At 42.5% G+C, this 144,179-nt stretch overlaps 3 protein-coding genes across 4 annotated transcripts; all 3 read right to left on the bottom strand.

The window, feature by feature from the left end:
- Positions 1-48,083: 48,083 nt before the first annotated feature.
- TMEM174 (transmembrane protein 174) lies at positions 48,084-53,531 on the bottom strand. Its single transcript, XM_083465557.1, has one exon. The coding sequence runs from the start codon at positions 48,842-48,844 to the stop codon at positions 48,305-48,307; it is 540 nt and encodes a 179-aa protein (XP_083321683.1). The 5' UTR covers positions 48,845-53,531; the 3' UTR covers positions 48,084-48,304.
- Positions 53,532-53,631: 100 nt separating this feature from the next.
- Positions 53,632-65,318, bottom strand: TMEM171 (transmembrane protein 171). The gene is given in 6 exon segments (XM_083465516.1): positions 53,632-54,304; positions 54,306-54,362; positions 54,366-54,398; positions 55,168-55,307; positions 56,392-57,106; positions 64,895-65,318. Coding segments are annotated over 5 exon segments (981 nt in total). The 5' UTR covers positions 57,017-57,106; positions 64,895-65,318; the 3' UTR covers positions 53,632-54,178.
- A 4,426-nt stretch (positions 65,319-69,744) lies between these two features.
- On the bottom strand, positions 69,745-133,586 carry FCHO2 (FCH and mu domain containing endocytic adaptor 2). 2 transcript variants are annotated; one of them, XM_083465243.1, is made up of 26 exons: positions 133,289-133,586; positions 117,148-117,239; positions 112,772-112,846; positions 111,302-111,443; positions 111,061-111,213; positions 109,313-109,417; positions 107,774-107,872; positions 106,626-106,722; positions 97,594-97,638; positions 96,513-96,582; positions 95,627-95,651; positions 91,752-91,806; positions 90,938-91,116; positions 89,372-89,383; positions 88,471-88,495; positions 85,983-86,025; positions 84,277-84,371; positions 83,125-83,231; positions 82,894-83,023; positions 81,218-81,329; positions 80,094-80,249; positions 77,892-78,024; positions 77,192-77,391; positions 76,531-76,595; positions 74,314-74,478; positions 69,745-72,719 (listed from the first exon to the last, which is right to left on the bottom strand). In XM_083465243.1, exons 1-26 carry the CDS (start codon positions 133,319-133,321, stop codon positions 72,697-72,699), a joined length of 2,436 nt encoding a protein of 811 aa, XP_083321369.1. In that variant the 5' UTR covers positions 133,322-133,586; the 3' UTR covers positions 69,745-72,696. The 2 variants fall into 2 exon arrangements, with proteins under 2 accessions (XP_083321369.1, XP_083321370.1); XM_083465244.1 differs by lacking the exons at positions 88,471-88,495; positions 89,372-89,383 and having other exon boundaries at positions 90,913-91,116.
- Positions 133,587-144,179: the final 10,593 nt, after the last annotated feature.

The raw sequence follows: 144,179 nt of genomic DNA, 5'->3' as shown, positions 1-144,179 counted from the left end.
TTATTCTCACAAGCCCGCCTTGGTGTAGTAGTTAAGAGTGTCAGACTGGGACCTGGGAGAGGAGCTGAGTTCAAGTCTCCCCTTAGCCACTGTGTGGCCTTGGGCCAGTCACTATCTCTCAGCCTAAGTTTACCTGCAGGGTTATTGTGAGAATGAAAGGGAGCGGGAGGGATCCGACTGTGCGCCGCCTTGAGTTCCCTTGAGAAAGGCGGGATGTGAATTTAATAATGGCCTAATGGAAGAAAGGAACCCGCGGGATGAGAGAGTGATTTGCGCCTATATATGGGATATTTTAACAAGAAATATGATTGCATGAAAGGAGTGAGTTGCGAGCATATTGGAAGGCTCCGCTGACGGAATGCTTGGCTCACTCCGTGCTGCGCGGGGACAGGACAGGGATCTGTTGCTGCTGGCCAGCTGGCTCGCGACTCCCTTTACGCAGGAGCAAGTCCCACAGAGCTCAACCCCGCTTACTTGCGAGTAAGTGGCCTGGGTCAAGAGGAAGGCCAGCGAGCAAGCATTGCAGGCTGCTCCTGATGTGCGCGTCGGGGGCCGAGAGAGAGAGGGAGAGAGACCCACCCGGGACAAGCCCTGGACTGGAGCCGGGCCGGGCCGGATCGCGGCTTGATTGGCAGGCGGGCCGGGCGGCAGGTCCTGGCGGGCCTTTCTGCGAGCTTCTCCCATGCCGTGTAGATTATAGGCTAATGGGGTGCAGGCGATGGCAAGCTCTGTTTATATAATCCATTTCTTCACACAAGTTCCCCGTGCCTTTGCTGTCTGTGGTGGTTCTCTGATCCCGCTGACCCCGGCCATGTGGTTTCACTTTTTCTTCTGATCTCAATTCCAGGACCAGCGGGGAATAAAACACAAATTGAATAGTAACCATTCACAGACCATTCTTTGCAAACGCCTCTTAAGCCTTCTTTGTCTTGTCGAGCAATTGAGAGATAAATGCCTCGCATTTGGCCCCGTTTCTCGATTTTGCTTTCTTTACCCTCCTCCTCCGCCTCCTTTCGATGTGTGTGTGGTGTTCTCCCTTAAAAAAAACAAAAAAACTTTCCCCCAATAGACTCACACCCAGCCACACAGGCGCACTTTCCCCTACAACACAACGGCGGCGGCGGGGGGGGGGCCGGTTAGTGGATCCCGTACAAATCCCCAAAGCAAAAGGCCATCAACATTTGGATCAGTGAATTTCCTCTGTACACGGGTATTGCCGGCTTTCGGGCTGCGTTCACACGGCTCCCTTGAAAGCGGATCCTGGAGCGCTGGTGGGAACCGAAAACATAGCTGGCAGAAGAATCTCCCCATCCCCACTTGATCCTCCGGGTCAGCTTCGTCTTCTTTTGCTCCCCAGTCCTATTTTTTGCCGTGTCAGGTGAGGGCAGGAGCTGTTTATTCAGCTTTTCGAGAGAACGAAAAGCAGCCGAGAGACGCTGAAACCATCTGTCTTGTTTGTTATGGGGACAGGACCGGGATCCGCGTGTTTGTCTTAGGCTGGTGCCCCAGGCTCTCCCGGCTGCAGCTTCGCTACCACATTGCTGAGCGGAGGAAAAGCCGCTCCGAGCGCTCAAGGGAGCCGCGAAACCCAGGTCCGATCAACAGTCTCTTCAGACGACCACAAAACACGACACTGCGGCAAAGACTGCTCCGGATTTTTAAATAGCGGCTGGCGAATGGTGATGACGAGGCCGATCCTTCTTAAATTTTAGCTAGACTGATGTCATAACCACTTCTATTATTATTTTAAAAACCATTTGCCATCTATGGTTCGTTGCCATCAGATAGTCAGAATTCATTATTACACGCGTGTTTCGTGGCTCTGCTAAACTGGGGCGGGGATGCGGGGGAGGGGGACACACCACTTTGTACTCATCCAAGACAGCATTACTTGGTGAGTAAGCCCCACTGGGTTTAGGGGAACTGATGATCATAATCCGTTATTCTCCCTCCTCCTCGAATGGATCTACTTCGAAGTGACCTCAGTTTAACTTCCTCGGGGTGAGAACAACTGTCCATACCCCAAATCAGGGCATAGTCTGGTGGTCTTTCCTGGACCTGTAAATATCACTTCGGTTCGGCGGGTCAATTATTTCGCCGCTTCCCAGTTTGCATTCGCAACGAATTCGCGGTGCGGGCCGACTATCGGTCACTCGAGTCCGTGACAAAAGACCCCCTTGACGCGAGAGCCTCTGGACCGCAGCACTCTCCGGCAGCTGTAAGTTGCCGTGTCCCTCCCAACTCCCACTCCCCCCCCCCAAAAGGAGAAATTAAATAGGGATCGGGAAAGAAACTGGAGAACAAAGCCAAACAAAGATCGGATCGTGCAGTTAAAGTCATTAACCGCAGAGTTGAAAAGGCATTTAATTGGCCTTGTTTGAAAAGGTTCCCCCTGAAAAGGAGCCAGCCCTGCCAGCTCATCAAAATATGTGTGTGTGGTTGTTGTTTTTTGTAATAACCCTCCTGCTTTCCTTATGGCTGTCCAACCAATAAGTTAAGCATCTGCCTAGCAACGGAACCAAATCCTTTAGCGTGCAAGAAATAGCTCTGCACTTTTCTCCTGTGTTGAGATGCGCTCATGCGTCTCCGAAGCGTCGATGGCACCAATCTATGAATTGGGAATAAGAAAGGCCAAAGATTTGGCTCGGGGGTGGGGCTGGGGTTGCACCCGAAAAGTGTTAGATCCGTGCAAGGTAAAAAAGAAAAGTCCGGGGGGGATTTTAAAGGAGTCTGAGGATTCAGTGAAGTTCTAAAAAGACGCAGCGTCCGGGATTCCCCGGGCTTTTCGGAGATTTGTAGCGCAAGCCTCTGTTCATAGGTTTACTCCGAATTTAAAAAGCCCCCCAAGTTCAGATCTTATTTTAGTAAGCTAGTAATCTTAGTAATCTAGTAAGCATAAGCAAGGGTGTGCAACCTCACGGTGGAACTATTTTGTCGCAACCTCATCGTCTTCAACACGTGTATTCAGCCTCGTGAAGAGTTTAAGATCGGGGCAATCTGGCAAGGAGATAAAACTGAGTTGGGAAAACCCAGGGCCTGCGGCTGTTTAATGAGATCTGGAAGGCGCAAATCCGTAGGGGTGAAACGAACACAACCCGAATCAGACCAGTCTAGTCTACACACGGACTTGCAGCGGGCCTTCAAGATGTTCGGCGTCTAGAGGTTCCAGATTGGCCCCGCGACCGTGGGTGCCCGGGGCCGCGGGTGCCATGCCCTGGCACAGAAATTTGTGAGTGCCCGGCCCCTTCATGGGGTATTTTGTGGGTGCTCGGGCACCCAGGGCTCCGGGAAGTTGGCACCTGTGATCGCGTCTTTCCCAGACTGACTTACCTGGAGATGGCGGAGATCGAACGCTGAGCTGCGGCCGTCCCCGGCTTGGAACAGGGGCAGCAGCATCCTAGGACGCCTTTGGGTCAGGCGTCACTGTGCAACCTTATGTGTGCTTTGCATAGAAGCAAGTTTCCGTGTGCTTAGTGGGTCTTCCTGCCTAGGAAGCAGGTTTAGGATCGCACCCCTGAAGCACAGTGTTGAGCCTATTACCTCCAAAGTGAGATCCTCTAGATTTCCCACGAGTAAAATGTGTTTAGAGTTGCTAATCCTAGGCTTATTCAATTATTGTTGTTGTTGTTTTATAAAAAAAAATTATATCATTTTGTGGCTGTTTTAATTCATGCTGCGAAGCGCCTTGGGTCCTGCACTGGGAGAAAGGCGTTGTATTAAACAAATAAACAAATTGCTCACTTAGCTGGGAGGGAACCCGCTGAAATCAATGGAACGTACCATTGTCGATTAGAATCTCTTCCCTGAGCTTTGAACGCCAGAACAGGAGAGCTACATCGCTTGCACAGGGATTCTCCGGATTTAGGAAGGAGAAAGTGTGGACAGCAACAGCGGACTAGGGGGGATTAAAGGAGGCACGAGGAATTCATAATCCACATTAAGCAGAGGTATGCACGGGCCCATAATATAGGATTGCGCTCTTAATCCGGATTGACAACAATGTGGGAAACGCATTGAAGATACTTTGCCCCACTCCCACAACTGAACGCATTCCTTTGGAAGTCCGACGCCTGGGGAGGATTCGAAAGCGAAAGAAACGAAGCAACGCTTTCAGATGCGTGGTTACCTTTCGAGTTAGGCAGCCTGGATGATCAATACAAGGAGGGGGAAGGAAGAGGGACAATCAATAGCCTCTTGCTCGCTGTTTATCCTGTCTCTGCCCACCGGCTCCCATTCATCCAAGCCATTCCAAGCCACTAAACCTAAAAAATAAAATCCTGAGGGGGGGAAACGCCCCGAATTTCGACAGAACGCTCTGGATGCGAATCTGTCGGAAGGGATGCGAATTCTATTTATAGGCCGTTTACAGTGAGATATTTATTTTGCATGCAGAAAAGGGGGCTTAATTCGGAACAGACGGTGGGGGAAGCAGAGGTGGAAATTTTAGCACAACCGCTGATCAGCCTCGACCGGTCCTTTTGGATCGGCTGGTGGCGACGAAAACGCGGGTTCACGAGGAGGGAGACCTTTGAAAAACGGGTTATTTTGTGGGATCCTTATCAGCTGGTTCCAACCCGTATTAGTGAGCCACGAAGAGGACCGCCCTCAGAGTGTGTTCGCTACTCCGGATTAGCCGCTCCGGATTAAAGCGGCGGGGTGGTGCCCGAGGAGCGGAGCGGGGCCGCGCTTCTCCCGCCTCCCACCTGCTTCCCATTAACCTCGCCTGCGCGCTCCGGCCTCCTCCCGGCGGCTTCCTATAAACTTCCCGTCGTTTATTTAGCCTGGTTTTCATTGCGGCAGTCGTGCATGGGTTGCCGCTTTGTTTAGTTTATTAACCCACAGGGTTACTTTAACTAAATATTTGGGCGGAATACTTTCGGGTTGGATTTCAACGTTTTCTAACAAAATTACCCAGTTTTGCGAAGCCAAACAGAGAGCCCTCTGTTGACTTTATTAGTCGATTAGGCAGACTTATAAAGGAAAATAAAAATAAAGGGGGACCTTGCGGGGTGTCCCCCACGGAGAGCCGCTTCTCACCCCGCCACTTTCCCCCAAGGTATCTTCTCTGGACCTCAGATGCAGTTCCTCCAAGCGCGCATCGACTCCGGGGTCCAATTCGGCTTTCAAGGCGCGCGATCCTATGCGCAAGTACCTTGGAGTAAGTCCCATTACTTCTGAGTGGGCATGTGGAGCACTGCTCTGTAAACCATTCCCAGCTGGAATAAAAATGGCTTCTCTTTTATTGGATCCTGCTCAGGAATTGGAATAGGAAAACGACCCAGCTTCTGATGTAAGGAAACTAGATTAGATTCAGCACCCACTTATCCTACCCTTGTCCAATGGAGCTTACTACTCACGGGTTTACAGGGTGATCAGAGCGAAGAGAGGCGCTTTCGGGTTGCTCTTGGGAACACAGAGAAGGGATGAAATCGGTTAGCCTGCTCTAATTCAAAGACGTTGTCGCGGACCAAACGCGAGAGAAGATTGTATGTGTCTGCACTATGAAAGCGAGATCGGCTAGGTCCATTAAACTGCTTTGCATTCTGTTTACTTGGAAATCAAGTGGGGTTTCCTCGCAGGTAAATGTTCATAGGACTACAGTTAGCGCAATTCAAGTTAGCACACTTAACATTATTTCTAGAATCTAGATAATGTGCTAGTATTAAGTACGATTGAAATCACGGGGACTTTAATTAAACTTATTCCGGTGTAATTCAAAGCCGTTTGTCTAAATGGTGCATTAATTTTAACTTGGTTTTATTGTCTTCATTCGTGATATCTTACTTTGTATCCTTGTTGCGGTGTCATTGATAGCTCATGCTGTGTTGATCAGGCTCTTGCGTCATTTTGGGTTTTGTAAATCGGGTAATAAACTAGTTTTAGGATAGCGCGGGTACATAGTCGGCCCGAAAAAGCGCGCGAACGTGCCCGGAAATCAAACAGCAAACACGCACCCGAGTCAGCAATTCTGAAATAACTTGTAAATAAATTTGATTCTTGCCAGTTGCTTAAATAAAAGTCTAAACGGCTTTGCAGCTCGCAAACGAGCTGAAACCGTAATGGGACAGAAAATCTATTTGGATTTTTCGCAAGATGGTTTGAATCCGGTGCAATTTAAAACTGGTGATTGCTACGGGTCCGAAACAGGCGATACTGCACAACTCAGTTAAGGCTGCAATCGTGCATCACTTTGTCCGTAAGTCCCATTGAAATAAATGGATCTTAATTCTTGTGTCTAGGATTTCACTGTGAGGTCCTGCATCTAAAGGGGCTTAATCCAAGCCCTCCTTCTCTAACGGGTCTGTCAGCTCTGGGTGTTTTGCGCAAGGGGCGCCTGGCGACGGTCTTGCGCAAAGGGGGGGGGCTTACCAGATGACGTCACTGAACTTCAACTTCCACCATCCTTAGCCATTGGCCATGCTGGTTGGGGCTGATGGGAGCAGAGAGCCCAGCAACATTGCAAAACGCTTCAGTTCAATGATCCACTGTTTTCAGTGGTGATTTGTATGGCTGTGCACCACCCTGATATTTCACGAGATGACAGCATCCAAATACTTTTATAAGCAAGCAAGCAAACAAACAAACAAACATATGGAGAACCACAGGTCTCTCCCCCCCCCCATCTTTTGACTGGTACAAACCAGTTCAGTCTCACTCGGTTTCTCTATCTCATTGGCTTCTATGGAATCAAATTCATTTCCAACCCCCGGGAAATGCAACACGGGCGCTCTGGGCTGCTGGTTATTTCAATGGGCAGTTAAGTACCCCCAGGCTCCACCTTGTTAGACGCATCTTTGGAATGGACCCCCCTCCCACCTGGAAGGTACGTCTCAGATTCCTCCCCACACCCACTTTTCAGACTCTGTCCCTCTGCCCCATCCTCCCTCGCCCTCCGAAACTTGGGTGGTCGCCTCCTCCAGGGCTGCCTCCCTTCCGAAGGGAGTAAGAGCCCGCCCCCTGCGCCTTTCAAGCTGACAGCCCTGCCCCGGGGAAGCACAAAAGCTCCAGGCAGCAGAAAGGGGGACGGGGGTGTCAACCAGGACAGGCTTGGTGGTTCAAAGAGGAACCTGAGATTTTGGGAGGAGGCTTGGCCATCCCATGACTGAGAGCCCTTGGTCATGGTGGGGAGGCGGGAGGAGACGGGGTCATGGAAATGGAGAGGGTAACCCAGAGTCTCCCAGCAAGCGAGGCAAGCTTACACCCCTCCATTCCTTTTTGGAAAGGATCGCTGGCTGGTCTATGGGGCCGAATTGCAGGCTGCGCCAGCCAGCCCCACCTGCCTGCCTTGCAGAGGGTTGGACTAGACCAGGGGTCAGCAAACTTTTTCAGCAGGGGGCCGGTCCACTGTTCCTCAGACCTTGTGGGGGGCCGGATTATATTTGGGGGGGGGATGAGCGAATTCCTATGCCCCACAAATAACCCAGAGATGCATTTTAAATAAAAGGACACATTCTACCCAGGTAAAAACATGCTGATTCCCGGACTGTCCGCGGGCCGGACTGAGAAGCAGTGGCGTAGCGTGGGGGGTGCAGGGGGGGGGCTGGCCGCACCGGGCGCAACATCTGGGGGTTAGGGTTAGGGGGCGCAAATCCACGGGTTAGGGGGCGCAAATTACTTGCCTTGCCCCGGGTACTGACAACCCACGCTACGCCACTGCTGAGAAGGCGATTGGGCCAGATCCGGCCCCCGGGCCTACCCATGGATTAGACGAAACTTGGGATGCCTTCCAACTCTATAATTCTATAATCTCTTAACCACCAGTCCAGGGGGCAGCGGCACAGGCTGTCTCTGTCCTTTCTCCCTTGTAGAACTCGGCAGGGAAGTAGAATGAGGGAGCCCTGCCTGCTGCCATTGGCTCTGGCGCCACCTACTGTTGGGCTCTCAGCCTTCTGCCCTACGAGTCCCAATGAGCAGCCGTCACTCCTGTTCAGTGGTGTACAGAGCAATGAAGAGCAATGAAGCTGGCTTCACCCAGCTTTTCCCCAACTTCCGCAGTGTCCCTCCCCACCTTAGAAGCTGCCCTATGCCTGACTATTCTCTGGAGTTGGCCACCAGAGGAGTGAAGGTCAGGATGGGGTAGTAGAGAATGAACAAGGGCAGATAGACAACATTTTATTTCATAGAATCTCATAGACTGGAAGAGTTGGAAGGGACAATGAGCGCCGGCTAGTCCAACTCAGGAGCCCATTGAATAAATTATTTTTCCATAGGTGTCAAGAACATGAAGGGACATATTACCATACCTGGTGGATATTATTATTATTATTATTATTATTATTATTATTATTATTATTATTATTATTATTATTTGTATATCACCCTATACCCAATGTCTCAAGGCAGTTCACAGATAAAATCACAATATAAAAACACAAAATACATAAATCAAGATAAACAAGAACAACCCAATAACCCCCTCTCCCCAATTTTAAAAGGACATTGAACGTCAATCAGTCAAAGGCTGGTTAAAGAGGAATGTTTTTGACCTGGCACCTAAAAGTGTATAATGAAGGTGCCAATCAAACCTCCCTGGGTGTAAAAATACTAAAAAAATTGGTTACAAATGCCTATATTGATATAGCAGATTTTAAAGGTTAATGTTCAATGGAAGCCAGACCTTTTTCCAGGTAGGGCTAATGGATACACAACTGGAAAAGGACTAGGGAAGAACATTTCCATATATAATCACAGCCATGAGATTGTTATATGCACAAATATGGAAAGATACAGCCCTACTTACTATGGATGATGGATAAAAATTATTGGACTTAGCTGAGATTGCAAAGTTAATGTGTTTAAGAAGAGAAAAAGCATTGACTTTTATTAAGGATTGGAAATGTCTTATGGACTTTTTGAGTGAGGGAGCAAATGAGCTTATAATACCTGGATTTGAAGACTGAAAAATATTGGTTTATAGAAAATAGAATAGTTGGATGTTATTGAGTGAATACTATATTTAGCTGCGGGACAGAGGTCTTTTTACATTTCCTTTTCTTTATTTTTTCTCTCCCTCTCCTTCCTTCCTTCCTTCCTTCCTTCCTTCCTTCCTTCCTTCCTTCCTTCCTTCCCCCCTTTCTATTTCTCTTTTTTCCTTGTCCCTTCTTTTCCCTTCTGTTTCTTTTTAGATTAAATTTTGAAAGCATTCCTTTTATTCTAATGTATTATAAAAAGATGCTAGCTACTAGTTTCTTAGCAGCCTAGGTTTTTTAAAGGTTTTTTTAAAAGCAGACTGGTTTAGGAGGAGTGGTGTTGCTTTGCAGAGAAAGGAACTTTCAGCATTCCTTTCTAGTACAGTGAGGCTTAGCAGCAGGGAAAGTAATGTATATGATTGCAAGGGTACCATGGTTATGTATGTGTGCTTCTGCTTGCTCTGCATCCCATGTACTCCCACTGCTGGTGTGGAAAGCAGTGTGCACATGATGTTAGCCATAGTACATATCTATTCTCTCTCTCTCTCTCTCTCTCTCTCTCTCTCTCTCTCTCGTCATTTCTTATAAAATACTGTGTTTTAATGCACTTACCACTAAACCAGCTTTAATCTGAATCGAGAAAAAGAACAACTTAGCTGTTATGGAAGTCTACAGTGTCTGGAGAAACTGGAAGTTCTGCTAAAAAAAACCATGGTGGAAAATTCCAGATTATAAAAGCCACAGTTAGTTATAAATGAAGATATTTTAAAGATGCAGGTAAAATTGGATGAGCTGAGCTTTCCAGTCAAGGTGTGGAGCAGAGAGAGAGTGACCACACTTTTCAGCTAAACACACATGGAAGGACAGACAAGGAATAACAGAAGAGCCCATGATGGATTTGTACTTCCATTCCATGAAAAGAAAAGGCTCGCCTTTCAGCTGTGCACTTCTTGATACTTCCTTAAGCATACAAGGATAAAGCACTGTACTCCCACTTCAGTCATTAATCAGTCCATCAACAGTTTAGCAGCAAAAACATATGTAATTTCATCCAACAGGAATGCACAAGCTAAACTTGGTTGTGTGGTGTTGGGCAAAATGCATAAGATGTCAGCCATCATGCCTAAGCAGTGTGAAGTTGATGAATAGACAAGTTAAAGTGGGAAATTATAGTTATAAGCTTGGAATAGGCTTTATCCTAGAACCACACATTATTGATTTTTCATACACACACTTATAGACTGTTCTGTGAAATTGTGAAATACACAGGCTGGGAAGAGCTGAAAAACTGCACAACTTGTTCTGCATGACCAGCAGGATACCCCCCCCCCCCATGTGTTTCTAAAACTACTTCTGAAGCAGAGAAGATTTGCAAAAAGCAGCTTGTAATATGGCATTGTCTGATGTTCGTCACATGTGCTATTATAACTATATTATAACTCATATACAGAGAAACTAGTGGGGGGAAACAGGTTCCTCACAAGTGATGCAGAAAGAAGAGTCAAAATTACATTATCTTGGACCTTATCGTTTGAATACGTAGTAAATAAATGACAGGTTTATAAATTTCCTTTTTAAAATTAGTGAATTAATGAAACTGCAAGTATGCAGGTTTAGTAACTCCTTAGTGTACAAAGTCTCCCAAATTACATACAGGCGGGTAGGTTCTGGGGCTTTTGTGCTGGACACCAAGTTCGTTATTTTTTAATAGAAACCACTATAACATATAGATTGGGGCAGAAGTGGAAGAAATTTGCAGGCAAAATAATTCCTTCTGTGTGCATGAATCTTGGGAAATTTCAGAAGCATCACTTCAGTGTTTTCCTACAATGGCAGCTGTTATAGTTTGGGGGAGGGGATTTAAAAAAAGGAATCAACTAATCTCCCCCAGTGCTCTGCAGGCAATTGGCATGGTAATGGTGGACATTAGAGAGGTGCTTCTGGGCAAGAAACCTGGCATATTGCAGATAAATAAGTCCAGGGGCTTTTGTGCAAGGCACCTTTAAATTTGATTTGTCTGGAAATGCTAAAACTAATTTGTTTTTTGGATAAAACTATTTTCTCAGAGTTTAACACCATTTACCATAATTTTTTTAATATACTGCGTTGCAACTAGAGGGGTAGCAACCTTGAGAGCATCAACCATCAGTCCCTATTTAATTATAAGGTTTTCACTTTTTTGGCCCAGCTTTGTTCACATCTATTAGTAATTGCTCCAAATAACTTTTCTTAGGCAATCTTGCATCTGACATGTGTTGTAATTTCAACCAGTACAGAAGCAAGGCAGTGTGAATGCTGGATAATATGGGGGAGGGAACCCAACCCCACATTTCATCGTGACAATGGGAGCTCCACATGTGACATTCAAGGCTGACCTCACATATAAATTTTGGTTTGTTTCCAGTTTGACAGAATTTCCACAACCCCACACCTCTGCACCATACACCGCTTCTGAGATCACCATTCCCTTAAAAATCTTAAGTATAGAGGGTACTAACTTATCAACTTAGGGGCAAGTAAAGGTTAATAAGGCTTTGGTTACTTATAGGCTTGAGAGCTTGTATTGTTCTGGTTGAACTGGTTATTAAATAAATAAATAAGCCAGCCAGCCAGCCAGTGTACTCAGAAAAGTGTCCCAAAGCAACGTACAACACTGTATAAACGCCAGTTCCAATTACCAGTTGAGTTATGAGTTACTGTAATCCTATGCCCACCTACTTTGAGCTTACTTCTGAGTAGACAAAAGGAGGCTAATCATAGAAAATGCAAGCACATTTTATAACACTATTTTTTTCATCCTCCAGAGATCCTGTTCACCTTAATTCTTCCCCTTCTTCAGCTGCCCATTAGCCAGAGCATTGTACTTAACCAATTGTGAAATCCTATACAAGCCTATTCAGAAGTAAGCCCCATTCAGTTCAGCAGGACTTACTCCCAGGACACTGTATAGGATTGCAGCCTAAGGAGCCTCCCATGACATTTCCTTTCGCTTAGAAGATCCCCGTGTGCAAAGTCCACAGCTACCACTTGGCGTTTTGAAGCACATTTTTTACTTTTAAAATTTAGTTACTGTCCATTTCCCAAGCCAGACATATGCTAGTGATAAAAGAAGGATGGTGACATTAAAGTTTAAGCAGTTACATAAGGCAGTGTGCTGAATTAGACTCGAAGGGGAACATGTTTGGCTATAAAATAAAAGAATGTGCCATTATTAAACTCTTGTTTGTGGTCAATCCTCATTTTCAAGGAAATTGGCTCCCAGAACCTTCTTTGTTGTGTGAAAATTACATATCCAAAGTAACAAAACTCAGGCTTCCTGTTATGAGTTATGGAACACAACATTGCTAGGAACAAGCATTTGTCTGCACCCTGCTTCTGAGCTCAGCCAGTCTGAATACGGAAGAATCGGGGCAGAAATGGATATGAAATGCTTCCTTGTGTTCCTGTGATCTTGCTGGCTGAGGGCATCCCACTGCTTCTCTCCTTGATCATCAGAGATGCCCTGCGAAGGAATGGACATGACTTTACCCCGGGGATATCCTTTCTCATCCACAGCCAGCTCAGGAATAGCAAAGCATGTGCAGTGGTATCATTAGGTCATTTTAGATTCTGGACTTAGTAGCCTCCAGCTGATAGATGAGAATATGCGTTACTTAAGTTACTGTGGCAAGCTGGAGCTCTTCTGTTTGGGAGACCTCATGTTTATCTTGCTGAGTGGGACCCTCTATGTCTGTATCCAAGTCCTATTTGGATGGTGCCACTGGCTGCATGGTGCATGTAAAGGTAAAGGTAAAGGGACCCCTGACCATTAGGTCCAGTCGTGACTGACTCTGGGGATGCGGTGCTCATCTCGCTTTATTGACTGAGGGAGCTGGCATACAGCTTTCGGGTCATGTGGCCAGCATGACTAAGCCGCTTCTGGCAAACCAGAGCAGTGCACGGAAATGCCGTTTACCTTCCTGCCGGAACAGTACCTATTTATCTACTTGCACTTTTGATGTGCTTTCGAACTGCTAGGTTGGCAGGAGCAGGGACCGAGCGACGGGAGCTCACCCCGTCTCAGGGATTCAAACCGCCGACCTTCAGATTGGCAAGTCCTAGGCTCTGTGGTTTAACCCACCGTGCCACCCGCGTCCCTAATGGTGCATGTAGTTTGGTGCTATTAATCACGATCATAGCTAGATGGAACTTCCATGGGTCACGTGGCCGTGAATTAACTTGCTCATCTACTGGTGGTGGCTGGTCTCTCCTTGTTGGACGCAATGGAGAAATCCCTCTTGCTCCCCCTTCAAAGAGTTTTATCCAGAGCCAGTGTGGTGTAGTGGTTAAGAGCGGTAGTCTCGTAATCTGGGGAACTGGGTTCGTGTCTCCGCTCCTCCACATGCAGCTGCTGGGTGACCTTGAGCCAGTCACGCTTCTTTGAAGTCTCTCAGCCCCACTCACCTCACAGAATGTTTGTTGTGGGGGAAGAAGGGAAAGGAGAATGTTAGCAGCTTTGAGACTCCTTAAAGGGAGTGAAAGGCGGGATATCAAATCCAAACTCTTCTTCTTCTCTTCTTCATCCAGCTTGTGAGACATCTGGGGTGCATTCTTGATGGTGCTCCAAGACATATTGAACCTGCCTGCTTGTGTATTCCCCTTTACCAGTGGTGAGATGGAGAGTATCAGCCAGTCCCTTGCCCAAGATGCTTCTATGTGCGATGGGGCTTCTCTGCAGAAGGGAACCCAAAGAGGTCTTCATATTGCCTATGAGCCCATGGATCCTCCCTCCCTTCTACTTTCGTGTCATTGGCTCAGTTAATTAAAATTGCAGTAATAAGGGCGGCTGAACAGTTTAGCTGATTGGTAATAGGATATATAGCCTTTCACCTCCAGGTCACTGGTTTGATTGCAGCCCAAGTAGGTAGTGACTAAAAAATTATTACCATCCAATTGCTTTTCAGTGACCTCTGCGAAACCAGTTGGAGGCTTTCAGTTCCGTTGCTAACTGGGTAGGTGTCCGCGTTGTCAAGGGCTCTAATGCAATTGGCACTAATTGGCACCTTGGTTGGCAGGCTTAGCAGAGGATGAGGATGGACTGGGCATGAGGAATGAACTGCACCTTCCACTTTCTGCTCTGCCATCGGGGATGGAGTGATACACCAGTTTAGAACCTGGTTCTACAGAGAAAACAACTGTAAATAAACATATTGCTTGTGCATTGTGTACTGCATATCTCAGAACTTAATAAGAATGTATCACTGGACAAGTTATTGCAGTTATGTGTTGTTCTTGTGCTTACACAAGAAGCAGTAAAAATAACTGGGGAAAAGAATATTTTCAATTCTGGGGTATGTGTGTGGTGTGGGTAAGAGATGCATTTGTTTATGTGTCCAGGTGAAAGATCAAAATTAATCTGCTGGGTAACTTGGCTTTTGCACACAGATAGCTTCATTTGAGCAAATGATTAAAATGCTTATTCTTTCAGAATGGAATTCTTGGAAGTCAGTGCCACTTGAGTGAGTGGAACTTAATAGTAAATGAGATTCCGATCGAAGGGTTAAGTGTTCCTCTTCTTTGTGCCCGTAAAAAAACCAGCATGCTATTTTCCTTCCATCTTCCTTTTACAGAATCAGTTTAAGTCCTTGACTTCTCTGATTCTCCACACTCCACCTGCTTGATCCTAAGGGCCGGCTGAAACTGTATCAGAAGAACTGGTGATTTGTGACACTGTGTGGCATAATCCTGTGTTGGTAAACTCTTAGGAAACTCCCAACATTTCCTTTGATTCACTTAATGATAACTCCTAGGATGATATGCAAGGTAAGTCCCGACCTGAAGCCTTGCATGGGCAGGGACTGAAGAAAGCTCCTTCAGTCTGGACAATGAGGTCCCATCAGGTAATGAGTTGCGGCTTGCAATGTGTGGTCCTTTCACCGATTCCTATATGCTGCAGAAACATCTTGCAACACAAGTGACTGGAAATGACTCATATGAACTATGCCCATGTCACCAGATAATGCACCCTGCTTCATGTTTGCTACAGATTTGCTGTGATCTCTTCTCTTGACATACCAAGAGACAAATCCCTGTCTCAGTTTTGATTATTTCATCCAGTGGTTGGTTAATCTTAAATCCACTTTCATTAAAGTGTTTATTTTGGTGGCCAGAATTTAAGTGCTGCTTCCATTTCAGATTTGGTCTTTTATTCAGTTATTACTAATTTATATCTCTGTAGCTATGTGTGCGTGCATTTCGGATGTTGTTTTAACAGGTATTGTTCTAAGACAGTGGTGTCGCTGCCCTCCTGTTTCTTTCAGAAAAGGCCCATAGCTTGTTTATAAAGCAGAAGGTCCCAAGGTTCAAGTTCTGGCATCCGCTGGTAGGGCTGGGAAAGAAACAGCAGCAGGGGTGGGATGTGACTGTGGTGGCAGCAAGAGGGGCAAGTGGCAGGCTCTTCAGGCCCAGGTCTGCTGCCTGAGGTGACCACTTCACCTCAGCTCAGCTCACCTCATGGGTTGGCTGACCCAGGGTGGAGACAATGCTAAACTCATAGACCAATGGTCTATTGGTAAAAAAAGATCAGCTTCCTTTTGTTATATGCCACCTTAATCTCTGTTGAGTGGCAGCAAGATTCCAGAGGGTTCCAGGCACTCACCCAGGGTTGAGTTTCCACTGGAAAATCAAGGCGCAGTGGAGTCTGCAGTGGCTTAGAAATATGGATTATTCACACACATTTCCACCTCAGTTCATGGCATTTACATCTCAAGAGGGGCTTCTCCTTTCTAGCATTGGATCCAGAGGCATTCTTCTTTTTAAAACATACTTTTATTGAAGATTCTTGGTTTACAAATGTGCAATCTCTATTTTTTCAAGTTGCATTTAATACAGATCAGTTTTGTTTGTTGAGACATTAGTGTTCCATTAGGAAGAAAGGGGGGGAAGAGGTGGAGGGGGGCATGGTGAGTGGGGTGGGGTCGGGTGGCAATGCTTCTATTCTACTTAGTGTATGTGTGGGGTTTTGTGTCAGCGTCACTTGTGTGGGTTTGCTTTACCATTCGCTTGTATTCCTGTGGTGGTGAGAGAAGTTGGGGTTGGCCTAGGGTGTGGTTCATTGTTTTTGATTGGCTGTAGTGAAATTAGTTTTCCTTTGTGTGGGGGTGTTTGGATCAGGTTAGCCAGATTGATTCAAATGCTGTTGGCAGGTTCTTGTTGTTGTCTTGCTGGGCTGTGTATGTGATAAAGGGTAACCATATTGGAATGAAGGCGTCTTCTTCTATCCAGAGGCCTTCTAAGTGCCATCTCCATGTCTCTCTGCTACACTTCAGCACCCATGGGGAATTCTGCCCACTTCCTGCTCCGTTTTCCCAGAAACCCCTGCTCCCAAAACCTCTGCTGTAAAAGGACACTCTCTTTTCCTTTTTTTTTTTTCAAATTCTTTTTATTTTTATTCCACAAAGACAACATGCACACAAATAATCAACAAAACACAAACATATAAAGAAAAATACAGAAATTCTCAATCACAACAAACAAAAAGAGCACGCAAAATTCTTGTTTCCATAGTTTTTTCATAACATATTTCATTGTTTTGGGACTTCCTTCAGCCTGACCGCGAATCATACGGAGTCAATAAATACGGTCACACGTTTCATCCTTTATATTGTCATTATATCCATTGTTGATCTCTATTTTCCTTATACAATAACCTTCGTCTATCACAATACTTCTCTGAACCCCCTTAGCGTTATTTGCCCCTCACTGATGTTTTCCAGATAGTTTGCATATTTTCCCCAGTCCCTGATAAACACTTGATCTTTTATATATCTGATCTTTCCCGTTAATTTATCTAGCTCTGCATATTCTGTTAATTTGCTTCTCCACTCCTCTACTGTTGGGGTTTCTTCCTGTTTCCATCTTTGAGCTATTAAGATCCTTGCTGCCGTAGTCGCATAGTATATCATTTTGCAATCCTCCTTCCTTATCTCTCGTTGTAATATTCCTAATAGGAAAGTTTCTGGTTTTTTCTTAAACGTGTACTTTAATATTTTTTTCAGTTCTGTATATATCTTTTCCCAGAACTGTTTTATCTTTCCGCACTCCCACCACATGTGGTAGAACGTGCCCTCTGCGTCTTTACATCTCCAACACTTTTTGCTAACCTTGTACATTTTTGAGAGTTTTACAGGTGTCAGATGCCACCTATAAAACATTTTCATAACGTTTTCTTTTATCGCCGTACACGCTGTGAAATTCAATCCATCTTTCCATAGTCTTTCCCAGTCCTCGTATTGTATACTGTGGCCTACGTCTTTTGCCCAACAAATCATCACTGATTTCACCTCCTCGTTTCCCAAATTCCAGTCTAACAGCATCCTATATGCTTTAGATATATTTTTCACCTTACTGTTTATTATTTCCGTCTGGAATTTTGAGTCATTGTCTACATACCCTCTTTCTTTGATGTCTCTACTAAACATCTGGTTAATCTGTTGGTGACTGAACCAATCGTATACGTATTCTCTAATCATCTCGTAGGGTTTAATTCTCCATTTCCCATCCACTTTAATTACTAGTTGGTTGTATGTTACCCGGTTACCTCCCATATTGATGGTTTTCCTATTTATTATTTCGAGTGGTGCTAACCAATGGGGTGTTTTCGGTTCTAGTATGTTTTTATATCTCTCCCACACTTCTATTATCGGTCCTCTAAAGATATGATTTCTGAATCCCCTGTGTTTTTTCGTTTCACTTTTCCACATGTAGGCATGCCAGCCAAGGTGGTTATCGAAACCCTCCAGATCAAGTAATTCCGTATTCTCTAGATTGACCCAGTCTTTTAGCCAACTTAGACATGTCACCTCATAGTATAGCATAAGATCTGGCAGCGCGAACCCCCCCCTTTCTTTTACATCTGTAAGCAATTTGAATTGGATTCTGGGCCTTTTGCCCTGCCATATGAACCTCGAAACTACTCTCTGCCATTCTTTTATAGTCTTACTTCCTTTTATTATAGGTATGGACTGAAACAGAAACATCAGTCTTGGTAAAACATTCATCTTTATCATGTTTATTCTTCCCCATAAAGATAGTTTTAGACGTCCCCATTTCTCTAAGTCTTTCCTTATTTCCCTCCATACCGGCTCGTAGTTATTTTTATAAAGATCCATATTTTTAGATGTTATCCAGATGCCAAGATATTTAACTTTCTTTACCTTCCCTATCTGCCATTGCTGTTGGATTAATTCTGTTGTCTTTGGGTCCACATTTTTATATATCATCTTTGTTTTCGTCTTATTTAATTTAAATCCAGCCACCTTTCCGAATGCTTCTATCTCTCTCATTATCTCTCCTATTGATGTTAATGGCTCTTCCGTCATCACTACTAAGTCGTCCGCGAAGGCCTTGGTTTTATAAACGTTCTGACCTAGAGTCACCCCTTTTATATTACCATTTTTCCTTATAGAGTTTAGGAGGGTTTCTAACACTGTTATAAATAGTAACGGAGAGAGAGGGCATCCTTGCCTTGTTCCCTTCCTTATCTCAATCTCTTCCGTTAATGTTCCATTTACAATCAACTTGGCCTTCTGTTCCGTGTATATTGCTTTCACCCCATTGTAAAAGTCACTACCTACACCCATGTACTCCAGGTTTCTCAACATAAAGTTCCATACCACATTGTCAAACGCCTTTTCGGCGTCAATGAACATCATTGTAACTTGTTTGTTAAACCTAATAGACAGGAATTCCAACATGTCCACAATGTGTCTTATGTTGTCTCTCATCTGCCGACCTGGCAGAAATCCCGCCTGATCCTTATGAATAACATCAGCCAGTACATCTTTTAATCTTCTGGCCAGGATTCCTGCGTATATCTTATAGTCTACATTCAACAATGAGATTGGTCTAAAATTTCTGACTTGGGTTAGGTCCGAATCTTGTTTGGGTAGGAATGTGATAAACGCCTCTTTCCAGGTTTCCGGGATTTCCCCTTTCTTTAATATTATATTCATTGTCTTTTTCAGGGGTTCCACTAGGACTGATTTCATTTCCTTATAATAGCCTGCCGTGAACCCGTCTGGGCCTGGGGCTTTTCCCCTCTTCAAATTTTTAATTATCTCCTCTATTTCCTTATTTTCAATAGGTGTATTCAGTCTTTGTTTTCCCTCCAGTGGAATTTTTTGTCCCCCTTTGTCTCTCAGATATCTTTCTATCTTCCTTTGTCCTATCTTTTCTTGGTCATTGTATAAGTTGCCATAGAAACTCATAAACTCACTCCTTATTCCTTTAGGGTCTGTTCTTTCTTCCCCTTCTACTATTATTTTATTAACTATCCCTTGTTCTTTCCTTTTTTTAATTTGCCAGGCAAGCCATTTGCCTGGTTTATTAGCATGTTCAAAATTCCTTTGTTTAAGTCTTTTTATATTCCATTCCACCTCCCTATTTATTATTGTGGCAAACTGGGTTTGAAGAATTTTTATTCTTTCCTTTGTTTCTGTACAGTTAGGTTTCTGAACTAGTTTTCGTTCGTTTATCATTATTTGTCTTAGAATTTCCTCTTTATTTCTTTCTCTGTTCCTGTTTTTTATTGCGTTCTGTTGAATGAAAAGTCCTCTTATGACCGCCTTGCTAGCATCCCAGACTGTACTTTCTTTCGTTCCTTTGCCCCAGTTATCCTTAAAGTATTCCGTCAATTTTTTCTTTGCCATTTCCACCACCTTTTGATCATCCAACAGGTAATCTTTTAATCGCCATCTGTAAGATCTTTTCTCATAGCTGTCCAATTCCATCTCTAGTGGGTTATGATCTGAGATTACTTTTGGCTTTATTTCTATATTTTTAATTCTTGGGCATGCCCAGGACACTCTCTTTTCCTGCAGTGACATCACACTCCCTGTTACCCTGGCAACCTGCCTGGCAGAGCTTTCTGCCTGGTTGATGACTTCCATTGCAAGGCTAATGGCTGGCCATCAGCACCACAGTTTCTTCAATGACCCACCATCACCACCATGAGGAAGTTAGCTGGTGTTTGCTCATGACCCTTCTCTGACTTTGACCCTTCACTGAATGTAGAGATTATGGGGAGTCTTCCCACACACAGACACCCAAATTCATAACACTATGTTCCTGTTTCTAAAGCTCTTCCTTACCCATTTGAGGACTCCTTCATAGTTTAATTTACACACTATTTTGATTCCGCGCATGAACATTTTGGCAAAGGGCTTATCAATGCCAGTTCTTTTCTTGATTGGAACAAAATGCTGTCACATTATTGACACTCTTTTCTGGCATGTCTTCAGCTTTCCCTTTCCTTTTGCTGTGATTCTCTCTCTCATTGCTTAATTTGGTGCATTAAGCTCAGTGCCTTGTGGCTTTCTGGAGAGACTGCTTGGATTCTACCCCTCCTTTCCCCTTCTTTTTTTGGCTGTTGAAGCTGTTGTGTTATTCTTTTTGCGTCCCGCTGACTCTTCTTAAGAAAATTGTTTTCCTAGAGTGTCACTTCTTTGTTCCTCAGTCACCATCAAGACACTTTTAGCTGAACTTCGCCCAAGATTTTGGACTCTCCAAACTGTTTGCTTGCTTAAGGGCATCGTTCACACCATCCAAATATCCATGGCTGCTGTTTTAATTAAGTCAGCACCAAATTTGCCGCTTTTGTTCCTGTTCTTGCCTCCATCAACCACATGTGGAAAAATGCACCTTTAATAAATAATATTCTGGCACCAGCGTGAACGATGCCTGGTGGTCCCTCTCCCAAGGTTCTCAGAAGACTTGCTGGCAACTTCCCAAGGCGCTGTTGATTAATGCTTTCCACTCTTCCTTTAAGGAGCTCCAGTCTGCACACTGGGCTACAATCCATTGTCCATGTTGGGTTGTAGCTAATGATAGTCCTAGTCATGAGTATAGCTATTGAAATGAATGGGCTTAAGTTAACCATGTACATTGATTTCAGTGGGTCTGCTCCAAGTAGGGCTAGCACTGGCTAAAGTAAAGGTAAAGGGACCCCTGACCGGTAGGTCCAGCCGTGGATGACTCTGGGGTTGCAGCACTCATCTCGCTTTACTGGCCGAGGGAGCTGGCATTTGTCTGCAGACAGCTTCCGGGTCATGTGGCCAGCATGCCAAAGCCACTTCTGGCAAACCAGAGGAGCACACAGAAATGCCATTTACCTTCCTGCCGGAGTGGTACCTATTTATCTACTTGCACTTTGATGTGCACTTTAATTCCCCCTGTGTGGAACCTACTGTAATAAAGGTTAGTTTTCATTGAAGAAATGGGTCCTCATTGAGATAATAAGTCAAACCAGGTGAGGAATGTAGATGGGCTCCAGGAACAACCTCCCTCTCTGCTGCTATTCTGAAGAAAAGCTCTCTTCTGACGCTGGTATTTGTAGTGGAGAAACGCCCCCCCTGAAGCAAATTCCCACTTCAAGAAAGTGATTTTCCACAGGACCACAAGGGTTATATTCTCCCACCATGCTTTTTAATTACTATTAATGATTAGTTGTCCACCCTGCTGGTGCTATTTGGTCCTTGCACAATATATGAAAAGATGCATTTAACTTACACCAACCTTGGTCCTGAGGTATCACAAGGCCACCTGGTCACCTTCACAAATAAGGACCAAAACACATTACAATGCAAATATAAATCAATTCCCATCTCCTTTCTTTTGTAGATGAAAAAACGGCCACAGAAGATTGTAGATTTGAGTGGACAATTAATGTTAGGAAGTGTGAAGGAGGAGTTGTAGATGGAAGGACCACTTAACCCTTTCCAAGCCCATTATCTTAAACTCAGTACCATCATCTAGTCTGTGCTGTGTGCCACACCGGGGCAGGGCAGGGGGTGGGGGTGGCGGCCAAATAGATTTGAACCTGGGCCTCTTGGCTCCCAGCTTGGCCTCTTTCTGAGCCACTATAAAAAGGTAAAGGGACCCCTGACCATTAGGTCCAGTCATGACCGACTCTGGGGTTGCGACGCTCATCTCGCTTTATTGGCCAAGGGAGCCGGCGTACAGCTTCGAGGTCATGTGGCCAGCGTGACTAAGCCGCTTCTGGTGAACCAGAGCAGCGCACGGAAACGCCATTTACCTTCCCGCCAGATCCCTATTTATCTACTTGCACTTTGACGTGCTTTTGAACTGCTAGGTTGGCAGGAGCAGGGACTGAGCAACGGGAGCTCACCAGCTCTTTAAAAGTTCTTCTTTTATGTGGTGCAATTTAATAAAGTATCAAGAATGCGTCATTCAAGATAGCTGCAGATAGATTTCCCATTCGCGGCTCCCAGCCTTTAAAATACCACCTCTTTTGCCTGGTAACTTTCCAGCAGTCTCCCCCACACAAATGCAAGATGGTTCATATCTCTCTCCCCCCCCCCCCACACCCCTTACACATATATATCCTGGCAAAATGGGGAGTAAGTCAAGCATTATTAGCCTGGCTGCTTGTAAGTCATGTCTTACATTCATGAAGCGGTTGATTTACAGTGTCTGGGTGTTCTCTAAAGCACAAATGATCTAGGCAATAAAATAAAATCTTTTTATTAAGTTTGTACACTTGGTAGCTCAGTCGGCAGAGCAGGAGAGCCTTCATCTCAGGACTGTGGGTTCGAGTCCCATGTTGGGCAACAGATTCCTGCACTGCAGGGGGTTGGACTAGATGACCCTTGTGCTCCCTTCCAATTTTGCAATTCTATTATTCTATTTGTACAGTGAGAACTGGGAGCCAAATGCCCTTGAGAGCCTGGGCAAAGTATTCCGGAAGGTTTCCCTTGGCCTGGGGAAACTGTAGAGATCCAGATGTTATTATTAGACAACAACTAGTAATTTCAACAACATTCTGGGTATCTACTTTTTTCCATATATAAGTGTGGTGTGATGGATAGAGTGTCATACTAGGCCCTGGAAGACCAGGATTCAAATCCCCACTCACCCCTGAAGCTCACTGGGCCACCTTGGGCCAGTCACTCACCTTCAGCCTAACCTACCTCAGAGGGGTTGTTGTGAGGCTATAATGCGGCTCAGCTGGTTAGAGTGTGCCAAGCTTGCAGGTTCAATCCTCATACGGGGCAGCTACATATTCCTGCATTGCAGAGGGTTGGACTAGATCAGGGGTCAGCAAGGTTTACCGGCCATGGGCCGGATCACTCCCACAGAGATCGTCCGTGGGCTGGACTGGTGCAGCACGATGCTGGAAATCACGTCTGCGCATGTCCAGATCTCAAAAATCGCGCCTGCGCAGAAGTGATTTTCGGTGTCTGGACATATGCAGATGCGATTTCTGGTATCTGTGCATGCGCAGATGCGATTTCTGGTGCCGCTTGGTGAGTCCCCGCACCGCACTGTGCTGGTTTAGCGCAGCATGCTGGGGACTCGCCGAACGGGCGGCTTGGTTTGGGGGCAGCTCGTGGGCTGCTAAAATGGTCTTCATGGGCCGCATCTGCCCCATGGGCCGCACATTGCCGACCCCTGGGCTAGATGATCCTCAGGGTCCCTTTCAGCTCTGTGATTCTATGATACTACAATACTATAATACCTTGGTGGAAAGAAGGGATACAAATGTAAGGAATGAAAGAATGGTGCTGTGCGCTTTGTGAAATTAGCACGGCATCTAGTAATTCAGTATGTGTGGGATAAACAGCAGCACTTGTGACCATAAGACAGAGGATATCAACCTTTTTGAGTCCGCAGCTCCCTTAGCCAACTGCATTCTTTCTGTGGCATCCCTGTGGGGCTCCGGATGTCACCCCTTGCCTGCAGAGCGGGCAGCTCTCACCCTTTTTCGAACCCTCTCCCTTGGGCAGTGTTCCCTCAGCCTCCTCTCCTCTCCCCTCTCCTTGGGAGTCCTCCAGGAAGCTGCTGCTGCTATCCCTGGTCTTTGAGCTGAGCCCCCCCCCCCCCGCCCCAAAGAGAGGTGCCTCCTCACACTGCCCCACAGGGGCCTGGGCAGAGGATGCACCCAGCCTTAGTGGCCCAACAGAAACTTCAGTAGCTCTTTTTTCACTTCAAAAATGTGTGCTACAAGGCAGGCTGCATTTCAAATACAAGTGAGCTTTGGATAAGGCTGTGTTGGGGGGGGGTGCTTTTAAAAAATAGGTCAATAATTCCACTTGGCTAGCATGAGCTCCCTGAATGAATTAAGCAGCTCTTTGGATCTAGGCTTCAATCCTGAGTAAGCTAACAAGGGCACACCTTTTCTTTCAGCCAAGTTTTTGAGCACCTGAAAATAAAGACCAAAATCAAATTAAATTAATGTTGTCCAATAGCACAAACCACGGCTGAATTAAGACCTTTAGAGGCCCTCACTGAAAACATTTTGGTGCCCCCATATATAGTCAATTCAAAATATAAACAACAATAAACCGTAAAATAACTGTAAAATAAAATTTTCAAAATGAAACAAAACCTAAAGTAAGATGGAAAACAATCTTTATTTTTGTATACTTCCATTTTATTTATATTTGATTTTTTTCTCCTCCTTTTTCTTTTATCAGATCCTCAAACCAATGTAACACGTCTGCTTCTGCACTTAGTAGAGATAAAGCATCCAGCATGCCTTGTTGCATAGTTGTTCTGTTGGGATTTTTAATATACTTCAGCTGAGAAAATGAAGGCTCTGCTGAGCAATTCGTGACCATTAATGGTAAAAATCCGGCAATGGAAAATTTCTGTGGCGCTTCCCTTCCCTCGATGCCCTAAGCATGTGCTTATTTTGCTTAATGGTTAATCCAGCCCTGGCACAAACTTTGAGAAATATGTATAATTGTGGGCCAAAAAGTAGTATAATTCCTAGAATTAACACCATAAAATAGATCTGATGGGGAAAATACTGCAGTATTGCAAAAGGACTTTTGTCGTTCATATATTAGCAGCTGTGTGCTTAGCAGACACTGAAGAACAAGTAAAGAAATAACACTTGAACTGTGACACAAAGAATTGTGGTAGATAGTTGTGGCTGAATACTGCACTTCACAGTTGCAACATTTAAGAAATCAAAACAAATGCTTTTTTTTTTAACATGATGGCAAGCTTTTATTCAGCATATAAAGACAAATGAATTGAGAAAGTGTCCACTACAAACCTATCTAAAACTTTCTAAACACACAGAGAACAAAATACAGATGTATGTCAGTGTGACACTTTGAGAAGAATGTTGTGGCAATATCTCATGCTCTGTCTGCAAACTTGCAAAAAAGAGAAACATTTCATTTAGTAGGATGCAGAAACTGTCCCCCCCACCCCACCCCACCCCAATATTGCTGGACTCCAGTTCCCACCAACCTTTGGTTATGCTGGTCTGATGGGAGCTGTGTAATAGTTCAGCAACACCTGGAGGGCCGCGGCTTTCCCATCCCAGGTTTAAGAGACTGCGTGTTTATTAAATGTTTAATGAAAAGAAAAGTTGTCCTTAGTGTGGCATGACATAAGGGAGAAGTCAGGGGGAGGTATGTTCCTCTGATCTCCCAAAGTATTTATATGAGCTCCAGGGCTCATCTGGGACAGTGATAATTAAGTGGGGTTTAGGGAGGTGCAAGATAAACACCAACCTCAGCCCATAAATCAACTTTCCTTGCAGCAGAAAGGGGGCAGAGATTTTGATAAAGGGCACCTGGAAGCCCTTCCAGCATCGACATGACTCTGGTTTGTGCCAGCTTGAGTTGATTTCTTTTCTACACTTGTTAAAAGTTGACACGGGAATGAAAAATGCTGCCAGATTTGGAGAGATCCACCTCCCACTGTCAGAACTGGTTCAGCTTGAAAGTCTTAAAATAATGATCTTTTGCCATGTGTTGGTTAGAACTTGAGGTTATACAAAATGTGTCTTTGATTAAGTGTACAATATACTCCATGACAAACTGCCTGGGAGTTGCTCCTCTGGAGAGAAGCAGCTTCCCCCCTCCTTGCTGTTGTTATAGCTAGTGGGATTTCCCCCTTTGGGCCTACTGAGCAGACAACGGATGAGGAGCTGGCCCTTTCCATACGGCCGCTCTTCAGAATGGAAGGTGCAGAAAGGGTTTCCGCCAGAGTGCCATAATGAAGTCTGTCAGAGGGCCTTGGAAATGATGACTTCACTACAAAGAGCTGCTGCTTCCCACATATGAGGTGTGCAAGATGAGACTGTGTAATGCAGTGGTGTCCAAACTTTTTTCAAAGAGGGCCAGATTTGATGAAGTGAAGGGCCATGAGGGCCGCCCAAAGGGCCAACCAAAGTTGTTGAGCCTTTTTAAGGATTGAAGTGGTTGAGCTTTTATTATGACAAAGTTGTTAAGCTTTTTTGAGGGTTGGAGTTTTTAGGATTTACCACAGAAAATACCACAGGGGCTAGAATTAACCAACTGGCAGGCCGGATTAGGCCCCCAAAATGGACCTTGGACATGACTGATGTATGGACATAAGGACAGGCCCCTCAAGTGTCCCTATTTTCTAGTGACAGCCCTGGATTTACAGGATCCATCCCAGAATTTGATCCCGGAATGTCCTTAGGATGTCCCCATTTTCATTGGAAGATATGTCAGAAGGGCTCTGTTGGACGTTCTCGTAATGGTCAATCTCAGATGTCCCTGGGAATCCTGCAAGCAGAACCTAATCCTCACAACACTCTCCCCACTTGTGATTCCCAGCAACTGTGAAATGCAGAAAGACAGACTTCCACTAACAGGGGAGGCAGGGCATAGCCAGAGACCCATCGACAGCTTTTATCCTACATGAATTTCTCAAATCCTCCTTTAAAGCCATTCAAGTTGATAGCCATCCACCTCTTCTGGAAGTGATGTCCAGTCAATGAATATATTTTTAATCATTTCTTTTGAATAGAAAAAAAGACAACAGTAAAGCAGGAAAATGCAAACTAAATAAATATATGCATTCTATTGAATTCCAGCATATACATATCTCTTTCCCTTTGGTCAGCTGAGATATTATTGCTTGTCATTCAGACTGGCTGTGCTCTGCAATCCACAGGCAGGAGGAGCAGGGCAAATCAAATGTAGCTTCTACATTCCTCTGAGGAAAGGCTCTGATGTAAAGGATGCTATTTTGCCCTACTTTCCCCCCCTAACAGAACAAGTGTGATTTCTCAATATTCTTTAAGATTTTCAGGATCTGGAGCAATATGGTTTATACCCCAGCAACCAGCAGCTGAAGTAATCGAGTGTACCAGAACTCAGAGGCAGCTCTGGAGCAGTGGGTCTATGGAATTATTTGTTGGATGCATTAGTATATTGCGTGTAATGACCCAGGCGACATCAGGGGTCATTTGGAGAGCATGGAAAGAGGCTCATGGAACACTGAGCATTTCAGTCTTTATTTTCAGGGCAGCTCTGGAAACACAAAGCCGTTCCTCAGTGTACAGAATATATGCAGCTATAGCTTGTTAACTAGTGAAAGGAAAGGGTCACGGTCAAATCCACACACACACACACACACACACACACACACACACACACACAAATGTTTGTATTGTAGAGTTCTCAGCGTAAGTGATGAGCTGGATTTCATTTGTTAAAAATAATGTTTTATCATATCATACATAGAGAAAGACATTGGAAACATGACAGCGTCCAACTATCTATTTGATGGTATTAATATAATGGGATTGCATTGAACTAAGTTCTATTCAGAATAGACACATGGGGATTAATGTACCTCCATTAATCATGTCCATTAATTACAGTAGGTCTACTCTGAGTAGGGCTTACATTAGATACAACTTGTGATATGAATTCTTCTAATCTTTTGAATCAGTTTACATATTATGAAATCACAATACTGCAAAACAATTAATTTTATAACATGTCTAGTTCTCTAAAATTAATTAAAAGATGACTTTATAACTTCATTGTTTATCATTGCATGTACTGGTAAAGGAGAAGTACTTGAAATGTCTGCATATATTTTGCAGCCTAGACTGTTGTCATATTTAAGAATAAAAAATCATTGTAAATGGAGTCCCAAGAACAAGGGCAAAAAACAAAACAAAAAAACAACTAGGCGAAAAGCTAATAGCCACATCTGCCTATTTAAAATTTGCACAGGAACTGTAAAAAATCTGTTTCATTTTTGTATGCATGTATGTTTTTCCCCAGTTAGGGAATTATAATGCATTTGAGATGATAAAATTATGTGCCTCCTGGTGTTTTCAGGCTATCTGAGGACATCAAACATCTCATCATGTGACAGTAAATAGGCTGACATGCAAGATGCCCTCATCACACCACAAAAAAGGCTTAAGGGCAAACCAGCTATTTTGAGTGGGAGAAAAAAGATGAGCTCCTCCAATGAGGCAGAATGAAACAGACCCTCTTTGCACGTCAAAACAACACCAATAACAACAGAAAAATGAATGTAGAGCAAGGATTTTTTCCAGCAATGAAACAAAGCAGCAAAATGTTTTTAGACAGTATCAACATCTGGTACATGGAAGATTAGGAAGGATTTTTGCAAATTACAGCTAAAGCCTGCAAACGAAAAGCAAAACAGAACACAGAAACTCACAAGCAAAACTGAACTAGCACAGATGTGAGCTACTGCTTCGTCAACTAAAAATAAGATGCTTTCGTGGTCGTGTCTTCTTGTTTTAAATGAAGCAATTGGCTGTGTTGAGCTGGTACTACCCTGGACTTGGTGAGCTGGTAACCTCGGGTAACACCACAAAGATCTGGATATCAGTAACTATGTGGCAGGATGAAATATGGGCAGGCATGAGCCACGAGGCCGAATCCAGATCTTGCACAAGTCCCACTCATTTGGAAAGGATGCAGGTTGGGGCTTCCACTGGGCCGTATGCCACTACTCAGAGTAGACCAGGCATGTCCAAAGTCCGTTTCGGGGTCCTAATCTGGCCTGCTGGTCTGGTAAAATCCTAAAAAAAACCCTTAACAACTTCATTCAATCCTAAAAAAAGGTTAACAACTTTGGTTGGCCCTTTGGCCCTCATGGCCCTTCACTTCATCAAATTGGGCCTTCTTTGGAAAAAGTTTGGACACCACTGGAGTAGACCCATTTAAAATAATTAACATGGCTAAGCTACATGCATTAATTTAAACAAGTCTACTCTGAATAAAAAGGATGCGGGTGGCGCTGTGGGTTAAACCACAGAGCTTAGGGCTTGCCAATCAGAAGGTCGGCGGTTCGAATCCCCGTAACGGGGTGAGCTCCCGTTGCTCGGTCCCTGCTCCTGCCAACCTAGCAGTTCGAAAGCACATCAAGTGCAAGTAGATAAATAGGTACCGCTCCGGCAGGAAGGTAAACGGCGTTTCCGTGCGCTGCTCTGGTTCGCCAGAAGAGGCTTAGTCATGCTGGCCACATGACCTGGAAGCTGTACGCCAACTCCCTCGGCCAGTAAAGCAACCCCAGAGTCATCCGCGACTGGACCTACTGGTCAGGGGTCCCTTTACCTTTTCTCTGAATAAATCTTAGCTGAATAGCATCCGCTGGCTTTATTGTACTGTGCTGTTTATTCAGTTTGATAGTTGCCTAACACAGGGCAGCCATAATTGTGAAAAGCAACTGCCATCAGAAACATAATCAAAAGCTGATAATAGAACACATTTACACTTTTAACCCAACCCAGTACAGTTAACAGCTTATTCCTAGCAAGCAAGTTCCACCCCATCCGTATCTTTTCAGGTCTTCTTATTTTCTCCTCGGTGCCCACTCTCTAGAGACAGTTATGTATCCCAAAGCAGCTTACCCAGTCCCACACATTTGACAGCCCCAAAATTGTGAGTTTTGGCACCCAAGGGGCAAAATCATGGTGGTGGTGGTAGTTTATCTCACCCAGTTCAGCAGTAGCCCGCTGCTTCTCGGGGGCATACATACAGGCCTCAAACGTTTCCTGCACATCCTCTTGCACTGAGGAAAACATGGCCATTTCCTCAGTCGCTGGCTACTCTTCTGGTGAGCTCACACACTTCTCCTCTTGACACCTCTGCAGGCACCATTTCCTCTTGCTCACGAACACACATCTCACAATCTCCCCCTGCGCTGCTGGCGCACATGGAGTGAAGAGATCTATAAGCAGCAGCTCTTCGCCTCCATCCTGCAGTTTGCCCTCCGCTGAGGCACTTTCCTCCTGCACCCCGCTTTTCCAAATCAGGCTCCCAGGGAGTAGAGAAATCAGTGATAGTCAGCTGCTCAGCTCCAGCCAGCTTGCCTTTCTCTAAGGTGTTGTCTTCCCCTTGGCCTTCAACTGTTGACTGGATCTCTTTGCAGTCCAAGCCCCTCAGCTGCCCATTCACAGACTAGCCACCCCTTCCTCTTGGGTGTCTTGCAGCTGGGCTCCTGGGCCACTCTCAACCCCCTGCAGCAGCTTCTCAAGCAGGGTCCACTTGGCATGGAATCACACTTTCCTCCCCATGGAGACTTCTCAGCCACTCCGCCAGCAGCTGCTCCATTTTATCCAACTGCCAGCTTTGTGGTTGATTCTCTCTCTCAAGGAGTGTTGCTATTCTCTATTTTGACTCAGGTATACCTCTCTCATGGTGCTGGAGGAGACTCTTGAGAGTCCCATAGACTGCAAGAAGATCAAACCTATCCATTCGCAAGGAAATCCATTCACAAGGATAGACCCTGAAGCTGAGGCTCCAATACTTTGGCCACCTCATGAGAAGAGAAGACTTCCTGGAAAAGACCCTGATGTTGGGAAAGATGGAGGGCACAAGGAGAAGGGGACGACAGAGGAAGAGACGGTTGGACAGTGTTCTCGAAGCTACCAGCATGAGTTTGACCAAACTACGGGAGGCAGTGGAAGACAGGCGTGCCTGGCGAGCTCTGGTCCATGGGGTCACGAAGAGTCGGACACAACTAAACGACTAAACAACAACAACAACATACCTCTCTCACAGGCCCTCCTCCAGGAAACATGGATCCCAATTTCTGACACCAGTGTCACACACCACCCCAATCTCCAAGTGGTGTGGATTTTTGTTTCCTTTCAGAAATAAGGCATAGTGGAGACTGTGGTATATTTATGAGATATGGTTTATTTACACATATATACAATCAACACCCCGAAAGTGTTTTGCTTTGCTGATAGTTGCAGCCTTGGATTCAAACAGAAATCAAACATTGCTCTCTGACCCTCTGCTTGCTGTTTTGCTTCCAGGTCACATCCCAGATCTAAAGCTCAGGTTTTGTCTTTCTAACGATCTAAGAGTTGTTGGAGGCGCCCCACTCATTTTCCATCTAACAGAGAGCCCGCTGTCTTTTGTTCTCTTAATGACCCATCACCCAGGCTATCATCTCATGAGGAAGCTAGCCTGGTTTATATTTTAACACTTGCTGGATCCAAGGATTAAAGGGATCTGGAACCCACAAACTCATAACAATATCCTCCAGATGGAATAGATGGTCCATGAGGGTTTCTTTTGAAGCTACTTTCTAATTGAATCCACAATTACAAAATGACAGCTACGGTCCCACACTTTCCCCTCCCTCGATCCAGATTTTCTCATACTATCTCCTCCTCAGAGTATCTGTGGTATGAGAAAATCCAGAGGGAGGGAAGGGGAAAGGGTAGGAAGGCAGTGATTTGAAGGAGAGCATCTTATGGGCAACAGAGAATTAATGGAGGTGCTATCTATATTAAACAACAGTATGGATGAGTCCTGAATCTTTATGAGGTGCAGAGCCTTTGCTAGGATGGAGTGACTGGCTGGCTTGAAGTGTGTGTGTGTGTGTGTGTGTGTGTGTGTGTGTGTGGTGAAGGCATAGGAGGGGCTAAGGAAGAAAGATTGTTTCTGCTTTTGAATGACCTTTTAGGGGGAATTGGCCATGCTCAGCTCAGCAGGGACCAGGAAAGACTTGCCTTCCCCCTTCCATGTTGTTTGAAATAATAAGGATTTTTTAAAAAATGGTTTAAAGTCAACACATGATGCAGAGCCATTTGGGACTATGTGAGGTGAGAGTGTAATAAATAAAATGTTATGTAGAATTGCCTTCAACGGTGCAGAAAATGATGATGACATGGATTTGTTACATCTGCATAGGGCACAGATATAGCCAATTATGGGCTCCTCCACACTTTTGCTTGACCCCTATTTTGATTGTATTGTGTACTGATTAATTCCCCTGGGTTCTATGGCTGTGCCTTGTGAAAATCAGATCTCACCCGCTGAACTGGATCTCATCAGAGACATGGGAAATCCAAATCGAGATTTTGCTTACTGAGTGTCTGATTCAGTGGGTAAGATTGGCATTCCCTAAGGCACAACCACCAAACATGTGAAAGCACATAGCACGAAGCAGGTATATGCATTCATTTCCCCAGAGAAAACCAACCCAGATGGTTGCAGCAAGTCAACCATTAATTCTGCTTTCCACCTGACCTACACACCGTCGCAGGAAATGCATCTCTTTCCAGCTGCAAGTACTGCCCCTTTGCAGATATTCTTCATGGTGTTCCTGCTGAAGAAGAGAGAACCAGCAGCAAACAAAGAGAGATTGTGTAACAGAGATCTCTTCTGCACACCACCACAACCAGGGCCGGCCCAAGACATTTTGGCACCTGAGGTGAACCACAAATGGTCCTCCCCTCACTCTGCCGGTTGAGTTGTGAGTGGGGAGTGTAAATCTGCACCGGAATGAGTGAAGATCAGCCTCAGAATTAAAGTGGGGGTGAAGATCAGCCTCTGCATGGGAGGAGGAAGCAGTAGTGGAGGAGGAGGAGGAGGAGGAGGCAAAAGTAGAAGCAGCAGCAGCAGCCGGATCTGCTGCCCCTCTTCTGGATCTGCCGCCTGAGGCAACTGCCTCACCCTGCTTCATGGGCCTGACCACAACCTCTACAAATGCATAAACACATTCTTTCCTTGAGGCCACCCAAATGCAATCTGGCAGTCACTGAAGCAGGAAGCCCACCTACCCCTCTGACTTGATGGCAACCTCAAATGTGAAACACATTTGCACAAATGCTGTCACCAAATATCGAGATTCATGTCATGCCTCTGACATCTTCAGGCAATCTCATCTGGCTGAGTCGGTTGCGTGGTGCCAAAGCAGTACAGTCCCAGGCAGCTGAGTTCTCCAAAGTGGCTTACTCCAAAGTCTCTGGACTTGGAAGAAAACAACTGAGCTGCAGCTCTTGCATGTGGCATCTGCTCTCTTTGCCATCTTTCGGTTCTCTGGTTCAGTTCTGTAATGCCATCATAACCTTCTCATTGTTAGGAGAGATCTATTCTCTTCCCTGAGTTACAGTAACCAGAGTGGTTTACCATTCAGTCCCTCTTCTCAGGGAACTCTAGGAACTCTGTAGCTCTGTAAGGAAAATCGGGTTCTCCTAACAGCTCTCAGCACCCTTAACAAACTACAGTCCCCATAATTCTTTGCAGGAAGCCATGACTGTTGAAAGTGGTATCATAGTGCTTTATTACCCCCCCCCAAAAAAATTATTGATTTTCTCTTATAGAACATAAACACAAAGGAAAAACATTTTGTTGTGTTAAGGGTATCATAGTGCTTTAAATGTGGCTGTAGTCTGATCTAGCAGAGCTGTTCTGATGTTCTTATGACAACTGGCAATGCTGTGAAAGTACAAACATGGCGTTCGTTTCCAAGTGCATCCACACAATATTGTTTGGGGGTACAGAAACTCTTCACATGGGGATGGGGAACCTGTGACCTTCCAAAGATTGTTGAACTCCAACTGCTACCAGTCCTAGACAGCATGATCAATGTTCAAGAATGATGCAAAGTGTAATTCAAAAGTGTCCCCATTCCTGTCTTCCGTTCCTGACTTAGCACATCTACACTCCAACCCATAGCATATGCAGACATCCTCATTAAAAAACCCAAACCAAACCAAATCCTATGAACAATTTACACACACAAACACACATTATTTTAACTAAATATTTAATCTATTATTTTAGGAGTCAAATACTGCTTCAGTGTGTTTTGCCTAAGTTTTGTATTTAAAGAAAACAAAACTTTAAACTCTCTTTAAGAGAAGAATGGTGGGGTATATGGAATATATATGATCTAAGAAACTGACATAAAGACTAAGTTAAGTAGCAGTTCTGGAACAATATAGAATGAAGCCTACAGAAGGAAGAAAATACAACATTTTGTGTAATTTAGTATAAAGATTAAAAACTATGAGATTACTGATGTGTAGTCTGATCCATTTTTTGAAAAAAACAAAAAAACTGGGAAATAATTTCTATACCCAGAGCTAATATTCTGTTCGCAGAGAAGCATATTTGAACTGGAATTCTTTTTCTTCAGTGTGGATCATGAACTCATTGGCAAAGACAACTGAGAAGCAGAGGAAGTAATTTAAGAGAGATAATTGGAACATCAGTAACTCATCAACTGCAGACCACATACCAGCAGACATAGCACCAGTGAGAGAAACCAGAGAAGTTCTGAGTATATGCACAAAATTATAGGTTCCAGGGACTCAGCTTAGCTCTTACCTTTGGATTAGCTTTAAATTCATAGGTAGAAAATCAGCTTTGTCCAACCTGGTGCTCTCCAGGTGCTTTTGACTATGGCTGTTACAGAAATGTAAAGCCTGGAAAAAATAAATATGTATTTGCCTTCTGCCTAAATGACAACAGAAGGGGTGTCAGGTGAGCTTCTCTGGAGATAGAATTCCACCACTGGGGAAAGCACTACTATGAAAGTCCTTTCCTCAGTCACCACTCACATGAGATGCTAGAAGTAGAGGAGGAACTCTGATGTGGATCATAGGACACATGCAGGTCAGCGTGGAGGAAGGCATTTCTCTAGGGAATCTGTGGCCTTCCAAATATTGCTGAACTCCCTGGCTCTGCTCTGGTTGGGGCTGATGGGAATTGGGTGTCCAATATCATCTAGAGGGCTGCAGGTTCCTCGCTCTGCTCTAGCCAGTCCTTCAGTTTCTACCACCCAAGTTACAAAGAGTGAGCTTTTTAAAATTCACTTGATTACGATTTATTTATTACTGCATTTATACCCCACGTTTCCTCCAGGGAGCTCAAGGTGGAATACATGGTTGTCTCCCACCTGTATTCTCCTCACTAGATCCCTGTGAGATAGGTTAGGCTGAGTTCTGGTGAGAGCCCACAATCACTCAGTGAGCTTCCTAGAAGAATGGGGATTTGAATGTTGGTCTCTCAGATCCTTGCCCAGCACTCTCACCACGTTATCACGCTGGCTCTTTAAACGAATTAATGAATGATATCTCCTTTATTGAAGTCAGCAGAGAGGAAGAAAGGCCGAAGAATGACTCAAGAGGGATTGTTAAGCATGGGCTTTCTATAAATGCAGGCAGTATGAAGCCTTTGGTTGAGAAAATCATTCCTAGTCAACAGAAGAGAGATCACACAGTCAATATTCTGAATCTCACAGCTCAAAGCCTGCCTCTCTAAGAATTGACAGTTAAACCACTGTGGGAATTGTAGCTCCTTGTGGGGAATAAGGATCTGCTCACTTTAAGCCAGTGTTTCCCAACCACTGTTCCGCGGCACACTAGTGTGCCGCGAGATGTTGCCTGGTGTGCCGCGGGAAAAATTAAAAAATTCGAAAGATTTTTTTTTTTTAAAAAAAGTCAAATTTTCGATTGGGGCGCTGTCACTAGATGACCCCTGGGGTTCCCTCCCTCCCTCCCGCTCTGCGCCTCCCTCCTCCTCCTCCTCCTCCGGGGAGGCCCTTCCTGGCTCTCGGCCAAGGCTTGGCGGCTGCCACTCACTCACTCGCTCGCCCACCTGTCCCTCCATCCCTGCACCCGGCCTCTCCCCCTCCGTCCCCGGCATGGGGGCTGCCGGGATCCGTAGTCCCCTCGCCCTTGGGCTCCGTGCCCGCGCGGGGTGCGCGAACTACGTTTCCCAGTGTGGCCTGGCGGGCCGGGCGTTTTGTTTGAAGCGCTCTTCTCCCGGCCATGGAATGAGCGCAGCGGCGGCGGCCGGGCGGGCAGGGGCTCTTCCGCGCAGACCCCGCGCAGCCTGCCTGCGCCCCCGCAGAGATCGGGCGGCAGGATGGAGCCCGGGGATCCCCGCGGAGGCGGAGCGGCGGAGGCGGAGGCTGCCCCCCAGGTAGGGCTGCGTCGGGGGTTTTTTATTTTTGCAATGCTGCATCCGCGCCGGAGGGGACGCATCGGACCGCGGGGAGACCCCTTGGCGGGCGTGCAAGGCAATGCATGCGTGCAGGCGTTGCATGGAGTGCAGTGCAATGCAATGGCAACGTGGCGCCCTGCATGCATGCATGCAACTTCCACCGGCGCTCCGGACTTGGCAGGTGAGGGGGGTCCCCAGTGGGCGGCAGAGAGAGCCGGGAGGGCGAAGGGGAGCCGGGGGGGAGCAGCGCTGCTCCCCGAGCCGAGCCCGGGGGGAAACTTCGGCGTCGTTGCGCCGGGTGTTGGAAGCGGAGGCTGGCGGGGGCCCCTCACCTGCAAAACCTGGTCGCCTCTCATATATTTCGTGCATTGCATTCATCGCCCGCTTTCTCCTCCAAGGAGCTCCCGGGGGTGCGTGTGGTTCTCCCCGTGTTATCCTCGCAACAACAGCCCTGCGAGGTGGGTCAGGCGAGTGGCCCAAGGGAGCACCCAGGGATTGTCCTGGCCAGGTGGGGTGATTTGAACCCTGCTCTCTGCCCGGTCTTCGTCCTCATTTAGCCCCCACATGTGCATGACTGTGCATGACTGAGGTTTTCCCCCCTCGTCTTGGCTATGGTGTGAATCTGTGCTGTTAATTAATGGGGTTCTGCCTTCGGAGAAGATGAGCCAGCCCTCAAGGAGGTGATTATGTAATTTGCTAGCAATTCATGTCCCTCCCGGCGTGACGCTGCGCGCTGACGTCACGGGGCTGTAATGGTGGTGTGCCTCGAGATTTTTTTCATGAAACAAGTGTGCCTTTGCCCAAAAAAGGTTGGGAAACACTGCTTTAAGCTTCCTTAAGTTCCTAGGATTCTTTAGGAGAAACCATGCCTGTTTAAAGTGGGATGATGCTATGTTTATTGCAGGTGAGGCCTGAAGATTTGTTGCCAATCAGCATAGGTAATACTGAACTAAGGCAAGTTCCTATCTTCTTATATGCCAACCAGTACAAGTGCGTCCTAAATGTTCAAATGTGAATCTATGTACAAATCTTTGTATATATAGTATGCAACCTTTTCTGAAACAGCAAGATACTGACAGAGACAAAATTACCTTGCCCCACTTTTTAACATTTCAGCGTACAAATAAGGATATTAAATAAGAAGATGGAAGGCTGACGATGGATGGTGTCATGAGGACACCAAGCTGGTTTTAAGGCTTGCTTGTAGATGCAAGTACATGTTTGATTGACACAATGGGCATTGCCATTTCTGGCTATTATTTCCCAAGTTTGTTCATAGCACTAAGTAGGGATGGTATCTGGGAACGGAAAGGGGTTGTGAAGGAGGAGCTGCCTCTCTGCCACCCCACCAGTAATTATACCCACCACTGAACTAGAGAAAAAGAGAAGGTCAGAGCAAAGGGACCTGCCCCAATTCAATAGCGCTTTGATTTAACAGCTCTGAGGCCTTTGAAAACATTTTGCCAAGAAAGGTTTGCCATCAACCCATATAATCTCTTATCAGAGGCCATTGAAAGTCCTGGCTCTGAGGTTAATTCCCCCATCGCAAAGCGTTTGAATCAGCCCTAAACTCACATTGAGATGAAAGCCCCCAAGTCCCCTGCTCCCCCCGCCCTCCGGCCGACTTGTCCTGCAAAACCCACTGAGATCAACCGACTGGGGAGGATTAGGGCATGTTCATCTGCTGGCTCTCCAGCAGGACGGGCAAGCTCAAAAGAAAAACAATAATTAGGGATAATTGCTTGTGTCCAAACACAGGCATTAAAGTCCCTTTCCCCTTTGGGACTTTGTGAGCTGGAATGAAAGAGACACCCCCTGTTTTGACAGCTGGGCAGGCGAACAGAATGGGTGACAGATGAAGTGAGACGTCTTCAGACATTAGGAGGAGGAGAGAAACAAGGGAGGTAGCCAGGCAGCAACAGGGCCCGCCCTCTTCAGGCTTGATACTGAAGGAGGGTCTCACCCTCCCACACACACCGCCCCACCCAACAGCATCCTGCCCCGGACATTCCCAGCCACCCAGAAGGAAGCTTTGTTTTGTAAAAGCAGCCATTTCACTGAGGCAAGCCCACCCCCTGATGGCTCGGCAGGACACACGGGGGGGAACTATTTAGTTTTTAAAAAGAAGAGTGCTAGGATTTTGCCCATTTCTTGTGTGGAGTTTTTGCCAATTGATTTTATTATTTCCATTTATAGATCACTTACTATCCGGAAATCTCAAAGCTGTTGACAGTAGTCTTTATGGCACACGTACAAAAGTACAATTAAACGACTAACATAAAAAAGATGTACAGTTAAGCCTGCAACTTACATGGGGTTACATTGTGGGGATGGTGCCTAAAGCCCAAAATCGCATATAGTCATAAACCCATTGAGTTCAATAGTGGGTATGATGCAGGGGAAGGCATGCCACAACCTGGGGGGCAGCACAGAAAAGGCTGGGGAATTCCTCAGGGTACCATCTTGGTCCTGAATGCTGGTTAATATCCACATTAAGCCATTGGGAGTACAGTGGTACCTCAGGTTAAGTACTTAATTCGTTCCGGAGATCTGTACTTAACCTGAAACTGTTCTTAACCACTTTAGCTAATGGGGCCTCCTGCTGCCGCCGGAGCACGATTTCTGTTCTCATCCTGAAGCAAAGTTCTTAACCTGAAGCACTATTTCTTAGTGGAGTCTGTAACCTGAAGCATATGTAACCTGAAGTGTATGCAACCTGAGGTACCACTGTAAACATTCATATATTTGGGCAGAGGCAGCATCAGTACACTAATGACACTTAGGGCTGGTTCACACTTCCGCCTGTGCCGTGAATGACTCCAAGCGGTTTCCCCCTAGATGACCCACGTGGTCCCTTCCAACACTACAATTCTATGATTCTAACATTCCTTTCCAAGGGAAAACCTGCTCTTTAGTGACAGATCAGAACAAATGGCAATTGGGGGGGAAAGATGAATTACTGCTTGTTCCGATTAAGCACTAAAGAGTGGCCTCCCCTGGTGAGGCAGTGGAAAGCAGCAGGTTAGGAGGTAGTTTGGATAAGCTCTCAGCTCTATTTCTCTGAAACATCTAAAAAAGAGAGTCCTTGTAAGCCCTGGTCTGGTGACTGTACCAGATAACTGGCCAATTGCTTGCTTTAAATGGAGTTGTACTCCCCCTGGAGGAGCAGGTTCATGGTCGGGAGGTGCTCCAGGATCCATCTCTGTTGTCTAGCACATCAGTGACTAGAAGTGCTTCTGACTGCTTCAGTTGGTAAGACAGCTTCAATCATTTCTAGATCGGGATCGCATGATCACTGTCTTCCATGTGCTGGTAACCTCCAGATTGTATTACTGCAATGCACTCTATGTGAGATTGTCCTTGAAGCTGACCTAGAAACTGCAGCTAATGCAAAATGTGGTGGCTTGACTTCTCATTGGGGTAGAATATTCTCTGCTGAAAAAATTGCATTCGCTGCCAATTAACTACCTGGCTGGTGCTGGTACTAGTAGCATACAAAGGCCTATACAGCTTCACAGCCAACTGACAAGTTAAGCTATGGAGCTGACTTACTGAAGGGCAAACTACAATCTCGAAAGCACACTGTTCAGTTGTCCTTAAAGTGCTTAAAGTGTGCTTAGCAAAGTGAATTTTACTTTGAAGGAAAAACAGCCACTCAGTGGATCAGACAGTAAGCAGTAAATAGCAAACTTTCCTCCATCCCCCTGCCCTACAGCAGAGGCTGAAAAGAGCAGGGAGACCTGCCCCTGCCATTAGGAGCCCCACCCCACCCCACAACCACCAACTCCAGGCGCCTCCTCCTGGGAGGGCAGGCGCCTTCAAGGGAGGATTGGGTCCACCGTTCTCCCACAGATGGGCACCTGGCATCTTCATCAGACAGCTTTCAGTGACGGCTCACCCACATTTCTGCTTGGCCTGCAATTTCTTTTACTTGCATTTGGGTTTTCTGCGGAGTGATGCTTTGTTCCAATCAGCAGCAAACAGCATGTCTTCCAAAGGAAAGTGAGTCAAAAATAGAGAGCCTCATGGACCCGTGACTAGAAATCAAGGGACAAATGGAAGTGCGGATTTATTGAAGTCAGCAGAGAGGAAGAAAGGCCAAAGAAAGACTCAAGATGGATTGTTAAACATCGAGTTTCTAAAAATGCAGGCAGTATGAAGCCTTTGGTTGAGAAAATCATTCCTAGTCAGCAGAACAGGTCACAGTGTCAATATTTTGAATATCACAGCTCAAAACCGGTCTCTCTATGAACAACTGAAGGTTAAACCACTGTGGGAATTGTAGATCCTTGAGGAGAATACTGTTCACTTTCAGCTTCCTTTAGTTTATGATTCTATAGGAGAATCGGGGCTGTTGACACTCGAGTTGTGCATCACCCACCTTCTTTTTCTGATTGTGTTTTAATTGTTGTATCCCTCCCTGTGACCTTAGGGCAAGTTAATAATAGTAATAGTAATAATAATAATAATACCCCCAAGGGCCGCCTCTCTCGTCCACTCTAGGCGGCTTTTGCACAGCGGCCACGAAGGCGAGCTGCAGCAGGTGGCGAGGGCGGCGCCCTGGGCCCAAGAAACGACCTTGGGGGCGAAGCGGAGACGGGAAGGCGGGCGACTCCAGCCCGCAAAGGCCTCGCCCTTCTTTCCACCCTAGGCCGGACGTCTGCAAGCCAAGCCAGGTGGGGCCGTGGGGGATACCTCGCCGCCCAGGCCAAGGAGGGGGACCAGGCCCTTCTCCTCCAGCCCCACTCCCACCCAGCAGCGCGCTCCAGCCAGCCGCTGCCAAGATGCGTGAGCGCGCGCGCGCGCGCAAAGGGGACGCGTCAGCTCCCATCAGCGCGGCGGCCTCTGACGCCAGGATCAGGGGCAGCCCGTGGGAAAGCGAGCAGCCGGAGGCACGCAAGCGGGGAAGGGCTTGCGGACGCGAGGGAGGACCTTACTGGGAGAGGGGGGGAGGGACGTGTCCGGCCGGCCTCGGGAGGGAGGCGGGAGCCCTGCCTGCTCCTCATCCTTGATCCCGCGGGGACAGGGCGAGGCGGGGAGGTCCGTGCGAAAAGCTGCCCCTTTTCCTCCGGCGGCCGCCCATCCTCGCGGCTGAGAAGATCGACTAGAAAGAGCTTTTCGACCAAAATTAATCCAGGGCTACGATTTCCGTGTAGACAAATGCAGATCAGATGGGGACCGTGAAATTCATCAAAACAACTGACTAAAATTACACTCTGGAGCTGTAATGTATACAATGGCATGCGAGCTTCATTAGAGAAGCCACATCCGGGGGTGGGGAGACAGATGAAGGCAGCTGGGACCCAGATTAATACATGCACAGTATCACAGCCCCCCCCCCATCCTATATTATTACGGCCCGGCAAATAGGATAATCTAAATGTGTTTACCAGAGCATTCCATCCGCAAATTGCATTTGTCCGTGGATAATTTAATAGAGGTGATATGTAAGGAGCTGGACATAAGATCTCTCCAGACTGAAGGTGGTGGCTGTGGGTTTGCTCACGGCTGATTGTTGTTCCATAACAGCTACGTAAATCAATGCCTTTCTTTTAAAACATGCTGGAGATGGAGAACAAAGTACAAGGAAAGTGATTGTTTCCCAAAGGATGACATGCCCATGATCTCTTTTGCAAACACGGTCTTTAATACCGTGATCGTTAATGCAAAACCGATTCCCTTGTTGGTACAGTTTAGGATGCAGTTAGGAGAAAGGAGTTGTTTGGCCCAGGATGTGGTCTTTTGGAAGACTAAAAGCTGAGATGAAATTACACAGCAGATAGGAATATGAAACCTTAATGTCATCCACAGCAAAGATAGGTTCTCTGGCTTGTTTCCTAAGGTCACAGTCCTTTGCATAGTACTTACTTGGAAATAAGTCCCATTGAATTTAGTGGGGCTTATTTCTGAGTAAACATGTTTGTATGATTGTGCTGCACATGCCTTTAAAAGGATGGAGAAGGAAGAGCCGGAAAAAAAGAGGAAATGTCTGACATGGACTTTGCTCTGCACACTAGAGACAACTCTGTCCATGCATATCAACCTATCACAGGTGTTTTATTATAAATGTATATCACAAAGCAGTTATGATAAAACAATTTTCATTAGTATTGTAAGGCGGTGCATTACAGTTTCCTTTCTGCTTTGAACACATACACTGTTACAGCTATCTCCTTTGGACTTGGGCAGGTGTCAATCACTTGATGTCATTATGATGTCAGGTGATTGACAGTTGAGTGGTTCCTCACAACTGTCAAAGTTGTCCAGTGGTGGGTGGGGGAATGAGAAGTTCCCCACCTCTGATTTAATGCAGTTTGCTTCTGTTCACACAAATGCAGCTGTGCAAGTATCTGTGCTGTCTGTACTGGGGTAATGTTTGCACTGGCATGATTTCATAGATCTTTATTTAAAGTTACAAAAGTTATAGAAGCTGAGGTGGTGCTTCCTGGTGGAGAACTGTACACACCTTGCATATAATGGAGCAATAGAATAATGGAGCAGTAGAGTTGGAAGGGATCCAAAGGATAATTTAATCTAGAAGAATCACAGCTACCCTCTGAATTCTCCTACTCCAGGGTCCCTATGTGTCTGAAGTATTCACATGTGCATTACACCTTTTGGGGAATCCTTCACTGGAGAAACAGTTCCTGCACAGAAATGGGTGGTGGGAACAGGGGGAGGGCTGTGTTTCTCATTCTGTTGATCCAGCATGACTACAAACAGCAAAATTCTGCAGAACCAAAAAAGTTGTGTTGTAATCTCCCCGCTACACAAGTACAACCCATATGTGACCAATCATGCTGATGATCTATTACTTGTCTAATCATTAACTTAAAATGCCATATAAGAATTTGTAATCCATAGTAAATCATTTCGGAGGAATGATTAAATGTACTACTGACTAATGTAAAACAGTCCAGTTTCCATAGCAGTGGGCTCTTGCCAAATATTGTTTAAAAGGATGGAACGCGATGAGCGGGGGCCAGGGGGAGGGAAGGAGAAAAGGAAAAAAAGGATTTGTGATCTACTATGACATAAATTATGGTAGCTGTAAATCTCTAATGCATCAGTCGCAGTTTGCAGATTATTGGGCTTAAAGTAGAGGAAGATGAAATTAACTATTTTAAGGACTGCCAGGAATCATGTGTGTTTTCATGAGGCTGCTTTGCAAAGAGTGTCTTTGACTATTCTTTATATGCTCTGCCCAGAAAAATTCTGAGTGGCAGCAATTGTTGAGAATATAGCATGAGCTTGAAATACCACTGAATACAGAAGCCCCTGGAGAGGGGATTTCCCTAATCGGACTCCAGTGTGTTTCCTTGCAAACATGGGAAACTACTGTTAAAAATAATACCAAGCTGTTTTTATTTTTTAATTTGACTAAAAGTAAATTTGATTGAGTCAATTGTACACCATGCTTCAGGGAAAATGGAAACAAAAGTCATTAGGACAAAAAAAACCCTCTGGTGGCAATGGGAGGCTGTGGGTTTATTTTGTCCTTAAGGAGCTGTGGCAAAATTGGTGTGAGGAGGCAGCAAGAGAGGCTCCACCTCACAGTTCCTCCATAGCAGAGGTTTTCAACCTTTTTGAGTCCATGGCTCCCTTGACCAACAACATTCTTTCTGCGGTTCCCCTGTGGGGAAAAGCGCTCTGAGCCTCAGAAGCCCAGTTGTGCCACCCCTTGCCTGCAGAGCAGGCAGCTTCTCAATCCTTTTTGAACACCCTCCCTTGTGGAGTGTTCCCTCAGACTCCTCTCCTCTCCCCTGCCCTCTCCTTGGGGGTTCTCCGGACACCCTCGTCGCCAGAGCTGCTGCAACAAACAGCCACACAAGCCCTTGGGAGGCAGAGACACAAGAGGGCATCAGAGGAGGGAGGGAAAGAAAGAGGGACAGAGGCCTGTGTTGCCTGCGGCACCCCTGACCATCATTCGAGGCACCATAGGGTGCCACGGCACACTGGTTAAAAACCACTACTCCAAACAGTGCTTTGTTTTGCAAGTTGGCCTGGATACGAATGCCACCTTCTGATTTTCAAGCCTCTCCACCACTGCAATTCCTGATGTGTGCTAAGGGTTTTTTTAAATGTTCAACCAGACTCAGAATAGTGTAGTTCCAGAAAATAACATCTTGTCCAAGAGAACGAGGGATACCATTCCAAACTCCCAGGTCCTGAACCTGGTTGCACATTAAAAGAAAAGAAAGTCCTGACACTTGTATTATGGAGTGATGAGGTAAATGCACGCACTCTTCAGCTGTTCAAGGGCACTTTGTTCTGGTTTGATATGTTCCAAAACCGAGTCCTAGTAGTGAAACGAGATGCAGGGACCCTGGTACAGATTGAGTCCTGACTCCCATGTGGATTTGTATTTTACAGCAACTACAGATATGTGGTGGAGGGTCATGCTATGCAGGATTTGGGCTTGGAGAGCAGCTGAATTGTGTGTATGGAGACGGCAGTGGCAAATTGTGACAAGAGAGTCAACTTTATGGACTGTCCCATTATAAAATTTGAAGAGAAAGCTGTTTAGGGCAAGCGGAAACAGAGGTCACCTCCCTATTGGCTCAGCAGTTGTTAAGTGAAGAAGATAAGCAACTTATCTCAGTTATCACCTACAAACTCCCAGCAGCAGCCAGGGTTTGGTTCCTGCAGTTGCATCTCTCTCCTGCTCCCTGGTGTTCATTGGCAGTAATGCCAAGGAAGTCTGAGACCCAGAGCGGTTCCTCAATAGTTTCACCAGACAAAGGAGGGGCCTGCAGTTCTTCTTCTGAGATAAGGAACAGTATGAATAGACTGCTTGAGCTCATATTCCAAAACACACCTAAATGCATATTGCAAGCAGCTCAGTCATTCTTAGATAACTCTCTTACAATCCTTGGGAAATATGGCCCAACTCTGATACTTCTTAAGATTTCTCAGGGCAGAGAAGAAAGGGAAAGAGATGGGCAGCTAAGCATTTTTAATAGATCAACTCTCCTAGGTTCCCAATGTTATTATTTTTTATCTAACAGACTTGTGTATGTGAAATCAAACTGCAGTCTCTTAGCAGGGAAGACCGCAAGTAGAGAGCCACTTACTGTGGCTTTCCTTAACAGAATCATGTGTGTCCTGTTCTAACCTCTGAAAGATCCTGCAATTGTCCCAACATCTCAGGGCTTGGATGTGACTCTAAGCCATAGTTTAGTGCTTTGGGAATAAGGCTAAGGTTCCTGTGGGGCTGCATACTGCTCTATTCTGCTGGTTTCATGTAGAGATCATGGGGGAACAGAAGCACATGTAAGGAAAGCATGGTGGCATAGTGACATAGTCCAAATATATTGATTGGTGTGAAAGAAATTTAGCATAACAGGCAGGTGTGTCAGTCAAAAAGCCGCAGTTTCATAACACAACAGGTACTGCAGTATGACAGGAATAGGAGAATATTATAACCAGGAAAACTAACACAACATTTCCCATGTCTGAATGCACCTCAATTCACTGCAGAAGGGCAGTTACCCTCCCTCTCCTCCATGTGTTTCCCCTTCATTCCCCCAAATTTGCTTTGGAGGGTTAAGGGAGTCCTAAGAGCAGATTTGGGGGGAGGCTGGAGGGGAGGTGATGGAGGAGAGGAAAAGTTCTATTGTGCAAGTAGAAGTCATCCTGCTCACGTAATTACTTCCATCAGACACAACCCTAGGAATTCGAATTCGCCTTGCTTACTTCACATGCTCTGTGGATTAGCACATAATAATAATAATAATAATAATAATAAGAAGAAGAAGAAGAAGAAGAAGAAGAAGAAGAAGAAGAAGAAGCAGCAGCAGCAGCAGCAGCCACTCTGGGCGGCTTCCAACTGAATATTAAAAACAGTACAGCATCAGACATTAAAAACTTCCCTAAAGAGGGCTGCCTTCAGTTGTCTTTTAAAAGTAAAATAGTTGTTTATTGCTTTGACATCTGCTGGGAGGGCGTTCCACAGGGCAGGCGCCACTACCGAGAAGGCCCTCTGCCTGGTTCCCTGTAACCTTACTTCTCGCAATGAGGGAACCGCCAGAAGGCCCTCGGCGCTGGATTTCAGTGTCCGGGCAGAACGATGGGGGTGGAGACGCTCCTTCAGGTCTACAGGACCGAGGCTGTTTAGGGCTTTAAAGGTCAGCACCAACACTTTGAATTGTGCTCGGAAACGTACTGGGAGCCAATGCAGATCTTTCAGAACCGGTGTCATGTGGTCCCGGCGGCCACTCCCAGTCACCAGTCTAGCTGCTGCATTCTGGATTAATTGCAGTTTCCGGGTCACCTTCAAAGGTAGCCCCACGTAGAGCGCGTTGCAGTAGTCCAAGCGGGAGATAACTAGAGCATGCACCACTCTGGTGAGACAGTCTGCGGGCAGGTAGGGTCTTAGCCTGCGTACCAGGTGGAGCTGGTAGACAGCTGCCCTGGACACAGAATTAACCTGTGCCTCCATGGACAGCTGTGAGTCCAAAATGACTCCCAGGCTGCGCACCTGGTCCTTCAGGGGCACAGCTACCGCCTTCAGGACCAGGGAATCCCCCACACCCGCCCACCCCCTGTCCCCCAAAAACAGTACTTCTGTCTTGTCAGGATTCAACCTCAATCATAGACATAGACATTGTCCTCATGCTTTTCTGTCCTCGTGCCTCTCTCATGCTATATTTATGTTCAGTAGGCACCTCCTCCACTCCCCCCATTTCTCCTATACAAATTAATACTTATAGCCTGTCCTTTTCCAAAAGGTCTCAGGGCAGGTTTCATAAAATATTACAATTTAAAACAGTAGATAGATCATTACAATGATTAAACGAAACCCATAGCACTAAATAAAATCACAGGAGCAGCAAAACAAGAGTGCAACAAGGCACACTTTGATAAAACTGACCTGGTGCAGAGCCTTCTTCACCAAGTGGTGGCAGCTGTCAGCACCATGCAAAACTGCTGGTGGACTTCTGACCTGGACAGGAAGACAGGGAAGAGCCAATTATAGGAACTATTTGTCTGGTTATGACAGCTGGCCAAATCCTGGCATTTGTATGTCACTGCGGGCAGACGGAAGCACTAATTCATATTATTTGTTCCTCTGCACAAGCCCACCAGTGTCCTTGCGTACTCTCAGCTGCAAGGTAACAGCAATACTTTTGAACCACAGTTTTTAGGAATTCTAGGCAACTAAGGAAAAAAAGAGTACCTGTGCTTAATGTAAGTTAGCTTTACATGTGACCTAGAATAAAATTCAGTACCCAAGAGTAACCAGTCACATACTCTTTGACTCCTGAGAATAGAGAAAATCAACAGCCCAGGAAAAACTAGGTGAACAGGCCAACCAGCCTGGTGGTTTTAAAATTTGGAGCCAAATGCAAAATGTTTCACATTTGGAAGGACGCTCACTTGCATTTGTCTCAGGTGCCCAGTAAATGAGCAACACCTGTTCTCAGCAAGACCTTATCACCAAGCCAAAACCTCAGTAGACAATCCTCAGTCTCTTTGGTTCCTACTTGTTCAAGTGGATGTGGATGTTTTCAAGAAGTAATCTCTGTTCCTTAAACAGAAGTGTGAGGGATGCTTTTAAAAATGATATTTATAACCACTGTGGAAATAGTTTCTCATATGGTGGGAGGTGAGACGTCACTGTTAATATCTTCATTCAGCATCTCTCCAGGTTCTTGGAGAGTGTCAGCTGATCTGGAAATGTGATGAAGGGATAGGAAGAATTTTATAAACTGAAAAGCAAAAATTCAGGTGCCTAACAAAAGCAGGTTGTTGTATTTTTAAACCCAAACTCCACCCCCCTTTAATGCAGGTTGCACAGCCTGCCTCTACAGAGAATGATAGTCACAAAAAAACCAATGCATTCTTGGGGGACAGCTAAAGTCCCAGTGTGAGAACAGCTGTGGAGCTTATAAGGGCATGTAATGCAGATCTGCTCTTCTAAACTAATTTTCAAGACCATAGGAAGGGGAGGGGATATGCTTGCTTAGTGTTGAGGAAAGCAGATTCTGAATATGCTCAAAAACACCTTTTCCCCATACTATTACAGGTTTCTGGCATGAAAAATAGATTCTGGGGTAGAAATCTGGAGATCTATCTCTATTAATCCACTCCTAATGCTACTTTGACAAAATTAAAATAATTCTGTGTCGGAGGTAACAGATACATTTTTTTTTTAAACAACACATAGAAGATTAAAATGCTCCATGAATGCCGCATCATTAATTAATTGGAACGGCAATATCTGTGAACCAGTTATGGCTGCTGCTTCGGGCAATGCTCTTATTTCAAGTCAGTAATTGAAATTCTGTCTGAGCAAAGACTACGCCAATGCTTCATTAACGCCACTAACCAGTGCATGTAAAAGATCTTGCAATTGAAATGCAGTGTACTACACATAGTAACTTACCTTCCAATTCTGGTGTCTGCAGGAAGATAAGCAGAGTAATTTTCATCTGCAGAAAAAGCAGAGTTATCCAGGGGGTTGACATTATAGTAACAAGGAGGGCTCAAAGCGGGAATTAATGGCCTGGAGAATGGAGGAATTCCAGGATGACTCAATACTTGATGAAAATTCATGCCAACACCTTCCTGGGCTGAATAAGGAGGGATGTACTGCACCACTGTAGCACCGTGGAAGTTTATAGCCTGGCTAATCCTAGTGAAAACAACAGATTGTCCAATAGGAGTCTGGCCTGTGTCAGATGCTGTTCCTTCATTTGGGCTGCATGATTTGCAAGCAATCATTTTAAACATGCACACAGCAATCAGCAAAAAAGTCACGTCTACTGAAAGCACAATAGGCCCGAGCAACTGAGTCCATTCGAAGCGAATGACCCTTTCATATTTTGCACATCCCATCATGGTGAATATAATTCCTACTAGCCCCAAGAACGCACCAGATAAAAGTAGTGTGGCACCAGCTTTGTGGTCATCAGACACCATGAGTTCAGAACTGCTCGGCTAACAAGGAGTGGAGGAAAACACGCAGGGGAAGGCATCTTTAACAGCGCTCCATTCCGTTACTGTGCAAACCTGTCCTGGAATGCCTAGGAAGGAGGGTGTCCTTGGTAGGATGGACCAAGTTTGCACTAGTTATACAAGAACTCTGTTCACAATAGCGCAGTTGGGTAACATTAGACTCTGGACTTAATCATCTCATGGGGAATAGTAATGGAAGCTGTTTACTTATTTATAAATATATGTATACATACATAAAAAGGTAAAGGTACCCCTGACCATGTAAGTCCAGTCACGGATGACTCTGGGGTTGCAGAGCTCATCTCGCTTTACTGGCTGAGGGAGCCGGTGTTTGTCCACAGACAGCTTCCAGGTCATGTGTCCAGCGTGATTAAGCCGCTTCTGGCAAACCAGAGCAGCGCACGGAAACGCCGTTTACCTTCCCGCTGGAGTGGTACCTATTTATCTACTTGCACTATGACGTGCTTTCGAACTGCTAGGTGCGCAGGAGCAGGGACTGAGCAACGGGAGCTCACCCCGTCGCGGGGATTCAAACCGCCGACCTTCCGATCTGCAAGCCCTAGGCTCTGGTTTAGACTGCATTTATAAATTATAGCAGAGCAGTTCACAATTGCACAACAAAACCTTACAACAAAAAAACACATTTAAAAAGTGAAAATCAGAAACCGCTAGCTCTTGTGGAAAGATGTGCTCTTATTTGCCCTGCATAAGCCTGAGTTGAAAGGTTTTCCGAAACAGACAGCACATGCTGAATCTGTGTTGGGAGAGTACTCCACAATACTGGGCCAATGACACTAAAGGCTGTTTCTTGTCAAAGGAGCATTGCCAATTTGGGGAATGAACAACGATGTTCCTGCAGATGATCTCAGTGATCAAGCTGGGATATAAGGGTTCAGGCAGTCCCTGGAGTATCCTGAGCCTTAAGTTGTTCAGGGCTTTGTAAATAACGACAAGGACCCTGAACCTGGCTGGGCAGTAGATGGGCAGCCGGTGGAGATGGTTTCACATATTGTCAGCCTGATGTCCCCCTATCAGCAATCCGGTTACCACATTCTGCACCAGCTGACGTTTCCATTGGGGAAAAAGAGGCACTGCCCCACCAACCGCAGTCTACCCTGAGTCAGCCTGCACCTGCCTGCCTTTATACTTACAATCAGTCTAGGAGATGGTCCTGCCTATTAGCTTCCCCCTTCTCTTCAGCTACCCTTGTATAACTCAGCAGGGAAGAGGAGGACAGAAGTAGAATTAGTTGGCTCTGCCTGCCATTGGCTCTGGCGCCACCTACTGTTGGGCTCTTTGCCTTCTGCCCTATCAGTGACAATGGGCAAGAACCACCACTGTGATAACCGGTATGTATTGCTCCCCAGATACCCACCAGCTTTCTAGATAAGCACAAGTGTAACCTGTTCAGAAGAAAGTCAAGCTGTGCTCAACAGACCTTACCCCAAGGTAAGCATAGATTACAACTAAGAAATCTGAAGCTTCACAGAGAAAAAGATATGGAAGATCACAAACCACAAGGAAAACAAAGCCAGGAATGCGGACACCGGCCTCACATCCTGCTCTGCCAACACCTTCACTTTACATTTTAAAACAAAAAGCTTGACAAGGCAATCCAGATTTGGGCTTTTAAAAAATAAAAATAAAGAAATAGATTATCTGAACCTATGCCAAGTTTCACATTTTAAACCTACTCAACTCATAGTACCACCCTGACTACAGGATTTAAGTGGAGCTTGCTTCTGCTGCCCCAATGCTGAAAACACTTAGAGGCTGCAAAGTGCAGCCTAGGTAATTTCCCTGGCCTTTTCCTTGCATCAGCCAAGGCCACTGAATCTTTGCAAGACCTAGGTCTAGCATGGAATCCAAGGGCTAGACACTGGTCTAAGCAAACTAGGGTGGCGAGACGAAGACAACACAATTGGCAACACTACAGCACCCACTCAGAGCATCTACTGCCCCGCAAGAGACACTGCCTTTTATTCAGGGTTGGCTTCAGGCTTGAAGGGGCCGTCTGCAGACTTCCCTGGCAGTAGCAGGTGAAAAGCTTTATCTGACCTAACCGGATTCCTATCAGATTTGCACATCTTTCTGAATGGCTATTTCTTCTCTTGCAGCTTGCAAAGGTGACCTTGGAAGAGTCTTCTCAGACTGTGTGGCCGAGCCCTTTATGAAGCGTGCCAAAAGGTATTTATTCATTGCTGCATTTTACAATTACTGCTGAGGTACATTTGTTTCTCATAAGGATTATTTCCTCTTTTGGGTCAGAACTGTAATAGGAAGTTCAGTTCTATGATTTCATTTTATAGTTGCTGTTCCCTGGCTAGCACTGCAAAGTTAAGATTAGCACACCTTCTAAGAAGCTGCTCTTTATAGCGTCTCTCCTTGTAAAATCTCTAGGCAGAATGCTGCCATCAGCGTTTCTATGTTCAACATGCCTAACTACATTAGTACAGGCTTCAGAGAGTAACACCAGCTTCCTAACCCTTGTAGTATCTTTCAAAATACTCCCTTGCCTGCCTCTCAAATGCCCTGTGGGGAACATTCTCACAGTCACTGGCTAGAGACAAAGGAAGACGGTTTTTGCCTGCTCATTTTATTTCCCTCTCCGTTTTGGAGTAGTTACTGTAATTATTTAACTTTATTTAAACTCCTAACTCATGACAGAATTGGGAGAATGTCTTTCTGCATAACTACATGAATTGTCATCTAATGAAAGCTCTGCAAAAGCACTCTACCATGCTTCTAACTGAAATTGATTTTATTGGTGCTCACTCGGTCATGAGTAAGTTTGTTTCGTATTGGAGGCTTGTAAAAACATACAATTCATAGCAAACTAGGAACCTGGCAAGTAGCATGATGAATATTTCACAGTCGGGGCACTACTACTTCAGTTAAGCCTTCCTACTTTGAGAAAGTGTTTAGCATTTTCTGCAGAGGCTAGATTCTGGACTGCTTTGATTAATTGCTTTGTAGATTACATTTTCACTGTAATAAGGTTTTTTATGTTTTATAAGAAATATGTGTATTAAATGAAAAATCTGTGTACTGTGGAAGTTCTTGGGAGTCGATGATCACAAACATGTCAAAAATGTGCTCCAGCATTAAAGAAGATAAAAATCTTTTTAAAAGCCTGCAGTGACATCATGCAAAAACAAACCAACAAACCCAAGACACTCAGTATATCACAATAAATGCAGCATGTGTTTACTCATAAGTAAGCCCCATTATGTTCAATGTGTTTTACTCTCTAGTAAGTTTGCCTGGGATTCATTAGAGCTCAGCCTTCCTGTTGCAAACCTGCCAGTTCAAGGTACCTGCAGTGTCCTTTACGCTAAATCTTCTCTAGTAATTCCTGGTTTATAGATGAGCAAATAGCATGTTTCAGTGAGAGAGGTCAAACTCACAGAAGAGGCCTAGTGAAAAATAAATGGGTCCAGTTGGTATAAGCCCTGCACTGTGATTTACACTAAGAGCAATTCGCATGAAATCAGTCATTACCACAGCTGAAGGGTTAGAGCATTAACTCTTTTCATCTCCGATGTAGTGCTCTTAACCACCAGCTAAAACTGATGTTCATGGGGATTATGACTTATGTAATGACTGTGAATGCTCTGAATTAGACACCAAAGCATTTGTTAGTAGGAATGCAAAAGACTTTTACTTTCAGTCTCAATGCATTTCAGACTCTGGGCCCAAATAATTCAGCAAGTGGTAGCTGCTCAGTTTCAACATTTTAAGAGGAAAAATATTTGTAGAACTACTTTTTAATTGACTCTTCGATTGCAGCTTCGACACTTAGACAATGCAGATTAAAGTACATAAGAGGAAGAACAGCACGAGTCAGTTCCCATTTCTGCTGCTGGACTAAGTGGCAGATAGGTCCCAGAGCTAGGCTATAACAAGTGTTATGTATTTGTGCGTGGCCCACCTATTCTTCAGTTGTTTTAGCTGATTTTAGTATTTTGTCGTCGTCATAACCTGCCTTGGGACCTTATGGTGAAGGGTGGGGAAGAAATTCAGTAAAATAATATCAGTCCTGCTGCTCCAATGGGCAGCTCTTTGAGCAGACCAAGGCATACTGTTTCCAAAACTGGTGTGCCAAATATTTCTGGGATGCCCACAGGCAGGGTATGGATACAATAGTGACCCCCCACCACCCCCTTCTGCTGTTGACATTGAGTATCTGATCATGGAGGCAGAGGACCTATCCTCCGTCATTTGCCTAACCCTTTAAAAAAATCCATCTAAACAGGGGGCCATGACCACATCTTGTGACAGCAAAGCCCACAACTTAATTACAAAAAGTGTGAAAAAGCACTTTCTGCCTTCAGCTATGTCCACTCTATGTCCCCCCAGAGTTCCAATATTCTGAGTTGGCGAAGAATTTCTCTCTCATTCTCTTGCCATCATTTAAAATTTAATAACTCTGTATCATGTCCATCCTCAGTTGGGTAGGTACCACAAGCATTACAGGGGAAGCGCAGCTGAAGCTGAACTGAGCCCCTCCCAGGACACACTCCCCCAGTAACATTAAATAAGAACCATGCGATACCATCATGTCCAGAGATTCCCTGCCTGCTGTATGCAGCAGCCAATGAGCTACAAGTAGGGAAACACTGGAGGCTTTATAATGACACATTGTACTAGAGTAGCAGCCATGGATCCTGCGTAACTTGCAGTTTTGGCTCTTATTTCTATAGGCTAAAACTTGCTGTTGGTCACACCACTCAAGTGCTACAGTCACCACGTATATTATGCCATAATGTTTAATCAACTGAAAATCTCACATGTACAATTCATTAACATGAGGGTCAGCCCAAACACACACGCCACATACTCGGTGCTCTGAGGTCTCCAGTGTCTTTACTTTTGAGTTTGTCAACAGCCAAAAAAGGAAAAGGAAAAAGGAAACAGAAAGACAAAGCCACCAGATTTCCCCCTCCTTCTGCTAGATGTGTGCCACAGCACTATGTTCAGATGGTAGCTGACTTGACTTGAGACGTACATTGCTTTGGGTATTCCAGTTACATACAAGGTGCCAAATGAAGAGGTGTTAAGGTGCTGGGTCCTTCAAGTCCCAAGTATTTCTCTGTAGATTGCCTTGGCTTCGTTTTCCAGTAACAGAAGTCTTGGCTTGGCAGGCCTTCTACTTGCTTGCCCGTGGAGCTTGCTGCTCTCCTTGCTGGCTCAAAGCTCCTCCATCTCTCTTGCAGGCTATTTTCACCCTGTAATTTAACAGTCCTCTTTCTCTCCCCTTTTATACACCTTCCCTCTTGAGTATTTCTTACAGCTGGTTCAAAGCGGATGCCAATGGATCATCTGGGTGATGTAAGGAGAGGAAGAAAAGACACATTCATTATTTACAGCTGCTCGTTTGCCCTTATAATTTTGAGATGGCTCAGAGGGATGAGAGAGTGTGGATTAAGTTCTCAGAAGGTGAATCACATCCTGACATTGTATACAGTAGCTCATTCTCTCTTCAAGCGACCAGGTTTGACGCATCAGCATTCTCTGCTCTGCAAAGAAATAACGAAAGGGTACACATGTTGGCATGTTTAATCTCTCTATATTTGCTATTTCGATTTATACCCCGCCTTTCTACATATAGTACCCAAGGTGCCTAAAAGCAATGATGATAATGTTCTATTCACCAAAGTGGTAAAATTACATCTGGTATGGATACAGCCAGTTTAATTCTAACTGGTAGAGGCCAAAGAGTACTTTGCACATGGCGAATTGCTTCATATATATCATCGCCCATGGACAATATAGAAGTGCGAACTTCTGACAGGAAGCCAATCATGCAGTGTTATACTACAATGAAAAAGGACATAGGTACACCCTTCCCATGCCATGGTGCATGCAAATCAGTACACAACAGCAGCACCTGTGAAAGATCTTATTTGTCAAGTAAGAAGAGGCATCCAATCATGCAAAGGGATGCAAAGGCTTCTTGAATTAATATCTAGTTGATTCAGAAAAGATAGGGCAAAGGCTCTGAAATATAATGATGGAAATGATGTAATGTGAAGTGTACATTCAGATGGAATGCCTGTGACTTGTTTAACTTGTTAATAACATTTATATTCTTCCAGGGAGCTCACAGCAGCATAGCACTAGGGTCTGGCACCCAGGTGCTGAGAAAACCAAGAATCTGCTTATTTATTAATTAAAATATTTATAGGCCACCCCCTCATATAAAATATCAGGTGGTATACAGCAAACTCTGCATTAGCCCATGTGCAAAATGCTCAAAAAATTTAAAAGTACAAATGATCTTACCAATTAATAAAAGTGCTGTGGTACGGTGGAGGATTTTCACTTAAAGGCAAATCACTTGTTACCACACTAGGAGTTATTGTTTGCAGTGGACAGTCAGCGAAATAAGGCGGTGGCGGTGGTGGGAATACCATTACAGTATCACCTACAAAAGAAAAATCCAAAACTTTTAAGGTCGAATTTATCTGCAGTTCTCTTTGGAGCAACATGCAAGATAGCCCTACTTGTGATGTGCATTTCATTAAGAATCATCACTCCCAGGCATTAGGGCATCTTCAAATCATTTGATTAAACTCTTATCAGTCTTTCCCTGCTTTTGTTGGAAAACACTTGCACTTTTATTAGCATGCAGAATATTGTTATTATTTATTAAATTTCCACACTGCCCTTCATCAAAGGATCACAGGGCAACTTTAAAATATTTTGAAAATGCTTGGAGATTAAAGCTTTAAGATCTGCATTCGTCTAGACACACAAATGGTGTAACACCATAAACTGGAAGGTCTAAAATGCTGTTGTAGGGGCTACTGAGACAAGTGCTCTCAACACAATGTGAAGTAAAGGTAAAGGTACCCCTGCCTGTACAGGCCAGTCTTGACAGACTCTAGGGTTGTGCGCTCATCTCACTCTAGAGGCCGGGAGCCAGTGCTGTCCGCAGACACTTCCAGGTCACGTGGCCAGCGTGACGAAGCTACTCTGGCGAGCCAGAGCCGCACACGGAAACGCCGTTTACCTTCCCGCTAGTAAGCGGTCCCTATTTATCTACTTGCACCCGAGGGTGCTTTCGAACTGCTAGGTTGGCAGGCGCTGGGACCGAGCAACGGGAGCGCACCCCGCCGCGGGGATTCGAACCGCCGACCATGAGATTGGCAAGTCCTAGGCGCTGAGGTTTTACCCACAGCGCCACCCGTGAAGTAGTATTGCTATTATACTTTGTAAAATAGAATCCATTTCTCTCATTAATTTCACCACTGTTCTGAGGAGTGTACTGTACTTCAAAAGCAGTCCTTGCAACTATACTTTCAGTGCCAGCTTCTGGAGTTTATCTTCTTACCCACCCTGACTTCTTCTTCCACCATTCCCACATTCCGATTCCAAAATTCTTCCCTCCCCTCCTAATCCACCCCTCAAGTGCTGGGGAGGAATGGGGTGTCCTTGCAAGTGTCTCCTGTTGCTGGCATCTAGGGACTGCCCACTTGGAAGACTTCTTGGCTGTGTCATTCACTTACCCACTGTAACTTGAAATGATTCAGGATCCAGCTGCTCTTCTTCATTGACAGAAGACTCCTGGACGAAATTTATGTTTTGTTTCTTTTTAATGTGAGCTATCACAAAGAAACACAATCCAATGAGCACAATCAAAGGTCCCATGGTCTGAACAGAATGAAATCCACAATCCTGGAGTTCAACATTAGAAGTATTGCTATGGTTAAACTGCTGGTAGCGCCAACCTGGGCTACATCCCGGAATCCAAATGCCAAGGACGCTGATTAGCATCCCACTAGTTAAAAATAAAAAACCAAAGACAAGGAACTGAGCAAACTGGCAGTTTCCTCGACAAAAAACAAACCCGTACACCTGGTCATCTTGCAATTGCACCTCTCTGAGGTAGCCTTTAGCTCTCGATTGCGCCAGAATTATACAAACTAGTCCAGTAACAGCAAGCAGAGGCCCAATGATTTTGAGGGCTCCTTTACAGTCACCAAAGGCACCACTTGGGCACGTCTGCAACACAAACATCGAAAGCAGAAATCCAGCACATAACAACGTAATGCCAAAAACGAAAAGGAAAGAGATAAGTTTCCTAGGATGTCCATTATCTCCTTCATGCATGGAACCAGGAACTGGATACATTATTATTATTTTTTTTAAATCCCTCTTCAAACCAAGGAATAACAAGTTTTCTTCTATGGAGATCAGAATGACATTACCACTTCAGTAGGCCTGAGAACGAAAACGAAAAGAGGACTATGATTATTAAGCCAAGGGCAACAACAGATAATTCACATATTGAGTCTGTCCCTTATTTACACCTGCTGGGTGGGAAAAGGATTGCTCCCGGGCAGAGTTGGGGATATGACATGGGAGAAGAGGAAGTTAGCTGAATCCTCTGCTTGCTCAAGGGGTGGTCTTGCCTATGAGAATGCCATGTTACATCAGAATAAGAGGCAGCTCAATTTGAAAATACTTTCACTGAAGTCAGAGTAAAGCTCAAGATGTGAGCCCCACCTTTCCCCTCTCTGTTACCACCTTCCCACCACATACAACGGATGGCAGGAGAGTCTGACCAACTCTGCAACCAGTTGTGGCATTAACCCCAGGAGTACATAAACTAGAATATAGTTCACATACATCAGCATTTGTGGCATAGGGCCATAGCCTTCTGCCTCCATGGCTGGAGAGTTTGGAACACAACAAGTGGGGATTGTTCCCTATTAGGAACTGTGGTGAAGGAGCACACTTTGCACAAACGACAAATGATGAATAAGGCTAGTCTTTTCAGATCTTTTACAGATGCAAATAACTACCAGGAACCTCAAGCATAGGCTGCAAAGACAAGGCACCTCACACAGATAAGCAAGGGGGCAGTGACTCACTAGAGAAAGAGAGCTCATGTCCAGAGTTTGAACCTCGTCTATTTCTAAGGCCCCGAAGGAAGTAAAAAAATAATGTGTGTGTCTTGAGCAACCCAGGGTCTCTCAACCCTCTAGGTGTCCTTCCTCAGCATCTCTCACTTGGAGGTCCCTGGATCAGTATGCAATTTGCAGTGAAGGGCTCTCTGTTGTTTACAATAGTACAAGTAAGCTCCTACCATGCCTTCACAACCTTTCCCAGCCCCAAAGGTAGGTTCTCAGGGGATCAGATTGGGAAAAAGTGTTGGCTGCAAGCAATGGTGGACATGTATCAGTGTTTATCGCTAGTACTGAGGTAGGGCTGCTCACTTTTGCAAGTACCCCTGCTCAGATATCCACATGGCTCTCTCTTGCTACATCAGGGACTTGAGGTTTGTTTTAATGAAGCTAGTAAATGTTGTAAACTTAATTCAGTAGAATTGAATAAACTCTCAGGGTAGCAGAAATGTAGAGAGATCGACATGCTGTGGTGCATGGCTAGAGCAGCAGCCTACCTCAAATCTGGTGCCCTCCAGATGTTTTAGACTACAACTCCCATCAACTGATCATTGGCCATGCTGGAGCTGGAGTCCTAAACATCTGGAAGGCAGCAGCTTAGGGGAAGGTTGGGCTAGAGTGCTGAGCTCTGACTGAGGGAAACCTGAGTTCAGATATCAATAGCTAACAAGCTCTGGGGGCCTTTATGCAATCCTTCTTAGACTAGTGCAGTGTTTCCCAACCTTTTTTGGGCAAAGGCACACTTGTTTCATGAAAAAAATCTCGAGGCACACCACCATTACAGCCCCGTGACGTCAGCGCGCAGCGTCATGCCGGGAGGGACATGAATTGCTAGCAAATTACATAATCACCTCCTTGAGGGCTGGCTCATCTTCTCCGAAGGCAGAACCCCATTAATTAACAGCACAGACTCACACCATAGCCAAGACGGGGGAAAACCTCAGTCATGCACAGTCATGCACATGTGGGGGCTAAATGAGGACGAAGACCGGGCAGAGAGCAGGGTTCAAATCACCCCACCTGGCCAGGACAATCCCTGGGTGCTCCCTTGGGCCACTCGCCTGACCCACCTCGCAGGGCTGTTGTTGCGAGGATAACACGGGGAGAACCACGTGCGCCCCCGGGAGCTCCTTGGAGGAGAAAGCGGGCGATGAATGCAATGCACGAAATATATGAGAGGCGACCAGGTTTTGCAGGTGAGGGGCCCCCGCCAGCCTCCGCTTCCAACACCCGGCGCAACGACGCCGAAGTTTCCCCCCAGGCTCGGCTCGGGGAGCAGCGCTGCTCCCCCCCGGCTCCCCTTCGCCCTCCCGGCTCTCTCTGCCGCCCACTGGGGACCCCCCTCACTTGCCAAGTCCGGAGCGCCGGTGGAAGTTGCATGCATGCATGCAGGGCGCCACGTTGCCATTGCATTGCACTGCACTCCATGCAACGCCTGCACGCAGGCATTGCCTTGCACGCACGCCAAGGGGTCTCCCCGCGGTCCGATGCATCCCCTCCGGCGCGGATGCAGCATTGCAAAAATAAACCACCACCCCCCCGACGCAGCCCTACCTGCCTCCGCCGCTCCGCCTCCGCGGGGATCCCCGGGCTCCATCCTGCCGCCCGATCTCCGTGGGGCCGCAGGCAGGCTGCGCGGGGTCTGCGTGGAAGAGCCCCTGCCCGCCCGGCCGCCGCCGCTGCGCTCATTCCATGGCCGGGAGAAGAGCGCTTCAAACAAAACGCCCAGCCCGTCAGGCCACGCTGGGAAACGTAGTTTGCGCACCCCGTGCGGACGCGGAGCCCAAGGGCGAGGGGACTACGGATCCCGGCAGCCTCCGCGCCGGGGCCGGAGGGGGAGAGGCCGGGTGCAGGGATGGAGGGACGGGTGGGCGAGCGAGTGAGTGAGTGGCAGCCGCCAAGCCTTGGCCGAGAGCCAGGAAGGGCCTCCCCGGAGGAAGAGGAGGAGGAGGGAGGCGCAGAGTGGGAGGGAGGGAGGGAACCCCAGGGGTCATCTAGTGACGGCGCCCCAATCGAAAATTTGACTTTAAAAAAAAAATCTTTTGAATTTTTTAATTTTTCCCGCGGCACACCAGGCAACATCTCGCGGCACACTAGTGTGCCGCGGAACAGTGGTTGGGAAACACTGGACTAGTGTACCTCACAGGGGTGCTGTGGGGGGTAAAATGGGCCAACTCCATGTAAGATGCATTGAGCATCTTGGGATATAAATGTGACAGACAAATAAAGACCATGGCAGGCAGTCAGGAAGAGGAAAGGATTTGCATGCACTTAGAAGTCCAAAGTCCATTTGCAACTATTAAAACAGAAAGCAATCACTCATTTGTGTGGCTGGTCACAACACGAGTTAAATTGCAAACCTTCACACCTGTAAAAATGTAATTATGATTGCAAGGATTCCTTGTAAGGAAATAAAGGACTGCAGAGAGACCATGAAGAAAAATGCAGTTTGCTTCCTAGCCCCAAACCCACGAGCACAAAACAGGCCAGGATTTTACTCCTCAATGTGATATACATGATCCAGAGGGGATGAAATAGCAGGTCCCCATCTTCCCCAGCACTTTATCCTAGCTGGATTGCATAAGAGGGTTTATTCCATGTGATCAGCTTCAGCTCATAAGGCAACAACTTCAACCCTGCTCTTACCTCTAGGCACCTGCCCTCAATAAAGGAGAAAAATGACAACACTCTGGCATCATGCAAGACATGTTAAAATTATAAACCAAATGGTTCCACCTATCAGAGACATATTGGGGAACAGCACAGACTAGCCAAAATATCCCAGTCCCTGTGTGGATACAAGTAAAAGATTCCTTCCAGGAACACCAACACAGGGGGCGGAGCTTAAGAAGTCACATGGTGCTTTGTTTAAGGATTTTTGGGAATAGTAGCTCTGTAAGGGGTAACCTACAGTTCCCAGGATTCCCTGCGGGAACTAATGCTTTTTACATGTATGGTGTGTATGAAGCCTTTGCTACAGCTCAACAGATCTGGATCTGTCCAGTGTTCATATGAGAAACTGTCCGATAAGCCCCTTGTAGGCTAATATAAGCTTCTTGAAGTGATAAATTAGGCAATGAACATTGCTGTAGGGTAAGGTAATTAATGCTGTGTACACATTCCTGTTTACTCTGTATCCAATGCATCCCCACTGGAAGCAGTGTACACCCAATGTTAACTCACATCTTTCCTCTATGTATCCTGTAATTTCTTAGGAAATGCTGTGCTTTGATCATGTGTATTTTCTCCAAACCAGCTTCGATCCAAATGGGAAAAAGAACAACTTAGCTGTGTTTTAAGCCCATAATGCATAAAACACCTAAAAGCTATACACTGTGAAGAATTTACATCTTGCCCCTTGCAAGGGGCTCTGTAAGATTTTCATAACGCAACGACAGCTCTTTTACTCCATCACAAGGGAACAGCATCCCTGGTCCCTATTGTGGGGATATTGAAAAGAATGGAACACTTACAGGAGTATGAGCTTTTATGTATTTAAGAGAATTCGTATACCACTTAATTGTAAATAGAACCTCTAAACGGTTTGCAGAGGTTTTACACGTGTGGAATAATTGTGCTCAGGATGGGATACAGGAATGTGCCTGAACTCTCTGATTATCCGTGTGCAGAACGGGGTGGGCAGAGAGAGAAAAGCAACATACACATTCTGTGCAGTTTAGTTTGGCATTGCAGATCCTCAGGTGTGCCAAAGGGCAGCATGCCCTTTAAGTCCCTAAAGACACTGCAACGAAAAGCGCCCCACTCGCAGATAGGATGCTTGTGCATGGAGGTTTTTCCAGAAGTGATTTCTTTATATGTTTGGTAAATTTATAGCATCAAACTGGAAGCAGAGTAAAGCCTTCCATAAACAAAGCTTCATACTTCCCTTCTAAAACATGATAGAAAGTCCTAAGACCAGGACAAATGGAATTAATTTGAAATGATATAAAGTCTACATAAAAGCAAAATATGGACGTCTTTATTGCTGTTTTAGAGGAAGTGTCCTTTCCTCATCAATCTTGTAGCAATGTAATTTAGCAGACACAAATATATATAAAAGGGAAGTTGGACATATTTTTTTAATTCTTTCAATACCACAAAAGAATGAACACAAAGAACTCTCTGTTGTGGGTTTCACATTGGGAAATCTAGTGCCTATGCTAGAAAATTTATATAGTTTCATTTTCAATGAACTTTAATCTGTAAAACTAAGGAAGTTCTACCATAACACATTAAGAGTGCTTATTTGGTTTTTGATGAAGTCATCAAAACTTGCCAACCCCACAACCCCCACATTGTCTCAACGTAGAATGTGCCAACTGTACAATTTGAAGATCTGGCATTTATGTGCTACCCAAATTTACCCATAGTGAACTGCAGCAAAGGAGAGAGGAAACTAGGATTCGAAGTATTAGTGAACCTAAGGTCATATGCCATGGGAATTATGAAGTCAAAACAGTAGAAAAGATCCATGATGTACACTGTGGCTCCAACCCAATGTGTATTTACTCAAGAGTAACTCCATGAGACTTTGGCGTAAACATGAACAGGATTCAATAGAAACCTCTGAATTAATCTCTCTGAATTAATTTCCTGACACTTAACAGACACTAACACAGAATTAGCTAAAATGTGTAGTGATTAAATCCTGTTTAAAGCCAACTCAACAGCTGTAATGACTGACCAGAACTCCAAGGGATTTCACCATCAGTTAACAGTGAGCTTTGCTCCCATACATTTCAGAAGTAAGGGGCTTACTCTCAAGTAACTGGGTACAGGACAGCAACCCAAGTGTAGCTGGATCTGGGTTAGAATACGAGATACCTGCCACCCGCAGACTCCCCCTGAAAACTAAGGAAACCAAAACTTTATTGAATTAGGAGCTTTAACTGGATAACTAATAATAATCTTGTGTGTGTTTATAAAGTGGAGTTTTTAGTTTGTTAAAACTTGCTGAAGCTTTAGGGTTGCTGCCCCTTTGTAAACCAAAACCAAAACACAACACCCTTTTGAGAAAGAATCATAGTTCAGTGGAAGAGCACATGCTGTGCATGCAGGTGGTCTCAGGTTCACCCCCTGGCATCTCCAGATACGGTGGAGGAAAGACTCCTGCCTAAAACCCTTGAGAGCGACTACTAGTCAGAGTAAACAATACTGAGCTAGAGGGACAGGTAGTCTGACTCAGCACACAGCAACTTCCTATGTTCCTAACAATACAGTGAGATGTGAGGTCCTCATTCCATCAAAAATTAAGGACAAAGAAATGAATGGGCTTCTACCTACAACGCAAGCAGGAGATTGCATATGACATGTACTTTGTGGCTTCCAATATATGCAGTTATCTATGCTAAAGACTGATAGCATTAAAAGCTAGACATTATTCAAAATCAAGAGTAGCTCTGGATGTTAATAGATTGCTGCCAGACAGATGCACAAGTGACTTTTTTCATTCAATATAGATGTTTATTGATAATGACTGAAGAAAAGATAAACACATGAGGAACACGTAGCTCATAGACAAGGGGTGAAGAGTCTTCAGCCTTCCAGTTGTTGTTGGACTTTGACTCCCTTCAGCCCCAGTGAGCACAGCCAAGGGCAAAGGATGATGGGAGTTGCTGTCCAATAACATCAGGAGAGTCACTGGTTGCCTGCCAGAGATGCATATAAAAGTATGCCTTAGCAAGCAGCCATGCACAAGTGCACCTTTGAAACTTATAAGAAAAGATTAGGGTACATATGGCTGGAAGCACTTCTGCAATTAAATCTGAAGCTTTTTTTGTAATCAAATAGGCACATTTGTTAAAGTATTGAATTGCATTTGGGAGACCTGGTTCAAATATCCACTCAGCTGTGACCTTCGGCCAGTCACTGAGTCTCAGCCTAACCAACTTGCAAGGTTGTTGTGCAAATAAAATGCAGAAGTGGGTGCTCCTTGGAGGAAAGGCAGGAAATAAATGAAATATTATTCGTTTTTTTAATGCTGAGTCAACAGGAGCAAAACACCCCTAAAGGATCTGTTGACATGCCCCTACTGAAGAATGAGTTCAGCAATGACTTTGAAACATTCTTTTCTGCAAGTATGCATATTTCCCCATTTAGATTGCTAACTTTTTTTACACAGCTTGCATGCATCCCCTTTCCCCATAACAAAACATTAAGAATGCCCAAACTCATTGTGTGCAGTGTTTGTGAAAGGAGGGAAATCAGTTTGCTAGTAAGACAATAAATGTTGTGTCATCCAACTACAGTTAGCAGGTAAGGAAGGGAATATACTAATCCGATCTGGCACCAGCAACCTGTACACGGCAGACATAGTTGCTCCTGGGTGTTATTGGTTCAGCAGTAAAGGTAAGGGCAGAGAGCATGACCTGTGAAAAGGAGACAGCATAGGAACATAGGAAGTTGCCTGATACAGAGGCACAGCAATGGTCCATCGCTACTGACTGACCGGCAGCTGCTCTCTACGGTTTGAGACAGGGCATGACTTTCCCAGCCCAGCAGATGTTCTACCACTAAGCTGCGGCCACACTGCATGGGGCAAGAGCGCCCATTCCTCCGCGTGAAGAGCGGCGACCCCTTGCACCCAACGAGGACACCCTGCAACCCCGGCCTGAGAAATGAAACGAGTCAAAAGCGCGGCCTTTTTCCAAGGACACACCTGGCGGGCAAGCGCCCAGCCCGAGACACAAGTAGGCGCTTTTACGCACGCCATGTCCACCCCCGTGATGGTCGGCACGTATCAACCCTCCCACCACCACCTTAAACGCCACCCAGAGGAGTGCGGCAGCATGACAGGAAGCTGTGAGGGGGGGAGAGAGAAAAGCTGCAATACCCTGAGGATGGGGAAAGCGTCGGCCCTCGCCTAATGCACCCGGAGGAAGGCGGGTGGGCTGTTGTTTTCCTCCCCAGAGGCGGGAAAGCTCCAGCCTCTCATTGTCGCTCTGGGGGAAAGGGAGCCTCTCTTTCGCCTCCTGCACCTCGGCCCCCGCCGCCATTCCCGCCACGGCACCCATGATAGGCTCCCCCACCTTCGCCTCTCTTCCCCCCCTCCGCCTCTTGACCCGAGAGAGGTTGCTGGCGGCGCAAGAAGCGCGGCGAATACCTCCAAGCAGAGCGGCTCGAGGAGCGCCGCCTTCTCTTCGCTGGGGGGCGCGGAGTGAGGCGCTGCGCCGCTGGCCGACAGCCGGGCCGCCTCCCTTCGGCGTCGGGGGTTGACGTCGCTGGGTTGGGGCCGCCCGGAGTGACCTTGAGCGGGAGCCGCGCGGTGATTTTCCCCCCTCTTTCCCTTCGGTCTCCGCTTCTGAAGGGAAAGAGAGGATTCTTTACCCGGCCAGCGCGCCGTCCTGTGCGAGGCAAGCGCGCCCTCTGGGGTGGAGAAGAAGCCCCCTCAGCACCGGGCGGGGAGGCGCGCCTGCGTCCGCCAAGCGGAGGGCGGCGACTGGGCAGGGAAAGTGCCTGAGGGCTGGGAGAGCAGGAATGGGGGGACTCTGTGGCTGCCCGGAGGGGTCCCTCATGCTAGGCGCCCCCTTCGTTGGAGGGCACGGAAAGAAAGTGGGGGTTTAAATTAGCAGGACGTTCAAGGAACAGAAACCCCTCTAGTCCGCAGGTGCAAGCCAACTATTTCATAGCCAGGGAGAATAAAGCTGCCACCTAAATAAATAAAAAATACACCCCAAGTCTTTTAGATAACTTTGTATATATTCAATGCAATAAGAAAGGGCCATGCAGGAAGAAGCCAGGCTTCAACTTCCCATTTTCCGTCTTGGGTTCTCTGTGGCAAACAGGCACATTTCATACTGTCACATTTTAAACGGCTGCGGGTTCACCAGAAAATGTATACAGTAGTGGAAAAGACAGTGGCACTGGAGCTCTAGAAAATTAATTACCGTATACGAGTTTATTGTGGAATCGGTATTGCTCCCACCTCAAGTCAAGCACATCCTGGTCAAAATTCCAGCTCCTACTTTTTTAACAGCAGGAAGCTTGTGATCTACAACCACTCCTTAGTGCCTTCTGTCTTTTATCATGTGTGATTACGTTTTGGTGGGTGATAGGTATCTTTGCGCCCCTTTCCATTTGCTCTGCACCAGAGTACAACTCAGCCATTTAGTTCTACAGACCCCAACACCAAAGGAAACCTCCAGTATAATCACCATGAAACGTTAGCTGGATGTGTAAGGCAGATCATATTTCCTTTTGCACACTTCTTAGTAATTAATTTTTAAAAGTATGCACACTCTGGTTCAGAACTACATGCATGCCCAGCATGGGAGAAGGTAGCAAGAGTCAAGGGAGGAGTGTGAGAGAGGAAGGACAGAAAAACAGGGCAGGTATATTCTATCAAGCTCTGCTTGCTGGTATGGATGGCAGAACAGCAATGAATGTTGAATGAAAAATAAATGCATGGAAGCTAATGTATCAGATGTATACAGAGAAAAATCAGAATGACACATTTGCAATATGAAGTTCTTCTGTGGAAGCATCCTAAGTACAGTAATAATAATAATAATAATAATAATAATAATAATAATAATAATAATAATATAGTCTAATACCACTTCTGAATCTTTTCAGGATTGAGTTTCGGTTTGTTGACTCACATCCAGCTTCTAAACACCGGCCTAGCACCTCAGCTGCCTTTCCTGATTCAGATGGAACAGAGTTACTTGTCCTTCACATACTGATGACACTTCACGTCAAATGACAGCTCCCATGGGCTTCGTATAGATGTTAAATAGCATGGGGAACAAGATGGAACCCTGCAGGAGACCACAGGAAAACTGCCATTGCCTTGAACAGTGCCCCCCTACTTTCTGGAAATAACTGTGGAGGTAGGAGTAGAACAATTTAAGTACAGTACCCCTAGTTCTCATGTTGAGCCCCTCCAGAAGGATATCATAGTATTTAATGGTATCAAAAGCCTCTGCAATATCAAGCAGAATGAGCAAGGCTACATGCCCTCCTTCCATCTCTATCCTGACAAATGTAATTAACCAGGGTGACAGAGGTAGCTATGACCTGTCCTGAAGCCAGACAGAGATGGATCCAGACATTACAACTCCTCCATGTATCCCTGAAGCTGGACTGCCATCACCCTTTCCAACACCTTTCACTTGATGGGTATATTTGTCATTGGGTGGTAACAGTTCATGGTCCAAGGATGTTCTCTTAAGACGGCAGTCCACTCTCCAGTAATTGTACATTTAGATGGTCTACATTTGCCAGCTTGCAACTAAGGGATCATTCTTACATTGTAGTGATAGTATAGCTGCCACTGAGATCACAAAGGACTCCTAACCAAATGGGCAGCTATTTTCAGAAGCGGTACATCGACCCAGGCTACTGTGGTAGGATCCAGCCAAGTGTAGGATTTTTACTACAGTAATTTATGATGGGTTCAATGAAATGGTTATCCTGTTTTTCAAGTGATTTTTACCAAGCTAGGAAGGTCTGAATTCAGAACACTTTGCTGGTATGGTTGAACTCATTCTAGCAAATAAATAAAATGTTTCACGCAAAAAGTATTTTAGATTAGAAACTTGCACTCTCACGTTCATGGAGGTAGCCACGCCAGAATAGTTGGCATAGCTAACCTGTGGAACGCCAAATGCTGCTAGACTACAGCTCCCATAATTTCTGGCCTTTTGCCATGCTGCCTGGAGTTGATGGGAGCTAGAGTCCAAGAGGATTTGGAGGACCTCAGGTTAGCAACTACTGCCATGTAAAATTGGCTCCTTGTTGTATAAAAAACAAATATACAGGTTATGTAGACACAAAGTTTATAAGCTCCCAGTTTAACCAGCTCAGGTCTTCCACTTCTAAGCCGCTTTGGAAACACAGTTTTATACATTGTATAAACAGGCCCTGCCACATATTCTTTTGATGACAGTTTAGCTAACTGGCCAGGTGACCTGGCCATGAAAGGAGATATGCCTACCCTATGCAAATACAGTCGAAACTCCGTTTACATAACCCTCTGGTTACATAAACTTCAGGATGCAAGCACAGCAAACCCGGAAGTATTTTATCGGCTTTGCATGCACAAAACCGGTCTTTAGGTTGCGGAAAACTATGGATCCAACTGGACCTCCGGAATGGATTCTGTCGGTGACCAGAGGTACCACTTTACTGTTCCCATTGTTTGAGCAAACACCGAATAACTAAAATAAACCTGGATGGTGAAAGTATGTTGCCTCTGTGAGGTTACTTCTGGTTTATCACCAGAGACACAAAAGAAAGGACTTGACACTTTAACATGGCAGGAATACAAACTGCAGAAACAGTGTATTTGGCACTGGAATAGATGTAGATAAGAAAATACAGACTTTGAAATTCTTGAGTGAAGCCTGTTGGCTCTTGCTCTCAAATAATGTATACTGTATACACTATCACAGCTAAAAGACAAGGTTGGGACACTTAATAGAGTACTTCAACTCTGGCGTCACAAACTTTGAATCAAAATAATTTATAATAAAGCTAGTAATGCAGAAAAGCAAAACAAAGTCCATTTGTGACAGTGGTTGTTACGGTGCCCTTATGGTAGTTGTTGCAGCTGATATTGATGTTTAAGAGGATATATTATCTAATAGTTATCTGTGTGGCCCTAAAATGTGGATATATTTTTTTACTGTATTTTTGCATTAGATTTTTATTGGTGATATTCTTAGGTTGTAAAATGTTTAGATATTTTCTTTGAAATGTGAAGTGGTATATAAACTACATAGCCCAAGGATTCTGAAGAAAAAGAACTTGCTTCCTAGATCCAGTCAATCATAAGTCTTGCTGGTTCAATGGAACTTCCTCCAAAAGAAATCTGCAGAATGGCAGTCTTACTGCCTCTTTGGGAATTACTCAGTATGATGGCATGTCATAGCAGTGGTGCAGATAAATCATCCTTCTTCCTGCCTGACTTCTCCAAGTGGTGAGCACCAGTAATGGTGTTAGCCTGTGAAAGCACACAAAGTTTCCATCTAATTCCTCCCCTTACTAACAGGAAGGGGAAGGAAATAGCAGGCACCCATTTAGGAGAAGGAAGAGGAATGCCTTCTTTAAAATCAGGGCACATTTAAAACCAATGATGGGATCTTTGATTAGTTACTGTAGCTCTGCTTGTTATGTTTCCAAACACACCCTCTTTTTTTGGTTCTAGCAAAGCACCTGGCCTCCTGAAAATGGCGGCATAAATGCAAGAGTGTGTGTGTGGTGCATGTGTGTGTGTGTGTGTATCTAAGAATGCACACCCATATCATCCTATTGTGCCTGAATTTTCAGATACAGGATACACTGTGCAATGTTATGTCATATACCTTACCCTCCATTCCCACAACTTTCTTGTATGGGAGGAAAGGAAGTAGAAAACCAAACCATTTTCTGGTAGTAGATAGGTAGCCGTGTTGGTCTGCCATAGTCAAAATAAAAAAATTCCTTCCAGTAGCACCTTAAAGACCAACTAAGTTAGTTCTTGGTATGAGCTTTCGTGTGCATGCACACTTCTTCAGATACACATGTGTATCTGAAGAAGTGTGCATGCACACGAAAGCTCATACCAAGAACTAACTTAGTTGGTCTTTAAGGTGCTACTGGAAGGAATTTTTTTATTTAAACCATTTTCTGTTAAGTGGAAAGACAGACTGCTTTTGGCATAGGACCTACTCTAAACCCGTTGCTTCCTTTTGCCAAATCCCTTGAGTTTTTAAAAACAAAAATGGTACAAAGATCCCATGAAGTTTTTCTGTCCAATGAGCCCCTACAGAAAAATAAAACCATCTGCCCATAGGAGGCTGCTAGGTAGCATTTAGGTATCATTTAAAAGAAAAGGAAAAAAACCTATTGTATCACATGCTTTAATAAAATACAAACATGTTAAAAGTATTTCCTTTGTTTGAAAAACCAACACATTTTATGTGAGAAGACTGTCCTTGACCTGAGATAGCATATAAACAGCAGAGTCAATTTATAAGTTATATATTATATGTTTATTATGGGGTGCAATATTTTTTACATTTTGTGAAAGATCAGATGTATTTACAATTTTTCTAGGAGATTTATATTGCTCTAATTTACAGTTCATACAAACCTAAAACCCTTTAGAGTTGTGTTTACAAATTCTCTCAAGAGGCAGCTATAAAACGGATCACTTTTATAAAGAAGCAAGATCCAGCTTGCTACATGCAGTTTTTCAGATATTTGTGGTTTTATACAATTTCTAGAGTTCTTTACAAATATGCTAATAAACTTGTATGGCTTCAGAATTGTAACCTGCACTCTTTGCGAATGTATGTTTGAGAACACTTGGTATTAAGGCTAGATCAAAAGTGCTGAAACTTAGCTTTTGCACGAATTTAGAAATAATACACGATTAATAATGAAAAACAAAATAAACTGAATTTCAATAGTAAGGATTAAACTGTTCAAGCAGTTTTGATTGCATTAGCAGATTACAATTAAGATTCTGGTAAAAGACTGTACCTTTTGAAATGCCAATTTATGCCAATTTTAGTTTAAAAATTCTAGTAATAATTCAGTAAAGACTAACATTTTTAAATATGAAAATCCAATATATATTGCTGCAATGAAATCCCAGTTAAGATTTGATAAAACAATCAAAACATTTAAAAAGCAAACTAATTCACTATAAATCTTTTGACTGCAACCCTACACTTAGTTATGAATGTATAAAATATGACTAGGCTAAAATATTCAGCCCAGAGTTTTTTCAGCATTTTGGAGGCAGGGCAGTGGGGGACGACTCCCACCCAAGATTAATCTGGTCTTCAGAGAATGGGTGAAATCAAAGAATATTGGGTATGTGGTGTGGGATTACCGTTAAAGAGAAGGTGGCATTTTTATTTTTAAGGGGGGAAGCTTTGCTGTCGTTCAAGAGCCAATTGGGTTGCCTTCAGCAGCTTGGCAGCCTTCCCTTTGAAATTAGGGACAGAACACCCCATGGAAACTCTACTATATCATTGACCAGTGGTGACAGACACCTCTTTTCCTTCCAAGAGTGCTGCTGGGAACAACACTATGTCATGACAGTGTGTCATTCTTACAGGACATTCTGTTTCTAATTTCAAAAGGAACACTGCTCAGGGCAACACCACTTGAAATGGCAGTAAATGGTTTATTTTTCTGTTTGTTAAAAATGAAAAAAAAAACCTTCAGCCACTTTGTAACACAAGCCCATCCTCCAGCCAGAAGTTCCTAAATTTTGTTCCTGTCTCCCCAAAATCTCTGATATTCTGTCTCCTTTTGCAGGAGATTAAAGTGGGGGAGAGGGGAAGACAGGATACTTGGCTCAGCTTGAATATAAAATCCTTTGAAATCTATGTAACACGTGCACTTGCCACTAGTTGCAGCCTTTATAGTGTGTTCCCATTCTCCAAAACTTGTGGCTAAGAGCATTATATATCTACATTTTATATATAAAGCTGACTGGTCAATCCAATACTGATTTTATAAGCATTTTTATATTTAATTATTTCCCCCCTAGACACTGCAATTCAGAAGTGCACAGAATTCCACACCCCCTTAACTTTTTATTTCAGGATTTAACAAGTTCTTAACAACACAATACATAGCAAGCTTTAAAAGTATGAATTTGTGCTAAAAATGATCCCACTAGATCACTTCTGTTGATGTTTAGAGCCACTGTGTTTAAAAAGTGATGAATCCAAACATTCAAATGCCAAGTTTATCAATTTTGTTGAAATTAGCATGAATGACAATTTTTGTTCTGCTCAAAATAAACATTGAAAAATATTACGTCTCTAAAGCTACTACATTTACATTCATGTCACCTTTGAAAGCACTTGAAACTTCAAAACTTTATAGTTAGCAAAAGGGAATGCTATAATTATTCTTGTATAAATTGTTTTAAACTTATTTAACACACCTTCAGGATTTTACACATCTTTGGTGATACTGAAGTTGAATTTTGATATCAAGTTGTTTTTCTGTGAATATATAAAAGTCAAGCAGTTCCCTTTACAGTGGCTGCATTTATTGCATTCAACCCACAAGGAAGCAATGTAATATTTTAGCGGCTGTTTTAGAGTTATTTGAAGTTTCCCTTCCAAATCCCTGCTTTAGGGAATTATGTAGTTGTACATATTACACAGAAAAACATCAGCTTTTCTGTATGGAAGATCTACACATTGAAAAAAAGAAATAAGAGGCATATAGACATTTTGATAGGCACAGTTTTTAAAAGGCACAAATGTTACACATTCCATATAAAAATAAATTAATCTACAGCATTAATTAAAAATTACAACTCCCATAAAGTTAACTAATGGCAGAAGTAAATATCTGTTGTCTGTTGCAATTTTTTTAAAAAAACATTGCACTTTACATTTTTAAAACCATCTTTTATAAAATAATATACACTTAATTATATATGGTATATGAAAATCAAGTTATTTTGTATACGTATCTCTAACCAGATATGGCACATGAATATACAAGAATGAAAAAAAAATTACTTTGCCACTTTTTTAAATGAAATGGCAATATTGAAACTGGAAAAAGTATACTTCAGTAATATTTATAGAAAGCTAAAATAATGTGGTTGCTTTTGGTATCACAAAGCACCACACCTTTTAAATACCAGAAATGACTGCTATTTTGGCTTTGAGGCTACATAAGTATTAAGCATTTGCGTAATCTTGTTTCCCAGTATATCAGCTGACCACCTACAGATAGTGTTGGAGTTCACTTCAGTGCTAATAAAATAGAGTTTGTTTTAAATGACTTATTTTGGAAAGTGCATTTTTGTTGGATATAAGACTCAAAAACTAAGCAACACATTTTTTAAAAAATAAATGCATGTTAAAATAGTGTTGGAAAGGTAGTAAAATAGTGAATTTCTATTCATTGAGAGAACTCATTTCCCCCCACACTGGCTCATCAGCAATCTGCCATATATCGACCTGAAAGACAGAAAAAGCTTCTGTAGTTAATACCTTTTCAATAAAGTGAAAAACAGTTATACTAATTACTTACAAACAATTTTCTTCTATTTAAAGATAACAACTAAGATCCACTTGTCACATACAAACAGCCCTATTTGCTAAAGCTGCTAAAATATGCTAGCTATATAAAAGACAATGCTGTAGACTGTGCAGGCGATTCATTAATTTGACTTATTGTAAATTGATGTATATCTATATTTCTTTTAACAGCTTTTAATTGACTTGTGAATCTATAATTGAATTTGTAATGGCTTTAGTCAAACACAATAAATGATTTACTGATTACTGAGCTAAGGCTATAGTTTTAAATTACCGTATTTTGCCGCGTAATGGTCACATTTTTTGTGCCAATTTTTCCCTTCAAAAAAAGGGGGGTGCGTCTATTATGAGGTGAATTACGCTAAGAAGCAACAATATGATATGGACTCCGGTTCTCTTAACAGGGCACTGTTGCAATACAAAGCAAAAGGCACAGACTTCACCCTTTCCGCTGGATTTTGCCTTCTCCCAGCGCGAAGCTCTGTTGGGAGAAGTGGCGGCTTCAGTCATTGTTAAGAGTTCTTTCTTCCTGGGTTTCTCAAGGCTATTTGCTCATGCAGAGGCGGAGGAAGGTGGTGGATGGGCAGTGGAGACGTTTGCCCACCTGCTGCTTCCCCTTCTTGGCAAGTCCAAGGTGGCGGCACTAGTGGCAGTAGCAGCCCGGGCCTGGCTTTGCCTTGCCTTGTCTCCTCTAGCTGGCAAGCCAGTGAGGGCCTGGACTGCGGCCCTCACTGCCTCAGGAGCCCCCTGTGCCTACTCCCAGCTTGCCTCAGAATTACCTCTGCAACTATTTCGCAAGGAATGGTCTGGGACCAATTTTGGGGTCCGAAAAAGGGGTGTGTGACTATTACATGGTGGCGACTAGTATGCAGTGAAATACAGTATGCTTCCACATTTCCACTGGCCATAGCAAATAGGTTCCTGTGCTCTGGTGACACAAGTTCCACTCTTCTCCCTAAACCTGGAACTTCAACCAAAGCAGCAAGTCTTTTGCCAGCCTTACTTACAGGAAAGGCAGAGAGAGAGCAAGTCAACAAGGGGAGAGACAGGGACAGGCAATCATAATTTTTGGTTGGCTAACACAGCCAGCCAAAAATGGTGGCACTGTTTTCAATGTTTGAATTGTATATGTTAGAGCACTCAGTTGCTTATATTCCAAGATGTCAAGTCAGTACAGAACTTAGGTTTTTTCCACACACTTTCCTCAACAAATATGTTTGTAGAACATACACTGGTATTTGCCATTGTAAATGTTGTAAAATGTGAAGGGGAGATTTGTGTCAAAGCACTGTGACTGACAGGGGAAACTCTCCTGAGTCTACTACATTACAGAAAAACGTTCTCCCTTTGCACTCATGGTTCTGAGTGTAGCAGAACCACAGTGAGTCACAGTGTACTTTCAGGAGGTATGTTTGACTTCCATGCAAGGGCAAACTGGTACTGCATTAACCACATCCCACTGATGATTTAAAAAAGTAAGAAATGTATGCCCTATTATGATTATGCTTCTTACCAGTGGCAAATCTCTTCTTGAGTAGGGAAAGCCGGTAGCCAGTGCCTACTAGTTCAACGTCTACTCCTGAAAGTGTGCTTCCTTCACTGATAAATTGCACTGCAAGTGTTGCTGGCTTACTGGGTCCTTCTGAAAGTTCAAATTTGGCTCTGAGGGAGCCAGAGCCTATTCAGGGGAAAAACACACACAAAGTGAATAATAATTAAGGACTTGGTTTGTAATGCAACATCTAGCTTGATGGGAAATAATTTGGAGGATGCTTTGATAAGTCAATAATACAGGCATGTACATTTCAGCACATAAAAAGTCAACATCTGCAGTGGGGAACCTCCAGTCCATGGACCTATTTAGGCCCAGTAGGACTTCTAATGTGGCTTGCAATGGCATTTCCCTCAAACCACATCTACTTGCTCTACACCTGATGTAATGTGATGTCAAATGTGGGTAGGTTAAGACACAGCTGCAAAGGAGCAACTGGGAATTTAAGCTTCCAGTTGGCACTTGGGGCTCACTGACTGCACTGATCAGCTGACCTAGGTCCAGGTAGTGTGGTAGAAGGACTAGAGGAGGAAGTGACCACATTTTCACAGCCTGCGGTTGCACACTCATTCATTTAAACTTATCCATGGTTTCCTTTCATTGAGTTTAGGATAAATAGGCAAAACCACTATTTCTCATTGCTATTTTGATGACCAAAGCGACAGCGTATAATATCCAAGGCAAACTTTAAAACTGCAAATATATACCGTATTTTTCGCCCTATAGGACGCAGTTTTCCCCCTCCAAAAATGAAGGGGAAATGTGTGTGCGTCCTATGGGGCAAATGCAGGCTTTCGCTGAAGCCTGGAAAGCGAGAGAGCTCGGTGCGCACCGACCCCTCTCGCTCTCCAGGCTTCAGGAGAGCCGCAGCGCCAGCCCCACAAGGTCGGGGGACAGCGGGGAGGCGGAACGCCGCCATCCCACTGTCTCCCGATGTGGTTTGGAGGCTGACAGCGGGGAGACGCGTGCTTCTCCCCGCCGCCAGCCCCACAAGCTCCGGGGACAGCGTCTTCCCGCTGTCCCCAGACCTGCTCTGCAGGCGGGCGGCGGGGAGAAGAGCGCTTCTCCCCGCTGCCGGCCCCACAAGCTCCGGGGACAGCTGGGAGGCGCAGCGCGTCTTCCCGCTGTCCCCGGACCTGGTCTGCAGGCGGGCGGCGGGGAGAAGAGCGCTTCTCCCCGCTGCCAGCCCTGCAAGCTCCGGGGACAGCTGGGAGGCGCAGCGCGTCTTCCCGCTGTCCCCGGACCTGGTCTGCAGGCGGGCGGCGGGGAGAAGAGCGCTTCTCCCTGCCGCCTGCCCTGCAAGCTCCGGGGACAGCTGGGAGGCGCAGCGCGTCTTCCCACTGTCCCCAGACCTGGTCTGCAGGCGGGTGGCGGGGAGATGAGCGCTTCTCCCCGCTGCCGACCCCACAAGCGCCTGGGGGGGGGGAATAAATTTTTTTTCTTTATTTCCCCCCAAAAAAACTTGGTGCATCCTATGGGCCGGTGCGTCCTATGGGGCGAAAAATACGGTAGTTGAATTTATTTTTGAAGGTAAGGTAAATCATAAAAGTGCCTTCGAACAAAAGAGACCTAGAAATACATTAAAAGGTAAAGGGACCCCTGACCGTTAAGTCCAGTCGCGGACTGCTCTGGGGTTGCGGCGCTCATCTCACTCTATAGGCTGAGGGAGCTGGCATTTGTCCACAGACAGCTTTCCGAGTCATGTGGCCAGCATGACTAAGCCGCTTTTGGGGAACCAGAGCAGCGCACGGAAACGCTGTTTCCCTTCCCGCCGAAGCGGCACCTATTTATCCACTTGCACTTTGACGTGCTTTCGAACTGTTAGGTTGGCAGGAGCTGGGACCGAGCAACAGGAGCTCACCCCGTCACGGGGATTCAAACCGCCAACCTTCTGATCGGAAAGCCCAAGAGGCTCAGTGGTTTGGACCACAACGCCACCCAGAAATACATTAGTAGGCATCTTTTTCCACCTGAAAGGGTCCCCCCGAAGACATGTAAATACACTGATATAAATATATAATACATATAAAAATGTGGAAAATGTATAATATTATCTATATACCAGACACACCATTAAGTGTGCATCAGTTTCCCACTGCTTACTTGTTAAATTTGAAATAGAAGATAAACAAGAAATATATACTGGTTAACTTTAATTTTTTAAAAATACTTTCTTACCTCCATTTTCTGATTTTTCTGAAATACTAGATAATTTCCATAAAGCTTTCATCTGCTCTGAATTCCTGTTAAGAAGTAACGTCTGGTTATTGGACTGCAGCCTAATGGCAAATTTTTATAGAACTCCCTTCCAGGTAAAGATCATACAGGCTGGCTTACTTTTGAAAGTTCAGTGCCTATTGAAGACTTCTCTTTTAATTCCAGCAGGCACTTTAATTGAAGTTTGATTTTATAGTTTAAATTGATTTGTACTTTTTTTTTGTATTGTATGCCTGTAGACTGATAGGAGACAATCGTAGCAGGATATATATTGCTTAAATAAATATTTTAATATTTTCATTAACTTTAATTTTTTCTTTTTACTTAACAAGAATATGCTAGATGCTGGGCAGAACAAGGAAATTAACGTTGTAGTCTAAAATATCTTGGAAAAGTCATTGTTTTGTTGAAGGTTTGTACTAAAGCAGAAAACCTAGTTTTCTGTATATTATCTTTCAGGAGACGTACAGCACCCCTAATATCAGTACCATGGTGTGAAAAATTTAAAAATAAAAGGATTGCTTTTCACAATGTTTCAGATGTAAAACAGCAGCAGCATAGTGGAATGAATTCCATGTAGTATCAGCAGTAAAATAATAATAATATTTTTTAAAAAAATTACCATTTTGCTGGAGGAAGTGACTGCATATTCATTACACCTCCATCAACTGGTACCATGACCTGTATATTAGAAAGCATAGCTGGCACTGCCATAGAGGCCGGGTTGTATTTGTAATCGACTCTTACATCAGTAGTGTTACTATTGCACTTCCAGTATGTAGCAAGATTCAGAGGTGTAGATTGGATGCCATTTGAAGATACCTTTGAAAATAATCAAATAATGACTTTTAGGTCCAATAATGAAAACTATAAAGTTTCAATTTTGTGCTGCGTTCTGCAAAATATACTTAATCAGAAACTTTACACTTAATATGTATAAATTAACCACATTACTATAAAAAGTCCTGAAAATGGCTACATTGCCAGGAAATACTTTTAGATGATAAAGGCACAGACTGAAGTTATGAACTCTTGGGTCCAAGATGTGTCTTTCAGTACTGCAAAATATTCGTCCTGATCTTTGAACCCATCTGGGCAAAAAAGGCAACAAACAGCATGTTGCAGCTAGGACAACAGCCAAGATCAGAAGTATTAGGTTATCATATATGAGCCTTAAAAAGAAAATACCAGAATGTTTCTATAAATATTGTGGAAAAAACCAGTCTGAACAAATTAATCAAGGGAAGAGTCAATTGCTTTTTTGCAGTCAGATGCAAGGCCAAGCTAGTGTGGTGTAAGTAAAGTAAAAAATAAAAAGTTACCTGATATTTTAGAACATCTACATTATAGTAAGAAGCTGAAGGATTCTGTTCCGATAGCTTCTTGAGGTAGACTGTAACAGCTTGCATGTCCATCCAAAAATCTCTTACATTGGAATCGCTTTGTGATGGATCACTGTGCACAAAAAGTTGGTGAAAACACAGGTTTTAGATTTCTTACATATTGGAAATGTTTTGCAAAAGAAGGAATACAAAGTTTTTAACCATCTTTTAAAACTACTTCTATGGATGGGGGTTGGATCCAAAGGGCCCGCAGCACACACAGAAGAACTGTTTTATACCTTTGCAGAAGATCACACAGACCAATGGGAGCTGCTATGGAACCCACCAATTAAAACTAAATGAACTCTTGCATATTTGCAGAACAGTGACTTTGTCTCTGCTCTGGATGTTTAGCTGTAGCAGAGAGGCTAAATTACAACTCGAAAGTTTCTGGTTTCACTTCCCCTCTGCCCATATATAACTAGAAGGACTTGGCATTTCACACATTCTCTGCCTCAGCACCCTATATGTAAATTCTTTGGCTTCTGCAGTTGCTGAAATTATATGACTATCTGGAAAGTTCAACTGTTATTTCTTTATTTTAATGGTTTTATGCATATTGTGAACTGCTTTATGATGTATAAATAAAAAGCAGTATGTAAGTAAATGAATAAAGTATGATGGTAAAAATGTTGCAATACACTGCAATATACCACGTGTACAATTTTATACTCAGTTTTGCATTTTTACACAGTGGGTGCTATATGAAGTAGCTGGAAGTCTACTTCCACTGTAACACACAGACAGGAGCAGCCCAGGATGAATTTAGCATGGTCATTTTAAACACACAAACAGCATATCCTGGGGAAAATTCATGTTGTCCAGTAAGAGAGACAGCTGGTCTAAGACCGTAGCCTTAATCACTCTCATATGTGTCTATTACATAGCAGTTTCTGTCCAGCTTGAGCAGCTGCCCACAGTGAACACGTTCTGTACTGAGTAAAGAAATCAACTTTTGTTTCATTGGCTCAGAACATAATTAGGTGACTGCGATTAAGAGACCAGTGTAATCCATATGTAAACCCAAAATGAAGGCTGTAGTTTCTTAGGAATGAATGAGGTACTCTAGTGTGTTGTGTACGGCCAATTGTTTAAAAAGCAATCCTGAAGATATATGGCATATCCTGAGCCTGCAGAAAGCTAGTAAATTGCAGAGTGACCCTCATATTTCCATAATGCCTGGGAATCAAAGAATTCTGATAAGAGAATGTATTGCCATACTTTCAACCTGCAAGCCAAACACCTATGGGGACTCATGACACATATCCTTATGATGGCACACAGGCACAAATCAACAAGTTAAAATTGTACCTAAACATTTACAGGTGATACAATTTTAGTTTTCCAGTTTGATGTGATGAGTGATGTCTGAACTATTCTCTAACACATGTTTCAAAACTGGATTAAATCCTTCCTCAAATGAAGGAGCTTAGTATGTTTTGAAAAATAATGTAAATAAAATAAAATAAATCACAAAAAGCATTAGATGCTTGCCTTGAGGAAATGAAGCATACTATGTAATCTGTTTGTAATATCAAACCATATGAGGAAATGCAACTAGCTTCATGGGGTAATGAATACCAGCATAGTTAGGAGGTGGGAAGACATCCCTGTTACCCATGAAATAGTGCACTACAGCTGTGGACGTTATGGTTAATTAACACTGCCGCTATGCATTTCTTTAACACCACCATTTATTTAGCATTCATCCAGTTCTCATACACCATGGACCCACTACTGCTCTATGAATTACCCCTCTGGGAATTGTTTCTATGTCTTGTGTGTGCATGCAATGTGGACTCTGTGTGGTGAACCTGGCAGGGGGTGGGGGAGCTTTTTAAGGAGCTGTGAATCATGGTACTACGAAAAATGTTTATGGTTTGAAATTAGGTTATTTCAGTAATTTGTTCTAAGTGAGCTCTAATGGAAACTTGCAAGTTTATTAAATCTCTAAAAGTAACACTAGAATTGGAATGCAGATGTTGAAAAAGACGACAAGCATAAAATATACAATGCAATTTACCAAAGCATATTTGCAGGGTGAACAGGGTTTCAGCATGAGAGAATGTATAAAAAGGTAATAATGCAACAAAGCACATTTATAGATTAGATAGTTTACTATTAGATAAAAAAATACAAAACCTGTATACAAGTTGTGCATTTGGAAGAACCTGCTCTAGTTTGCTTGTGTTTTTTACCCTGAAGCAGAGCACAGCTGGAGATGGATTGCTGGTGAAGACTTTAATAATTCCACTTGGGAATGAGACTGTCATATCACCAGTGATTTTCACAATACATCTAAAAAAAAAGATGTAAAATTACAAGCATTACTTTCACAAGAAACTATAGAATGCATGCTACATTTAGTAAAAACATGTCTGTTGTTATAACAATCTAACTGGAAAAAAGTATTAGTTAACATACAAATTTACTAAGATTGCTCATTTATAATGCAATTTTAGAACTAGGAGAGATTTCAGCAGAAAGTTTTCTGAGTACCTTTGGAATGCCTCATGACTCCCATTATGGTCAACCAGTGAAATATTGCTTGAGGTCTTTTTTGGATGCTAGACCATCTCCAGTTGGGAGCTGGGCTTTCTCTGTGATAGCTCCAGAACTGTAAAATTCCCTCCCTCAAGAGGACAACTTGCCTAACTTGTTGCCTTTCAGAAACAGGTAATAAATGCTATATCTAGGCTCTGAAATGGCTTCTTGTGTGCTCTTATACATTGTTAGCTTTTATGCCTTTTTATGTAGAAAAGTGGTATATAAATATGGTACTGGGTAGACTTTGTTCCCACGAACAGCGAGATCCAATGCCACACCAGTAGATGTGATACTTTTCATCTCCTCTTGGGAGCTACCTGTCTCCTCATCTATTCCCCAGCTACTCCAGAAGGTCCCCCAACCTTATGGAGCAATTTTTTGGGGCTACAGAGGGAAGGAGACAAAAGGGAGACCTGTTTGCATAAGCAGAAGTCTGATGTACAAGTTGGAAGTCACAGCTTAATATTACCCTAAGAATCATTCATAAATAAAAATGAAAACCAAGTCTGATGCAGGTATTGAATGACATTCAATAGTTATCTAACAACATAATCCATACTTTCATCAGCAGTGTATTTATCCAAATAGACACTGGACAATATACATTAGAATTTCATTTCTGAAGTTCCATTATTTTTTCCAAAGCAAAAAACAAAACAAAAACCTTAATCTGTTTTTTTAATGCAAGATATAAAATTCAAAACAAATGTTTCACTAACTTTGTGGGATCTGCTCCTTTGAAGTAGGCATTAACAGACTCAGTAAGGGCCACTGCAACAGGCAAAGTGTCCTGGTTTCCAAGGCTGACAGGGCTAGGGCCACGTGAAATACCTAGAATGCATAGAGTTTATTGATGTCATTTCCTATCATGTTAGCAACTTCAAAGATGGATTACTTCAGCTATGAATTTCAAAAGACATTAATTATTAATGTAAGACTTAATACTAAAGTACAAATATTAGATGATGCAGATTTTAAGATATTGCACTAGGATTTTTGGAAGAAAATACCTGTGCATACATGCATCACATCAACAATTTAATATAGATAACAAGTCTATATTTAACAAAGGACTCCACCAGTTAATGTCAATTATTTCCATTTCCTCTATAATGACTGCAGAAAAGTAACTTTTCCTTGCCCACTTTAAAGTAAGATAATCACATCATTTTTTTCCACTTTGGAAAGAACAAGAAACCATGTAGTTCTACAGCAACAAAATGTTTCAGAGTAATGCAGGTGACATAATATCTATGTGTAGTGGAAGACTGAAACAACACCTACTGGCCCTCTTTGCTCCTTGGAAATAAGGCTCTGTAGGCCCAATCTGCAGAACACTCTTCCCTCACACAGATGGCTTTGAGGGCTAGAGACCATGTACCCAGGGCCCATATGCTGACAGGCCTGGCACAAGCACAGCAGGGGGCAAAGCCAGCTGGGCATTGGAATCCCCACACTGTGAATACAGCTTTATTTTTGAACGTTTCTTACAATAACGTATAAAACAGAATAAATGCCAAGTAATTCTGTATGTTTTGTAACTTTAAAAAGGATTACCTAGGAAGATGGTGATGAAAAATAAGAAGGAATTTATTTAAAATAACACATTACAGAAATAATTTGGGTAACTATTATTATTATTATTATTATTATTATTATTAAATTAAATCTTGCCAAAGGCAACCCAAAGCGGCTTATAACCAACCAACAGGAGGGAAAGAAGGAAGGAAGGAAGCTGCATAAGTTCCTTTCTCTTGGCCTGAAGCAAGAGGCAGAAGTTATAAGACAGCTAACATGACCCCCAGACAACAGCTGAACATTCTACATACTGCTAGTGAACACATTAAAAATGCTTTCCATTCAGCTGATACAATGATTTTTAAGAGAGCAAAGCCAAATTTGTCAAATGCTGCATCTTAAATGGCTTTGAAAATCAATCCAGAAAAATCTGTTTGGATAATTGCTTGTTATCATGAACAACACCAGACAACCAATTTAATAATTAGCTATTTTAAAAAGGCTTTTTCACAGAGGGAGAAAAACTTCACCTATGAAAATAAGTATTCTCTCAAAAAATAAACTTATCAGTACCTCATAGGCTTTGTCATGCAGATATCCCACTTGTAGAAACATATAGATCACCTATGTTTAAAGTCTAAAATCCTGTTTAAATGAATCCTGTCATTGCATGTTTGCAATGTGTGGTGTGTGTGTGTGTGTGTGTGTGTGCGCGCCTGGTGAAGAGACCCTTTTTGGAGTAGCTCCTTTATTCCTAAACAAATTCTTTCACATCTCATATAAAGGATTTATAAATAGTTTTTATATCCATTTTTCAAAGGCTAATAAAGTTTTAGAATTAGATACTACACAGGGAATCACTGATAGACTTCCTTACCAACTGTAGGTGTATTTGCTGCACTTAATGAAGCAGAAGATGATATTGAGGAGGAACTCTCTGCACGTGCCAAAGGAGCTGAAGGAGGTGGGCTGGAATTGGAGGTCAAAGGAGGGCTGAATGGCCTTGGCTTGAAAACAAAATGCAAAAGCATGAATACATACAAAAGTTAAGTGGGAAAAGCTACACTGAGAGATAAATATAACTTAAGGCAAGTTGCATTGCTCTTACAATTTCGTTAATTCCACTGAGTTTCCCTGCAGCAGTCAACTTTGGTCTAGAAGCTGGTCTTGGAGGAGGCACTAAGGTACCCACAGAAAGAGGGGTAGTTGGTCTTGCTGGAAGGCAATAGTAAAGATTAATGTATTTCTATAAAATTTACATTTACGAAAAGCAATAAAATATTCTAGTACACTAATTATTAGAATAGAAAACTAATTTAAACATAGAAACTACTGGACTAAACAGTTCAACAGTACTGACCACAACATTGGTGGTCAAGTAGTAACAATAGTATGAATACTACTCTAAAAAGCAGCACTAGAAAGTACCGTATTTTTCACTCTATAAGACGCACCCCCCCCAAAAAAAAATAATTAAGGGGAAATGTGTGTGCATCCTATGGAGCGAATGCAGGCTCCTTGGCTTCAGCGATAGCAACACGAAGCCTCCAAAGCGCAGAGGGAGCGCTCCCTCCGCACTCCTTGGCTTCGCGTTGCTTTCACTGAAGCCTGGAGAGCGAGAGGGGCCGGTGCGCACCGACCCCTCTCACTCTCTGGGCTTCAGGGAGTTCCTGCTGCGCTCCGGAGGCTTCGAGTTCCTTTTGCTGAAGCGGGGAGAGCAAGACTCAATCAAGAAGCAGCATCTTCATTACTGTCTGTAATAAAACCAGGCTGATCCGTGATCTGATCATGAATGAATGGGGTGACCTGGTGTGTATCACTGGTACTTGAGGGATGGGGAGCTGGAACCATTTTCAGGCAGAAACCATGCAGGGAGGGAGAGAAGGAGATTGGACAAATCAGGGGAGGAAAGATTGGACAAATCATTTTTTCTCTTTGTCTCTGTTTGGCTACAGTCATTTTAAAAAAAAATCATTGAAAAAGTGGTGAGATCAGAAAAATCCCAGATTAGAAATGTTCCCCTAGGAATCAATGGAAATCATGGACTCGTTATGCAAATACTTTCCAGGGAACACATTGTGTTCAGTAAGTGGGATCTGCGTGTTCTTCATCAGCATTTTCTTTTTTAGAAATCATATGTAAGTTGACATTACTGTGACTACGTTTGAAAATCCTATTTACATTGCACACTTGTCATTAAAGCTTTCCAATGGAAAAAGAGGCACTTCCATGGGCTTTTCTCTGTTAATAATAAACCTACCTGATGAAGATGAAGACATTGTTGAAGTCAGGGAGGCTGAATCACCAGAATTCCTAAAGAGTGGATCCCATGCCAGGAGGTCATTGTTCCCCTTCCTATATGTCATCATAAAATGAATATAAATCATACCAGGTATGTTTTTAGAACTGAACTAACAGTTGAAGCTGCATATGCATATTAAAATAATAATAATGCATACTTAAATATTTCACACCAGAAACTATTCCCTTACAAATGTTGAAAGGGAGAATACTAGTGGTTTTTTTAAATCAATATAAAGTATTACCATTCTTATAGCTTTTAATCCATTGTTGCCATTTTTGAGACCTTGGCTAATTAATAATGCAATCCTAACTATTTCCACTCATAAATAAGCCCTACTGAATTCAATGGGGTTTACTACCAGCTTAGTCAGGTGAATACTGTAGCTTTAATCTATTTTTACATCTGTGCACTCCTACAGAACTCCTACAGCTGCTTTGAGCTGCTGGGTTACTGTTTAATGGTCTATTGAATTATCATAGACATTGTCCCTGAAACTGTCAATTGTTTGACATGCCAATGTTACTTTTGCTACTGATGTTTCTATTTTATGTGCCATAAACCACTTTGGGAACTTGTGTGTTTGTAAAATAAGATTAAACAACTGTTGACCAAACAATTATTAAATTCTTTTTTAAAAGTAAAGAAAAACATGGTGCATAATGAGGACATATTGAAATTTGCTATACTATATTTTTTTATTTGGAAAAGGCGGATGGAATGAAACCCCTTCTGTAAGCATCTGAATCAAATTCTGTCACAAATCTGTTTTATTTGACTTAAAAAAACCTTCTGATTCAAATAGAACAAAATACATTTTACACACAATAAGTATGGGCCAGATTCAACTAACTGCACCCCCCAAGTTCCATTAGTACAATTGGGCTTTCCCCTGCTTCCACTACGTGTCCCCTGTACCCCCAAATTTACTCAGGAGGGGCAGGAGAACTCCCGAAACAATGCATGGGGGAGAGGAGAGGGCAGTTAATTCCCTCAGACAAGCAGAAAAGCTTGCACTGACAAAGCAATCTGTTTAGCACTCCACTGAAGAACTTCCTATATAATGGCAGCTTCTAAAGGTTCCTGATTGAGCTTTAAGACTGCATAAGAGCAGCACTTCAGGGTGGGGATGGAATCATGTATGGCTAGCAAGTTAATTGATTCTTTTTGGCCTTGGTCTGCAACCATGCTATTATTTTTTCCAATATGGCCTTGTAGAATTTAGGTTGACAATAAGGCAATTTTTTTTTTACTTATGGATAACAAAAATATTTTGGCTTATGACAGCAAGAAAGTGATTTATATTCTTCTGGCAGATCATACATAAATTTTCAGATGCAAAGTTATGTACATCGTATTTATGCTACAGGTAATTATCAAACTTTCATCTTAATTGTTTTATTCTGGAAATACTATGTATCATATGATATGAGCACAAATTAAAAGGAGAGTCAGGTAAGCAGCCAAAGTGAAGGATGAATAAATAAAGAAATAAATGCAGAAATTCATCTTTTGGAGTCCCAAGCAGCCCACACCTAAACTGTCACATCAGAACTGAACACTGGACACAGGAATCTGGGGGGGCGGGGGGCAGGGAGAAAGCCCTTCAAACCTAATAATCAGTGACTCTTCAAATAAAAATAAATGTCTAATGTGAAACTTACTCATTAGATGAAGCAGAAAGCTTTGATTTTGTTAATTCTTCACCTAAAAGATATTATGATAATTGAAAGCCATGACATTTAATTAACAAAATCAGCCAGCTTTATAAAAGTAATGTTTTAAATGGCAAAGATGCAATACAAAACAACTCAAACACTGACATGAAGTGGAAATGCAGCACAGTATGAAACTTTTGCTTTTGCCAAAAGTGTTTATAAGAAAAATTGCTGTGTGAGAAGGAATCCAGGAAGGACATGGGTGTGGAAGGACATCAAGTGCCTGCTTAAACGGAATCAGTTTGTTGGTGTTAAAGATGTATAGTTTTTAATGTTTCCAATGCATTTTATAAATGTTGAGAGCCTCTTTGAAGACTCCAATTTAAAAAAACAGGATATGAATAGAAAAATAAATAGGAAGCGAGTTTTGCAAGATGCTGATCTCAAAATGGTTTTACTGTAAGACACAGGCATTACAATATTCTTCTCAAACTATGGCTTGGATTCTAATTTGTTCTTCTAATGTAAGAAGACGGTTGATTTTTGCAACTTTTCTCCATCTATAGCCCCCTGCACCATTCTCAAGAGACTTCCAGCTCTCAAAAACAGATTTTCAGAGGTGCATTGGTAACAGGCCTGTGGGAAAACCCTGATTTGTGAACATGCTCAAAAGGAAATTTGGGGTACAAGCCTGTCTTTGCAGTTAAAGGTTAATAACTTGTATTAAATCAGTAAGTATTTAATAGGTATTTAAAACCTTAAGCAAATCTAGAAAGAGACATGTTTTTACAATTAAGCACATATGTACACAGTGCTGACAAAGTAACTTTTAGTATTCAAGTAACTAATACCTGACAAATTCCTATATGGAAGTCACTTCTATATGGGTACATGTAGATCACTCTGTCATGTGGCAACCTGCCAACTGCAAAGATTCCCTAGCTCCTAAAGGTAAAGGGACCCCTGACCATTAAGGTCCAGTCACGGACGACTCTGGGGTTGTGGTGCTCATCTTGCTTTATTGGCTGAGGGAGCCAGCGTACAGCTTCTGGGTCATGTGGCCAGCATGACTAAGCCACTTCTGGTGAACCAGAGCAGCGCACAGAAACGCCATTTACCTTCCCACCAGAGCGGTACCTATTTATCTACTTGCACTTTGACGTGCTTTCGAACTGCTAGGTTAGCAGGAGTAGGGACCGAGCAATGGGAGCTCACCGCATTGCGGGGATTCAAACTGCCAACCTTCTGATCGGCAAGCCCTAGGCTCTGTGGTTTAGACCACAGTGCCACCCGTGTCCTTCCCTACCTCCTACTCACCCCATTTTGGAACTAGTGTACTTGTATGATTGCCCTAATGGGGAAATAACAGCTGAAAATAGCATGGGGGATTAACCTGTAGTTCCTCAGGCTTCAGTCCTGATTCTGAATGCCCCGCTCCAAAACTAAAAACCTGGGAGATCACAACTCTCTAATGTTTTTCCTTTTAGGGCCAAGCTAAATAAGTCTTCTTTGAGCACCACCAGCACACAGGAGAAGAGCTTTGTCACATATTTTATACACATTTCTCCACTGAAGGCTAGTTCTTTTAACAGCATGTACAAACTGTTACCATATCCTATAAGGTTTTAGAAAAGATTAACAGGACAAATATATTATTCCTTTTTTAAAGTTGGAAGTGCTATTAGATATAGCTTACAGGACAATCCAAATCCTGGTTGAGCAGCAGCGGGGCATGGTGGAGTAAGAGAGCCATCACCAGAGCTCCATCACTTGTGCTGACTGGCAGAGAAGGCAAAGGAGCAGCAACTAAGCCTATATTGGCCAGATGCCATCAAGTGACATCAGTGAGGCTAAGGATCAAGCAGATCCCAGTATGGGCTAGCCCCACCTTGGAACACCCTTGTTTTCGAGCTGTGAGCTACTGCCCCAGGGGATCCCACAGTACTTCTGCCCATCCAGCAAATGGAATGAAGAGCTCCATGCCAGCAGTTACTCTGTGGGTAGAGGCTGGCAGGGGTGCCTGAAGGAATATCTCCACCAAATCCTTTCTCTCCGCAAGCCTGGCACCAAGGGGAGTTGGACTGCAACCTAAAGCCTGACTCTAAAGCCAGGATGCAAGCACTAAGCTTTAATGTGTAGTACAGTTTCTACTGTCAGATTCTTTAAGAGTTCCATTAAAACCATCTAATATCACACAGTCATTTTATAGATCAATTTTATTATGGACATATATATCTATGTTTCGGACAATTACCAAAAGTAGGCAGACTTTTGCATTCTGTGGGTGAGGGCAGGGGGGTGAATTGTCATTAAAGTTATTAACATGGCAGCAGGAAAAAAACACCTTGATTTAGGACTCCCTGATATCCCACCATATACAACTTTCCATTTACAAGAAACAATTTATACAGGCATGATTTCATGAACAGGAAGTTAAAGTCAAATATAAACATAAGAAAAACCAGATGATGGTCAGCAGTTCACACACACTTACTGGATGAATTCCGGTTCATTTGTGCCTAGATGAAAAATAACAAAAATGAACAACGCTTAGTGAACAAATATTTTTTTCCTAAACTAAAGAGTTGGCAGTTGGAGATAAATTCCAAAGCCACCACTAGCTATTAGGCTTAGTACCTCTAACAGGCAAAGTAATTGGCAGAGACAGGTAGTGAAATATTGGGTAGATCTTCTGGAGATTAAGTTTGCAATCTGTGGTAAAATTAACCAATGGTGGCTTTTCACGATATGGCCATCCCATTCCATGCAGACTGCCTAAAACTGCTGCAACATGATGACTGCTCTCTATTGCATGCCAATACTTTATGCCACTTAAGTTGGTCCTCTTCCTTTTTTTCTTCATGACCAAGGCTGAATACTGTTGGCAGATGTTTTTAAAGCCAAGCAGCTGCTACTCTGCATTTTCTTGAAATAACCTGTGTGCACATTAGTAGCCATGTGGGAGCAGCTTCAAATGGCTTCTGCTTAGGCGTCAAATTGTGAAGCCACCCTGAGAAATCTGGGCTGGGCTGATATGAAAATAAATTACTGATCAAGAGCAGCTAGGGAAGCAAAATGCAGTTTTTTTTGTTTTTGTTTTTTAAAAAAGCTGCTCATATGAAATTCACATAGTTCCCCAATTCAGATGATTGTCATGGGGACCACACTGCTCCACAAGAGGCAGCCACTTGTCCCCTTGCCCCTGACCTCACACAGTATAAGGTCAGGGGCCAATTGCCTCTAACGCTTCAAAGTGTCTTGGAAGTGCAGCAAAAAAGCAAGCTTGAAGTTCACCACCATGAAACACACGTATGCACACACTCAAAACAATCACCAGCCCACACGACTAAGTTTTAATTAGAGGTAAACTATGGTAAATATAATTTAATACTTACAGGACTATGTCTCTGATGTCAGCATACAAAATAAAATAGGGAAAACATAATTACATACGATTTGGTGCAAGTTAAATGTACTACTTTATTCCCCTCCTCACAACTTTGAATCTTGAAGCATCAAGCCATAACGTTAATGTAATAAAAAAGCCCAAGTGTAAAAGATTATTTTAACATTTTAAAGAAAAAGGCAAGAATTCTGATGGTGTGGTCTGAATGGTACCAACTGTTTATTGGAGATCTCAAATACTAAAATACTGAGTCACTAGTTGTATATTTGTATCCATCTTTATCTAGAGCTGGGTGTGTGTGCTAACTTCTGGCCCTCTGATGAGGGCCCATCCAGTAGCCATGCTGTTGATCTAGAACAGGGGTAGTCAACCTTTTTATACCTACTGCCCACCAATGCATCTTTCTTGATGGTAAATTTTCCCTACTGCCCACCAGTGCTCAATGGAAGGAGGATTCAGCTTATGCCGTAGAACCCTCTACCGCCCACCTAGAAACCTGAAACGCCCACTGGTGGGCAGAAGGGACCAGGTTGACAACCCCTGACCTAGAAGGACCTTTTCACAAAGGGAACAACACAAAAAACTAGAAAAAGCTCAGATTTGACACACAAATAGTTAAAATGGATGTGTACTGGATTACATAGAAATGTTCTTAAATGAGATATTTTAAACCAGTGTTTCTCAAATTTGATTCCCTACAGTTGTGGGACTACAACTTCCATCATCCCTGATCATTGGTCCCACTAGCTAAGGATGATGGGAATTGTAGGCCAACAACAGCTGGGGACCCAAGTTAGAGATACACTGTTTTAAACCCTTCTCCCTAGTCTTTTGAGAAACAGACTCCATCTCATAATAGCAGCAGACACTCCAGTACAGAAAAAGCCAAAGCACAGATGAAATAATTTGTTGGATTCATACACCTGAGGCAGATATGGTCTGGGGAAGATAAATTTGTAGAGTTAGCCAGGGACATATTTATCCATGTAAAATGCAAACTGTAGTTACGAATAATGTTATGTGACAGGTTGCACTATAGGATGGAACCTGATCGTTTCTCCCTTTTCTAAAGACAGTCAAGATGGAACATAGGAATTCAACAAAATGCATTTGCCTGCACCAACTGGCATGGGGTAGGACCATGCCAAAAATATTGTAATTCTAACACGCACAAAGAACTCTCTTTAAACTAAAAATCTGACTTCAGCATATATGATTACAATTAGAATATAACATAATCTGTTCAGAATATAGCTTCAAAAACTGGGCTGGGGTGTTTGTTTCTGAATAATGAGGCTCTTGCTAATAAAAAAGTAGCTCTATGTTAACCTCATATGTACTCCCTTAACTCCATATATACACAGGCAGCGTCTCTGCTCTTGCTCCAAAGACCTTGTATACCACATTCCAAAATTCATCCTTTTATCATTTGAAATACGTAACTTATTAAAAATAGGCAATTGAGATATTTTACATTTGTGCTAAAATGGTCAGTTTTAAAGTACTATTTACCGATTATGCCTGATATACTAAATATTGTGCTCAGTTTACTTACAGATATAGCTGGTGAAAGTGTGATGTTCCCTATTGATTCCTTTAATTCATCCAGTGAAGGCATTGTATAATGAGAACTACTATTTGCCTGTACAGGCTTAATTTCCACATGGAACTTCCTTGGTTCATCATCTTCAGAGTCAGAATCACTTGAAGAATAGAAGTGGTTCGCTTTGGTATGTTATTTGCAGTTAAGGTGAATGTCATGAAGTTAATCACATAATGACTAATAGCACTGCTCTATGCATACACACAAACACAGAACAACAGCAAGTTAATAAGTTGCTAAACAGGATTTTTAAGACCCACAAAAATCACTGATATTAGTCCTTTACATATTCATAAAGCTTTGTGAAGAGATTGTACACAACCAGGGCAACCAAAATTATACAGAGGCTGGAGCAACTATCCTATGAGGAAAGATTACAACATTTGTGGCTTTCTAGTTTAGAAAACAAGATAGCATGCAGATTGTGGAAAAAGCAAGGTTATCCAATGAACCATAATGGTGGGATACACAGGAAACTGGGATGGATTTAACAGGAGATTAGATAAATTTATGGAAGATAAGGTTATCAGTGGCCACTAGTCACAATGGCTCCAGTATCAAGTAACAGGGTGCCTTTGAATAGCAGTTGCTTCAGATCACAAGCAAGAGAATGCTATCAAGCAGGCACACATATTGCTTGTCAGCATCTCTTAGGCATCTGGTTAGCTACTACATGAACAAACTGCTGGACTAGACTGGCCTTTGACATGGATCCAGCAGGGCTCATGCTCTAGGTTCATAAGTAAGCATTACAATAAAAGGATATTCTGACTAGCTTCTGGTTTAATGCTATAACCTTCATCATCAACATCCGGAATGTTCTGGAAAGAAAACAGGTAACTTATTAGATGACCATCACTATCAAAATATTTTCCAATAGATGTCAAAGCAAGCATAATGTATTGTTGATTATCTTTAAACCTGTTTATGAAAGCAGCAGTGCTTATGTCATCAGAACTTCAAGCCACGAGTTCAGAGGAATCAGGTTACAGTACTCATAATTTGGTACTTTACAAGTCTTATAGCATTCACAGTTCATTTTGTACAATTAGGAAATCAAAACTGCGAGATAAACCTAGCTAGAGAGTCTGAAGAAAAAAGATACTCTTGAAATCTATGTCCAAAACACTGTCCACTGAACTAGATACAATATACCACATTAGTGAAGCTATTTCCCCCTTATAACACTTAAAACAAGAGATAGCTGACCAATCAAGCATAGGAATTACATGCTCCAGAAAGAATTTATGACCTATTATTCCTGCTTTCATAACCTTGACAAACTACACTGCAGCCTTTGATTATTGTTCCAATATTGCACCTGGTATAGACTATTGCCAGCCGCCAGAAACCTACAACACTGTTGCAAGATCAGCACTGGTTTGTTATAACCTACCAGGAACAGTTACGGCAGTTTCATATGTTGCTCTTAACAGCAATGCTAAATCAAGGTGTGCACCAGGAACAGATGGCTTCTCTATGGGATTCATTCCCAATTAAGTGCACATGATAGCAGCACAATTGGCATTTTCAATTACTTTTCTTTCATCTTGACATTCAGGAAGCCCTGACCCCTTTTAGAAGTAATATAGTATTTGCTATTTTACACTGCTTTACTATTTTTATGCATGTTATTCAACCTTCTGAAGGAAATTTTAAATACATTTTAAAAACTTCATTTAGGGTTTAGAATGGGTGGAATTAAGCTAATACAGAGTAAGAAAACCTGTAACCCCCAAAGCCTCTCAATGCCTAGGTTTGAGTATGTACAGATATGAGCAGGGGTTGGCAAGGTTTACCTCGCCTGGGCCAGTTTACTCCAGCAGAGATCGCTCTGTGGGCCGGATCGCACATGCGCAGACTCAATTTCCGGCACCTGCGTCTGTACAGATGCGATTTTTGGCATCTGCACATGCGCAGATGCGATTTCCAGTGCCATGGAAGCGAGTCCCTGCTCCGCCGGTTTAGCACAGCATGGGGGGGGGGGCTCGCTGAGTGGGCGGCTCGGTTGGGGGGCAGCTCGTAGGCCATTTAAATGACCCCCATGGACTGCTTGTGGCCCATGGGCTGCAGGTTGCCAACCCCCTGGATGTGAGGCTCTCATAGTGAAAATGCCAATGCGCCATCACAATGCCCTGAAATTTTACAGATGTAATAAACTCTGGGTGCATTGGCAGGTTCAGAGAAGCAATCAGATTCTGATTCTGATTCAGAGAAACAACAAAATGTGGACGCAAGTTGTACCTACTTCACATTATCCCAGCAAAGCAGAAGCAAGAATCACTCTTGAATCTACTGCTTGTAGTACCTCAATGTGAAAAGCAGTTCCTTCTACTGCATTGTAATAGTAATTTTTGGTCAAGAACAGACAGAGCTATGCCAACTGACATTAGTTTACACAGAATGTTTAATGGGTAAGGCAATCACATGACAGCTTTATTATAGACCCGTTAATTATGCTTCTTATGTCCTTTCCATGAAGATTAGCAATTTTACGCTTTTTATACATTGCAAACAAGTTCTCTCTCTTAGGATTACAAATTTCTCAACAAATACCAACTTCATAATCGAAACCAAAAAAATGCATCAGAAAATATTCATCCAGATTATTTAGACAGTTTCTCTTTCAAGAACTTGCACATTTTGCTTTTATAAAGCAACATGATTTAAAAACAGAAAGAGTGGCATCACACGGTTCAATACCTTAGCACTAGTTGTTTAGAATCACGAAGCTTTTGTTATGCTTGACCTCAAGCTAACCATGTTAAATGTCCTAACGAGACTTGACAACAAAGTAAACCGAACAAATACAAATAGCTAGAGGCCATGTGTACATTCTTATACAACCAAAGAACTTCTGAAGTTATATCGTTAAAGTTGGAAAGCTATTACATTACCTATCATAGCTAAATGCAACAAAGACCGTTAAACAAAGACTCTGGATAGCTTGTGACATAAACTGAAGAACAAGGATGCCATACCAAAGCAGCAGCAGGTAAGCTGGCTTTTTATGCAAGCGTAAAATGTGGAAAAGGTGGTGGTCCAAAAGCATAGATATGGAGCAGCTGGTTTACAGTGCTCTACTGTTGCTATATTCATACTTATGAAATATTGCTATTTAGCTAAAGAATAGTAACTACAAAATAATAATTTTAAATTATATTTCAGCTTACAAATACCTGCCATGGTAAGTCCCCTTCAATGTGACCTAAAACCTTTACTTGCCTATCCAGTGGTAGCCTAGGGGATTCATAACACATTCCCCAGCCTCCGAGGAGCAATACACCCTGCCCACCTGTCAAATTTGGCCTCTAAGACTGATCCTGATAACGATCTGGTTCCCAGAGTCAAGGAGGTAGCCCACCCCTGATCTATTTCATTATATATTGGGACCTATGTTTCAAAGGACCAGGTGAACACCACAATAGGCTACACAATAGCAACACAATCACTATTATACCATCTCTACTAAGGCATTTAAATTGCCTTGGCTAAAGGCATTGGATTCAAGTGCATTAGAGCAATCATCAATATTCTAAGACCAGCTCTTTGTTTCCTTCTGCTTCTACACAAGAAAGTCACTATCAACTACAAGTTCAATGCTACATTTTTAAAAACACATGGATACATTTTGAAGATATTTAAAATGAGTCATGCCAACCAGTTCAAACAATACCGAAAACATTTTCAATTTGAGGACATCTATTTGATGACAGAAAATTGATGGTGGGAAATACTCTACTTAGTGCTTTTCACATATTTGTTATATTTGCATAACTTTTGTTATAAAGTGAAGTTTGAAGAATGTTGCTTGTTAGTAAAACTGCCATTGAAGAGACTGAGTATATGTGTAACACTTTGAAAATGCTACAGAAAGGAAATAAAATTTATGTTTTGAAAACTATGAAGCCAAGTTATTCTTCTGGGGAAGCAGAGAGTGAGCGATCATGCTTGGTGTAGCTTGAAAGGAATATGCCAGACACATTTACACTTGGATTTGTTTCATTAATTATTAAACAATGAGCAACAAAACAAACAAGTCAAAGAGTAAACATTGTAAGTCAACCCGACTTATGTTTCACTCTGTGAATGGCCTAATTCCTGGAATAAATGTATCAGTTTGAGCAACATAAAATCACACAAAAACTTGATCTGCTCGGGCTTCTTGCAACAGTTCAGAAAAAAGCAACTTTAGAGTGGGTTTACAAGAGAAAAGGTTTATTTGACAGATATACATTTTATATCTGTTTATTTTGTGCTTTTTATTATGAGACATTCTCATTTCACAAAATTGTTTAAACAAAAGAAACCAAACCCATGAATTTTCTAGAATATTGGAGGTCTAATACATGGGTTGATAGCTGCCGTTTCTACAGGAAAAATTTCAGATTATTCTGGAAATCCATTCTTTCATTTCAGCCACAGGGAGTTCCTCCTTTCTGTCATCTCAAATTAAACACTGATAATATGGCCAAGAGGAACTAGAAATACAAATGATGAAAGGAACACACTATACATAACTTGTTTGAAACTAAAGAGACTGTGAACCACCAAGACCCTCGGGTATAGGGCGGTATATAAATTCAATTAACAACAACAACAATTTTCTTGAATAACTTTGATCAATATAAGAATACTTACAACTGAATCAGCATCTGGACATTCCCTGTTTAAAAAAACAGTAAATTGTTATAATAGCTATGGCTTTTATTTACCAAAATCTCTTTTGGTTTTCTAGTTAACATCTCACCAGATACATAGCTGCTTTAGAACACCTTTAAAATCAGGCTATAGACAGTTATTTAATTTTTCAGGATTCATATATCACTTTTCCATTTCCATATATATCACTTTTCAGGTAAAAAAAATGCCCAAGGCAACAAAAATAACAACAACTGCTACAGCAGCAGCTAACGTTAATAAAAGCATACATATATAAGTACACATAAAAAGAAGATAAATTCATACATTGGGATGCTAGAATAACAATGTATTTAGCTGCCTATGGAAAATTAGTGAAGTGGCCAGGAGGATTTCCTGGGGGAAGTAGACACAAGGGCAAAGGTCTTGACAGGAGCTGCCATTGATCACACCTCAGAAAATGGTGGGATGCACAGCCTGTGAAACTACCATAACGAAGGAGTCACATCCTCAAAATCCTGGCTCTAGTCAGAAGTTTTGCTGATGATGATTCAGGGTGCTACAGTAATGGGTGAGAGTAATCCAACCCTAAGAAATAACCATGATCCTCCAAAAATTTGATGCAGCTTGTGCCCTAACCTGACCAAGGGAAAAGCACTCCTAGCCACAGTTGCTACCTAGAATCCAAAAAGATTCCCAAACTGTGACCCCCCCACTTAAAAATTGGGGAAGTTGTTTTTTTGGGGGGAGGCTATATAGGAATTTATTGGAGCATTATCTCTTACAGCATTAATAATAAAATTAAAAAAGATAGAAATATTTATACTTCTATTTTTTTAAAAACCAAACATTAAACGATTTACTAACAAGTTTGAAACATACTTACACAGATTCTGCATCTTTTCCCTTTCTACTAATTGGTAACACAAAATGCTTTCTTTTTCTAGGCTTTATCCCTGCAAAGCAGACAATGTGTTGTTAGATGGAAATTAAGATTAAATATTAGTTAACAGAATAGGTAATGAGATACACTATTGCAGTAAATAACATGAAGTTATTATGTATCATAATATGTATAAATAATATTAATAATATATTATTAATATTATTAATAATATGTATAAATATATGATAAATATGTATCATTTTATGTTGCACATAAGAGAACTACCAATACCCACATCTTGTCTTGCCTGGATTGAGTTTTAGTCTTGTCATCCTCAAGTAGTTTATCACTCAAAGTATCTGTTCAATGCTTCCAGAACTTAGTACTATCCCTTTTCATCAGAACCAGCTTAAATGTTATTGGTATATTGTTCCAATATGTAATACGTTTTTCTCCCCTTTGTTTTATAGCGGTTTCTAAAGTATGGAGGTCAAGAATGAAACCCAGTGCATCCTAGAGGACAAATTCCATTGTGTGAAGCCATCTTTTCAGACTTTTCTCACAAAAAAGAATGGAACTACTTCAAAACATCAACCCCAATCTTTAGCTCTGCCATTAGATCAACAGAAAGCATCCAAGGCTTAGTTTCTACTAATGTGCCAATAATTGGTTTGGGGACCAAGAAGCAACACCAAAGTATTGAACAGAAGATCTATGGGATACTTGGAAATGGCATGCTTTAGATACAGGGACATTCATATATGAGGACATGTTTATGTATCCATGTAAGTGAAATTTGCCACTCCCTCACTAATAGGATACTGAAAGTTAGCCAACTTCTCTCTAGCATCTGTGATGGGATCACACTGAGCAAGTTCTGACTCTTAATTGAGACAAAACATAAGGCTGCTGATCATTTCCTGTTATATCAGAAATATATTAACTTCATTTCATCTTAATTAGAGCAAACGACTTCACTTCTTACTTTTAAGCCTTATTTTTTTAAACCCTTTCCCCAATGTTCACTAGAAATGATGTAAGAAGTACATTTTGAATGATAAACAATACAAGAAAAACTCACCTTCAACTGCACTGGCTGTATTACACTCTTCAAATTCAATAAGTCCTTTAAACGATGGAAAATCAATGTTATTCTAATGCTGTTTCTTGTTTTAATTTATGGAGAAACATTATGCATCAAGACTAGGGTGGCAATATTTACTCAATCAATTTGTTTGATCAGTGGCTTCCAAACAAGTCCATAGAATAAAATAATAATGTATGAGAAATAAAATAGGCAATTGAAATAAAATTTAAAAATATGCAGCATCTAGCACAGTTCATTTCAATTGCTGTTTCTTGGCAATTTTAAAGGTTTTTTGGGGGTGGGGGGGTCAGACTGTAATATAATAAAATACATACATTAGAAGAAAACCCCCAATAAAAATGCAATTTTAAAAAATCATACAGCACTGATGCACTGTTATTGTGTCAATTATATGTTGCAGAAGACATCTGCAAAAATACCATCAGTCTGGAGGGGCCTTTAGCCTAAGGTTGGAAAGAACCCCCATCCTTCTCCCAAGGCTGGAGAAGGGCAGAGTCTCATCCCTAAGACTGCACTAAGCTTTGGCCACAGTGAAAAAACAGTGACAATGATCACTACTTTTCACATGACAGAGGCTTTTTCACCATGATGAATCTATTTTCTCCTAAGAATAGGATTAATGAGAATCCTGGCAGAGACAGACACAGAGTGCACCAATCTCAAGAAATGAATTAGCTGGTATTAGATGAAGCGCTCCTCTAGATAATTGGGCCCCAAGACACATAGGGCTTTTAAAACCATCACTAACACCCTGAATTGATCCTGGCAGCATTCAGGCAGCCAGTGCAGAGCTTTTAGGATAGGTGTTACGTGATCCCATCTGGATATTGCAGTTAACAACCTGGCAGCTGCATTCTGCATTAATTGCAATTTCTGGACCATTTTCAAGGGCAGTTTCATGCAGAGCTGATAGCAATAATCCAACTGCAAGGTCACTACAACATAGGTTACTGATAGCAAGCTATCTCGGTCCAGGAAAGGTTGTAGCTGTTGAATGAACTAGAGCTGGATACAGTCATACCTCGGGTTACAGATGCTTCGGGTTGCACGATTTCGGGTTGCGCACCACGCTGAACCCAGAAGTACTGGAACGCCGAATCACAATCTGTGCATGCGCAGACGCGGCACTGCGGGTTGTGAACGTGCTTCCCGCATGCATCACGTTCACAACCTGAGCGTCCACTGTATACTGTATGCAGTCCTTTGCTACAGAGGTCACCTGTGCCTCTAATGATAGCTATGGCTCAAATAGATACAAGTTATGTACCTGCTACACTGAGGGTGGGTGGGTGCTACCCTATCCTAAATACTCCACCTCCTCAATTCCTAGACTTCATAACTGCTGATCCATAGTACCTCCATCTTATTGGGATTAAATAATCCGTTCTGTGATTCTCTTCGTCTAGCGTTTTTTTCGTCTTGCGAAGCAAGCCCATTGACGGATTAGCAGATTAGCGCTATTAGCGGCTTTTAGCGGCTTATCTGCTGATCGGATCAGCTGATAAGCGGCTTAGCGGCTTAGAAAAAGGGGGGGAAGGGAAAAACCCCCGCAGGAACTCGCAAGGCATTGTCGTCTTGCGAAGCAAGCCCATAGGAAATTCGTTTTGCGAAGCACCTCCAAAACGGAAAACCCTTTCGTCTAGCGAGTTTTCCGTCTTGCGAGGTATTCGTCTTGCGGGGCACCACTGTAGTTTATTAACCCTCTTTTAATTCATCACTGCCTCCAAGCATTAGTCTACCATAGCTACAGATGGAATAGACAGTTGGAGCTGGGCGTCTTCCTGCTCACTAAATCCTGTTTCTTCTTCAGCATCTGACACCTCCTCCTTGCAGTCTGTTCCCTCTTCTCCCTCTGACCACTCACTGTCATCCCACCACCAATCCCCTGGCTCTAAGCCAGCGGTTCTCAACCAGAGGGTCCCCAGATGTTGTTGAACTACAACTCCCATCATCCCTGAGCTCTGGCCTTGCTAGCTAGGGGTGATGGGAGTTGTGGTCCAACAACATCTGGGGACCCACAGGTTGAGAAAGGCTGCTCTAAGCCTTACTTCCTTGGGGGTTCCCCAACTGGTGCCCTCACCTACTCCTCTGAATCCAGCCAGTCCACAACAGCGGCCTAAAAGAGGCTTCCTGCCACTGATCTAGTTATACTGGTCAGCAGGAAGCCAGAAGAAGTTACATGATCTTCAACATATGGTATTATGTTATAATAAATATAAATAATAATAATAATAATAATAATAATAATAATAATAATAATAATCTATTATTTATACCCCGCCCATCTGGCTGGGTTTCCCCAGCCACTCTGGGCGGCTTCCAAAAGAATATTAAAATACTATGATACATCAAACATTAAAAGCTTCCCTAAACAGGGCTGGCTTCAGATGTCTTCTAAAAGTCTGGTAGTTGTTGTTCTCTTTGACATCTGGTGGGAGGGCGTTCCACAGGGAGGGCACCACTACCGAGAAGGCCCTCTGCCTGGTTCCCTGTAACTTGGCTTCTCGCAGTGAGGGAACCGCCAGAAGGCCCTCGGTGCTGGACCTCAGTGTCCGGGTAGAACGATGGAGGTGGAGAAATGCAAATCATATCTTCCATTACCATATAAGGCATATAGTATCAGGAGTCTGATGATTGTGCTGTTAACACAATTATTTAATAAGGATAAACAAACATAGCTGACACCACTTTGACAAATTCAGCTGAACTGGAAACTACATTGATGAAGTAATAGTAGTAAATATAGTATTACCGGTACATCCAATTCTATTTTGATCTTTTGCATGCTAGACAAATAGTTACCAGTGATGCACTTCATCTCTCAAGAGAGATTAATGCGACAGTAAAACAAAAAACAAGAAAACCCAGTCATGTCACAGTGTCACCTGCCACCTAATTAATCTGTGAAGTGGCACTAATGGCCTTGAAAACAGTTAAATGCTTTGTCAACCAGTTAGAGAAAAGTGTCATGATCGGTCAACTAGTGTGTATTCTGCAGAAATGGATAAGCCAAGCTTGATGAAGACAGCAGCTACACACTCATGGGTCTGAAGGAACTTTTTAAAAAAGGGAAAAAAGGAATGAAGTGGAAAATACTGTCTGTTGGCTATTTAAATAGGAAAGGAGGAAAAAAGGATGTGTGTTGAAAATTCTTGCTTTGTAAGAGATATGCATTCTCAAAATATTTTAGTAGCTTTACAATGGAAATTACAACAAAAAAAGAGAGTATCTTAGGAACATGTTTTGTGGAGCATAAAGGAATGCTAACCCACTTAAATTGCAACAAATTGGTTTTTACATATTGCAAAAATGTTACATTGAATAATAAAAAGTAGCCTCTATTTAAAAGTGACATAAGCTTAAAAAGCTACTTGTAGTTGCAAATATAACTGCCGACAATATGCTTGGTTTTAGATGAAAACAAAAGGGTTTTCCCCCTCTGGCATTAAATCATGCATGAAAGGAGGACAATTTTTTAAAAAACTGCATATGCCTCACATGCTGCTTCAAAATGGCAAAGCTTTGCGTGTCTGGCTCAGTGCCAGTTGACAGCTCAGCTGGATATCAATGCACATTCTGACCCCCCTTGCAGCGTGTCACTTCTGAATTGTTTCCGCAGTAGAAAGTTTATTCAACCTCTTTCTCAAATGCAGTGGACCGACCATCATTCTGCTATTTAATCATAGCAGAACAGGTTATTTTTCTGACAGCACTAAAGCCAGAGAGCAATTCCTAATGAACAGCTTGATACAAGTGGAATTTCGACTGTTTTAGCCTCAATTAATTCTGCTGTCAAAACAAATGATTGCTCTTAGTACTTAGATGTTAAGCTGGATCACAAAGGTCAATTTTGTATGTACAAACACACAAGCAATCTTTTCCTTGCTAACATCTGATGCCATTTCATATTTAGCACCAACAAATTTTCAAATTGAAAATGAGAGATATATAAACTGTCAGTCAATAATATTCTCCAACAGTAGCTTTTTCTGACTGATAAATAAAAACCAAACCACTCTCTAGATAACTCTGTGGCTATATTTAGACTTGGAAAGACAAGATGCATTTTTATCTCTTCCACATCATTACAACAAAACAAAGTCACTAAACATGTTAATCAAAAAATCTAGCATGTGAAAAGAAATGCAATACATATTGTTTACAAATATTTACTATGATTGGCAACTGGCCTTAACTGCAGAGATACTAAAGAATCAAAGCAGCCCAATTACTTAGGGGTTTCCCCTTTAGAACAACAATAGGCCAGTAGTACCTGTGTCACTGAAGGTAAATACATGTCAAATTCACAAAATTCCATTTCATATTCATTACACCTGAAAGGTTCTATCAAGACAAGTCCAGTGACAATGAATTTTAATAATTTAACACAATGCCAAGTTATATTCCCTGGGTTACAGAGAGTCAATGATCACAATACAATCAGCACACTCAAACAATATCCATGACATTAATTCATGGTACTAAAATGAAAATTAAGAAACCAAAGACAAAAAAAGGAAACACAATAAAGATAAATCTCAAAACATTTTTGTGAGCTACAAAGTATGACATGTCAGACCTAGACATATATTTGTAGGATTTTAACCTGCTGTGAAAGGTTAGTTTTATGCTTATTAATTAATGTCCTAAAAAATTCACCAAGAAGCTATGTTAAATGGGAAGACCATGTATCAGATTATTTGACCATATACCACTATGATCATACCTAGATTACAATTCAGCTAGTCATGACCCAATCACATTGCAAAAGAACAGTTCAATCATGATTAATGTAAATCCAATTACTGACTTTCATCACACAACTAACTTTAACCAGAGTGGATCCAGATCAATTTCCCCATGAAATAAAGAACTAGTGCTGGAGCTCTGTCTTGTCTGTGATCAGTGAAGAAAACAAGATGCATTAGATCTTGTTGTTCTAACAATATATGAACAAGAAAATGAAACAATGAGGTTCAGGATAATTTTGAATATTATGGGTTGTATCCAAAGTTGTCCATATGCATATGTAATGTAATTCCATTCACAGAATGGGAATTCACATTACTCTTTGCAGTCCCTTGCACACCCTCAAAATCTGCTTTAAGGTTGGAGGACCCTCTGGAGCAGGTTTTTTTAAAATGCAGGGAGGGCAAGAGAAAGTTAAAGGCCAGTGGCATGAGTAGAAGTCCACTCACACAATGCAGAATGAAAATAATGGTTCTGTATAACTTGGGCCTTAACAAAAAAATAATGTTAGGCTGTACTGCATGTCTTTTAAAACTCACAAATGTACTGGATGTTTTAGTATACGACATTATGCCATTGTTACCCAGAAGGATAAGATTCAAAATATACAAATCTTGTGTATGTTCCCTACTTTCGATTCCTTCAAGCAAACAATCTAAGGGTTCATCCTGTTAAAGTCCAAGCTGTATCTTAGTACAGTGGATGCTTGGGTTGCGAACGTGATCCGTGCGGGAGGCACGTTCGCAACCCGCAGCGTTTGCAACCTGCAGCGCCACGTCTGCGCACGCACGGATCGCGATTCGGCACTTCTGAGCATGTGCAAAGCGCAACTTAGTGCTTCTGCGCAAGCACCAAAACCCCAAAGTAACCTGTTCTGGTACCGAATGTTCCGGCGTATTAGGCAACTGGGCGTATAAGATGGCCCCCCAACTTTTGCTGTTATATTATAGAGTTTGGCCTCCACCGCCCTCACCTGTGGGGATGCCCAGCTCTTTGGAGCCCTGGCCGAAGCTGCACACCACCTCCTGCGGCAGGCTCTTCATGGCACCCGCGAGCTGAGCGAAGCCCCACGCGGCCACAGCGGAGGCCGGATCCGGCTCCCATGACGGCGGCAGCAGGCGTGTGGGCGAGCGCCACGCTTAGAAGGACTTTCCGCGGTGAGGAGAGAGCAGCAGTCAATGAACACGCGGGGCCTTGCACTGCGTCACAGGAGGCTGCGTCCCCTTTCGTGGGAAGGAGGAGGAACGACGGCAGAAGGGGTGCCTCTGCTCACTGGCTCCCTCTCCTCCTTCCAAACAGGTGGCTCCGCGTATACCCAGCGTATAAGACGACCCCCAACTTTTGGGATGGTTTTCCTGGGTTAAAAAGTCATCTTATATGCCGGAACATATGGTACTTCTGGGTTCAGCGCAGTGCGCAACCTGAACACATGCAACCTGAAGTGTCTATAACCCAAGGTATGACTGTAGTCTTGTATACCCATTTTTTATCTCTTCCACACTTCTGATAATTTCCGTAGAAGTGTTAACCAGTTGAACTACCAGAACAGTCTAACCTTCCCAGCACTTTAGAATGTGTTTTACATACATGCATAAGAGCAAATGCAGACCAGTTCAGGGTTCTTGTACCTTTAAGAGTTGTGTACAGGTGAGGAACCATAACAGGTTTCACCTCCTTGAATATTAGCTTGGGCAGGCCATGGGTTTTGTAAATCATTTATGTATACTACTAGATCACAACTTTTAACTACTGCACACTGCCAGTGAATTAAAAAAGAAATAGTAAAACTGATTTCCTCCAACTCTATCAACCTGAGATTCTCTCCTTTTCCTATTTACACTACTCATCTGCTCAGTCAAATAATGCCCTATTGTAACTTCAGTCTGCCAAAATAAAAAAGCAATACCTGTTTTTAAAAACTGAAGCAGCACTGCAGAAAGTTGCACAAGCAATTCATCTATAAAGCACAGAAAACTAGAGACTACACCGTTTCTGTCCTTTAATATACACTGTGGGCATATCTATGTTCAAGCAAAATATAGAAGCTGAGAAGGCAAAGTGTTTTCAAGTATTACCCTTAAAGTAAGGGAGAACTAATTGGGTCTGGTACAGGTGCCAATGTGGTCTGTAAATTCCTGGCTGGAATTTCTACAGGGGTTGTAAAAATTAATTGTAATGTATTTGTTTTGAATTCATTTAAGCTCTGATTAAGTTGTCAAAGCTGAACTTTTTTTGCATTTTATTGTAATTCAACATCAACTTTGCTGTGTGCATGCACTTATGTATGGTGTCTACTTTGAATACAATGATGTTCAATTAAAATGAGGATTAGCTAACATTCTCTTGGCCCTCCTAACTTTCCTGATCTGCAGCATACACTCCAGTTGGACTTCTAACATGGTGCTTTTAAACAACTCTCAAGTATCTGAATGATTTTACTTTTTTGACTTGGCCTTTCAAATTCCTTTTTACAAATCCCTTCATTTTGGGCAAGTTTCTTGTTATGAAATCAAATGTGACCGTGTTGAATTTTCTTAGCAATCATTCATTTACATGTATATTTAATAGCACTGTGGTCACTGCTCCCAACTGACTTAACAACACATATCTGATGTCAGGTCATGGATACTGCTAAAGATTAAGTCCAAGGTCACTGCCCCTCTGGTCAGTTCCATGACCAACCACTTTAAGATATAGTAATTTGGGGTATCTAGAATTTTACCTCTTTGGAACATATATGTAGTCAGTCTACATCAGGGTAGTTGAAATCAGCCATTTCTACAACATTTCATCTTTTGGATTTTATGTGCATTTAATGATCCCGGCAAAAATAAAAATAAAAAAGGTTTCTATTTTTAGAATGAGGACAGCTGGAAGTTGATTTACAACCCTATACATGTTTATTCAGAAGTAAGCCTCACTCCCAAGGTACATGGGTACAAAACTGCAGCCCTTGAAGTCTTGTCTCTACTGGGATTTTCCAATACTACATCAAATAAGATGATGCTAAGTAATATATGCACATTAGTCATGGAAATTAATGCCTTGGAAACATGTAACTGATCTGCAGAACATCAGAATGCTAGCCTAGAAACAAATGTGACAAGGTTTAAAAATATTGTGCAACAAGTGCAGAACAATTATGGTAAACGTGGCAGCTGTTTGCAGAACACAGCTATTAATTTTTATGGACTATTTTAAGCATAACACAATTAGGCAATAAAAAATACAGCTGAAGACAGGAAAGAATATGATTGGAGAATCAATAATTTAATCTGTTTGAATGTCACATGGAAGGAATTTAACCTTTGTTTGACTGGAAATAAAAGATTTCAAAACTATTTTTATATTGTAAGAATGTAAGAAGAGCCTTCTGACTGAGGCCAATGGCCAACTAGATGCCCATAGAAAGTCTGCAAGCAGGACTTGAGCAAAACAGAATTCTTCCCTTCCTCCATTGTCAGCGACTGTAGCAATGACTTGTAGCAATTGATAACCTCATCCTGGATGAATTTGTCTAATCCTCTTAGACATCCTTAAAGCCATCCAAGTTGATGACCATTATTACTTATTGTGGGAGCAGGTGTCAGAGTTTAACTATGCACCAACTGAAGAAGTACTTTCTTTTGTCAGTCCTGAATGTTCTAACAGTCAGTTACTGGATGTCCACAAGTTCTAGGTTTATGAGACGGCGCGGAATCTCTGAACACTTTCCCTACACCATATATAGCTTTATGATGTCTCCTCTTACTCACTTTATCTCTAAACCAAAAAGCACCCAAAACTATAACCTTGCTTTATAGGGGAGTTGCTCTATCCCCTTGATAATTTTGGTTAACCTTTTCCAGTTCCACAATATCCATTTTGAAGTGCGGTGACCAGAACTATTCACTGTAATCAAAGTATATTTGCACCCTAGATTTCTATGGCATTATCATATTGCCTATTTTATTTTCAATTCCTTTCCTAATAATACCCAGCATGGAATTCACCTTTTCACAGTTGTCCCCCCCCCCCATTTTTTTTTTACTTTGAACTGGCATTATCCAAAGAAAAAAGAATCATGATAGTGAACTAAATATCTGCATTCATTACTTCCAGTAAATTACAGTTATATATGCATAGTATCAATTAGATGGAGGTCTGTGTGTGTGTGTGTGTGTGTGTGTGTGTGTGTGTGCATTGAACACTGGAAGATAATATCAAGCAATCTATTATTTAAAAAAATTCCAAATCAATTATTTTGTATCTCTTACCAGGTCGCTCTTTGCCTGTGCCTTTTGACTCAGCAAATTTTTGTATCAAACTTTCAACTGTTGTGTTTGCCATGTTATTTATAAATTCTTCATGTACCTTTGAGAAAAAGAACACTAGTAAATATAACTTTGTGGGCTACAGCAATTTGCACACAAACGGATTGCTCAATTATTACACTTCCCATCTTGCTCTTATAACTGAAAAGTGTCAGGCTGGGACTCAAAAAACCATGAAACTAGCTTCAAAAGAGGTCCGGGGGCAGCGGGAAGCGCTTCCCGCTGTCCCCGGACCTCTTTTGAAGCAAGGGGCGGTGGGGAGAAGCGATCTCCCCGCAGCCCCTTGCTTCAAAAGAGGTCCGGGGGCAGCGGGGAAGAAGCGCTGCGCTTCCCGCTGTCCCCGGACCTGGGGCTGCGGGGAGAAGATCGCTTCTCCCCGCCACCCCTTGCTTCAAAAGAGAAGACCCGCTGTCCCCGGGGCAAGCTTCGTTTTGCGAAGCAAGCCCATAGGGAAATTCGTCTTGCGAGGCAACTCGAAAACGAAAAAACCTTTCGTTTTGCGAGTTTTTCGTCTCGCGAGGCGTTCGTCTTGCGGTATACCACTGTATTACCAAACTTACCCCTTACAGAGTTTTCCTACTTCTCTAAATACTGTTCTTAGCTCACAGCTTATTATTGGATTAGGTGCAGTTTGTGAAGAATCTTGCATTTCAGATCTCTTCCAAAATTTACGGCATATTATTAAGCTAAACTATGTGATACAGGCAAAGAATATGTGCTGCCTGTGTACAGCAAAGAGATCCAAAGAGCTTTTTAAATCCAATACAAAAAGAAAAAACTATCCCAACCAACAAAAGAACCAGGTGTCTGTGGATCTTACTGGTTTATACTCCAAGCAAAAGCTGCTTTTTATTTCTTCTTATCCTAGAAATACATAATCACCAAACTTATTTTTACAACTAGATACAGGTAATGGAGGAACAATCTATAAAACTTGACTGAACGTTTATCACACACCCATATCTTCCTCCACACCTACAGCAGTAGATTAAATACAAGTCCTGCTAAAATTGGATACCTACAAACTTCAGTGAAGATGAAATACATCTTAATTTATAGCCTGAATAATAAGAGCTACTATAAATACTCACCTCGCCAATTTGTAAGTGAACTTCTTTGACCGTATTTGAAAAACATTCTATAATCTCTTTCATATGGAACAGATGCATTTCTTCAATGTCTTGAAATTTCTGCAGAACAAATAAATGTTGTGTTTAGGGCTTATTTAGAGTTAAAACAGCTTAAGTCAAAACTGGATTTAAAATACTGATATACTGAACTGTCCACTGAGCTCCCATAATTAGCTTGCTTTCACATTTGGGATTATGGAAGACATTCATCAGTTAAGCTGTATCTAGTCTTGGTTCTAACTCATCCTTCAGCTGCTTAATATTGCAAAGACTCTACCAATCATGTGACAAAGTAAGGCCCTATCCACAGTAACTGAAAATTCACTTATACATAGTATAGCTTCTTCTGTTTTTCAAAATTCCACTGGACGCTTATTTCGCCGTTTGAATCCCTGACATGTCCAGGAAATTACAGATGTATGGCAACCCTACCTAAAGTCTATACATCTCAGTCACATGTAACATTTCAGTAAATGAACATTACTACTGCAGAAAGTTAAGGTCTTAATATGATGAGTGGAAAAGTCTTTCCCCCCTATACAATCATGTTTGAAACAGACCCATTTTGTGGGTTTTAAGAGTTTAGACAGCAAACTTAAAAACTGAAAAATAAGTATGAGACTGAAAAAAGGCCCATGTGAGGTTTAGCCTTCATCGACTACAGCTGCCACTTCTGCTTTATTAACTTATCAAATCCTGGCATATATATTTTATATTCAAAATTTTGAACTTAATTTCATCAAGGAAATTATATCAATCTTTTTTATTTGTTTGTTTTACTTTTTTACTCTGCCCTTCTGTTGCAGTCACCAACAACTCCAATGGACCAAATTCTATTGATATTCAGTTCAATCCTATAAATGCCAACGTACTTTTAAAAATTGATATGCCAAATCTAATCAAAATAAAGTGATGTGCATTAAGAATCTTCCAACAAGTATGCAATGTGAAGCTTCTGTTCTACTGCAACACAAAGAACTAACTTAAAATACACAAACTCAAACACAGTACAGTTTGTTTGCTTTGCAAATACGACATTCTTTGCCAAGGAAGCTCTCAGCTTGGCTTAAATGGCAGGCATACTTCACATATTTTTCATGTTTATGTTATTTCTCTATTTATTAACAACAGTTTTAGGACCAAAAGTTAAGTGTTTAATATCAAAACTAAAATGGCAATATTCAAGTAGCACAACAAATTCCACAATAAATTTGATCCAGGTGAAAGAAGCAAATCATTATGTAAGAAGAAATTAGCCAGGGGGAGTGTAATGTTGTTTCTCTATCCCATGCACTTAAACTTATCCAAAAGTATTTCCTGACACAAAAGTTCAAATTCTGAACCCAGAACTTAAAGCCAACTGTGCAGATTAGGAACACTTTTATTTAATTTGCTGACTGTATTCTCTTTTTCCAGACTCCTTGGAAAATTGTAAGTGAGAAGAGCAGAGACTGTGCAAATTATAGTGTTTGCCTTGCAGATACTGAAAAGAAGGTTTACCTGTGCAGTTTCGGTCATTCTTTGTTCAAAATCAGATTTTGCTGTAGCATATTTTTCAACATAGAGTTTATATGTATCGGTAGCCTTCTTGGATTTTACTGCTGCCTAAAATAAAATAATAAAATAATAATGATTGTAGGGAAGGAAGAAATAACAAGGCATACTTTTTACAATCAATTTAGCTGACTTACAATTTCATGTTTTGCTCCCTCACAGTAATTTCCAGTTCTTACCACATGAGGGCTCATGCAAACAACATACCACATGACATTAAGTTGCTATATCACCTTGCAATGTTAAAACACAGTTGTTAGTAATCTCGAACACATTTTAAAATAACTTTGAGTTTATTGAAACTCGAAGGGGAAACATAGAACAAGATGGCAGGAAGATGACAGGAAGAGCTGTTCAACAATGGAACAGACTCCCACGAGAGGTGGTGGACTCTCCTTCCTTGGAGGTTTTAAAGCAGAGGTTGGATAGCCATCCGTCATGTGTGATCTAGTTGACATTCTTGCATTGCAGGGGGTTGGACTAGATGACCCTTGGGATCCGTTTCCAGTTCCACAATTCTATGATCCTATGATTCTATTTTAATATATTTTCTCTACTAATCCTTTCAAAGCATTTTTAATGATATATAAACAAGTAGTGAACACTATGGTGTTAATCTTTCCTGAATCTCACTACATATATTAGATTTTCCATTAAAATCAAGTTTATTGGCTCAGTTACACTGCACAGTCTCCATGTAGCACTATGCCTGTTTTAAAGAAAAATTCCAACTAGACCCAAAGTTGAATTTACCATAATCATTCTCTCCTTTGCACTTCAACGGTGGAAAACTGAATTGTTCAGAGGAATCAAATACATTACGTGTTCAAATGCCGCTACACTTTTCAAGCTGAAAGTAATCATGCTTGCTTGTGGCATCAGAGTCTACTGCATGCTGACCATGTTAAGACATCCATTTAGACATTTAAATGGATGGTAACTTTTTTTTAGTAGTCTGAGACATATTACATAGCCTAATAGAAGGTGCTTTGGGGGAAATGTGTTTTCCTCACAGTAAATTCAGCAGGGGCTACACATAACTGACCAAGTGAACAAAACTGAGCAGGGCAATCCTAACAGGGGTCAAAGACTAGATGCTGTGGTGGTTCCACTGCTCCAAAATGTTGCCTGCTCCTGCCAGTCAGGGTGGAAGATGCAGCTTTTTGTATTTTTGCTGGGCCAGTTGCAGGGCTGGCAAGTTAAGGCGCCAAAGGATCAAGCTCCTCAGGGATCTACAGTGGTATGGATCCCAGTGGATCCCACCAGAACACGCTGTTTCCCCAGGGCTTGCTTTTGGCTACCACTGGTGGGAGTCTTTGCCCACACAGGCAGTGTTCGGGCATTTGTCACAGCAAAGTTAACTCAGTGACACTACTCTCTGCTGGCAGAGAGGAGCTTATGCTGCATCCTGGCCCACCCTCATCATCTACATCAGGTGGTTAGGATTACAGCCTCAGTGAATCTCAAAATGTTGCACCTGTGCAGACATAAGCTAATTCAATAAGCAAACAGAACCTTACTTTATACTATTATATAACATACTATTGTTTGTTTTACGCAAAAGACATCCTTTGATTATCCTTATTTTTTACACTGAAAAATACTAAAAGCAGCAATGTCAAATGGATGTTTTCTATCTGTGCAGTTAGACTATTAAACTATAAAGAAAGGCAGCTAAATCTTTGAAACATTACCTTGTCTATTTCTCTCTGTGTTGCACCTTCCTTTTTCAAACGTTCCTGTTCCACACACTTTGAATTGTAGTTTTCTTTTGCTTTTTGAAGGGCCTGAGTAATATTCTGAATATTTTGCATTGCTTCCAAAGTTCCTGAAACTTCTTCTTTAGTCTGTTAAATATGACATGTGTGTTAAACACTACCAATTTAATATTTTCATCTGAAGTTATTAAAATGCATTAAAATGACTATACACAACCTTTTTATGAGCTTTTAATTGTTCATCTCCATACTTCTGCACTTCTTTTATTAGCTCTTGCAACTTCCGAACAAGTTCTAAGTGACAGCTTGCCAATTTTTCTGATGATGATTTAAAAACATCCCAGACTGGTGCAAATGTCCTACAAATAAGAGAGAGAAAATGGGTGTTTTAGTGCTGAAATAGCTTGAAAGCAAAAAATAAATGATAAATAACTACGGTTTTCTTTAATTGCAACTCCTAAGGATATTTGATTGAGTCTTACTTTTGTTTACTTTTATTCTGTTTTCTTGTTGACCCAACAAAAATATATTCCCTATGACCCAATAAGAATTTCTAAGTCCTGCATTTCAAGGTTTGACAAATGTCACCACAGCTTCTTATTACTGCTCAATGCATATTCAGGACTAACTTAAAATTACTTGGTTTAGAAGCAAAAAAAAGGTAATTAGTAGGAGTAAACAATTCACTTACTATAACAAGAACAGGGTTAGGAATGCTCTCCAATTCAGAAATTTACTCTAGATGTGGGAGCTCTGACTGAACAGGATGTTTTAAGTTTTCATCCCTGTTCAAAGGCTTACAAGCACAGCTGAGGCAAGCAGTGCCTCGGTTCCAATTGTGTCATATTCCTGCAGATAATTTTAGGCCTGGTAGTCCTAAATCTCATTCTTGGCAAAATATGATGCTCCACCAAGGCTTTGGGCACTCCTGCTCTAGTTAGGCAGTTGGGGCCTTGGGCATAGCAGGATGGAATGGCAGGGACATTACAGGGAGGCACTCTGTGAATAACTTTCAATTGTTTTTACAAATGTTTAGATGAAGAACTCATCAATGTTTTAGGTTTTTTAACATTCAAATGGAGCACTTATTAAAATATTACTCCTCTAGGAAGTTAAATGTCAAATTTCCACTAAAGAGAGAGTCACATATGGGTTAAACTTGTAAGCTACTAAGGGCTGCCCAAATTCAATTCAGTAAAGGAAGTAGGTTTGCATTCACATATTTCCTTCTACTGAATGAATGTGGCAACTACCTGGCTAATAGTTAGCAGCCACTTTACATACTTTATCTTATAATAATTGCTATTGCCTTGTAAGGTAGGACAGATTCTTTTCATTCCCATATTCAACACGTAACTACCCAAGTTCTTCCATACATAGAATATATCATGCTTCAGTAAATTCATGCAAAATACACAAACATTTTGCATTTTCTTTAAATGCATAGGTTTTTGTTTTTATTCAGAAAACACACACAAAAGAAAGAAAAAAGGAGTAAGCTCCCAAAGCCATGTACACACATACAGAGCTCAGTTTTAAGTGTTGTATACATCCACAAACATTCCAGATAATTCTGTAATATAATTAAGTATTAGTATTATATTATACAGAGAAAGGCAGAAAAGCTCCTCTAACAGCCTCCAAGAACCTGCACAAAATTATTTTGTTTTTAATCATCATAACTTACCCAAGCTGTGAATAATTGCTTGCTGATTTGGCTAGCTTTGTCATTGATCTTGAATATGCCTCTTCTATTGTAGCTCTATCAACGGAAGAAGACAATCAGCAGTCCAAAACCAAAATATGTACAAATCTTAGAGGACATGAACAAATGCACTGTTTGTTAACAAACCACTACCTTAGTTAGTCTAAAGCTAGCCTAAAATCACGTGTTTTAACCCAATCTGCTGTGTGTTTTTTCCCCCTAAGAGTCACATAAACCAATAGGTAGAAGAATAGCTGAGTGTGGATCATTAGGGGGACAAAGACGGGTGGTGACTCATCAAAAGCTGAGCCATCAGGACATTTTCAATGCCTGCTATCAAGGGGGATGGAGCCCCTCCTCCAGTGTGTGTTAGTGGGCAGAGATAAAAGGGGTTTAGGTTTTCAGCTTGGATAATGTAGGCTCAGGGAAATCCTTTTCAGTCTGTTAGAGGCAACAAGGAAGAAGAAGGGGATCCAGGGACAGCATGTAGGCTGATTGTAACAGAGAGACACACACACACACACACAGAGACAAACAGACAGACAGACAGACAGACAGACAGACAGACAGACAAGAGAAAGAAGATGGCTGGTTTCTGTGTTTTGGACCCAAATGCTGCTGTGCTGATGGGAGAAGCAAGAGACCCTCTTTGAGTATAATGGTTTGAACCTCTCTATATTGACCAGGGTGGTCCAACACATGGCCATCAGCAGCATTGGATGCTCCTACCCTTCACAGTCCTCATGCTGCCTTCCCAAAGCCAGGTAAGTGAGGTGCTGGGCTTTGGGAAGAAAGTGTGAGGGCTCTGATAGGGTGCTAGAGTCCTCCTACCCCCTTTCCAAAGCGTAGTTAGGGCTTTCCCAGCTTTGGGAAGGAGGTGGGAGGGCATTAGGTCCCTGCCAGAACCTTAAATCTCCTTCACAAAGCCTGGTGCCTTCCTTAGCCAGCTTTAGGAAGGCAGCATGAGGGCTGGGGGGTCATCAACCCCCCCCCATGTGTGTGTGACAAGGTGGTGTGCAGCCCATGATTTCTATGTCACAGTTTTCTTGAGGCCCACTTGGTATGAAAAGTTGGATGGCCTGATGTAAGTTCAGGTTGTATATACAGTGGTACCTTGGTTTACGAACTTAATCCATTCTGAAAGTCCGTTCTTAAACCGAAACCATTCTTAAATCGAGGCATGCTTTCCCTAATGAGGCCTCCTGCTACTGGTTCCCTTCCACCATTCAGCTTCCGTTCTTAGACTGAGGTAAAGTTTGCAAACTGGGACACTACTTCCGTTTTGCAGAGTTTGTAAACCTAATTGTTCGTAAACAGGCCTGTTCTTAAACCGAGGTACCACTGTATGTGTAAATAAACAGTATATCATCAAGACACCATAGCCTCCACTGTGCCGCATTGTCCAAAAGGAAACACAGACCTTGGGTAAAGTGTGCCTGCAACCCCTGAAATTTCACACTACTCATGAAGATATGGGTGGTGTCTAATAATATTATGTGCTTTCTTATTAAGCCTTTGTAAACTCCTTCGCAAATTGATATTGACTGCTGCACAAAATTGCCTCTCTATACAATCTAATCCCAGATATATCTAGCAGATACATTCCTTGAGAAGGTAACTAATTTGGATTTGTTGCATGATTAATTCCTCTAATGTTAGATCCCTAGGTCAAGGCAGTTACACTGATGTTTCAATGCAACTTTATTCCAAATATTGGAGAAGTTTGTTTGAAAGATTACTTTTAAAGCACTATAACAGGGGTAGGCAACCTAAGGACCGTGGGTCGGATGCCGCCCAATAGCCTTCTCAATCTGGCCCACAGACAGTCTGGGAATCAGTGTGTTTTTACATGAGTGGAATGTGTCCTTTTATTTAAAATGAATCTCTGGGTTATTTGTGGGGCCTGCCTGGTGTTTTTACATGAGTAGAATGTGTGCTTTTATTTAAAATGCATCTCTGGGTCATTTGTGGGGCATAGGAATTCGTTCATATCCCCCCCCCCATATAGTCTGGCCCCCCACAAGGTCTGAGGGATGGTGCACTGGCCCATGGCTGAAAAAGGTTGCTGACCCCTGCACTAGATTCTACTTAATGTATTTGAAGGTCTAAAAAGTGTCCTACAGTGGCAATAAAAAGGGGTTTTTTTGGACAATTTCAGAACACAGCAGAAAGTGTCTTGTATGAGGGGTAAAGTTGAAGGACCGCTGGACAGTTAAGTCCAGCTGAATTCGACTATGGGGCACTCATCTCCGCTTTCAGGCTGAAGGAACCAGCGTATGTCTGCAGACAGCTTTTCCAGGTCATGTGGCCAGCATGACTAAACCGCTTCAGATGCAACAGGGCACTGTGATGGAAGCCAGAGCACACAGAAATGCCATTTACCTTCCTGCTGCAGTGGTACCTATTTATCTACTTGTGCTGGTATGCTTTTGAACTGCTAGGTTGGAAGCTGGGACAGAGCAATGGGAGCTCACCCCATTGCGCAGATTCAAACTGCCAACCTTGTGATCAGCAAGCCCAAGAGGCTCAGTGGTTTTTAGACCACAGTGCCACCACATCTCTTCCACATGAGGGGTAAAGTGATATGGCTGTAATATATCTTTGACTGTACTAATGAGAGCAAAGCTGGTGACTCAAATTACAGTTTACATCAAGTTTTGTGTTAGCAGCCAAAGATCAAACACACAACACCAGATAATATCCTCTGCCTGGGATTTCTTTTTTAATCTAAAGAAGTTTATAAATGATTTTAAATAATAAATAAAAACATTCTAACACAAGACCAAAGGGCTTGCAACAGTGTAAGTCTTTAAGTAACCATGGAAAGAGATTTCGTACTCTTAAGAGTTACAAATTAGAATATTTTAAAGAAACAAATGCCTTGAACTAAATTATAGGACAGAGGATCAAGGGTATGAATGATGCACAGCTAATCCCATTTGAAACTTTGCAGCTTTATTTATTAGAAGTATTTCCCCCCACGTTCCATTAAAATACTCAAGTCCTTAGTAAACTTCAAGCTTCTGCTTTTTTAATTCCTCTGTCTGCTTACTGGAAACTGGTTCATACTTCTATAGATATCTCTACAACATTTAACTATGACCACAAAAATACATTGTTTCCCTTTTTTATAATACTGCTCTATACCGAATTCTGTTTAATTTTTGAATTGATTGTATCAAATTCATATTTTAAATTACAAACAGATGTTTTCCAAATAGCTCATTTTCCCACTTTGCACACTACTCTATAATTACACTTGCTGTAAACCCAAATAGCATGATTTAAAAATAAGCTATGTAAGGACAATGTATTGCTGCAAAATCAACTTAGGTGGGATACAATGTTCTCCCTCTGTTGAAGGGAGGGAACATTTGTATTAACTCACTGATATGAACACTAATTTTCATGACTAGAATGCAGAATTTGCATTTCCTAGTGAAAATGCCTAATTTCTTGGATCAAAAAATAGACATGCATAATTCTAGAAGAGAAAGTTTTGCTTATGTAGTGTTCTCAGAAAGACAACACTTTCAGTGTTCTTTTTTCTTTAATATTAATAAATTAAATCTGATACAAGTACCAAAACATAAACAAATTAAAGCATCCACTTTATATTAAAAACATTTCTATAAGAACTTTACAAAAGGGAGACTATTATCCACTATATGGAGTTTCATCATTCTAAATGGTCATAACCCAGTGACAAAATTCTTTATAAAAACTACAGCTCTGTATTTCATTAACAAATTTGAATGCATTTTAAGATTTACAGAATGATGTCAATCAGACTAAATAAAGAGTACCAAACCATCTCCCATTCTTTCTTGTTTTGAAGGGCCTCCTTGCATTTCCAACAGCAAGCATAAACCAGTTTAGCAACCAGTAGCGCATGTTTTGGAAACAAGTGACTAGGAGATTGAGTTCTGATGTCCTCAGTATGCTACCACCAGCCAGGTCTATTTCTTTGCTAAATCTGAATCAAAAGAGACCATGACTGTTCTGAACCAATGTAGGCTGTATGAGTATCAGTACACTGAGAAAGAATCCTGGCAGAATTAAGACTTTGCATGCGAGTAATTCTCAGGTTCAGGAGCTCTCTGGGTGGCAGAAGCAATAATGGCACACAGACTGGAGGCTCCCCAAGCTATCTTGATTTATTAGGGCCACAATCCAATGCACACAGACCTGGAAATTAAGCCTCACTAAATTCAGTGGGGCTTATGTCTAAGTATACATGCATAGAACTATGATGTAAAACCATTAAACTGTAATACAGTAGTTGACTAGTATTCAGAAAGATGTCTTCAGTGGTTTATGTAAGTATGCCCGAATAAGTAGCTAATAAACACACATACCTTTCTCTTATGAAATCTGCTAGTTCTTTTGTAGATACATGTCCATGTTTCATATTATGATAGAGAACATCAAAGCCATTGTTCCTTTCTCCCTATGATTTAAAAAAAATGGTTTAGTTTAAATTATGAATAATAGAATTAACAACAGAAGAAGTTCACTCATTAGCACCACTCCACAACCAGTTGCATAAGCACTAGAAGCAAACTCTGTGAAACAAAGTATCTGGAACTAAATCACAGTAAGACTATTAATATAATGTGGTTTATTTAGAAATGTGAAGCAACAATAGTAGGGACCACAAACAGCACCCTCATATGGGGATTACATCACTCTTGTGTAATCCACACCTTCTACTACCCTTCTCTTACACTAAAAGATAAAGCAGCAAAAAATAATTGCTCCAGTTCTAATATTTTGCATACTTATTACTTCCAACAGAGGTGTGTCCCATTCTAAAATGCTTCAAGAAGGGCTGTTTCCTTTTTAGCTATATTGAAAAGTATGCAATTACTGTCTTGTTCAACATGGTACACCAAGAGTAAAAAGGGGGCCATGGTGTTGTTCTTCCCTGCTCCAAATTAGGTAAATGTTCCTTCTGACAATAGTGACTGATGGCATTAAACCACCACATCAAACCATTGTTAAAAACTAACAATGATATAATGCGAACGTGCAACATGCCTATGCGTGCTGCTGAAAAATTGCTGCTCTGCTCCTTCCTCACTCCTTCTGTTGATACACCACCAGGAAACAAGCCTGTGTGTGGCTTGTTGTGACATCCGAACTAAGGCTTGTGTTTTGTTTCCCCCCAAATCAACCATGAACAGTAAACAAAACAAACTTTGGTTATCACTTGTAGTTTGGAGAGAAACAAACCGAAGCCCAGGTTTAGACATTATGACTCCAGTTTACTTCCTGGTGGTGCATAAGCAGGCGTGCGGGAAGAGCACAGCGAGAACTTTGAGCTGTGTACAAAAGCATGCTGCTCATTCATATTAAACCATAGTTTGTTTCTGACTATGGCTTTTAACATTTAAAAATGAATACCTGTTAAGAAAGCTTTTGTAATATATCTAGATTACAATGAATCAGTTAGGATTGCCACAAAGTAATCTCATAATGAAAACTGAGAAAAAGAATTCAGCTTGATATTTTTGTTTGCTCTTTCCATTGTAAGCCATCCCCAAATTACTCTGTTAAGGTTCTAAATGATATGTCACCCAATAATACCTGTGTTCCTGATTCAACACTTTATCACACAACAAATTCAGAAAATGCAATGCAAGGCAGGATGCTGCAAACATGGAGCTATTTGCCTTCTGCGAAGGCGTACAGCCCAATGTTCCTCATATGCCCTTTGGGGAGCATGTGTAGTACATGACCTTAAGTTCATAAAGAACCCTGTACAAACTGTTAGTGTTAATGAACAAGAATTCTTTAAGTCCAAGGCTTAAAACAGATAAATGTTTGTATTAAATTTGACTATTCTCTTTATTAACTAAGTAAAACAACTTCTAATGCTAACATGGAAATGAAAGTAGCTGTGCAAGCACTATCAAATGACCAGAGCATTTCCAAAAAACCAGTTCATAACAGGAAACACATTACAGGAACTCCTTGTTTTGTTAACTATCCTAGTGCCATATGAAAATTCTGCAGAAAAGATACAAGGCATCACCCTTGTCTATCCAAGCAGCATATTTGAACTTTAAAACTCCTGTTTAGCAGTGCAGCAACTTTTCAACAGCATTCTTGTTTCTACAATATGTAACTAAGCAAGGAATAGCTTCCTTCCATTATTCTATTGGTAAATACAGCAACTTAAGCTGCTGCAGTTTCTACATTAACATTAGCAAATCTGATAACACAGTATTTTTTTAGGTAAAAGGTAAAGGGACCCCTGACCATTAGGTCCAGTCATGACTGACTCTGGGGTTTCGGCACTCATCTCGCTTTATTGGTCGAGGGATCCAACGTACAGCTTCTGGGTCATGTGGCCAGCATGACTAAGCCGCTTCTGGCGAACCAGAGCAGCACATGGAAACGCCGTTTACCTTCCCACCGGAGCGGTATCTATTTATCTACTTGCACTTTGACATGCTTTCGAACTGCTAGGTTGGCAGGAGCAGGGAACAAGCAACGGGAGCTCACCCCATCGCGGGGATTCGAACTGCCGACATTCTGATCAGCAAGTCCTAGGCTCTGTGGTTTAACCCACAGTACCACCTGCGTCCCTAGTATTTTTATACTTGAAGTATAAACTACAAGAAGGCAGTACTGATCACTTCCTTATTTCTCTGTAAATCACCCTATCTATAAATCCTACTTCCTTGAAAACCTAAAAACATATATACAGCAAGAAATTGATAGCAAATCATTAAAATAGAAGTACATACCGTAATTTTCGCTCCATAACACGCAGTTTTTTCCTCCTAGAAAGTAAGAGGAAATGTCTGTGCGTGTTATGGAGCGAATGCCTACGGATGGCGGGGGAATCTGCTGCAGTCATGAGCAGTCCGTGGCTCGCTTTGAAACAGCAAAGCAGGTGTAAGCGGCTCCTGTCAGCGAGCCGAGCCGGGGAGGAGGGAGAGAAGCAGAGTGGGAGAGCGGGAGAGGAGAGGAGCCGCTTACACGAGTGTAAGCGGCTCCTGTCCGGTTGGCTGCTTTAAAACAACCCCGTGCTCTCTGTCCCTGCCTGCAGTTTTTTGCTGTCCGATTTTGGATTAGCCACTGTAGGGCTGTGTGTGTGTGTGTGTGTGTGTGTGCTTGAGCTATCGTTCTCCTCCTCCTGCTTCCCGTTCACTCTCCCAGCACCCCTGCGCTCTCCCAGCACCCCTGCGACTTTAGGATTGATACTCTGTGTGTGTGTGTGTGAGAGAGAGAGAGAGAGGGGGGGGGATCGTTTTCCTTCTCTTGCTTCCCGTTCACTCCCCCAGCGCCCCTGCGACTTCCAGCGCCCCTGCGACTTTAGGGCCGGTTCTCTGCGTGTGTGTGTTTTGACCTCATTGCGCTTGTTGGGGGAGAGTGTTGGTCGCAGTTTTTCTTGATTTGTCTCAGAGTGGTTACTATCGTGGTTTCCTTTGTTTGTCTTAGCGTGTTGCTTTTAATTATCTTTAAGTGTGAGTGTGAGCCTTTCGGCAGCTGCCCAGCCGGGGAGGAAGGAGAGAAGCAGAGCCTGCTTGTTTTAAAGGAGCAAAGCAGGAGAGGAGAGGAGCCTCTCCTGCATTATTAGCAACATCCTTCTCCACACACCCCACGCGTGTTCCTTCTCCCCTTAAACTCCTCTCCTGCATTATTAGCAGCATCTTCTCCACACACCCCACGTGTGCTCCTTGTCCCTTGAGTGCTTTTCCTTCCCTCCCCATTTAAAACGTGGTTACAAAGCACAGATCCACATGGATCCTCAGGATTTTTGCATTGGGCTACCCCAAACTCACCGTCAGATCACATGTCTGCGGCCACAGCATGAACCACAAAAATCATACATTCACTGTTTCGTTTAGGTAAAGGTAAAGGTACCCCTGCCCGTACAGGCCAGTCGTGTCCGACTCTAGGGTTGTGCGCCCATCTCACTTAAGAGGCCGGGGGCCAGCGCTGTCCGGAGACACTTCCGGGTCACGTGTCCAGCGTGACGAAGCTGCTCTGGCAAGCCAGCACCAGCGCAGCACACGAAAATGCCGTTTACCTTCCCGCTATAAAGCGGTACCTATTTATCTACTTGCACTTAAGGGTGCTTTCGAACTGCTAGGTGGGCAGGAGCTGGGACCGAAAGATGGGAGCTCACCCTGCCGCGGGGATTCGAACCGCCGACCATGCGATCGGCAAGCCCTAGGCGCTGAGGTTTTACCCACAGCGCCACCCACGTCCCTCTGTTTCGTTTAGAATATTTTTTTCTTGTTTTTCTCCTCTAAAAACTACGTGCGTGTTATGGTCAGGTGCGTGTTATAGAGCGAAAAATACGGTGAGTTGTTAATGAAGAGTACACATCCTATCTGTCAAACTGCAAATGCTTGAGTGAATAAAAATGTTTTCAACTGGAGTCTCAAACACAACAAAGTAAGAGACAGCAGCACCTTTAAGGGGTGATCATGCCAGGGTCTGGAGCCTACCATAGAGAACACCCTTCTAGATACCCCCTCTTATTCCTTTAAAAAAATTGGTGTTTCATAGGTTGCTTTTCAGTTCTCAGGGGTGGAAACATGGGGAAAGTTACCAGTTTTTGATAGCTGCTCAGCAATTTCACATTTGATTTCTTTCAGAACACGTGGGTGGGTTCCATTCAGACCTGACAATTTGTCGGTGTTTATTTTGTCTATTAGGCCAAGAACTTCATCTCTTGTTCCTTCCTTCCTGCAAAAGTTCAGGCACTGGGATCTGCCCTACAGATGCAAAGAATTTAGCTTCTCTGCAAACTTATCCTCCTTTAACACATCTTTGACTCGCTTGACATCCAAGGGTGCAACTGCTTCCCTAATAGTTTCCAATAGTTATTAATGGATTTAAAGAACTTCTTGGACTTAAGGCTTTTAGCAATGTGTTCCTCCAATTCTTTTTTCTTTTTTTAGTATCCTTTACTATATGCTTGCACATTTTTCGGCCTAAGTTAGTGTTGCATTTTATCCTCTTTATCAGGACAAGACTTCCATTTTTTGACGGACACCTTCTTGCTAGTAATACTTTCTTTTCTTTGACTCTGCTTGTTAAGAGTGCCAGCATTTTCTTGGCCCTCATGCTTCCTTTCCTGATCTGCAGTATACACTCCAGCTGAGCGTCTAACATTGCGTTTTTAAAGAACTCCCAAGCATTTTTGAGTGTTTTTGCCCACTTGACTTTGCCTTTCAGCTTCCTTTTTACAAATGTCCTCATTTTGGGGAAGTATCCTCTTTTAAAATCAAATGTGACTGTTCTGGGCTTTCTTTAAAATTGGCTATCTACATGTATGTTTAATTTAACAGAACTATGACCAGTGCTCCCAACTGACTTGTCAACACTTACACATCATACTGGGTCCTGGAAACCACTTAAGATTAAGTTCAGGGTTGCTGCCCCTCTAGTCAGTTACATGACCAACTGTTCTAGGACACAGCCATTTAGGGTATCCAGAAATGTTACCTTTCTGTCATGGAACATACATGACAGAAGTGGGGGAAGTTTAAGTTACCCATTACAACATTTACTCTTTTCAATGCTTCATTTGCATTTGAATTTCATTCTTCATCTCTAGACCACTCTGAGCATTTTGATCATGGGGACATAGCATGTCCACCAGATTAAATTACTCTTAGGACCCACAACTTCTCCCAGAATATTCCCTAGTGGCTACCAATAGCTACTTGCCACAATGGCAAGTACCTATGTTGTTAAAGGCAGCATGCCTCTGAATACCAATTGCTGGGGATCACAGGAGAGAAGAATGCTGTTGCACTAAAGTCCTGCTTTCAGGTTTCTCATAGGCATACACCTGGCCACTGAATGAACAGGATGGAATTGTCAGCAAGGCAAGTGAGGAATTTGTTGGACCTTATATTCTTGGCATATTTTGAGTTCCAACATATATCAGGGAAGTTGAAGTCTCCCATAACTATTCTCTCTTTCCTTCTTGAATGATTGGTAAACCACTCTAGTAAGTCATCATCCAAGTCTTCAGTCTGGCTTGGAAGTCCATATATTTTTACCTATAGACTCTCAATCTGCCTTCCATGTTCCAAGTCATGGAACTTTTTTACAAGCATACAGATTATTTACATATAATGGTACTCCACCTCCCTTCCGGTTTGATATATTATTTTAGAGCAGGTTGGACCCCGCAATTTCGATATTCCAGTCAAGAGTTTCATCCCACCAGGTTTCTGTAATGCCTATTAGATCATATTTGCCATTCTGTATTAAGAGCTCAAATTGGGCTTGCTTGTTTGCCATACTCTGTCCATTGGTATAAAATATTTACAAGCATTTCCAAGATTGAACATATTTAGTATTTAAACCACACTTAGTGCACTTTAATTATTTGCTTGCTTAATCAAATATTAAAATTACAGAAGTATACAAATTATAGCCAGGTTTAGAAGCCATGCATTACTATCTAGTAACCAGCTGTGACGTCCAGTCCTGCCATGATACACATTATATGCATTTATCAATATACATATTGTATAATGATGTAACTTGAGTTTTATGTATACTTAATTCCTCCACCACAACCACTTTCAACCTGAAATTTGCTCTACAGGTTTTTTCTTCTCCTTTCATATTTTTAACTGCCCCGGGTTTACATGTGGTATTCAACTAGGTTTTACTCAGAAGAAACCCACTGAAATTAATGGACCTAACTTAGTTATATATAATAATTTCAGTGGATCTTTTCCAAGTAAAACTCAGTTGAATACTACCCTATGTTTTATATCACTTTAGTTACAAAATAGTTACATTGCTGTTTCCTGGTAGAACCACAAAATACAGGGAACGAGCAGAATTTGGCTAATAAAATTATTTGAATTTTCTAAGACTATTTATTCACAAAAATGAAGAACTACTAGTTTTTCATGAAAGTGTTCATGTGGAATCTTAAAAGGCTAAACTCATTTGCCATCTACTCAAAACAAGCCAGGATATGAACCCAGAGAATGCCTTATATCTTAGCTTGCTTTGAAGCTATTAACCAGAGTTTCTGAATTTGCACACAATTGAACGTTATGGATAAGAGTTAAATGCTAGGTGTTTGCATAAAGAAAGGAGAGAAATGGCTGCAAAGAGGCTGAATGGTAGGCATGTCATGGCTTAGTAAACTCAAATTATTGGCTTTCTGTTATATGCAAATGCAATGATTTATGTAATGAATTCCAAGACAGCAATGTTATGCATAACTATCTGGGAGTAAGCGCCACTGAACCCCATGGTACTTCCTTTGAGTAAAACAGCATTGATTCAAACACACTGAACATTTGTTTAACAAAGTTTGAGTCAGCCAAATACCACCTTTTGATTTTAATCAGAAATGAAAATATTATGAAAACATTTTACTATTTAAAGTGCTAGGCCAAAACAGGAAGCACATCAAAGAAAAAGAGAAGTATCCGGGTTCTACTTGATTATTTTCTTCGCTGTTCCCTACCCTATTTCCATGTCTTTATTTTTGGTATGTACTAATTTGAATTGCAAGTTGACTACTTTGAATGTGAAAACTGGGTTACCTGGTTTACATGTCATGCTAAACCATTGTTTAGCATGACATGCACAAGCAGAAAGAAGCCGCAGCAATACTTGGGCTCAGGTACTCTCTCTTTCTTCTTCTCTGGCATAGCCAAGAGGCATCTGAATATTCCACTTTTCATTACCTACAGCTTGCCATGTGGTCCAAACCTAGATTTGTATTTAACCTTAAATTATGGTGAAACTGAACAAAGCAATTTCAGAAATAATGATTTGAAGTTGGCTTGTTTTAAACCAGGGGTGCAAGGATCCCTGGCCCATGGGCTGGATGCAGAACATAGTCTTCAACAGGGAGCACCCAGAGGGAAAAGGCTTTTGATATTGTCTGATGTTGCTGTGCAACTACAGCACCTTCCGCTGCAAAAAAATCTGGAGCAAGAAAATCAGAGCAGAGAAGAAAGTGTGTTCTCTCTGTGTGTGATAAAGGTGTGTAGTTCTATGTGACACATGAATTTTTGAGTCTGACCCTGTCCCTTACTGGAATGTAGCCTACTACTTTGCAACAGGATGTTTGCCCCATTTCAAAAACGTTCCCCATTTTAAACTAACCACAATGACAAAGCAAACTCTAATTACCAAAAAAGCAAAATCTTCTGTACTCCCAGCTGTGTGGGAGAACCTGAATCTCTGTTGGACTGAATCCTCCACGAAGCGGTGTCGCCCACCCCTAACTCAAGACAGCCACTCCAGGAGGATGCCATGGTTGATGGTATCAAAAGCCGTTAAAAGGTCAAGGAGAATTAACAAGGACAGATTTTCCCATCTCTCTCCTGACAAAGGTCATCCTACAGGGTGACCAAAGTAGTTTCTGTGCCAAAACAGGGCCTAAACAATGACTGAAATAGATCTAGAAAATCTGTTTCCTTCAAGAGCACCTGGATGTGGTCCACAACCACCAGTTCAAGTACCTTACCCTATAAGGGTAGATTAGCAACCGGCTGATGGTTACTTTCTGAATCCAAGGAGGGTTTCCTGAGGAGTGGCTTTGGCACTGCGTCCTTCAAGTAAGCGGAGACCACCCCCTCCTGGTACAGTCAGCTGTCCCTTCCCTACTAGTTATTATCAGCTAAGAGGAGAAAGGGTCCAGAGTGCAAATGATCGCTGTGACCGATCCAAGCCTTACTAACTGAATCTCATCCAAAACAGTGCTCTGGACATCCCTTGAGATTCATCTGCTGTAACAGCAGAGTTAAGATCCAGGTGGATTGAAGCAATTTTATTCTCAAAATGCTTTGCAAGCAAGTCACAGCGAGCTACCATTGGTTCTACCACCTCCTTCAAGCCAGACTGTAAGAGGCCCCACACAGTCCAGAAAAGCTCTGCTGGATGGCAAGAAGAGAATGCAATGGAGGCAGCTAAGTATGCCTTCTTTGCTGCCTTCACTGTGACATGGCCAGTGATTGCAAAAAGGTTACTAACCTAATGAGAGAATCAAGCTTCACCCTCCATTCCCTCTACTTTGTTTTTAAGCTGTAATTCCTGTTTACTGCAACAGATTAGCATAAATAAGTAAACCTTTCCTCCTACAGAGAGATTGGCTCAGTTTCCTGTATTTCCATACCTTTTTGAATTTGATCTAATCACCACAAACAGAAGCAAAACTTAAAAGCCTCCCTGAGCCTAGTCATTATCACCTCAATCACTTTCCAGAGCAAGGAAGACTAGTCACCATAATTAAGCTGAAGAGTAGATTTGCTGGAGCCTGTTATGTTCAACTACCTTTCTCGATAAGAAAACTTCGGAAAATCCATACAGCTAATAAGATGACATACTTTCAGTTTTGTTTTCTGACAATAATAATATAAACACACAAAATCAGATATAACCAATTTAGGGTAGTGGAAAGGTTTCTGAAAACCCTCTTTACAACTTATAGGGCAGAAGGCACAGAAATGAGAAAATACCAGAGTAACTAATTTTATTGCTTGAAGATGGAACTTTCAAGTTCATGCTAGGTTCTCAGACAGTGTGCGGCTCAAACAAGGAGTCCTGTAAGATAGGACCAATTCCCTGCTTTCTGTACCACCAGAATATGTCTTCTGTATCTATAGCACTGTACCTATCTTCTCTAGCTACTACAGGAACTACTGTCTTTTCTGACTCTTTTCCTTGGAAGGAGCAATTATGCTAAATTCCTCAATTTCTGCATTTTCTGTTAGTAGTTCTCAACACTCACCTGGGGAACTTTGTTAGCTGTGGGAATTTATTGGTTCAATGGCTGAGAGTTTCAATTGCAAAAGAGAAAAGGAAAATGGAAGGTAGGGAAAATTGGCTCATACAAGTGACTACCAGTTTATACTGAGCATTCTGTAGCAAGAGGGTATTAGGATCATGGAGTGATTGTCACAGGTTTGACAACAGTAATGTACCATAGAAAGTTTTGCAAAGTGGGAAAACTGAAGGAAGTTTTCCAATGCTTAATTTTTCTGTAAAAAATGTCCCATTAAAATTTTGTTTCATAAAAGTAGTAATAATTAGTGGATACCAATACGATTACAGGCTGGAAGCTTGGCAGTTTCAGAGTTGTAATTAATGTTTCTCAGGAAGTGTTAAAGAATGTACTTCTATATATTTTCCTGATTTGTCATTGGGGATAAAATAAAACTGCAAATACACATGAATGTTACCTGATTGCCTGTGCAGGTCAAGTAAAAAAATGAAGCTAAAATTCTTATTTCATCTCAGACTGCATAATATAAAAGAAGTTCATGCCACAGTCTTTACATTTTTGCAAGTACTTAAAAACAATTTACACATAAAGCTTTGAATGTGTTGGACTAGAACATTTAATAGTGCAATCCTACACATTTCTATTCAGAAGTAAGTCACAAATTCACAGGCAATATTTCACTGCTTAGATTAGCCTTCTCCAACCCAATGCCCTTCAGCTGTTTGGGACTACAACTCCAATCAGCCCCAACAAGCACTGTAAGCATTCTAGTCTAAAACATCTGGAAGTTGAAGGCTGGTTCCATACTCCATGGCATGAGCCATATTATACTGACTACTAGCATCCAAGGGCTAAACAAGTCAATAATTTCTCTTCAGTAAATGCATATATAAACTTCAAAGAATCTGAATAGGCCTTGAAAACACCAACTTAAGTTATCAAATATTGCAAACACTGAACAACCATAAGGTTTCACATGATAGACAGTCATACTAAGCCACATCCTCCATTCTATTTTCATAAAATTTGCAGTAAGTGTCCTCTAAAATCACCTGGATGAAACCACCCACTCCAGGACCAAAATCTTCAAAATTGCAAACTGGAAACTGGGAGGTAAGTACACTATTTGTTGGGCTCAAATACAGCTTCTTTACCAGAGTGGCTGAGGAAACCCAGCCAGATGGGTGGGGTAGAAATAATAAATTATTATTATTATACCACTCCCTCCTTAACAACTTGGGAACTAATCCTTCAGAGTTGTCCACATGACCAACCCAGTTCTAGCTGATTTGAGCTGTCAGGATGGGAAAGACCCTATAGAACACATATGTCTCAGCCTTCCAAGCAACTTGTCCACATACTCATGCAATACAAGCTTAAAAGGATCCATAACAACCTGACTAAACAATGTCCAAGCCCCATCCCTCTCAGAAGCCAGTGCGGATACAAGCAATTTTATCCGAAAACTGTCTAGTCATTTGGTCACAGCAAGCTTTTTGAGTGTTCCACTATCTGATCTCCTGATCCTATATGAAGATGGCTATTCCTCTTCTCCTGTACTTAAAAATGTAGTGTACTAATAGGCTGTTACAGGGAAACAACAGCAACTGTCAAAAGGTCTTAAAGCACCAAACCAGATGTGAGTTTACAGTACCACAAATGATCAGTTATAAATAATAGATAGGTAGCCGTGTTGGTCTGCCATAGTCAAAATAAAAAAATTCCTTCCAGTAGCACCTTAAAGACCAACTAAGTTAGTTCTTGGTATGAGCTTTCGTGTGCATGCACACTTCTTCAGATCTGAAGATCTGAAGGTATCTGAAGAAGTGTGCATGCACACGAAAGCTCATACCAAGAACTAACTTAGTTGGTCTTTAAGGTGCTACTGGAAGGAATTTTTTTATTTTGAGTTATAAATAAGTTAGCCTGTAATGGGGCAGGGAACTTAAACTAAAAAGCAAAGTACCTCTCTATATAAACATGAACCCACTTTTAGAAGTCTCAGTGCTTAACAGTGCCTTACTACTTTCAGCCTATAAAACTAGAAGAATTATGAATTAAAATACCTCTTCCAATGGAACAATAATTGCATGTTCATTGTATATGTTCATTATATCTGCACTGCAAATAAGCCCACAAAAGTTACTAGCCTACAAAAATATTTACTAGTCTGCTGGAGCTGGCAGAGTAAGACTAGAGAGCTTTATCCCTTATCCAGTATGTCCAGAAGAAAGCAGCCTAAATAGTGAAGAATCTGGAAACCAAGAGCTATCAGAAATGGTGGAAAGAGAGGGGTGTACTCAGCACCGAGAAGAGAAGATCAAAAAGTAACATTATAACTGCCTTCAATTATCTAAAGAGTTGCAATGTGGAAGATGGAGCAGACTTGTTCACTGTTACTCCAGAAGGCAGTACTAGACGCAGTGAGTGGAAATTGCAAGGAAGCAGATTTTGATTAAACATGCAGAGAAACCTCCTAACAGCAAGAGATGTTCAACATTAGAATAGCCTGTCTTGGCAAGCTCTTCTTTGCTCGATGGCTGGATGGTTTTCTCTCTCATGGATGCTTTTGAGCAGTGGGCTAGACTTAGCAATGAACATATCAACCTTTTTTCTTTTCGTGCCAGTGTTGATGTGCTCAAGTCAGGGCTTTCTTTGCAGTTTTTTTAAAGGTCCCTTTCCAATTTATGAATTGTATTATATAATTTGGTATTTGGATTTTGCCTTAACTAGTTTATATACACACGGCACCTATACACTGTAAGCAAACAGCAAAAATCAACCAAGTCACACAATCTACGTGCATTGGGATTTGCTGCCCATTAAATCCACATCACAGTCTGGCATATTTCCTTCATTGTATTAGGAATGATGTATTGGTTGGGCTGATAGCGGGTTACCTACGTAAAAACAAGAATCACTAAAAACAAAACTAAAAGCTATAATTAAAAAACAATTAAACATTAATAGAAGTAAAACTATATACACATATAAAATCTGTTTAAAACATACAAATAATTACAATAAAAACAGCACAGCACCAGCCCTTTCATCAAAAGCAGTCAATTCCCAAAAACTTGTTGGAACAAGAATGTCTTTACCTGCCAGCAGAAGGACAAGGAGAAAGCCAGTGTAGTTTCTCCAGGGAGGAAGTTTCAGAGTAATGCATATATATCTCAAAGACATATAATAGTCCAAAGTATCAGACCTGACATATTTTATTATGAAAAGTAATTAACAGAATAGTTGCAGTCAGTTCTGCAAATTTTGGGATTATTTATATTAGCCCTGTTACCTTCTACCCTCATTGACAAATCAAGTGTCAGAGTGAGTGAAAAATTATATACATTGTATGCATTTCAGGCAAAGTCACTGGGGATAACAGTTAATTATAACTTTGAAACCATTTCATAGAATAGAATTGTAGAGTTGGAAGGGGCCCCAAGGGTCATCTAGTCCAACTCCCTGCAATGCAGGAATGTTCTATCATTGTTCCATCACTAATGAGTTTCAAAAACAAGAGGGACCTGCAGCACAATGTTGCAGTATATTCAGAGAACCCAGAATAGGAGCCTTTAAATGCTTTTCAGGCCTTGGGGCAAAGTGAATTTCAGGAGTTTCTGTCCCTGCTGGCCTTCTACAGCTGTGTTACATAGCACTAGAGAGTTGCCAGTGTCAAACTAAATACTCTCTTAGCTATGAAGTGGAGGAGGGCACTCAGCTGAGGAGGTGGGTGCTGAATAGGTCAATTCCCGCTCCTCCTCTGCCCTTCATTTGCTTTTTGCTTTCTTTTACAACTGACAGGAAATATTGTATTCTAGTGATTAGATCAGCTTTTCTCAACCTTAGGTCCCCTCATGTTGCTGGACTACAACTCCCATCATTTCTAGCTAGCAGGGTCAGTAGTCAGGGATGCTGGGAGTTGTAGTCCAAAAACAACTGCGGACCCAAGGTTGAGAAAGGCTGTGTTGGACTAGGACTTGGAAAAGCAGAGCTCAAAACCACACTCAGCCATGAAGCTCACCTTAGGCCAGCCACTCTCTCTAAGCCTAACTGACTTTACAGTGTTGTTGTGAGCATAAATGGACTGGGAGAGAACCATGTATTGCAGCTTGAGCTCCTTGGGGGAAAGGTGAGCTCTAAATATTATAGCTGACTAAGTAAAATGGAAATTCCATATCTTAAACTGTTCTCAGACATAGACTTGACTGATAGATTCACAGTCTACCAATTTATTTATTTAGATCCTCCCCCACCCATCTCTTTGTAGGCTAAACTCTTACCAATGTTCTGTAAATTCCCAGGTTCTAGTTAGCAGTTTTACTTTTCTTTTCATTAATAAATTTATAGAATTCTGTATATCTAGGGCACTCCTCAAGGAAGCAGAAAAAACTAGCTTATTTTGGGGTGGCTCCACTAATAAGCACTCAACCACTTGGTGTACCCTAGAGTTTGGAGCAGAGTTTCTGTTTTTAGAAATGTTTCTAGGGAAAATATAGTGAAGGTAGATTTCATCTATAAGAAACAAATATTTTCACTCAACATCATGGCCACAATACCTCATACAGAATGCTTTTCTATGGAGTCAGTTCAAACGTTCCGTTACAAAGTAGTATTCATGATCTACTTTTAAATAGGCCTTTAGTCTCATCAAAATTAGAAACATTCATTTGCCAGTGTTTTTCCCTTGAAATTGACACCAGTTAAACCTGGATTCAGTTAAACCATTATTTGTTAAACCTAATAATTAAGTTATTAGCATTATCTGTTCCTGACACCAAGAAGGTAACTGTTCCTGACACCAAGAAGGTATGTAGGTTTTCAGCAATGGCAGTATATTCTTCTCCAGCAATGGCCAACAATTACCACATATTTCACACTCTTAAAAAACAACCAGTCATCACCACCACCCAACTGTAAAATACAGGAACAGAAAATACAGGCAATAAGTATGAGGAAACAATAGGCTATATATTCTGACTTTTATATCATAAAAGGACTAGATCATGGACATAATGAACGTACAGATATATGCAGAACTGCCACCCCAAATATACTACCAATATCTGTAACAGATACTTCCTTGAAAAGATGTCATTTGAAATACATTCAGCCATATATAAACATTTATAAAGCCATAATCAACATTTCAGTTGATTCTGAAACAGTTGATCACATTTCTTGTCTCAAAATGCCCCAAGATATCTAAGGTTGAAATCCTGCACACACTTACCACAGTGTACACCACAATGAATTCAGATGGACTTTCTCTTGAGTAAGCATGTAAGGATTCTGTAACTTCTGCTGCAAATCCATACATGTCTACTCAGAAGTAAGTCCCATAAAGATAAATGGCAGACAGCAACCACAACTGGGTACCAATTCACAAAATTCCTAAGCAGCAATTCACTGGGACTCTGAGCTTTCAGAGAAAGGAAATCAAAGCTGAATGAGCATTCTTAGAAACTTTAGATGGACAAAAATTTTGTGACACTTTTAAGATAGCAGATATTCCAAGGCAACATCTAATTATTTTATTAGTAACCTATCCATGCTATTTAAATCATTACATGAAACTACTAGCTTGCTGTTCTTCTGAATCATGAAGTGCAGAAGAGGCAGAGAAAAAGAGCACAAGCTGTATGTTCTTGTATACAGTTTCATTCCTGGAAAGCACAGGTACACTAACACAGTGTCTCTGAAAGAAAGCACGTATAAAGGATATTTTTTAAAAAACCCAAACCAGGTTTGCTCTGTAGTTAGGTGATTATGTTGATTCTACTACATACTGTTAAAAACCTCTAACCACTTAACTCAAAAGTCATGTAATAAGCACATAAAAATTCAATGTCCAGACAGTGACTTGAGGTTCCTATCATTACTTCATCTCTTTGGTTCCTTTGCTAAGAAGTTTTATATATAATGGATTATTATAGTCATAAATAAAGACCTCGTCTTGCTTTTTTTTTAAAAAAAACAACACAAACATAAACAAGACCTTAAAAAAAAGCAGCACTACAATGGAGTAGTTTCGGATTCCACAAGACACTGAAGATTCACCAGCGGCATTTAGTAGAAGAGTCAAGGGAGGGAGGATCCCGAGTAAACTTCCACTGAGTGAAGAAGCCTCAGTTTCTAGGGTTTTGTCAGCGAGAGTGAATAAGAGGAAAAGTAAACAACCTCACCCAGCAGCCTGGCCCCGTCCCGCCGCCGCCGCCGCCTCGAGAGACGCTCCTCGGGGACAGGAGGGCACATTTTAAGCCGCCACCCCCCCCCCAGTCACCCTCCTCTCGGGGCAAAGCAACAGGTGCCCTGGACTTCCTTCCCACCCAGGGAAAGAGAGAGCCGGGGAAGGCAGGCACCCTCAGCACAGGAGCCACACAAGGGCACTGGCCTGGGATAAGCCCCCGCCACACAAGCCAGTCGTCCCCTCATGCCGGCCTCGCTCGCTCGCTCGCCCCCCCCACCCCCCGCTGGCACTGGCCCCGGAGCGGCCCGTGAGGTAAAAGCCGAGGCCGCCGCACTTCGCAGCGCCCCCCGTATCCCAACCCGTCGCCACGGCAGGCCCGAACCCTGCCCCGAAGGTGGCGCAAGAGCCGGGAAGGAGAAGAGGCAGAGGCGCCGCTGCCGCCGGGCTCCGGGTCGCCTCTTTTCCCTCCCCGCGCTTCTTTTCCATTGTGCGTGACACGGTCCGGCCCCTGAGGAAAGGAGAGCGGGGGGGGGGGAGGGAAGGGAAGCCAAAAAAACCCACAGCTCCTCACCCAGAAACTCTCCACAAAGTACGCCATGACCATCTCGCTGACTCGGCCCGGCCCCGTCCGACACAGCCACCGGGAAATGGGGGTGGGGAGAAAGAGGGAACCGCCGCGCGCCGCCCTTCCCTTCACGGCACAACAACTCCTCCTCCTCCTCTAACTCTGTCCCCTCTCCTTCGCCCTCTGTCCACAGAGGCGAGCTCAGCCAGCCAGCTCCAAGGGGCGCATGCGCCAGGTTGCCGGCCAAGGCGCGCGCACCGCGGCTCGGCACAACACGGGCGGCGCAGGAACGGCCGACTTCCCTGGCGAAGGGAGTGAGCAGGCGCGGAGAGGCGGATGTGCAGGATTCGAGAGGGGCGGGGCGCAGGAGCGAGCGAGGGAGGGAGGGAGGCCCAGCTTATGGGGCAGCGGCCGGCGCCGAGGCTCGGAGGGTGGGTGGGCGAGTCGAGGAATGCTGTGCGTCTGAAGGGGGGGCGGTGTAGAAGCGGGGTACCCCCCCTCCCACCGCACCCAGGGATATCTTAATGTAAGACGCCCTGGGGAGCCTTCCGGATGGAAAGGCATCAACAACGCAGGTTTTAAGGAGGCGACTTTTTCCAACAGGTGTGGAGGGAAGCCGCGGGGGGGGGGGGAATAAAACAACAGAGGAGGCTGAGCCACAGGTCAGAGTTCAAGCAGTTCTGGTCCACGCTGAGGCTTTTTTGGTTGGCTTCGGCAGTGGTGTGATGGTAGAGAAGACCCCCAAGCCCACCTGTTGCTGCTCAAGCATCATGTTCTTACACTGGCCCATCATCAGTGGTCCATGGGAAGGACACAAGCAGAGCATGACATGTTCCCTGCCCACTTGCCATTCCCACAAAGGCTGGGGACATAGTAAAAAGGGACCCCTGACCATTAGGTCCAGTCGTGACCGACTGTGGGGTTGCAGCACTCATCTCGCTTTATTGGCCGAGGGAGCCGGTGTACAGCTTCCAGGTCATGTGGCCAACATGACTAAGCCGCTTCTGGCGAACCAGAGCAGCGCACAGAAATGCCATTTACCTTCCTGCCTGAGCGATACCTATTTATCTACTTGCACTTTGACGTGCTTTCAAACTGCTAGATTGGCAGGAGCAGGGACCGAGCAACGGGAGCTCACCCCGTCAAGAGGATTCGAACCTCTGACCTTCTGATTGGCAAGTCCTAGGCTCTGTGGTTTAACCCACAGCACCACCCACGTCCCTGGCTGGGGACATACCATACATTTAAAGCACATCTGCTGCTGGCTGCCAAGAGTTGTGGGAACTGCAGTTTCCCCCTTTCAGAGCTACTATTCCCAGCACCCTTAAACAAGGGCTCCCTGGATCTGGGTTGTGGGTGGGTGTGCTTTAAATGGAATGTGCACCAGCCAAATCCATATAACAACAAATAACACTATATCACAGCAAGCATTTTTTGACTAACTGTGGCAGTGCCAAGCCAGTTCTTTTCCTCAGCCCTGCTCCCACTTTGCATACACTGAAGAGGACTGGAGGCTGAGATGGTTGCTTGCTATTTTTTGTCATTTTAGTGGGTCATAATAAATAATTGCTTTCGATGGCAGTTGAACCCCTAGCCAAGTATGTTAATCTAATCAACCACTTACGGGCTGGTTAGCTTAAAGTCTGTTCCATACAAACTAGTAGAAAGCATTGTTAAAGACAAAGTTGCCATGCATATAGAAGAACAAGTCTTGCTGAAGGAGAATCAGCATGGCTTCCGAAAGGGTAAATCCTATTACACTATTTAGGTGTCAACAAGCTCCTTGGGGAGTAAGGGCAGGATATTAATAGAATAAATAAATAAAATAGATGTGGATGCTCCAACCAACAATGCTGAGAGTAAGAGAAAACATGATAGAGGTGTATAAGATTATGTATGGTGTGTGGGGGGGAAATAGAGAAGGCAAAGGTTTTCTACTGCTCTCATACAATTAAAATCAAGGTCCATCCAATGAAGTGGAATGTTTGAAAATTCAGGACAGACAAAAGAAACAACTTATTTGCACAGTACATACAGTGGTACCTCGGGTTACATACGCTTCAGGTTACATACGCTTCAGGTTAGAGACTCCACTAACCCAGAAATAGTACCTCGGGTTAAGAACTTTGCTTCAGGATGAGAACAGAAATCGTGCTCTGGCGGAGCGGCGGCAGCAGGAGGCCCCATTAGCTAAAGTGGTGCTTCAGGTTAAGAACAGTTTCAGGTTAAGAACGGACCTCCGGAACGAATTAAGTACTTAACCTGAGGTACCACTGTACTCAACTATAAAATTTGCTCCCATAAGATTTAGTGACAGCCACCAACTTGGATGGCTTTAAATGAGGTTTGGACAAATTTGGGGACAGGGCTATCAACTGTTACCAACCATTGTGGCAGTGTTTGACCTCTGCTGTTGGCGATAGTATGCCTCTGAGTTGCTTGGAATCATCACAAGTGTGCAGAGTGCTGTTGCATTCTTGTGCTACTTACGGGCTTCCCATAGGCATCAGGCTGCCCACTGTTAGAATGAAATATTGAAGTATTTTTGTTTGGGCAAGCCTATCCAGATGCATGCTCTGGTCCATGGGGTCACGAAGAGTCGGACACGACTAAACGACTAAACAACATCCAGATGCATAGGTGCTGACGTGTTTTAGTATCTTTTGCTGTTAATTTTTATTCTTTGTATATGTTTGGATTGGCAAATAGCAATCCTGGAGCAATCCTGGAGATGACATCATTGTCCCTGCCATGAAATAAGTGCCAGTGCCTTGTTGGCACCTGCTCCTGCCCCACTACACCACTGTTTCTGTAGGAACAGACAAAACATGGCAAACCCTACGACAGTGAGTAGACTTGATCTAGGTCCAACCTAGTGAAGTCAGCATGTGCATTGTCTCAGTACAGTATATATTTTTCTAACAGAACTTAATTGTGATACTTGGATTTTATGTTGGTGCTCTGTGGATAAGGACACCAAATGTGCCTGGGAAGCTCTTGATGTCTGGAAGATGTTACCCAGACTGAACATGAACTGAACAGGAGAAAAATAGCCAGTTATGCTAAGCAGGTGAATTTCTATAATGAAAGCTGAAAGTGCCTTATTTTCAATTTTCTGCTGCTGGGATTGGCTTCTTGCAGCTTGATGATCAAGGGCTTGCAGCTTAATGATCTTCTACCCATCTTTAACAGTAATGCTTTTTTAAACCTTGAAGTTCTTATGTACAGCTATTAAACGTACAGGAAGACTGGTCCTGCATTTTCCTCCCCCCCCCCCCCGTGTCTTTTATACAGTTCCACACAATTCCTCATATATGTGCCTTTGCAGAGCACTTTTGGGTGCAGTTTCTAGAGCTCTCTGGTCACAGAACTGTTCTTTCCATTTTTCTCTTGACACTTTTGAATTATTTTATTATTTTATTATTTATTAATTTGCACACTGCCCATAAATCTCAGGACAGTTCACAAGATAAAACTTGTGTGCGTCTCTCATTTTTCTTCTGTCATGGCAACAGGGAATGTCATCTGAAATTTTCTGTAGAATTTGGAATTTTGTGGCATTTCTATTTCACTATGTATTTCATTCAGTTCAATTGGTACCCCACCCTTCCTCCCTAAGGAGCCCAGGGATTGTAACACTCAAATAATAAGGTTAGTGAGAAAGTACTTGCCCTTTCAGAAACTCTGAATTTTTCTCTAGAGCTTTATTCTATTCCCCCCCCCCCACTTGAGAGAGAGCTCTTCCCTTTTCCTCATTTAGTTTAAGCAGGCATTGTCCTCATTTTTAGTTTGTGCAAGTTCTTCTCAGTCTTCAAATTCTGGAGTCCTTTAAAATATGCTTTTCCAATGGCAAATTCACCACCACTGCTCATAATCAACGCCCACATTATTAAAACCCACTAAGTATGCACACCACAATTGTTCCTTGAGGCTTTGGGTGTCATTATGGGAAACGGTTTGGCTGCTCTGATTTCAGACTGACCTGTGAAACCCCAGGCACCGCCTCCATGGCTGCTAGAGAACTAACTCAACTTCTGCCTTTCTAATACCTGCTGTCAAAGGTTCAGTTTTGAGCTTGTCCCCAAGAATGACAGAGAACACTGGACTGTTTAACTAACATTATGTTTTACACTGCTTTATAATAATAATTATTATTAACTGGTACTCACCATGTTGTTACAGTAAGCGACACATTTTTAACATTTTAGGGACCCGTTAGTATCCCCAGAAAAAAGCACTGTTTTAGCTTTAAGATCACCTCAAATATCACTTCTTGATATGCCCAATATGCGTACCATTTTTCAGACATGCATTCTGATTTTAATCAGCCTCTGCCAGAAATTCCTTCTTAATCAGAACTGGGGAGCCTGTGGCCTCCCATAGGTTTAATTCCAACTTCCATAAATCCTGGCCAGCATGATGAGTAGTCAGGAATTATGGAAGTCCAGCATTCTTAGGAGGGCCTCAGCCTCCCCATTCAGGTTTTGAATACTAAAACATGGTGGTTAGCTGTACAAACTGCTCATGCCCCTCGTTCACCCAATGGCACCTCCAGCACTGCAGCTTCAGTGGTACAAACATCCTGTAACCCCAGTATCTCAGATTTTGGGGGCACAATGGTACCTGTAGTCACTCAAATGGCTGTGTTTATGATGCCTTCTTCGGCGCTGGTCCCATAACTACCAAACCACCTCCACTGGTTAGCATGTCACTTTAGTAATGTCCTAGATATCACCCCTGTGTAGGAAGAGGATAAATCTTCAAGACATCTGATGATGTGGACTCCAGTTCACAAAAGCTTTTGTCATAATACATCTTTAAAGTGCCCCAAGAGTTTTAGCTTTCATCTATTATCCAAAAGCCTAAAACTGGGCTCAAGCTTTACAAAAGCAAATGAGTTAATGCATATAATTTCTGCTCCTTCCTACAATGTAGAAAAATCCAACAAAATCACCAACTGAATTTGGTGAGAAAACATACTACACCAAAGATTAAAAAATCAATTGGGTGAGAAGTGCAGGAGTCGGGGGGGGGGGCGGCGGCGACGGGGACCTGGTTGCAGGGGGGGGGGGGATTCTTTGGCCAGTTTTGCTAATTGAGTTTTTAAAAGAAAGAATACTGGTCTTTTTACATTCCTGAGATTAAAATTTAATATAAAAGGCATGCTTATTTTGAAAAGTGATTATATGGTTGAGTGGTTTATTCTAGATTTAATAAATTGTTCTCAGCCAGGCTGAAAATCTTGTTCGTTAAGCTGCATTCCTTACATACCATATTAAAAGTGAAATGCATAATGAACTGTACACCTTGAGAATGTTCTCCTCTTTTGAATCCTTGTTCAAATGACTTATGTTCAGAGATGTGGAAGCGTTTATGTCTCATGTGCTCTCATTTTTATTGCTCATTTTACAAAATGAACAAGCTCTCCCCTCACTCTCAAGATTCTGGATTCATTCACCAGCCCCTTTGCTCACAATGCTAATGCTACAGCAGAAGAATAACGCTGCCCGGGATCTCATTTGTACAAATTTCAATCTTCCTTCCTCCACTCGGCTCCTTTTGTTGTTGTCTTGGTCATCCATGCATTTTTAAATATATATTTTTTTGCCTTTAGTCCTACCTGCAGCCCAGTGCCCATCTGGTATCTCCAATTTCTATCCATGTTATCTGCTATCATCACCTTCCTGCTCTCATTTCTCTTGTGCCATATCTCCTGCTCCTTCACTGAGAAAGCAGTTGCTTTTCTTCCTCGTTCCCTTCCTTTAGCATCTTGCTCTCATTGAAATCTGGCATTCCCCTCTGATGGCACTGCTGCTATTTGCCAGTCTTTTTCTCCCACACATCTCAGGCCAACACCCAGAGTAGTATACTTGGTCTTCTTGTCAAATCCTGCCAGACAGTTCTGATCTCTGAAGGTTTTCTCAGAATTTGTACCCTTCTATCTCTCCATTTGCTTTGTTTCTAATTCCCATCCCACTCCTTTAAAAGCAAAGTCAGATCTTGATATTTTTTTCTTGCTTTTGACATTTCCAATCCTGCTGACTTTCTTACCCAATATTCTCACCTCCAGTTCTGGACCATCTCCCTCTGGCACCCTTTCCTCTTACCCTCTTGCAACTTACCACACTCTGTAGATTTCATTCTTTCGCCACAACATTATTTCTTTCAACATTTCAGTTATGGATTAATTTTATACCCACTTCTTCAGTGTTGCTACAGCCATGGCAGTGCACACTGACTCAGTCCTTCATGTAACCTGAGGTCTATTTTGCTTCTCAAAAGCATTGTTCCACCCCACCTCATCTCACTTGCCATTACCACCTTAATTCCACTACCTTATACCTATTAACAAATAAAAACTTTTAACCACTCAGTGCTTCTCATCAGCATTAATCCTCCTACGCCACTGAAGTTTCTTCTGCTCCCCAGCTCAGGATTCAGTGTGCGTTAGTGAACTGTGGAAACCATTCTGGCATTGGCAATCTTCTCAAGTTTTTGCCACGGAATGGTTTTAATAGCTCTCTGTCAGCCTGTAGCTATCAGGATACAATATATGCAGATGCAGTCTCCTCAAAAAACCTTGCACATCATAATAATTACACACACACACACACACACACACACACATCTATTTAACTTCCCCAATAACATGTTCATACTACATGTCCTAGTTCTCTTCAAATTCCGTTGCAATCCACCTAGACCCTAAACACCTTCTAGCCAAATGCTAGTCCAACACACTTTTTAAATTGTAACATCTAGTATAGTTTAGCTTCCACAAAATATTATCTATGATTGGCTAATACAAAAATTAAAAATTCAGGTCTTAAAATAGGAGTTTATGCTTTTATATGTCCATTTTAGACTTCAGTTTTGGTGGGTTTTACTGACAAAAGCCTGATAATTCTACAAGTACTTCATTCTTTCCCAGTGCACATCCATTTAGTACCTTCCCTTCTGCAGCAACAGCACTGTCATGCCAACCTTCTTCTGCTAATTATAACTAGGATGCTTCCACCGTTTTTCAGCTATCTTCCAGTGTTTTGTTACATTTTTGTAAGAAACATATTTTATTAAAATATTACATTATAGGTGAAAACCAGTATGCATGTTTTATAAATATAAATGACATTTGCCTAATTATGTGGTCAGGCTAATCATCACCTGCACCGCTTCACTTTAGGATGGAACACGACATAAAGGTATTTCCCCCCAGTACTCTAAGTTCCAAGACTTTGTTGCTATGAAGTTACAGTGCTCCCTTGCTTCATGTTACTACGTCCACTTTTCCAAGGGCCATGCTGAATGCAGCTGCTCAAGTATCTTAAGCACAAAGTGACTGGTGTCCTTGACGTTACTTCCGATATGTGAGTCCCCACTTGTATGCAGTTCCAAGCCCTGGTGGTTGGAATAGAAGGGCCACTAGCATTTTAGTCTTTTGTGCTGGCACCTTTATTTACTGTTCTTAGAAGGCTACTAGTTTAAACATAGGAGAGAGAGGCTTGTGGATTTCTTTCAGAGGCCCACTACCATTTCTCCATAATAGTTAAAGCATTATTAATATGCCAGTTTTGTGCCCTTTAAAAACCATGGGAGCAAACCAATAAACCTTTAAGGATGAAAAATACTGCAGCAACCACTAAAAAGAGAATGGAACACCATTTTGCAAGCTTTTCTAAACCCTGGACACAGATTCCTTCCCCCTTTTTTGTTTGAAAGAAAAAAGGCAAACTGTCCCCAAACATCATGCAATCTTCTCCACAATTCATTTTACATTAGGACAGTTCATGCTGTCAGTGCATTTGCCTTCAAGTTTTCTGATGATCTTAGACAAGCCACAATCTCTCACTTTACTGAAAACATGTTAAGAAAGTTTAAATACCAGCTTAACATTCAACTGGCTAAATATGTTCCTGTTCTGAATGTGAAGTCTGATTTCAAATAAATGTTAGTGTGACATCTTCAAATCTCACTGCTTTTGTCTGTTTGCTGCTGCTACAAAGACAAAAAAACCCCCCAAAGCAAATTGAAATAAGAAACAGTACTACTAAGTCTACACATTGGCTGTGTTCACAAATCATGCTAAATCATGCTTTAGTGAAATAAGCATGGAGTAGAAAGAAGCCACAGCAAGCCTTGGGCTCACACACTCCCCCATCTTTTTCTTCCTCCTGCATGGCTAGGTTTACAACTTTGGCAAAGCTTACTTTCAGTTTCCTCGAACCCCAGCATGTCATGCTACCTAGACCACAAATGATGGTTTATCCCTATCTATGGTTAGTTTGAACAAGCTACCTTAAACACCCACAGTTCTAAGTTGGCTTGTTCAAAAACTGACCATATGCAGCAGGAAGAAATAATAATGCATAACGCACAACACAATAAGCAGTTGTTTAGGGAAACTGAAAGATTTGTGGAGTGAGGAGGCAATGATGAAAAGCAGAGCATGTGAACACAAGACTCAATGTGACTCTGTCCTGTCCCTTCGCATCTCACAAAAAATGTGATGTATCATTATGTGTGAATGCAAATGTTTTTAGCTATCACACTAAACTTCAAACCCAGCTGCTTCCTAATTTCAAAAGAAACTGAAAGCAACACAAGCATGTAATTCAGTCTAGAGCAAACCAATGATCTTGAATGAAGTCCTCCTCTTTCCATTAAGAATCAAGAGTGCAGCATCTATATTTAAACAAATTTTATTAACATCGTCAAGCAGTGATTAACATTCACATCTATTGTCACATCATACAAATGTAAATACAAAATTACTACATTACAATATATATTCTCTGCATGATCCAAAATATTTGGTGGCCCCAAAAAACTCTTTAGAATTCAGCAGCTTATCAAAAATCAAAACCATATTCTATTTAGAATGAAGTTGTGTTAGCAGAGGCAGACAGGAAAAATCAACTCAATACAGCTTTAGAGGTTGTGGAAGGATATGTTTGAAGGGAATATTCTAACATACAGAAAACACATTCAATTTAAAGCTTTCAAGCATAACTCATACAACCTAAGTTGTCAGCAGAAAGATCTGGCTACTTCAACTATTGTTAGTACATCCAACTTTTTAACAATTAATTTTAGGACAGGTAGGAGTTAACTGAGAGAACTTTTGATTATGTTTTTTCCCCAGAGGGGGGCATGGAGAAGAAAGAGTGCCCTTAAGTTTTGGAGAGAGTGCCCTCAAAAATTAGCCAAGGATTTGTAGCTTTCTTGCACATCCAAAAGAGACCTCCATTCTTAAATGAACCGACATGTAAAGGTGTGGCATGCGTGGAAGGTAACATACCGTGAGTCCTGAAACGGATTTGCAAAGTAACGGTTTTGCGTAAGAAGTGCATTTGTCCAGCAAAACTAAACTAAACTAACCATTAGTTTCCCTGTCATGCACACACAGATCTAAGTATCTTTTAGTTTATTCTCTTAGTGAATAAAAGCTGCAATGTATGCCCTTATTAAAGTTTTATTCAGGACAGTCCAACCCTCATTTGCTCTGACAAGTAGAAAGAGCAAAACTGGGCTATGGACATAGTTCTGAAATGAAGAGTTATCTGAAACTGAGTGCAGTGTTGAGTAGAACTGTATTAATATGTAAAGATTATTTATATTTTCATTTCAACATTAAAGTATCCCAGGCAGCCAAATGCTTACACAGTACATAATAAATTCATATGCAAACAGCAACATTATCTTACAAGATTACTGCTTGGTATTCAGTAGCTCACAACAGCAGTCTGATCTCTGCTGAAGTTAACTGCTTAGTACTGCATTAAGAAGTGTTATTCTTTTGACTCTACATACTACGCTAAAAAGGTCTAGGCATCTACACAAGAAAAATATATCAGAAGGATTTATGCCAAGTTATAATTAATTTTAAAAATCAGGAACTTAACCTTTGCACTGCACAATGTGAAGCACTCTTTATGCTGATTTTTAGGTGCTATTCTGCGCAGGTGCATTCTTCTCTTAAGAAGAATGTTACAAATCTCTGTTAATACATTCAATATGAATAAAATAGGTGACTTATATTGAAGCACAGTCATTGCTGTTCCACAGTAAGTTAATTTAGATACGAGAGTTTAAGACATTAGGCAGTTCCTATATGAAAGACAAACTGGAACACTTAAGACACATTAGAAGCCTCTAGTTGAACAAAATGGGTAGAAGAGTATTTTACCTGAGATAAAACTAGTATGAATATTTCTTATCCAAACAGCAACATAAGTTTCAGCTTTGGAAATCCTCTTACAAGTAGTATAAATCTAAATTACACAATATTTATGTAGCTTAAGTAATTCATGCTAATGCTAAATAAAAATTCAGAATTATCACAGTGTGTATCAATAGTGTTTGTTACAAAACTAAAATTACTTTATGTTTCTTTTTAAAAAATCCTATTGGCTATGTATTTGAAAACATTATTCTATGCATGTTACCATGACTGCACCCTTTTATGGCTGCTATCCTCAGCATACTTACTTGGAAGCAAGTCCCATTTTAAAGGAATAGAATTTGCTTCAGCGTAAACATGCCGAAGCATCAGGGCGCAACAAACAGGATCTACATCTTATAACTGATGTCTACACACCAATTTAGAAAACAAATCAAGCTTAAAAAAACTTACAAAATGTATCCATTCCCCTTAGATTTAAAGAAATGAAATGAACATTAAGATACTTCTTTCCCTTAATAGTTAAAGTGTACCACTAGAAAACCCTATAATATTAGACAAGTTTAACTGCAAAAGAGATGCATTTAAAATGTTTTAAAATACACTTTCTGTTACCAACTTAGGTTGATCAGCAGCTTTATTCACTGTTAGAATCCTTCAAAGCAAGAGGGCCTTAGACATGAAAACAAAGGCATATATAAAAACAGTAAACACTGA

Source organism: Podarcis liolepis (genome assembly GCF_965112155.1).
Source record: "Podarcis liolepis genome assembly, chromosome: 11".
In the NCBI taxonomy this organism is placed as follows: domain Eukaryota; kingdom Metazoa; phylum Chordata; class Lepidosauria; order Squamata; family Lacertidae; genus Podarcis; species Podarcis liolepis.
This window is presented reverse-complemented; position numbering and strand designations above follow the sequence as displayed.

Excerpts from the sequence above, each read along its gene's own strand:
- TMEM174 (XM_083465557.1), bottom strand. The coding sequence starts at position 48,844 with ATGGTGTCTGATGACCACAAAGCTGGTGCCACACTACTTTTATCTGGT.
- FCHO2 (XM_083465243.1), bottom strand. The coding sequence starts at position 133,321 with ATGGTCATGGCGTACTTTGTGGAGAGTTTCTGG. Across the intron at positions 106,723-107,773 it reads TTCACTTACAAATTGGCGAG|GTACATGAAGAATTTATAAA; the intron begins GTGAGTATTTAT and ends TTTTTCTCAAAG. Across the intron at positions 74,479-76,530 it reads AGAAAAATCAGAAAATGGAG|GCTCTGGCTCCCTCAGAGCC; the intron begins GTAAGAAAGTAT and ends TCCCCTGAATAG.